This window comes from Heterocephalus glaber, unplaced genomic scaffold (assembly GCF_053883595.1).
Source record: "Heterocephalus glaber isolate CG9 unplaced genomic scaffold, H.glaber_assembly_v1.0 deba00001447, whole genome shotgun sequence".
NCBI classification, from domain to species: Eukaryota; Metazoa; Chordata; class Mammalia; order Rodentia; family Bathyergidae; genus Heterocephalus; species Heterocephalus glaber.
Genome location: NW_028258299.1, coordinates 442,345 through 550,299, shown reverse-complemented (window position 1 = coordinate 550,299; position 107,955 = coordinate 442,345). Strand labels below are relative to the sequence as shown.

Genomic DNA, 107,955 nt, shown 5'->3' with positions numbered 1-107,955 from the left:
ACACACTCCCATGAAGACTGTGCTCCACCCACACAGGCCTCGGGAGCCCTGGAGGAGCCCACAGCCCAGGGCTCAGTCCTGAGTGGGCTGTGCTTCCTCCAGGGCACTGTGGAGTCTGACGGAATGCCCGACAGTCAGGTTAGAAAGAGGTCTGTGGCGTGTGCCTATAATCCCAGCACTCTGGGAGGCTGAGACAGGAGGATCACAGCTTTGAGTATCACCCAGACAGTTTACTACGATCTTATCTTTTTAAAAAGGGCTGCGGTTGTAGCTCAGTGTGAAGGCCCTGGGTTAAATAGTCAGTACCTCAAAAATAAATAAATGGGGAAAGTCTTGTTCTGGTTTAGTTCTGAGGTTCTGGGCCATGACCACTGGGCCCCAGTGCCCTGCCGCACACCAGGGCTTGGGCTCGGTGCACTGCACGGCTGCTTGAGATGGCTCACGTCTCCAGTGTCCCCCATGTCTCAGAGGTGGTGACTGGCTGAAGTTTGAGCCCAACCTGGGCAACTTAGCAACTTGGTGAGACCCTGTCTCAAAATAAAATATAAAAAGAGTGTTGGGGATGCAGCTCAGTGTGAAGGGAGTAGGTTCAATCCCCAGTACCACACAAAAAACAAAAACAGAAAAACCGAAGAAAGAAAACTGGGACTCGTGCATCCATGGAGCATTATTTCTGGAAGTACCACAGTCCACCTGTTGTGGCAAAGTGCCAGCCAGAATATACAGCTCCGGTGTCCACAGCCTAGTGCGGGTCATCCAGGAGAATGGAAGGCACACCCAGAAGTCTCACGGGCAAAGGGTACAGTTTTATTTTATCGGCAGTGGGTCCATCTGGGACTTCTCCACAGAGAGACTGGCCCCCCTTTGGGGCTGAGATGGGCAGGTTATGCTCTCGGGAGGGGGCGGGCTTGCAGGAGTTGAGCACTTTGCATTGGTTACATAGGGCACAAGTCATCTGGGACAGCAAATTCCGCAGTTACCAGGTATTAATAGACAGCAAGCTCAGGGCAGAGCCACATCTCATTTACATTTTGCGGGGAGGTAGAAGTAATAAAACTGAGAACAAAGAAAATTCCTGAGATGCTTGAGAGGAAGTGTCAGGCTAGGCAGGCCCAGATATGTTGAGGGAATGGGGAAACCTCTTTGTCAGTAAGTCTGGCTTCCACTGAAAAGAAGCATGTTCCCCATTCACACCGAAACTAAGCCTTGCCCTGCAGGCCCTACAGCATGAATCCCGAAGCCTGCTTGCCTGGAGCCTGGCTCTTCCCGCTTGCCCTGCTCTAGGGCCAGCTGTGTTCCTTCCATTGTTGAATAAGAAGCAAATTAAGGAAATCTTTGCTTTTTTTTTCTTTCCAGTACTGGAGATCGAACTCAGGACCTTGCGCTTGCCTGCCAGGCCCAGTGCCCCTGAGCTACATCCTAGACCTTGCTTGTTTATTTTTAAAAGGGAAATCCTAAACAGGGAACACAGACCTTCCATCAGGCCACTCCAGAGGCACGGGCGGAGGAATGGCAACAGCTTGTAAGAGGGGCCACTCTTGGTAAGCGGGCTCCTTCCCAGAATGTGCTTTCCTGCAACCCAGAGGGCCTGTGCAGAACTGACCTTCAGGGCCCCAAACTGGAGACATGCTGATGTGCCTTCTGCTTTGTTGACTTGATTAGGCTGGGATCTGAGGTGCTAATCAGTATGTTTTCTCCTGTTCCTAAGTAGCTCTTATGATATTGGACTTTTTTTTTTTGGTACTGGGGATTGAACTCGGGTCCTTGAGCTTTTGAGGCAGGCGGCAGAACCACTGGGCTAAATCCTCGGCCCTGTTTCTCTTTTTATTAGTTTGCTTTGATCACTGTCACTGTTTCATGAAACCATCACTGCCCCACCGGCTTGCATACACTTGCTAAATAAATATGCGTCAACTGAGAGGTCTTTGTCTTTGCCCAATATGAGGCACTAACCTCCTTGTGCTCTTGTACCCCCAAAGTTGTCTTTCGCTTCATCTCTTGTCATACCATACCCTAAACAGGCAGCTGGGGATCTGATCAGCTCCCAGTTTAGAAGGACCAAACCTGAATATGATAAAAGGTATATATGACAAATCAATACCCAGAATCACACTAAATGAGGAAAAACCAAAAGAATTCAGAAAGAATACAAGGATGTTCAATGTCACCTCTTCTATTCAACGTAATACTTGAAACATTAGCCAGAACAACTAGGCAAGAGAAAGAAATAAAAAGGATATATATATAGAAAAGGAAGAACTCAAATTATTATTATTTATAGATGACATGATACTCTACACATCTACATAGTCTAAAGACCCAAAGAACTCCACTGAAAAACTCTTAGCTTTAATAACAAATTTCAGCAATGTAGCAGGATACAAGATCAACAGAGAAAAATCATTAGCATTTGTGTGCACAGAAGTGAATGGGATGAGAAAGAAATTACAGTGGAGCCTTGGTTCACAAACTTGATTTGCTCGACAGTCTTGGAAAAGATGCCTATGGTTGTGTTTGTTTTGTTTGTGAACCAAATTCTTCACAAACAAAAATGTTCATGAACAGAAGTACCACTCTATGAAAATATTACCATTCATAGTAGCTTCAAGAAAATGAAATACCTAGAAATTAACCGAAGCAAGGAAGTAAAGGACTTCTACAACAAAAACTACAGTACTCTGAAGAAGGAGATTGAAGAGGACATCAGCAAATGGAAAGATGTCTCTTGCTCCTGGCTAGGCAGAACCAATATTGTCAAAATGGCCACACTTCCAAAATTGCTTTATAAATGCAATGCAGTCCCAGCCAAAATACCAACAGCATACGTTACAGAGATAGAGAAAATAATCCTAAAATTAATATGGAGCTAGAAGACCCAGAATAGCAAAAACAATTTTGGTCATGAGCAAAGCAGGAGGCATAGAATAAGACCCAATTTCAAGCAATACTATAAAGTAATATCAATAAAAGCACCGTGGTACTGAACAAAAACAGATATATGGATCAGTGGAACAGAACTGAGGATACAGAACCCTTTCCAGACATATTCGAGTATTTATCTTTGACAAAGGCTCCAAAAGCATATGTTGGAAGAAAGACAGCCTAGTCAACAGGTGGTGCTGGGGAAAACGGTTCTCTGCACAAGACTGAAACTGGAGCCTGGCCTCTCAGCACATACTAAGTTTAAATCAAAATGGATCAAAGACCCAAACATTAAAGCAGAAACCCTAAACCTACTGGAAGAGAAAATAGTTGAAACACTGGAAGACGTGTAGAAAAGAACCTTAATTGAACAAGGAAGAGCAGCAAGAATCAGCAAACGGGATTATCAGACTAAAAAGCTTCTGTACAGCAAAAGAACCAGTAAACAATGACCTACAAAATGGGAAGAACAAATATGCATAATATACAAAGCAATAAAAAAATGAATCTACCTAAAATTAAAGACCCAGTCAAGAAATGACCAAGAGAAATGAATAAATATGTCTCAGAGGAAGAAACAAAAATAGTCAACAAATATATGAAAGAATGTTCATCTCTGGCCCTTAGAGAAATGCAAATTAAAACAATTCTAAAATTCCAGGGCCGGGGATTTAGCTCAGTGGTTCCTCTGCCTGCCTCGCAAGTGGAAGGTCCTGAGTTCGATCCCCAGTACCACGAAAAAGTAGATTCCATCTGACTCTGGAAAGAATGGTAATGAGTTAGAAATCAAGCAATAACAAATGTTGGCATGGCTGTGGTGAAAAAGGAACCCTCCTGCACTGTTGGTGGGAATGCAAACTAATTTAACCATTATGAAATGAGTGTGGAGATTTCTCAAAGAACTGAAATTAGAAATTCCATATGACTCAGCTTTTCCCCTGCTAGGTATCTTCCCCAAAGTGCGCAAGTCATCATACTACAACAATAGATGCATAACAATGTTACAGCAGCACAATTTGTAATAGACAAGCCCTAGAAACAGCTTGTATATCCATCAACAGATGACTGGATAAAGAAAATGTGGTATCTATATATAATGGAACACTATTTCACTATAAAGAATGATAGGTTTGAGATATTTATAGGAAAATGGCTGCACCTGGAAAATATAATGTTGAATGAAATAAACCAGACACACAAGCTTAAATACCGTATAGTATCTCTCATTTCAGGGAAGCAAAGTACAAATGAAGAAAATGATAAAGGATGGGCAGAAAGGGGCAAGGGGATGGATTTCTTGCAATGAGGAAGGGTCCAAGGGAACAAGGGTGACCAGAGAGGAGGATGGGATGGGGAAAAAAGAATAAAAATGTGCCATTTATAGGAATCTGGTAACCCCAATTCATGTGGACATTATGGGCCATAAACATGAACTAAGACAAATAATATCAACAAGAAGAAAAACTGGGATGGGGGAACTGGGGGAGGTGGGCAGGGCATGGCAGGGCAGGGCAGGGCAGGGCAAGGGGATTTTAAAAAAGAAACAAAGAAACATGCTGCAATGTGTCCATGTAACTCCTCCCCAAGACAGCTATAGACTACCTGAACTGCAAATATGTGCAAATCAAATAAAAATCCCAAAGCAAAGTCAGAAGAAAGGAATTTTTTTTTTGGTACTGGGGATCGAACTCAGGACCTTGTGCTTGCACAGCAGGCATCGGAACCACTGAGCTAAATCCCCGGCCCAGAAGAAAGGAATTGTTAGAATGTAATTCTTCAAACCATGTTTTCTTTCTGGGAAGAAAAGCATGTTCCGTGATGCATAGACACAGAATGACTTACCAAAAAAAAATTCTTGAAATGGCTATTATCAAGAAGTCAACCAATAACAGACGCTTGAAGGGGTACGGGGAAAAGGCACCCTTTCCACTGCTGGTGGGAGTGCAGACGGGTGCAACCACTGTGGAAATCAGTGTGGAGATTCCTCAAAGAACCAAAACTAGAGGCTCCATTTGACCCAGCTATTCTCCTTGCTATCTTCCTGAAAGAATGAAAAGCATCATGCCCCAGTGATACGTGCTCACTCGTATTTATAGGAGCACAGTGTGTAAAAGCCAAATCTCGGAAACAACCCAATGCCCATCAACCAGTGAATGGATAAAGAAGATGTGGGTTTTCTATGCAGTGGAGTACTACTCTGCCATAAAGAAGGTTAATCTTGAGACATTTCTAGCTAAATGTATGCACCTTGGGACCAGTCTTAAATGGGACAAATCGGACACATGTGCTTAAATCCTACATTGTTTCTCTGGTGTGAGAAACCAAAAATGTAAATAAGGACCAAATGTATAACAGATACTGGGAAAGGGGAAGAAAATGTTCAGATGAGAACGGGAACAAGGGAGGGGAAGGGGGAAAGGGAGGGAGAAGAAGAAAGGGAGCTGGGCCTGGGATCCCAGCACTCGGGAGGCTGAGCCAGGAGGATCACCACAAGTTCGAGACCAGCCTGGGCAACACAGTGAGTTCAGAGCCAGACTGAACTACACAGCCAGACTTTGTCTCAGAGAGAGAAAGAGGGATAGAGAGAGAGTAAGAGTAGAAGGAAAACATGGAAACAAAGTTTTTGTAAATAAGGTGGGAAAGAGGGGTCAAAGGGAGGGAAGGGGAATGGGAATAAAAGCAGCAAGATCTATCATGCACAGGTACAGATTCCCCATGATGAATGTGATCACTATGTATATCTAAATGTATCAATATAAATGTTTTGCTTTAAAAAATTGTACCCCAGGCTGGGGATTTAGCTCAGGGGCGCCACCACCTGTCTCGCAAGTGCAAGGTCCCGAGTTTGATCCCTGGTACCGCGCCCCCCCCCCCCAATTGTACTAATAAAATAAAATCCATTCTTGAGCCAGGCGTGGTGTCTCACACCTGTAATCCCAGCATTCAGGAGGCCGAGGCAGAAGGATTGCTGCAAATTCAAGATCAGCCTGGGCTACACAGTGAGTTCAAGATCAGCATGAAGTACAGAGCAAGACCTTGTTTTAAAACAAAACAACAACAAAAACCACTCTTGAAATGCAACTGTGAAGCACGGTGAAGCATACTGCCGTGACATCAGCCTGGATGCAGAGGCGGTGGAAGGTGTGTGTGGCCCTCAGGACTGCGCCCTGCAGGAGCCCCTGGCACCCCTCCCCCTCTCTTCCCAGGCAACCCTGCCTCCCTGGAAGCCCCACCACCACAGGAGCCCCAGGCAGCACAGGCACTGCGGCCTCCGCCTTTCCTCACTGGCCACCTTGTCCCTCATAGTCCCACGGTTCAGTCTGCTGAGCCCGGCGTGAGGTCAGCAGGCCCTGCAGCAGCGATGTGCAGGTCCTCAGCTGCAGGTCAGAGTCTGCTCACAGGGGCTGCCAACTCTCAGACTTAAGTCCAGGCCGTGGAGACACGGACGGAACGGAGGCTGCGTGGGGTGGGGGAGCGCAGCCTTCAGCCCTGTGACTATGGCCACATCTCTCACCCCGGGCAGCTGGGAATGCTCACACCGGGGAGCCCCACGGCCCTGGAGAGCCTTGGCCTTGGCGTAGGCTCTGCCCCCGGAGCCTCCAGCTGGTCTGACCAGGTTTCCAGGTAGCTGCCTGCTCAGCGCCATCTGTCAGCAGCAGCACCACCTGGCTCTTCTCCCTGAAATAGGCTGGCAGCGTGGCCACCAGCTAAACTGGAGCCAGACATGCCCCCTTGGTCCTGCTCCAGCCACCACCGGTGCCCCACGCCCAGGGGCAGAGGGGCTGCGGGTGCCCAGGCTTCCCCCAGAAGCTCTGAGCAGGCTGGCCCCGGCCATCAGTATTTCTGGGAGAGAACATGAAGTTTCCTGCGGTCCCGGTCATCTGTTTCTGGGGAGCTCTAGGGTCCCTTCACACAGCTGGAGCAAGATTCAAGGTTACCCTGCCTCAGGGAAGGGGGAAGCCCGGGGCGAGGGCAGGAGGTGCGTCCCAAAAGCCTGTACCCCATCCCCACTGGTAAAGAGCTCTCCACAGATCCAGCCCAAGGTCCCCACCAGCTGAAAAACCTGGTATTGGGGCACAGTCCCGTAAGCCTGGGCACTGGGAGTAGGTGGGGTCTCCCGACCCTCGGGCCCAGGCTCTGGCCGAGTCCCTGAGATTTGGGGCCGACCTGGACCTGGGTTTTCCAGGATGACGAGCTGGTGAAGTCATGGGTATAGGGGGTGTGGCTGTCCCTAGATCAGGGGCCAAGGACTCAGTGAGTCCTGTAGCCCACCTAATCTCTCCCAGGCAAGAAGGTCCCCTGGAAGGTAGCAGCTGGAGCTCAAAGACCCTGCCCTGCTTACCTTTCTGCTCAGCGGAGTGGCCCCTCTCCTGGGATCCCCCCACCCCGCCCCAGGGCTTCATCTCTACCTAGGGCACAAGCCTGGCCAGGGGTCCTCGGGCCCTCGAGGGACGTCCTGAGCGCGAGGTGACCTGCGCAGGGTCGGGACTGAGAAGCTTCTGCAACCAGGTCTCTCCCCTGCGGTGCACCGGGTGGCTTTTTCGGTTCAGTGCAACTCCTCCAAGAGCCATCTGTGCAGGAGGCCGGTCCCCACTGAGGCTGCCCTTCCCTTGTGTGGAATGAACTGCTGTTCCCGGGGCTCATCACAGGCCACCCTGGCTCGCAGGCCCAGGGGTCCTCACTGGGTGGTCTGGGCAGCGGGGCTGGGCGGGCATCGGAGGCCAGACCCGGGGACCCGCAAGCCCGGCCTGCGAGGGTTAAGGGGGCGGGGTGCGGGCGGCTCCGCCTCGCGCCGCTCCGAGCGCGCGGGGCGCGGGGCGCGGGGCGGGTCCGACGGCGGCGGCCGCGGCGGCGGTGGAGGCGCGGCGCCGGGCGAGCGCGGGCAGCGTGACCACCGCCGCGCCCTGTGCGCCCCCGCCCCCGTGCCCGCTGCAGGATGCGCGCCCCGCCGCTCCTGCTGCTCCTGGCCGCCTGCGCGCCGCCCGCCACCGCCGTGGCCGCCCCGACGCCGCCCGGCTGGGAGCCCGCGGCCGACGCGCCCTGGTGCCCCTACAAGGTGCTGTCCGAGGGCCCCGAGGCGGGCGGCGGGCGCCTCTGCTTCCGCAGTCCCTCGCGCGGCTTCCGCTGCCGGGCGCCCGATTGCGCGGCGCGCGCCTCGGCTGGGGGCTCGCTGCGCGCCAGCGTCCTGCGCAACCGCAGCGTGCTCCTGCAGTGGCGCCGCCCGCCGGGGCCCGCACGCCGCGCGCGCGCCTTCGCGCTCAACTGCTCGTGGCGCGGCGCCCACACGCGCTTCCCGTGCGAGCGCGTGCTGCTCGGCGCCGCCTGCCGCGACTACCTGCTTCCCTTCGTGCACGACGGCGTGCGCTACCGCCTGTGCCTGCAGCCGCTGCCGCCGCGCACCGAGCCCGCCGTGGCTGCGGAGCCCGCCGAGTGCGTGGAGTTCACGGCCGAGCCTGCCGCCATGCGCGAGATCGTGGTGGCCATGACGGCCGTGGGCGGCTCCATCTGCGTCATGCTGGTGGTCATCTGCCTGCTGGTGGCCTACATCACCGAGAACCTCATGAACCCCGCGCCACGGCGCCCCGGCCTGCGCAGGCAGGCCTGAAGCGCGGGTCCGGTCGGGGGCAGAGACCCTGGGCCCTGCGTGCGCCCTGCCCTCCTCGTCCCGGCCCTTTCTGAAGATCTCCGAGGGCCTGATGGAGATGCGTGGGGCGCACGGACCTCAGCATCGTGAGTCCTTCCTGGCCAGGCGTCTGCCTCCTAGACTCAGGCTCCACACTGGCCCCCGTGCTGGGCTGGCGTGCCGCCCACGCCCAGGGCACTCTCCGCTTTTCAGATGCTTTCGTGGGGCAGCCAGGACCACCAGCCCCGTCCAGCGAGAGCCACTGGCGCCTGGATCATCTCCCTGAACTTGCGTCCTGTGCCAAGTTGTCAGAAGACAGGTCATGCTCATTGCTTGGTCACTTTGTGCTTTGCAGGTTGGGGGAGCGACCCCTTGGAGGCTACCTGCCTCCCTCCCTACCCCAGTGGGCTTAGGTTAGCTTTGTGCCTTAGTATCTCAGGCCGCTGTGGGAGCCGCCCATCGCCCCTCTGTAGTCCAAGGGGCTCTGTGCCAAGATCAGGCCGGTGCATGTTCTGACAGAAACCCCCGACACTCCCTCTTCCAGCCTTGTAGGTGCCTGGGGCAAGGGTCAGCCGGCCTCTCGTGTCTTCTGTGGGTGTGGACAAGCCGAGAGCCATGACTTAGCTCAACAGGCTGGGCTCAGCGTCCAGCTGCTGCATCAGGGGTGAGTGCCCCCCAACTTGGGGAGGCTGGCTCCTCCTTTCCTTTCGGGCTTTCTCCTTCCATTGGGACCTTCTTGTGGGGAATGTTGCTGGGGGGGGGGTTGTTAGGAGAACAGCATTGGAAGCCAAGGGCCGGAAAGCTGCCACCCTTCCCCAGCTGGACCGTCTGTGGTCTTTCCCAAGCCTCAGCCAAGCCAGGAAGCCTCAGTGGCCACAGCGTGACTAGTTGCACTGCCCCACCTTCACCTCCATCCCTGGGGTGGGAGCCAGGATCTGACCCCAGCAGTGCTGCCTGCCCAGCCACCCAGGACAGAGGCCAGCCTGCCCACCTGGCAGGCCTGAGCACCTGATGGTGGACACTGGGAGGAGGGTGGCCCTGGCCAGCTCCCCAGGGGCCCCTGGGCTCCCACCTGGACTTCACCTGGCACCTGTTGGTCCCTGTGACTAATCCCCCACCTCGAAACCCCGAGCCCTGGCTGGTGTCCTGAAGCACCCGTACCCTACCTCTGTCTTCGCTCTGCCTGCTCCCCTTGAGGCGCTGGTCAGGTGCAGACCTGGCACCCATGTCTAAACGTGCATCGTTCCCAGACCAAAAACATGGTCTCGTGTGTTTATTTGGGACACAGGTGAGAAGGCTGTGGGGTTAGGGAAGGAAAGGTGGACCCTGTGACCCTCTGGACGGCCCTGGCAGGGCCAGGCAAGAACAGCAAGGCCCTGTCCTTGCAGTCCTGGAGGACAGTGGAGCATCCCCAGTGTCCCTCCATCCTGACCTTGGGAAGCATCTCTTCCTGGGCTGGCTGTGCCTGGTGCGGGTGAGGAGGCGGCACCTGATGCAGTCAGAAATAGCTCGTCTCAGTGACCCACTTGGGTTGTGACAGGCAGCAATTAGGTGGCTTGGGAGGGACTCCTGGCCTGGGGCCTCATCAGATGGTGCTGCAGTGGGGGAGCAGGTGGAGCCTGCATGGAACCTCAACCCCCATCGCACTCTGAGCCCACTTGGGCTTCTGCCCACCCAGACCGCCCTTGAGATCCCCTGGAGACCATGACCTGAGGCTGCAGTGTGAGCATAGGGGACAGGCAGAGCCAGCCGTGACCGTGACTCATCCCAAAGAGTGGGGTGTGGTGATGTGTCCCACAGCTGGGGCCCGAGGGAGGGTTCTGGGTCCCCAGGCTGTTGGAGGGGTGCATGGGCAGTGTGTTCAGTAGTGCCCCGCTCCCTCAGGCGGAAGTGGGGAGCCCCCAGTGGAAGGCACCGCAGTACCAGCCTTTCGCTCTGGGGCTCTGGAGTGGGGCTTCCTGGGGCCTTGGGCTCGGCTGTCTGCCAGTCCAGAGGGCTTTGCAGAAGCAGTCTGCTTAGGGTTGGAGGGCACTCAGCGGCCCAGCCCCTCCAGGAAAAGCCAGCCAGCCTTGTGGGGGCACCCCACAGTTGTTCCACAGCTTCCTTCTTGGTGCAGTGCCCTTTGGGTGCTGGCCCCTCCTCAGCTTGGCAGCCTCTGAGCCTCTCCCACAGACCTCCAGCTCTGCCTCCTGGAATTGCCCTCCCTTCGAGTTGGTTTGCCCTCTCCGTCTGTCTGGGTCTGTTCGGACTGGCCTCAGCCATACCCAGACCGCTCCTCCAGTCGGGTGGAGCTGGCTGATCTCCCTCTCCTGTGGCTCCTCATGGCTTCCTTCTGCCTTGGAGGTGACTTCCAGAGGCTCTGGCCTGGTTCTCACTGGTGTCAGAGGTTCCTGTGCTTACACTTTCCCAGTGGGTGGAGGAGAAGTGGCTGGAACACTGGCTGTCACCCTGGCTCTGCCTCAGTAGCCATGAGGCTGGGCATAGAGTGCTCACCCTGCACGCACAGGCTCGGAGCTCTATCCCCAGCACCACACACACCCATACCCTAGGCAACCATTCAGTGCCTGGTAGCCTCTCTCAGATGAACACTGGCAGGACCAGCCAGGCAGAGAGGAGTCTGTCCTAGCTCTCGCTGTTCCCACTGCGATCCCTCAGGGACAGCTTACCCCTCCTGTCTCCAAACCAGAATCCTGACCTCCCTGCCCAGCCCCAAACCCTATCTCCATCTTCAGCAGCCAGGAGGAGCCACAGCTGTCCTCTGCACATGGCTGGTGGTGGTGGGGTGTCGCCTTCACAGGGAAACAGGATGTGAGGGTGCAGGGCACCCTCCCAAACCTCCCCGTGTCCTGCTCTTCAGAAGTTCCCGCTTCGAATGATGTCACAGCCACACCCTTCCGAGAATACAGTTCAACTTTAGAGCCAACCCCGGCTACCAATTCTGGTGGATGTCAAGCTTGGGATGTGGCTAGGGTAACAGAAACAACAAGTAAATTTTTTTTTCTTGGTACGGGGATGGAACCCAGGATACTTTTTTTGTTTTGTTTTACGGATCCGGGGATCAAACTCAGGACCTTGTGCTTGCCAGGCAGGTGCAGCACCACTGAGCTAAATCCCCGGCCCGAACCCAGCACTTTTGACACTGAGCTCCACCCTTAGCTCTTTTTACTTATTCGAGGCAGGGTTAATCAAGTCACAGTTTACTAGGTGGGTCTTGAATTTGGGATCCTCCCGTCAGCCTCCTACAGTACTGAGACTACGGGTGTGTGCCACCTATTTGGATTTTAAATTCTGTTTTATTTATTTCTGAGACAGGGTCTTGCTATGCAGTTCAAGCTGCCCTTGAACTCAATATGTAGTCTAGGCTGGCCTCGAACTTTCAGAGATCCTCCTGGTTCAGCCCAAGTGCTGGGATTGTGAGTGAGTGCCACCATGCTAGGCTGCATTTTAATTTTGTTGTTGTTGTTACCAGGGATCAAACTTGCATTTTAAATTTCAATGGAACCTAAATTTAAATAAAGAGCCACAGCCAGCAGCAGTGACCCACGCCTGTAACCCCACTACTCTGGAGGCAGGAGGAGCAGAAGTCTGAGCCCAGCCTCAGCAATTTAGTGACTTAGTGACATCCTGTCTCAGAAGGGGGTGGGGAGGGGACATAGCTCAGTGCATATGCCCTAGGTTTAATCCCCGGTACTGAAAAAAAAGCCTTCATTTTAGGCCAGGGGTGACAGATGGCACAGCCTATGAGCCCAACACTCAGGAGCTTTAGGCAGGAGGATTATAAATTCAAGGCCAACCTGGACTACAGAGTGAGACCCTGGCTTAAAAAAATTCTTAATTTTGATAGCATCAGACTCATTTTTCTCCGTGTTTTACACATTTAGACACTGGGGCGGGCATGGTAGAGTGTGCCTACAACCCCAGCACTCGGGAGGCTGAGGCAGGAGGATCACCTCTTTCTGAGTCCGAGGCCAGCCTGGGCTACATATCAAGACCCTGTCTCAAAAAACAAAACAACAAAAGAATTCACACATCTAAGAATATAAAAATATTCCCCTATGTTTTCCTACTGGTGTTAATTTTAACCATGTAACTTTATTTATTTATTTTCCCGGTACTTGGGATTGAACTCAGGATCTTACCCTTACAAGGCAGGCCCTGCACCACTGAGCTAGACCTCAGCCAGCCATTTAAATTCAGATCTTTAATCTTGGTAGAGCCCACCTTTGCAGTGTGACGTAGTTCCAACGTTTTTTTTCATAACATTTTTTTAAATTTTGAGACAGGGTCTCATTATGTAGTTCAGGCTGACCTTAAACTCACTGTGTAGCCCAGGCTGGGCTCAAACTCACAACAATCCTCCTGCCTCAGCCTCCTGAGTGCTGGGATTACAGGTCTGGGCCACCAAGCCCAGCTTATATACTAACTTTTAAAAGCATCTGAATTTACAGATCAACTATACAATGTAAGAGGTGTTAAATATATATATATATATATATTTTTTATTTTGGTACCAGGGATCAAACTCAGGACTTTGTGCTTGCAAGGCAAGTGGTGGAACCACTGAGCTCAATCCCTGGCCCTAAATATTCTTTAGTTGGTCTTTAGTTGGTATTATACATACACTGCACTAAAATACCTTTCAATAAGTAAGAGGCAGCACTTTATTTTTTTGGGTTTTGGTTTTCTTTCTTTTTTTTTTTTTTGGTTTTGGTTTTCTGAGACAGGGTTTCACTATGTAGTTCCAAGGTTAGCCTCCACATCTCGGCAATCCTGCCTCAGCTTCCTGAGTGTGCCACCATGCCCAGCAGGGCAGCATGTTAGATAAAAGGACTTCCAATTAAATTGGCATTGGGCCGGGGATTTAGCTCAGTGGTTCCACCGCCTGCCTCGCAAGCACAAGGACCCGAGTTTGATCCCTGGTACCAAAAAAAATGCTCACCAATTAAATTGGTATAGTCAAGACCAAAAATATAGATATTGCTTCCTTGTCTTCAACCATTGCCTCTAACAGGCTAAACAACACAAACTGAAACAGGAGAGTCCTTCTTGGTTCTGTGACAGTGAATGATTCCCCAGTGTGTAAACATAGTCACGTAACCAGTTATAACCCTAAAAGTCAACCCTCAGCAGGTTTGAGATGACATTCTCCACCTTTGCAAACAGTTGGACACCCAACCATATCTTTAGAAAGAGAAAACAGTATTTACCGAGCTGGAATTACTGTCAGAACTTGAGGGGCAGGGACATAGCACAGCTGCGCCGTGCCTGCCTGTCAAGTGCAAGGTCCTCAGTCCGAGGGGGGGACTTGAGGGGGGGAAAAAGATATCCATTCAGCTACATGCCAATTCCACATAAACCTGGACTGTCAGCCTTTCATGGTCTGGATACTGGGTATGAGCTCAGTTATGGTGCACATCAAAAAGCCACTAGATGGGCCGGGGCTTTAGCTCAGTGGTTCCGCTGCCTGCCTCACAAGCAGAAGGACCCAAGTTCGATCCCCGGTACCAAAAAAAAAAAAAAAGCCACTAGACATCTCTGTTTTGTAATAAATCAGCAGGGACTCCCTCCTTATTAGCTTTTCAGAAGTAAGCTGTCCGTCTTCTCCCTTCCTCTTAGTGCCAGCAGAGGTCATGTAGTCCCAGGATTGTACTTCTTTTTTTGTTGTTACTGGGGATCGAACTCGGGTCCTTGTGCTTGCGCAGCAGGTGGTGGAATCACTGAGCTAAATCCCCAGCCCTGGGGATGTACTTTTTGAGATTCTCCAAATACATCACCCTTGTGACCTTTCCTGAGCGATCCTTCCATCTTGGCATCTGTGCAAGAGAACCCAGCAGCCAGCCTGTCCTCCATCCAGGCACATTGGAGATCTGGCCCAGAACTGTGGCTCCCTTTCCGCAGTGGCACTGGGCACACTTCTTCTGTACAAGAATCTGGCCTTTCTCCACATAACCTTCTTTTTTTTTTTTTGGTACTGGAGATTGAACTCTGGTCCTTGCCCTTGTGCAGCGGGTGGTGAAACCACTGAGCTAAATCCCCAGCCCACACATAACCCATTTTTAAAACACTTTTTTAGATAGAATGTTTCAGCCCAGAAGCCAGATGTCTGCTCTCCAGCGAGAGCCAACATTTTACATCCCCACAACCATCTTTTATCAACCCAATCTGGAAAGCCCACCCATCTCCAGTGCTGGTGGTGCCTCTACCATATCCACATTGCTCCCCGTACAGTGGTCTGGGCAGGGGCTGTTCCATGCAGTAGGTCTTAGTGTTGTAACTTCAGTATCTGTAAGAAGTGTCCCACATTTTACTTTTTCAAATTGACAGAGTTCTTCTTCCAGCTAAGATGGAGCAACAGAGACCAGGGTTACCCTAAACCTGACACCACTGAAAGCCACACAAGCTGTGTGGAACAACAGTTCCAGGTACACTGGCCATTAGGCGGGAAAGGATGCGAGCCCCAAGAAAATGGACAGGCAGGAGTTGTGGGAAGGGCGGAGAGGCCAGGAAGGGTGCTCAGGAAGAGCACTGCCCCGCCCGGGCCCCAGCAGGGAGGGAGCCCGGGATGCAGCACAGTGGGAACCCTGGTGAGGATCCACTGAGTGCTGAGTGCCAGTGGGTGCACATGGGCAGGGAATCCCCTGCAGCCAAGAACTGAACCAACAAGCAGAAGGAAGGAAAACTTTCAAGAGCTCAGCCAGCCAGCGGCGGGGTTTGTGAGGATGAGGCAGTTGCAAACCTGCTCTCTGGGGACTTGGAGCACACGGGGCCACGAGACAATGCCCCAAGGGTCACTGATGCCGAGAGTGTGCTTTGCTCATCTTTTTCTCACTTTCATCTTTATATAGTTTTTATTTGTGGACTTTTTTTTGGTTGAGACAAGGTCTTGCTATGTAGCCCAGGCTGGCCTCAAACTCAGTGATCCTCCTGCCTCAGCCTCCCAAGTGCTAGGATTACAGGCCTGTGCCACCAAGCCCAGAGCATTGTTTGGATTAAAATGGTTTCACAGATGTATATGTATGTCCAGAAACTTGTCAACCTTTATAAATAACCTATAGCTTATTATGTTAATTATACCCCATATGGCTATTTGAAAACTACCTTAGTTGTTCATGGACTGATACACTTATTTTGATCTCTGCAGCTCTAGAGAATTGATTGTTCTACTTGTCAAATATACCACATTACCCTCCCAGCAGCCTGTCCTGTGTTTTCGATCGTTTATGGGTAGCACACAGCCAGAGGGTTGTCTGTCCCTCATGAAGGCACCCGAGCTAGGGAGGAGATGGAGGCTCCTGCAGGGCTCAGGGACTGAGGACCAGAGTATCAAAGAGGATACTCAGAGACAGAAGGGGCTCTCGGGACCTGGCAGGACAATGGAGGGTAGGACAGCAGGAGGGTTTCCGGAAGTGACGTCTGTGCTGCCCAGTGAGTGAGGAGGATGTGGCTGGGCAGGCAGGAGGAGGTGAGTGTCCAGGAGGGAGATGACCTGCGGGAGCAGCTTGTGTAGAAACAGAAAAGGCCCAGGATGGGCAGTTTTTAAGCATCCAACTGAAAGGTCTGGATCAGGAGTAGGGTGAGGTGAGGGCCGTGCCAGACCACAATGCCTTTGAGTTCACGCGAATGTGCTCTGGGCACACAGTTGAAGTCTAGGAAAGGCTTTGTCTCAAACATGGAAATGGCAGTTATCTGTTGTGAATGTGAAAGAAAATACATGTTCATCATAAACAATGTAGAGAGAATTCAAAAGATGTATAAAGGCACTTAGAGCACCTTAATCCTGTTATGGTCAGGGTTTGCAAGGAAAATAGGTTTAATTCAGGACACATAATTTATATTCATTATTAATTTATTATTATAATAGTCACCCAAAAAGTCAAATGCAGAGGCGTGCAAGAGATTTGCTGCACACAGAGACCCAAAGAATCCATCTGAGGGCCTGGATCCCATACCAATGTCCCACACAAGTCCTCCTGAAGGCCTAGAGCCCAAGCCAGTGTCCCCCAGGAGTCCAGCCAGAGGCCTGGAGCTGATGGCAATGTCTCATGCAAGTCCGCATTGAGGATCTGCCCCGGGAAGGCCCAAAGGCCAGGGTGGAAGCCAGAAAGCCTGCGCCAGTGGCGTGAAGGGTTTGTGCCACCAGCTGAGGGATCCACACTGGAGCCAGGAAGCGAAGCTCACAGTGAAGACCAGAGCTCCCCTGATGAGAGCACCCATTCCTCGCAACAGCGAGGGCCCGAGCTCCTCTTATGATGAGAGAACAGCCAAGTTCGCATCAGGAAAACCACCCATGGCAAGCTCCTCCAAGAAAATCAACAGCCAACCTTTCTCTCCAGTTCTCTTTTTATGCTGTTGGCTGCAATCCTCAGGTGGGTCTTCCACGCCCAGACCATGCTGAGTCAGTTCAGGGTTAATCCACATCCTCCTAGCCTTAAATGACTGGTGTGTCCCCCAGTAACATTTCTAGCTTGGTGTATACCCTGTGGACTTCATGCTCTGCATACTAAGTTTTCAGATATGACAGAGGTGAAGATGTCCTTATTCACCCTTCAAACCCCCAAGCTGTACAAAGTACATGATTCGTTGTACTATCCTGCCCTCCTGACCATGCTCCAGGGAGCCTTAAGGGTTTTAGCTCCCTGTTCTCAATCTTTTTCTTTTTAATACAAAAAGAGCAATGATGGGAGTCTTCACCGTCAGTTAAGGATGGTTCCTTGGTACTTGGTGCTGAGTTTATCGGCTTCCTCTCCGGAGACCCTGCCCTCCCCACCTCTGTGCTCGCAGTTCCACTTTCCCAGGGTATTCAGAAGCTGGCCACCTCCATGTCCTCTCTCAATTTCCTATCAGTATTTTTTTGTTTGTTTTTGGTAACTGGATCAAACTCTTGGACCTTGCGCTTGTGAGGCAGGCGGAGGCCCCACTGATCCAAATCCCTGGCCCTCCAGTCTATCAGTATTACATACAGGCAAGTTAGGCAGAAGATAGCAGGCAGCTAGAGGCACTGGGCCGAAGATACAGTCAGGATGACCAGGTCCTGGTCAGATACGAAGTCTGAGGTCAAGCGTTAACAAGAACCAGGTGGACAATTAGGTCCAGAGATGGTAACAAGCAAGGTGATAGATGGCCACTGTGACAACTTCTGCTCCTATCTGGAAAACGTTCTTCCTTCTCACTTTCTTCTGTTTGGTTAAAAATTTTTTTTGGTACCAGGAATTGAACTCAGGACCTTGTCCTTGCCAGGCAGGCGTGGTGTCACTGAGGTAAATCCCTGGCCCTGTTTGATTTTTTAGACAGGGTCTTGCTATGTAGTTCAGGGTGGCCTGGAACTTGAGGTGATTCTCCTGCCTCAGCCTCCCAAGTGCTGGAATTACAGGGGTGTGCCATCACGTCCAGCTCCCTTAATTGTTTTTTTGGTACTGGGGATCAGGGTCAGGACATTTTGCAAGGCAGGCGTGCTGCCTCTGAGCTAAATGCCTGGCTCACTTTGTTCTTTTAACAAACTGCTTGGATAGGAAAGAGGCCAAGAGACACTGCAGACATCTGCTTGCTCCATGCCTTTACTCCTCGTAGGCCCATTTCTAGTTTAAGTAACTTTGGGTTTTTGGGGGGTTTTTTTTGGTATCAGAAATCAAACTTGGGTCCTTGTGCTTGCACAGCAGGTGATGAAACCACTGAGCTAAATCCCCAGCCCTAAAGTAAGCTTGTTTTAATCCTATAGGTTGACCTTAGTTTGACATGGAGTGGTCTGAGACCTGGTCACTTTTGGTATGAAAACTAGACAAGTCCCTGTGGCAACACACTTTCAGGTCCCCTCTTGATGACTGGGAGCTGTTCCTCTTAATAAACATTCCTCCTGTCTGCCTCCTTTGTCCTCCAATTTAATCTTTGATTTTGGGAGACAGTGACCCAGCTTACTCCAGTGTTGGAATGGGTTAAAGTGATGAATCATCTGGGACATACATGTTCTCTTTTAAATGACCTTGGGTGCAGGCCTTTCTGCAGGGAGGCTATCTCCCTCTAAGAAAAGTGTATAGAGATAACTGTTAACACCAAAGGACTGATCCCTCCCAGTCTAGCCAAGCCTGGCAACAGTCCTTCCAGTCAAGCAGGCGTGTTGGCACCAAGTCACTTTCGTGTGAAAACAGTACTTAAGGAACTGAGAAACTGGATGTGGCATGGGGTCTTCTCTCAGCTGCCAAAGGCTTGGTCTCAGGCAAAATCCTTCCCTAGAGGATTCCCCTTCATCTTTGGTGCTGTCCCCTGCCTCATCCTGAGGTAATACAGGACTATGCTCATTTCTGCTGTACTTTTATAATAAACTTACTTCATCTTTTAAAAATCATTGTGTGGCTCTTCTCTGTCTCTGTTGATCAAACTTCTGTGGTCACATGTATGTGACTCCTTGCTGCCACAGCCAGTTACATCAGCATGCTCACTGACGGTTTTTGTTTTGTTTTTGAGACAGGGTCTCGCTATGTTGTTCAGGCTGGCCTTGAACTCACTGTATATCCCAGGGTGGCCTCGAACTCCTGGCCATCCTCCTGCCTCAGCCTCCCCGGTGCTGGGATCACAGGTGTGTGCCACCACACCCAGGTTCCGACAGTTCTTGCACTCAACTAGGACCTCCAATTTAGTGCTCATGGTGTCTTTTCTCTTTAAAAGTTTTAATGTAATATAAGTAGATATTAAGAAAGAAAATATCAAAACCATATTCTATGAAAAAATTATTAGAGAACAATGGTAAATACACTGTGTATCATGATCTTAAAGGAATGTATTTTCTGGTGGTACCAGGGATCAAACTCAGTACCTTGTGCTTTTGAGGTAGGCACGGCACCGCTGAGCTAAATCCCCAGCCCTAAAATATATTTTCATGTGCTAATCTATCTCTCATTTCCTCATAATACTATACCTTTTTTTTTGCATAAAATATTTTAATTATTAACAAAGTATCTCACACTCAGTGTAATTTTGAACATTTCCTTCCTATTTCACAATATTATTCTTTTTGGTCCTTATTTACACTTTCAGTTTCTCACACCAGAGACAATGCGGTATTTACATGTGTGTTCAATTTATTTCACTTAAGAGTATGGTTTCAAGGTGCATTCATTTGCCTAGAAATGTCTCCAGTTTGCCCTTCTCTATGGCATCTGAGATGAATACACACTTCTCAGATGAAGGAGAATCGCCAAATAAATACATGAAAAAATGTTCAATGTCACTGTTCCTTCCAGAGATGTAAATTAATACAACACTGAGAGTCCATCTCACTCCAGAAAGAATGGCTGCTATCAAGAAATCAACCAATAACAGGGGCTGGGGATTTAGCTCAGTGGCACTGTGTCTGCCTTGCAAGGAAGGTCCTGAGTTCAATCCCTGGTACCAGCAAAAAAAAAAAAAAAAAAAAAGGAAAGAAAGAAAAAAGAAATTAACTAATAATAAATGCTCACAGGGCTGTGGGGGAAAAGGAACCCTTCCCCATTGTTGGTGGGAGTGTAGACTGGTGCAACCGCTGTGGAAATCAGTGTAGAGATTTCTCAAAAAACAAGGATTAGAGGTCCCATTTGACCCAGCTATTCTTCTGGGTATCTTCCCGAAAGAATTAAAAGCATCACACCAGAGTTATATATGCACACCTGTAAGACCCAGATGAGATTTAGCACAAGTAACGCCATCTTGTTACAGGCCCTCCATCTTGTCCCTGTGGGTTTCGGGTTCACTACAGGACACAGAGTTCCCGGGATGTACTTGTTTATCTGTTAAGACACCAGGAACGTACCATTGTTTCTGTGTAAGAAACATCCTGTTTGCTAAGTAAAGAACATCTGCAACACCCGCCCCCCAACCGTCCCGTAACCTCAAAAATTCCGCTTCTGTAGTTCTGCTTGCTAAGCACCCCTGCAGCCCCTATAAAACCTTCCAACCCCCTGAACTCGGGGCCCTCTCTAAGCCTGTGCTTGGAGAGTGCCGTCTGGCCAGACTAATAAAGGTCTGTTTTACTTTTCCAACTTGTCGGGTGTTCCTTCTCGGGTGTTCCTTCCCGGGTGTTCTTCGCTGCAGTCAGCTCCTCGGAGCGTTTGGTAAGGCCCTCGGTCTTACACACCCATGTTTATAGCGGCACAGTGTGTAATAGCTAAATCTTGGAAACAACGCAAATATCCATCAGCTGACGAATGGATTTTAAAAATGTGGGTTTAAAAAAAATACAATGGAGTACTATTTTTTTGTTTTTTTTTGAGACTGGGTCTCGCTATGTAGTTCAGGATGGCCTTGAACTTGCAGGCGATCCTCCTGCCTCCGCCTCCCAAGTGCTGGCACTACAAGGGTGCGCCACCATGCCCGTTGTCTTTGAGGCTGCCATCCTCCTTTGAGGCTCACCTTCTCCAGTCCAGATTCCACAGTGAATCGTCGCCATTCCCTCCTCTCTCACCCCTTCTGCTGCACTCCCATAGCAAAACACCAGCTCACTGCCACTCCAAACTGCATCGGAGAGCTGGACGTGGCTGGATGGAGAACACAAACCTGTCGACTAGTTTCACTGTAACGTAACAGCCTCGATCTCAAGCCAGGTCGCGGGCAGGCAAACAAACCCAATCCAAGGACCTGGTCAACTCGCCCTTCCACTCCGTCTTTCGCAGGTACAGTAGTCTCTGATTCTCCCCTAACCCTTCCTTTCTCTCCAGTCTGGGCTCGCTTTGTTGTCCTGGCCAGTCTCGAACTCCTAGCTCACGTGGTCCTCCTGGCTCCTCCTCGTAGCTGGGATTAAGACGGGCGCCACCGCACCTGCCCTTCCGGTATTTTTACAACTTTGCTTAAACTGTAAACTCTGAAGCGTTCTCTGAGGGGAGCGGTGTGCACTGTCCTGCAAGCCTGGGGAAGAGTTTAGAGGTTGGGCTCTCGCAGAGCGACAGCGCGGTTGCAGGAGCATCGCTGGGTCCCGAGAATTGGCGTTTAGGCGAGCCTAGGGAAGCCACCAACTCGGGGACGACGGAACCAAAGGAACGGAGGGACGTGCAGACACAGCCCGACTACCCGCGCCAGGACCGACCGGCTCTAACCCCCAAGGCGCAGCCGCGACTTGAAGTAGCCTTTGGCGCGGCACTTTGTGCGTCACCATTGGAACCGGCGCGGGCGTTGTGACGTCATCAAGTGGCGCGTGTGTAGGGCGCAGGGCCGGCGGTAGCGTCAGTGAGGAGCGCGGTCCTCGGCTGCTGACCGCTGAGGCAGGTGCAGCGTTGTCTGTGAGACCCAACTTAGCGATACCAGAACCATCTCGAGAGCATTCTCCTTCATTTTGTGAATATGTGAGTTCCAGTTGTGCCCTGTTCCCGCGAGAAAACCCCACCCCTAGCCGATGCAGCAACCACAGGATGTTTCGGGTATTGCTTAGCAGGAAATGTTTTAACTAAAGGCGCTTTTCTTGGCTTCTGTAACTCGCTTCTGCAAAATATCAGACACCCAGGGGAGTGGGAGGGGGGAAATTTTCTCTGCGGTTTTTCCCTTTAAATAAGCGGTCCTCATTTCAGTTGGGGCCCTTGTCCTCCGACTCGGTTGGAGTGTACATGGGTCCCGGCCGGAAAATAAAGTTCTCCAGTGAGCTCTCATGACCGTGTCGTGCTTTAAGGGATCGTCGCTGAGTACTGTGGGGACGAGGTCCAACGTTTGCAGGCCCCAGCGAGATCTCCTTGAGCCGACGGCCTTGAGACGTCTCTGGCGCCCGGGCTGTCACCGACCTGCCCGAATCTTGGGGAGGCCACCCTGAGGCGTTCCGGGGCCCAAGTCCGGCGGCCGCTGACGGAGGCGTGTAGGCATTTTGAATCGACACGGGGAACTTTATTTGAAAAGCCTCCGGAGGTAAGTACCTGACGGTCTGTGGCTCGCGACTGGGGAACAGAAGGAGGTCGGGTGCGACATAGACTTCTCTGACAGGAATCGCCCACCCAATTAAAGAGTGATACAGGGGTGGCACTCACTTGTTTGTCCGGCGCCATATTTGTTTCGTTTGTCATCGTTCTGTGTTCCACGTTGTCTTATATCTTTAGTCGAAAGTACATGGGAAATTCGGAATCCAAGGCACTTACGCCTCTAGATTGTGTTTTGAAACATTTTAAGCAAATATATTCTGAAGATAGGGAGGATGGATATGGGGTGAAGTTTTCCAAAGGAAAACTTTGCACCTTCTGTGAACTAGAATGGCCCAAGTTTAGGGTGGACTGCCCACCCAAGGGAGTCTGGGGTGTGGTGGCAGGAGAGAAGGGACCGCGACACCCAGACCAGTTCCCATATATTGATGTATGGAATGATATGATTGATAACCCTAGTAAATGGCTCTTACATTGTTCTCTTAAATTCGATGGACTCACTAACATTGTTTTCAGGCCCATGATTGGAAGGAACCGATGGGTCCAAGGACCCAAAGCTCAGATCCTGGTGGCTAGGTCTGAGGGTCAACCTAACCCATCTCTCCACAGGAAACAAGGACAAACAGATGTTTTCCCCCCTCATCCTGAAGATGAGACGGATCCTCTTTCCTTGGCCCCTCCTTATCCTAGCTCAACACCTCCAACCCCAGATTCAACACAGGAGGATCTTTGGTCCCCCCCACACCAGGTCGGGACAAGATTATGGGCCTCGAGGAACTACAGCAGGGGGCCCTGCCTCCCCTGACTCTATGCCCGGCGTGGCCCTCCTTTTTTCTTCTCCATGAAGCCCGGCCTGGAGGGGGTTTTGTGTATGTGCCTTTTACCACTAGTGATCTTTATAATTGGAGATATCAAAATCTCCCTTTCTCTGAGAAACCCCAGGCTCTAACCTCTCTTCTTGAGTCTGTTTTCCACACCCATCAGCCAACTTGGGATGACTGCCAACAGCTCTTACAGACCCTTTTCACCTTGGAAGAAAGGGACCGTATTTTTCAGGAGACAATTAGAGCTGCCTTGGGCCCTGGTGGCCACACCGCCCCTGACCATGCCCAAGGTATAGAGGCTGTCTTGCCCACGAAGTGTCCGAATTGGGATCCCAACACAAATGATGGTTAGAGGGAATTGGACACTTACCGCCAGCACCTTTTGGGTGGACTCTGGTTGGCAGTACGAAAACCTACTAATTTGTTTTTTTGGTACCAGGGATCGAACTCAGGTCCTTGAGCTTACAAGGCAGGTGGTGGAACCACTGAGCTAAATCCCTGGCCCTAAACCTACTAATTTGACCAAGGTAAGTGAGGTTCTTCAGGGAAAAACAGAGTCGCCTGAGGCTTTTCTGGAAAGGCTTAGAAGCCTACTGGGTATATACCCACATTAACCCGGATGCACCAGAATACCTTGCCGCTATTAATCTACCTTTTGTTTCTCAGTCGGCCCCAGACATTGGGAAAAAAGAAAAATTACAGGGCTGGGGATTTAGCTCAGTGGTTCCACTGCTTGCCTCAAAAGCACAAGGACCCGAGTTCGATCTCCGGTACCAAAAAAAAAAAAAAAAGAAAACAAATTACAGAAATTAGAGGGATTTCAGGGAAAGAATAGGTCTGAGCTCTTGGGCGTCGCCCAGAAAGTCTTTGATAATAGAGATACTCCAGAAAAAGCAGTAGCCAAGAGGCTTGGAAAGGTAACCATTGCCGCACTGGAAGCTCATAAGACTTAAGACACAGGGAGGAGAAAAAAAACCACCACCAAGAGACAAACATTGCCCTCCCCTAGGGAAAGACCAATGTGCTATTTGCAAACAGTTTGGACACTGGAAGAGGGACTGCCTTTATAAGAAAAGGGAAGAAAACCAGGACAAAAAGGGACCAAAAATACTGGCAGTAGAGGAAACAGAAGACTAGGGACATCAGGGCTCTTTTGTGTTGAGCCCCTGGGAGCCCATGATAACAGTCAAAGTTGGGGGCACTCCAGTGGACTTCCTCATAGATACTGGGCGGCTCATTCAGTACTTTTACAACCATCGGGAGCATGACTGCCACAAAAACCCTAGTGCAAGGAGCAACAGGCACCAGAGATAAAATGTACCCATGGACTACCTCTAGGACAGTGGATTTAGGAAGTCACACAATGATGCATTCTTTCCTTGTTATCCCAGAATGTCACTATCCCCTGTTGGGATGGGATCTCCTCGGGAAATTAAGGGCCACCATCTCTTTTAATGAACAAGATGCCAGTCTACACTTGGGTATGCCAAGTCAGAGCATGGTCACTTGCCCGCTGTCGGAGGAATATCTCCTCCAGCCCCAAGGTGATCCAGAGGTTCCAGAGGGAGATACAAAATTGATAAAAGAATTTCAGAGGCTCTTTCCTAAGGTTTGGGCAGAAACAAACCTGCCTGGACTGGCAGCACACCAACCTCCTGTTGTGGTTACCCTCCTGGCAGCAGCAACCCCCATCGCCATCAAACAATACCCTATCAAGACAGCTGCCAGAGAAAAAAGGAGGATTCATTTTCGGAGACTCCTGGATGCTGAAATCCTGAGACCATGTAAGTCCCCCTGGAATACCCCACTTCTTCCAGTATTAAAGCCAGGCACAGGAGACTACTGCCCAGTCTAGGACCTACGTGAAATAAGAGAGTGGAGACTGTTCACCCTACTGTCCCAAATCCCTACACATTGCTGAGCCTCCTGCCACCAGATCGCAAGGTATATACTGTATTGGACCTCAAGAACGCCTTCTTTAGCATTCCCCTAGCGCTGGTGAGCCAATCTTTATTTGCCTTTGAATGGGTGGACCTGGACCAGGGATTCTCAGGGTAATTGACCTGGACTAGGCTGCCACAGGGATTCAAAAACTCCCCCACCTTATCTCCCTATTGAACGGCCCACCCAAATGTGACTCTGTTACAATATGTAGATGATTTACTAATAGCCACAACTGACCTTGCAGCTTGCAAAGAAGTAACCAAAGACTTCCTCGAGCTGCTACAAGCCCTCGGTTATAGGGTCTCAGCCAAAAAGGCACAGATTTGTGTCACAAAGACCACCTATTTGGGCTACCAACTATCTGAAGGAAAGCGATTGCTTTTAAACCAGAGAATTCAGACCATCCTCCAAATTCCAACTCCAACTACAAAGCACCAAGTCAGAGAATTCTTAGGGTCCATGGGCTATTGCAGACTCTGGATATTAGGGTTCGCTGAAATCGAGAAGCCCTTATATTCAGCCACAGCCTGGGGGGGAGTCCCCACTCCTTTGGACGGAGAAGGAAGAGCAAGCCTTCCAAGGATTAAAGGAGCCCTTACGGGCTGGGGATTTAGCTCAGTGGTTCCACCACGAAGGACCCGGTACCAAAAAAAAAAAAAAAAAAAAAAGAGGCCCTTACTTCGGCCTCTGTTCTGGCGCTTCCTCACATCACAAAACCTTTTCACCTGTTTGTGATAGAAAGGGGAAGAATTGCTAAAGGGGTATTAACCTAGACCCTGGGACCTTGGAACAGACCAGTTGCATATTTATCTAAGAGATTGGATCCAGTAGCCACTGGATGGCCATCCTGTCTACAGGCCATAGCACCCACTGCCTTGTTGGTAAAAGAGGCAGACAAACTGAGCCTGGGCCAAGACCTGATTATTGTCACCCCACATCCCGTCAGGACATTACTGAGAGGGGCTCCCAGTCAATGGCTCTCAAACGCACGGCTGACTCAATATCAAGCCTTGCTCCTAAATCACCCTAGGATCGTTTTTGCCCAGACTGTGTCCCACAACCTGGCAACGCTGCTCCCTGATCCTAAATTGGACGCACCTGTCCATACCTGTGAAGATGCTATCATCTCGTCTTCCTCCAACCGCCCTGACCTTACGGACGTCCCCATCAAGAGACCGGAGGAGGTTTACTTACGTAGAAGAAGGCATCAGGTATGCAGGAGCAGCCATGGTCACACCGGAGGGACAGGTAAAGTGGGCCCAATCAATGAGCCAAGGCTCATCAGCTTAAAAGACCGAGCTGATTGCCTTAACACAGGCCTTATGGCTGGGAAAAAGAAAAACTATAAACGTTTACACTGATAGCTGGTATGCGTTTGCCACTGCTCATGTACATGGTGACATCTACTGACAGCGAGGTCTTTTAACCTCGGAAAGAAAAACCATCAAAAATAAGGAGATTCTGGCCCTCTTGGAGGCAATTTGGGAACCGAAGGCAGTAGCCATTGTCCATTTCAGAGGACACCAAAAGGGAGACCACTATGAAGCAAAAGGAAACAGAGCAGCAGACCTAGTGTCCAAAAGAGTGGCCAAAGAACCAGTGGGGCCTATAGACATCCTACTCGTAAAGCCCCTGGAACATGGGTCGGGGATTTAGCTCAGTGGTTCCGCTGCCTGCCTTGCAAGCGCAAGGACCCGAGTTCAGTCCCCGGTACCAAAACAAACAAACAAAATTAGCATTGTTTGGGCCAGGGATTTAGCTCAGTGGTTTCGCCACCTGCTGCGCAAGCGGAAGGACCCAAGTTCGATCCCTGGTACCAAAAACAAACAAAAAGCTACTATGAAGCCCCTGGAACACTTACCAAACCAGCCAAACTATACCCCTGAGGAAGAAGTTCAAAATAAACAATCAGGAGCAATAAAACCAGAGTTCTGGATGGTGGGAGAGACCCGATGGCCTCATTTGCTTACCCAGAGTGTTGGGAAGACAAATACTTCAACAACTCCACTGTCTCACCCATCTGGGGCAAAGGAAATTAAAAGATCTGGTAAGCTCTAAGTTTTCAATCCCAGGACTAACTCTGTTGGCTCAAGATATTTGTTCCAGGTGCCACCAAGGTAAATCCCCAACGAGACCCAAAAACATTGGGACTCGGTTTAGGGGGACCCAACCAGGAGAACACTGGGAACTGGACTTCACTGAGATAAAGGCAAGTAAACATAAATTCAAGTATTTGCTAGTTCTGGTGGACACTTTTTCAGGGTGGGTAGAAGCCTGTCCAACCCAAACAGAGACTGCAGCCGTGATTACAAAAATATTGCTCCAAGAGCTCATCCCCCGTTTCAGTCTCCCACGTTACCTGGGGTCCGACAATGGTCTGGCCTTCACAGGCCAAGTGTCTCAACAGTTGGCAAAGGCCTTAAATATTAAATGGAAATTACATTGTGCTTATTGCCCACAGAGTTCAGGGCAAGTGGAAAGGATGAATAGGACCTTAAAAGAGACATTAACTAAATTCGTTTTAGGAACTGGCGGAAAGCGGCCCGATCTCCCTCTTGCCTTGCTACACGTTAGATGCTCCCCATATGTGGAAAAAATCACCCCATTTGAGATCGTGTACGGGAGACCTCCTCCTCTCCTCCCCAGAGTTAATTTGGAACAGGCCAATGAATAATGATTTTTAAATTCGATCTTTACAAGCCTTGCAAGAGATTCAGCTTGAGATCTGTCACCGCATATGGGCAACCAGAGGACAACAGCCTTTCCTGCCCCACCAGTTCAAACCAGGGGATCTTGTCTTGGTTTGCCAACATCACTCCAAGACCCTGGAGCCCCATTGGAAAGGATCTTACCCAGTGATCCTGACAACCCCTTCCATGCTAAAGGTGGCCGGGCTCACCCCTTGGATTCACCACACTCATGCCAAGCTGGCACCACCAGAGGACAACCCACCATCGACATGGAAGGTCCTCAGCCAGCCCGAGGACCAAAAGATAAGACTGGGATGGGAAACAAAACCATAATTATGGTAATTCTATGTCTGATAAGGTTTCAGGGAGGTGATGCTAACAACCCAAAAACAGAAATTTGGGAACTCAGGATGACCACAAGTGGCAGAGTGGTCAGCCAAGTTCATAAGGGTCCCGATACCAGCCAAGTTGAATTCAGTTTAAGTCTGTGCAGTTTGTTTTCGGAAATATGGAGTCTAGCCAGAGGAACAGGAGGGTGCACAATCGTAAGTTGGACGGAACCACATCCTGTTCAATTCTATGTTTGTCCAGCAGAGGGCACTCCTAAATGTGGGGAGAAGGGAGATTATCACTGGTGCCTGGGGATGTGAAACTATAGCCCCCTGGCAAGTCCGAGTAGAGGACGTTTGGATAGGTGTTTCCCCCACAACATTATATCATAGTAGCTGTAATTCAGGAACCTGATATCCTATAAAAATCAACATCAAATGGATAACAGACTCAAGTTGGAAGGCTGGAAAAACATGGGGGCTCAGATTATATGTCGCGGGATGGGACCCTGGTGTACGATTCACAATACAGAGAAGTAGATATAAACCCCCTCCTATACCTACGGGTCCTAACAAAGAGTTAGCTCTACCTACCCTGGTCCATAGACCCCAACAGCCCAAAAAGGTGACCCTAGCTCCCACCGTGACTGAATTAACCCCTACTAATTTCCAGACAAACAAACCCCTCACCACTACCAGACCTAACTCAGCTACCCCAATCTTACAGATGTTGGCTCATATCCACAACTTGCTAAATTTGTCTGAGCCCAATGAAGCAAAGGATTGTTGGTTATGTTTAGACCCAAAACCTCCCTATTATCTGGGGATTGGAACAAATACCGACCCTGTATCTGTGTCCTCATATAACTGTACCTGGGACAGGCCAAGACTGACCTTGGGAGACACTCAAGGGACAGGGAGATGTCTCGCTGGCCCTACTTATAATCTAGAAAGCTCCCCTTACCAAAGTCTATGTGACAAGACTCACTAACCACACATCAGGTAAAACTGGCCTCCATACAAGGCTACTTCTGAGACATGGTTTGCTTGCACTGAAGGGCTAACCAACTGGATAACAAAATCTCAGTTTACTGAAAATTCTGATAGCTTGTTGTGTGTAACAGTGTATGTGCTCCCCCAGGTCCTGTATGATAATGGAGAAGGAGGACAAGAACATTGAGGCCCAATCTCTAACCCCTATGGGACCCTTCGCACCAAAAGAGCTGCACCTGTCTTGGTCCCTATACTCCTCGGGTTAAGCGTGGCTGGATCGGCAGCCAATGGGACTTCCTCCTTAATAATACAAGATTCTAGCTTCAAAGCCCTCTGTCATCAGGTTGCTCGAGATCTAGGTCATTTAGAAGATTCAGTCTCCAGGTTAGAAAAACAAGTAAATTCATTAGCTGAGTTAGTATTACAAAACAGAAGGGATTTAGATTTATTATTCATGAAACAAGGTGGGCTCTGCGTAGCCTTGGGTGAAACATGCTGTTTTTATGCCAACCAGTCAGGGATTATCCGTGATACCCTAGAAATGGTAGGTGAAAATTTAAAGGAAAAATACTGGAATCAAAAAGGACAAAGCTGGAATTAAACTATGTTCAATTGGTTACCTTGGGTGACAACCCTAATATCTACCTTGACAGGACCCTTGTTTATCCTCCTATTGCCATTAATGATAGGGCCTTACATTTTAAATTCATCGTCCAATTATGTTAAACGAGTTAACTCTGTCAAACTAATGGTATTGAGAGAACGATACAATCCTCTCCCTTCAGAAGAAATAGAAGATGAATCAAAGATTTGATTAAATAAAACCAGAACCAGTGGGGAATGTGAGACCCAACTTAGCAATACCAGAACCACCTAGAGAGCATTCTCCATTTCGTGAATATGAGTTCCAGTAAAACCCCGCCCCTAGCCAATGCAGCAACCATAGGATGTTTCGGGTATTGCTTAGCAGGAAATGTTTTAACTAAAGGCGCTTTTCTTGGCTTCTGTAACTCGCTTCTGCAAAATATCAGACACCCAGGGGAATGGGAGGGGGGAAATTTTCTCTGTGGTTTTTCCCTTTAAATAAGCGGTCCTCATTTCAGTTGGGGCCCTTGTCCTCCGACTCGGTTGGAGTGTACATGGGTCCCGGCCGGAAAATAAAGTTCTCCAGTGAGCTCTCATGACCGTGTCGTGCTTTAAGGGATCGTCGCTGAGTACTGTGGGGACGAGGTCCAACGTTTCCCACTTCGCTGCTTTCGCCTATTAAGGCGCGCCTGTTGGGAAGACTGTGAGTCGAGGGGCGGAGTCGCGGGGAGGCCTCGCCGGCGTTCACGCACGCTGCGTCGCCGCCACTTCCGCGTCGTCGACTTCCGGCTGCCGCCATCTTGCTAACGCGGAAGCCCCCGGCTGGGTGGGAGTCCGGGCCGGACCGCGGACGGTGCGGACGGCGCTATGCCGTCGTCGCCGCTGCGTGTGGCGGTGGTGTGCTCGAGCAACCAGAACCGGAGCATGGAGGCGCACAATATCCTCAGGTAGTGGGCCGCCCCTCCCTCAGGGCCCCTACTCTACCTGTGCTGGCCGCCTCGCGGAAGCTCGAGGGCGCACCCCGTCCCGTGCGGGCTCCCGGGGGCCGGGGCCGCGGGGCAGTCAGTGTGGGAACTGAAACGCCGGGGTCGCAGGAGTCGCGGGCCGGGAGACCCCCAGGGACGGGACTGTTGCGCGGGTCACAGCGGGCCGAGTCTCGCGTCCTCCAGGGTCGAGGGGCTACGTCCACTGCAGAGTTCGCGCCACGTCGCCCCAAGACGGAGCGAGTCTGGAAAGACGATGGTGGCCTAATGTGTTGAGGTCTCGAATTTGTGTCTTTCATGCTGTCTGCGTTTACAACTGTCGTACAAAACACTACTCTCCCCCAAAAAGAGAAATAAGTAATTTCTGGAACGCATGAATTGGGTTCGGCGGGGCTCGGTTGTATCTTTACTAACTTACCTCTCATTGACGCTCGCGTTGTTTATGCTTAATGAAAGTTTTTTCCTGCTTGACATCTTGTGTTGGTGGTGTTGGTGGTTCAGAATTATTTGACAGAACGAGAAATTGATCACTTGCCTTACGGTTAAGATTTGGTATAAATATCAACCTTTTTGGTTTTGTTTTGTTTTGGGGACAGAGTCTCTCCATATAGTTCAGGCTGGCCTTGAACTATGTATTATCCCAGGTTGGCAGCAAACTCACCCCCGAACCTTGCGTCTTGGCCTCTGAGTGCTGGGGATTACAGGCGTGTGCTACCACGCCCGGTTATAATCTGCTAATTCTAAGTTTTATTCTACCTGATATTTACCACACTGTCGACAATATTCATTTGATGTTCTTTTGTTGTTGTTGTTGGTAGATTGTGGTATGCTTTGAGCCTAACAAATCAGTGTAACAATTGTTTTTAAACTAGAAATGTGCTAGAATTACATTGTGCTGGATCTGCATTGGTAAATGCATTCATGCTGTGCTTGGTGCTCCCCTGTAATCCCAGCACTCTGGAGGGCGAGGCAGGAGGTTCACCATGAGTTTGAGACCAGCATGGAATGCATAGTGAAACCCTATTTTAGATGGATGGATGGATGGATAGATAGATAGATAGATAGATAGCATCCATTACAAGTTTGATAACAGCATGAAAGGGTCACACCCTTGGAATATTACCCAAGGAAAACAAAATTTAATATTTTAAATTGTTTGTTAGACCTTCTACTGGTGATTCTTTTTTTTTTTTTCTGGGAGGCTGATACAGGATTTGCAAGTTCAAGCCCAGGCTGGGGAGTTTAGCAGGACCCTGTCTCAAAAATGAATCCCCCTAGGGCCGGGGATTTAGCTCAATGGTTCCAGCACCTGTGTTCAGTGGTTCCGGTGCCTGCCTCTTGCAAGTGAAAGGTCTCGAGTTTCATCCTCAGTACCAAAAAAAAAAATTAACCCAAAAAGTAATGACAATGCTGGGAGGTAGCTCAGGGGGAAAAGCCATGGGTTTAATCCCCAGTAAAACCCCCTATCCCAAAGCACAAGCTTGTTAATGAAAAATAAACTTTTTTGTTAGTACTGGGGATCAAACCTAGGGTCTCATTAATACTTAGGCTATATCCTCAGCCCTTTTTATTTTATTTTGAGACAAGGTCTTGCTAAGTTGTCTAGGCAGGACTCAAGCTTTCCATCCTTCTGCTTCAGTCTCCCTTAATGCTGAGATATAGGCTTGTGCCACCACACCTGAAATATATTGAACTCATGCCCAAGAGACTGAGATCACTAAGTAGTACAGACCGGCCTCCAACTTCAGTCTTCAGTCCTGTCTCAGCCTCCTGAGTTCTGGGATTGCAGGTGATCCAGCTTCCTGGCAAGCTCTTCTGTGTGCGTGTGTTTGTGTGTGCTGGTGATGATTGGTGATTGGACCCAGGGCTTTGGATGTTAAGCACATGCTCTGCCACAGAGATACATCTGCCAGGCCCAGTACCAGGAGTCTTCGTGTCTAAGATGCTTGTAGTTGGAGGGTGTATTCCTTTGTTAAAATAGTTTTAATTTTTTTTTTTTTGGGTATCAGGGATTGAACTTGGGACCTTGGGCTTTCAAGGCAGGCGGCAGAACCACTAAGCTAAATCCCCAGCCCCACATCTTAATTCTAAGCAGTAATCCCTGGCCAATTTTAATTTTTTTTTTTTTTTTTTTTTTTTTTTGGTACCGGGGAATGAACTCGGGTCCTTGCGCTTGCAAGGCAGGCGACGGAACCACTGGGCTAAATCCCCGGCCCACCAATTTTAATTTTAAAGGTGATATTTGTTTGTGAAAAATGTCACGGTAGAAAATATGTAGAAGATGAGGAAAATAAAGATCACTTAGAAAGTACCACTTTGGGGTACATCTTTTTGGATATCAATGCACACACACTCTTAGGGAGATAAAGTGTTCTTACCTGCTTTCCACCTGGTACTGTGCTATCATTAGCTTTCAGTATCATTTATTTATTTTTAATTTTTTTTTTTTTGGTACCAGGGATTGAAGTTGGGTTCTTGTGCTTGCGAGGCAGGTGGCAGCACCACTGAGCTAAATCCTCGGCCCTGATTTATTTATTTTTAATTTAATTTTTAAAAGTGTTTTTGTTTTTGGTTTTGGTGCCAGGGAGAGAACTCACAACTTTGCACTTGCCAGTCAGGCACTGTGCTGCTGAGCTAAATCTCCACCCCACTTTTTTAATGTTTTTTTGAGACAGGGTTTCCCTATGTAGTTCAGGCTGGCCTTGAACTTACTCTATAGTTCAGGCTGGCCTTGAACTTGTAGCATCCCAGCCTCCAGAGTGCTGGGATTACCAGTGTGTGTCACCACACCTGACCTGAATTTTAATAAGTCTGTTCATCTTGAGTTATGAGTGTGGTTATAGAACTATGTTGCAGTAATTCAGAGGAGTTCTGTATAGCCATGAATATTGTTAAGTGAGTAGTTGCTTTTCTTTTCTTTATTTTAAAGTAGTTTCCCATTAGTATATACTTTTTTGATTATTGCTTTGGTGTAAATTCCTATAGGTGGAATTGCTTAGTCCAAAAGGTAGCTATAAACTGGCTTTGGGGGTGTATGCTTGTAATCCCAGCACTCTGGGAGAGTGAGACTGGGGGATCACAGGTTCCAGCCCAGCCTGGGTGACTTAGCAAGACTCTGTCTCAAAGTAAGAAATGGGGGGGGGGGGCGTGCACCTGGAAATGTAGCTCTGTGTGAAGGCTGTGTTCAATCGGTAGTTTGTGCAAAAAACAAAAACCAAACATCTTTCATATTTTGCCAAGTTGCCTTCCAGAAAGTACATGTATTTTTATTTTAAAATTGGTTTTATTTTTTATTATTTATTTTTTCTTTATTGAGACAGGGTCTTGCTGTGTGGCTCAGGCTGGCCTTGAACTCTGAGCAGTCATCCTACCTCAACCTCCTGAGTGCTGGGGTTAAAGGTTTGGGTCACCTAGGTTTTTTTTAGTTGATATTTGCAGTACATAATGATTTCTTTCATCATGGCAAGTTGGTACATGTATATAACGCATCTTAATTCTTTTTTTTTTTTGGCACTGGGGATCGAACTTGGGACCTTGCGCTTGTGAGGCAGGCATCAGAACCACTGAGCTAAATCCCCAGCCCCACATCTTTATTCTTTTTTTTTTTTTTAATTTTTTTTTCCCCATTAACTTTATTGATACATTTTAGGTATACAGTACAGTTACATACATCATTGGAATCTTGTACTATTACATGAGTCTCTTGGTTCTTATTTTTTTCCCCCTCCCTTGCCCTCCCTTCACCCCCTCCACCCTTCCCTGTTTGCAAAGACCTTGTTTCCATTTTTTTCCTCTTCTCATATTTTTTCCTTTCCCTTTTTTCCCTTCACCTACCCCTCCTACTTCCCCTGCTCTTTTAGACCTTTTCTTCCTGTTACACAATATCAGTTATACATTTTTAAAATTACAATATTAAAATCTAGGAGACGTTACACAGATTTTACAGAATTTAAAAGGATATAGAAAGCATATTACAAAAATCTTTTTTGAAATAAATTTGACAACTTCTAAGAAGTAACTTAGAAGACAAATTAATGAAACTAACTCTGGAGGAAATATAAAATTTGAATAGCACCTGTTAAAGAAAGTATATTCCTAGCTTGAAAACCTACCTATATGACAACAGCAGGCTCATAAACATTTTAACTGATAAAGTATATCAAACAATTAAAGCAGAAAAAAGAAGGAACACTTCTCCCTTCATTTTAGGAACTCAACATTGTGCTAATCCTAAAATTGGATAAAGATAATAGAAGAAAAAAGTATGAACATAGATAGAAATTTGTTTAACAAAACAAACTATTAGATCTGGCAGGATGTAGAAAGTGGTTTTGTTATAGGGATGGCAGTGTTGGTTCAGCATTAGAAGATCCACCCCTAAAAGTCATCGTTTTAACAGAGGAAAGGAAAAAGCCATAAGATCCTGTCACTAGTTGGAGAAAAAGTATTGGACCAAATTCTACAGCTGTTCATGGTAAAAGCTATCAGGAGACTAGAAGTAGAACAGAAACTTCTCAACAAATTAAAGACATGTACTCCATACTTCCAGCGAGAACGCCTTGTATGAATGGAGAAGATACAATGCTTTCTCTTTAAGGTGGGGAGCAAGGGCAGATATGGTTACTCTTTATCTGTCCATTAAACTTTGAAACCTAGGCCCCACCAAAATAGTCTGGCAATAAAATGACACAACTAGTATAGGATTGGCACGGCAGAAGCAAAATCTTTATATGTAGATGAAATGATCACCTACAGAGAAAATAGTAAGAAATCTCTAGGAGCCCCTAGAACTTGTACTTGAATTTAGCAGGATTAGAAAACAGAAGGTATATATAAAAATTCAGGTCTGTGTATACTTGCTATAAATGAAGAACTGGATATTGAAATTTAAAAGTTATGTAGGAGTACAAAGGACCCAGAAAAGCCAAAAACAAAAACAGTGTTGGGGGCTGGGGGTTTAGCTTAATGGTTCTGGCGCCTGCCTCTCAAGCGCAAGGTCCTGAGTTCAATCCCCGGTACCAAAAAAAAAACAAAACAAACAGTGTTGGAAGACGTTTAGCACCCAATTTTAAGACTTCTTCTAAAGCTACAATAATCAAGGCAGTGTTGGTGTAAGGAAAGACATATAGATCATTGGAATAAAACAGAGAATCTAGAAATAGAACCACACACATATGGTCCACTGAGTTTTGAAAGATTATTTAACATTAGCATTTTATAGAATATAAACTTGATTCAAGAGCCGAGGAAGAGATAGTGTCTTCAGCAAACGACACTAGAACACCTGGTATCCATATATAAAAAATTAACCTCAACTCTTTTTTTCCATACATGAAAATAACTTGAAGGGATCTATGAACCTAAATAAGAAAGCCTAAAAGTATAAAACTTTAAGAAGAAATTATAAGGGAAAATATTTAAGAATTCAGGGTAGGCAAGAACTACCTAGAATACAAAAAACATGATGTATAAAAGAAAAAAATTGATAAATGAGATTCCATCAAAATTTAGAACTTTAAGTGACATCATTAAAATGAAAAGTAGTCCTTAAACAGACCATATTTACAATGCATATAACCTATGAGCAGAATATATAAAGAATTCTTAGAGCTCATTAATAGACAACCCAATTAAAATGTAGACGTAAGAAGATGATAAATAGCCAGTATAGCACAAGGAATGGTGTGCAACTCTAGAATCAGAAAAATACTAATCAGTACAATAATAATGTAAGACCGAGGGCCTTACCAAATGCTCCGAGGAGCTGACTGCAGCGAAGAACACCCGGGAGGGAACACACCGGACAAGTTGGAAAGTAAAACAGACCTTTATTAGCCTGGCCAGATGGCACTCCCAAAGCAAAGTAGCTTAGAGAGGCAACTGGCTCAGAGTCCGAAGCTGTTCTTATAGGGGTTGAGGGGGAAGTTAACATGTAGATTTAGGAGAAAAGGGACAAAGGTTAGTGGTCGACCGTCACGTACTGATAGTCCACAGACATTTGCAGATTATTCTATAGATTGTGGTGTCCGGAACATCAGTTCCGGGCAAACAAGGAGTTTGAGTAGTTTACTTTGGGACTTTAGTTCTGTTACAGATTTTATCTAGTGTCCCAGAACTAACAAGCATCTTTATCCATTAACTCACATTCAATCGCAGTTTGGGCTAGGAGGTTTTATGATTACAGAGTTATGCAGTCCCACAATGAGATTGAATTATACACTCATTAGGGAGATGAAGTCAAAAGTTTTAAAAGCCATGTCATGACGTTTTCTTTTTGTTGGATTCTCCCCCTTTGTGTTTAATTTGTCACGCCCAATGGATTCATTCTGCTGGGTTTCCTGGGGTTGTGGTCCTCATTGTCTTTTCCCAGGGTGTTGTCTAAAATTTTTTGGAGTGCCGGTTTGATATTCATGAAGTTCCTGAGGTGCTCTTTATCATGAAAGTATCTTATTTCTCCATCAATTTTGAAAGATAGTTTTGCAGGGTGCATCAATCTGGGTTGGAGGCTGTTTTCCTTTAGGGCCTGAAATACATCACTCCAAGCTCTTCTTGCCTTGAGGGTTTGCATTGAGAAGTCTCTTGTGATTCTGATGGGCTTTCCTTTGTATGTGATTTGTTTCTTTTCTCTCACTGCTTGTAGAATTTTATTCTTCTGTTGGATTTCTGGAATCCTAACTATTATATGCCTATGTGTAGATTTTTTTTTTATTAAGGCTAGCTGGAGTCCTATATGCCTCCCTTATCTGTATGTCAAGTTCTTTTCCCCTCCTTGGAAAGTTTTCAGCCATCACTTCTGTGAAGAGTTTTTTTATGTCATCTGCACTCTCTCCTCTTTCTTCATTGACTCCAGTCAGTCTTATGTTATTCTTCTTTGCATCATCTAGCAGCTGCTGGATTGATTTCTTGTGTTCCCTTACAATTTTAAAGCAATTTTCTTTTCCTCCTCGCTACTTGCAATCTTATCTTCTATATCTGAAATTCTATCCTCACATTGGTTCATTCTGCTGTGCAGACTTTCGGTGGAGTTTTTAATCTCTTGGAAATCTGTTTGTATCTGTTTTATGGATTCCATTTGTTTCCTGTGTTGGGATTCCATCATGTTCCTCAGATCCTCTATTTTTTTAAATCTGTGTCCTCTCTAGATTTATTAATCATGTCTTGCACCATAAGCAAAATCTTTGCTGTTATCTGAGTAATTATTTCTGATTTCATTTTTCCCAGATCCTCTTTTGTTGCCAGTTCAGAGAGTCCAGGTGGTTGAGTATCAGATTGTTCCATCTCGTTTCCCTTTGGGGTTGCTGTAGGTGATCCAGAAGTCTGTTTTTGAGGCTTGTTTATGTGTCTTCTCATTTCCACGGGGGGCGGGTACTTCTGGTGCCCACATGGCTCACCTTCTCTGCCCTAGGAGCTTGGGATGGCAGCCGGGGAGCTTCCTTCCGGGTGTGGTGACTGGCTCAGCTTCTCTGCCCTAGGAGCCAGAATGCCAATGTGAACTTTGTGGTTGAACCAGGACACCTAGTGCTCATACTGTGAAGGTTTCAGCCATGGTCAGTCGGCCCACTGCTTTGGGACCTGTGACACATCTTAATTCTTTTAACACTCTCTTCTCCTTCCTGTTTGCAAAAGTCCTATCTCCCCATTTCCTATTATGTCTTTTATTTTGCTCTTTATTTGTACTTTGGATTTGTCATATAAGAGACACCATGCAATGCTTGAGCTTGTGTCTGATTTACTTCACTTTATGGTCTCAAGGTGCATGCATTTCCTGCAAATGACTTAGTTATCCTTCATGGCAGAGTAGTACTTCGTTGTGTATAAATACCACATTTTCTCTATCTGTTGATAGACATACAGACTGCTTCCAAGATGGAACTGTTATGAATTGTGGTGCTATGAACATGGGTATGTTTGTGTCACTGTAATATGATGTCTTTAACTGTTTCCAGGAAGATTCCTAGAATGGGAATAGCTGGGTCATATGGGATTTCTATATTTAGTTTTTTTTAGCAATTTCCATAGTGGTTGTGCTATAGTTTCATCTCCCGCTAACAGTGTAGAAGGGTTCCTTCAGAAAAGTACATAGTTTCATTTCCTCTCCATCTGGATATTATTTTTATTTTTTTAGCTTGTTAGGGTAAAAAAGATTGCACTTTGCTTTATTGTTAAAATTACAATTAGAGCCAGGTGTGGTGGTGGTGCACATCTTAATCCCAGCACTTGGGAGGCTGAGGCAGAAGCATCACCATGAGTTCTAGGCCAGCCTGGGCTACATAGTGAGACTTTGTCATAAAAAAGAAACAAAACAAAAAGATTTACTGTGTTGCTATTAATTCCCCTCAGAATATTCCCCCTTGTTTTGAACATATTTATCGTATGAACACATTTAACATATTTATTGTTTTTTGCCACTTTGTGAAGCAGTTCTGGAAGCTCTCTTGTGTCCTTACAAAATACTGCGAGTGCTGCTTCTGAGTGCTGTTCAGTGGAAAAGGAGGCTCAGGAAAACATTACAGTGTGACCCCTTCTCAACCTTACTCACCAGATCTGGCACTGTACAATTTACAGCTCTTCTCTGAAGTCAGAGTAACCACGGAAGGTGAAAACCTTTTAAATTGACTCAGGACATGGAGGTGGCTGTTACAGAGCATCCAGAGATGCTCACAGGAGAGAGCTTAGAAGTACTCTAGAAAATGCCAGAAACAACAGTGATTGTGTTTGCAGGGAAGGGAAGGTTTTTGTTTTGTTTTATTTTTGGTACCGGGGATTGAACTCGGGTCCTTTCAAAACCACTGAGCTAAATCCCCAGCCCAGGGAAGGGAAGTATTTTAAGGTGGATTAGTGGCCACAGTGGCCCAGAGGGACTGAACTCCCAACCTCTCCTGATGAGTCCAAGCTTTAGGCCACCCATGTTGTGCCATCACATTGATGTGGTACCAGACAGGATTTGAACACAGGACACTTGAGGTAGCCTCAACCCCCTTCCCTGGTCTTAGGCCATGTTACTTTGTGGGGGTTTTTTGTTTTTTTGGGGGGGGGGGTACCGGGTATCAAACCCGGGTCCTTGCACTTGCAAGGCAAGCGGCAGAACCACCGAGCTAAATCCCTGGCCCCAGGCCATGTTACTTTGAATGAGTTGTTCTTTACAAGGAAAGCTTATTTGGCTCTGCCCTGTTGCCCTTCTGAGTATGTCTTGGTTCTGGGCACATTAAAAGGAACACTGGAAACTACTTGGGAAGGCGGAATGATTTGGAATCTTTATTTTCTTTTTGGCTTTTTGAGATGGTCTTGCTATGTAGTTCAGGCTGTCCTTGAACTATGTAGCCCAGGCTGGACTCAAACTCTCAGCAGTCCTCTTGCCTCAATTTCCCAAGTCCTTAAATCACTTTAAGCTTGGACTTGAATCTTGACTGTAGGAAGGACTTTGGATGCTGAGGACCTGCCTCTCATGGAGTAGGCGTGCTCTTGGGTTTTAGGGTTGTGCATTCAGTTTATCCCCTTCCTCGAGAAGGCAAAATTAAGGTCAAGGGGATTGTGGGAGGAAGGTAGACTTCTGCCTGAAGTGAATGTTGAGACAAAACTGGGTAGTCCAAGCGTAGTAACAGTTTCCACAACTAGAGGGTTGTTGCCCTGTTCAGGGTTATTTTCTCCAGACTTACTTTGTAGGTAAGATGGAGGGCCTACCCTGTGCTAGTGCTGCGAGGTGTGACACCTTGAGGTGACAGGGCCCTGAGAGAGGCTGCCATCAGCAGAGACTGCAGGGCTGTGGGCTCAGGCCTGGGGAAGGGACCCCTAAATAGAGATGCTGACAGAACCCAGTAGTAATGGTGCATTTCTTTTTTCTTTCCCCCCCCCCCCCCCGTGAGGATCAAACTCAGGACCTTGTGGCACCACTGAGCTACATCCCTGTAGGTTTTGTTTTGTTTTGTTTTTCCCTGTACCAGGGATCAAACTCAGGACCTTGCAAATGGTGCATTTCTTACTGGATAGGGAGGGGCAAGCTGCACAGGAACAACCTCATAGCTTTGTCCTGACCCTGTAAAATAGAATAAATAGTAGGACATACATACTGAGATGTGCATAGAGTCCAGACTTTGTTGACAATGGCATGAATGGTGGTGGTTGAGCAGTTGACTTGGGCTGCATAGACCCAGGTCATCAGGTAGCTACAGAGTAATCAGCAGTGCGCCTGGCTCACCTTGGTGAACTAGGGTTGTGAACAACTTCCTAGTTAAGAGATGTGCATGCGTTTGGAAGGTTGACAGCAGGTCCAGAGTTTCCGTCTTCATCACAATTATATTTAGCCAGGCATGGTGGTGCATGCCTATAATCCAGAACTTGGGAGGCTTAGTCAGGAGGATCATTGTGAGTTTGAGGCCAGGCTGAAGTGAGACCCTGTCTCAGAAAACAAAATCCCAGGGCCAGGGATTTAGCTCAGTGGTGCCGCCACCTGCTTCACAAGTGCAAGGTCCTGAGTTCAATCCCCGGTACCAAAAAAAAAATTCAAATGTAAAAATTCGGTTAATGACTACAGTGCAGAACATTAGAAAATAGAAGATACCATAACCCATGCTATTAATTTGAAAATTTTTTAGACCTGTTCATTGTTTATTATTTCATTAGTTTACCTTCCATCTTTGGGATACAGTGAAACATTCTGTTGTTTCCTTTAACATTTTCTACAATAAGTAGCATCTTTGTGTATGTGTTTTGTTTACTGGAACTCAACCCAGGGCCTCATGCATGGGAGGCAAGAATTCTACCACTGAGCCACACTCTCAACTGCATCCCCAGACCTTTTTAAAACTTTGAGGCACGGCGGGGTATTTAGCTCAGTGGCGTTGCTTCTGCCTCGCAAGTGCAAGGGCTTGAGTTCAGTCCCCAGTACCAAAAACAACAACAACAACAAACTTTCAGGTAGGCTCTCACTGTTCCCCTTGAATTTGTGTTCCTCCTGCCTCGGCTTCCTGAGTAGCTGGGATTGCAGGTTTGCACTACCACACTGCTGCAATAGGATTTTTTTTTTTGGTACCGGGGATCAAACTCGGGTCCTTGTGCTCGCAGGGCAGGTGGTAGAACCACTAAGCTAAATCCCCGGCCTGTAATGGCATCTTTATGATAAATTTTTGGTACTTGTAAAGACATTTATTTAACTAATCAAACAAATAGTTGTCTAGAAGATTAGGTCACAGAGTACTCAGCCTTTCAGACAGAACTTGCTGGTTGTCAGAGGTTTCATGTATGTAGTGGGCTGTCTCAATGTGGGCTGGGCTGGGTCAGTGCAGCAGCTTCAGAGAAACGGCACTTCTATTGCTGATGAGCCTTTTTGCCACTTGGGAACATCTTGGAGGGGGAACAAACTGCATTTTGTTTTATTTTTAAGTAGGCTTACTTAAAAGTAGCATTTCGAGGCAAGATAATACTGCCAGTGTTGGAGTAAGGGCTGGAGAGGAAGCACACAGAAATAGACATTCAGCAGGTTGGGGAGCAGAGGGTCCCCAGGACTCCTGCTGTGCACTGGGAGTCATCTATCCAGCTCTTGGCTTCTGGGCATCAGGTCTCAGCCTGGGAGATAGGCTGGTGCAGGTTGGGGCTGCTGTCCTGGGTGTAGATGGCAGGGAGGCTCCCATGTGGACGACCTTGCGACCTGGGCCATGGAGCCTCCTGGGAGCCCTCTGGGAGCTGTGATCATTCCTGCCCTGCCCAGCCCTGCCTTCTGAAATGCTTTGGCCCTGGATAATGAGGCCACAGTGTGTACTTGAGGTGCCCCTGCCTCCTACCTCATTTTATTTTTATTTTATGTTATTTTATTTTGTCTTCAGACAGAGTCTCCCAGTGTTGCCCAGGGTGGTCTTGAACTCCTGAGCGCAATAGATTCTCCTGGGTCGGCATCTGGAGGAGATGCCAACATCACCTGACCTCCCCCCCGCCTTTTTTTGTGGGGGGACAGGGTCTTGTTATGTAGTTCAGGCTGGCCTTGAACTCATTATGGAGCCCAGGCTGGCCACAAATTCAAGGTGATTCTCCTGCCTCAGCCTCCCAAGTGCTAGGATTACAGGCATGTGCCACCATGCCTAGCCTCCCACCCCATTTCAGTACATTAGTACCTGCAAAGAATGACCAACAAGAGATGAATTTTATTTATTTATTTATTTATTTAGGTACTGGGGACTGAACTCGGGTCCTTGCACTTGCGCAGCAGGCGGCAAAACCACTGAGCTAAATCCCCGGCTGAGATGAATTTTATACATTTGTGATTTTTGCTTTTTCCACTCTTCAGAGTAATTTTGGTAGCTGGGTGTGGTGGCACAGGCCAGCAATCTCAGCACTCTGGGAGGCTGAGTCAGGAGGATCACAAATTCAAGCCTAGCCTGGGCAGCTTACCAACTTAGCAAGACTAAGTCTCAGAATGAAAAATAAAGTGTGAAGGGCCAGCCTAGGTTAGATCTCCAGTACTGAGGGGCCGGGGATTTAACTCAGTGGTTCTGGCACCTGCCTCCCAGCACAAGGTCCTGAGTTCGATCCCTGGTACCCCCCCCACCCCCCGCCAAAAAAAGTCTCCAGTACTGGAAAAAAATTGAGCCTCAACCCTAGGCCTGCCTATGACAAGTGCTGAGTCTGCAGGCTTTGGACCTGTGAGCAGCCCAGCAAAAAGTCCCAGGGCACAGGAGGTTGTGACCGAAGCAAATGGCACAGGCACTGGCAGAGTGATGGGTGGGGTCTGGGCACCAGAGCCTGAAGCGCTTGTGGCCTTGTGTCCATGAGTCACACCTCTCCTTCACCACAAGCTCAGCTCGAGGGTGATCGAGAGGACGCATTTTAACACCAGTGGGGAGTGACCACCTGCTGACCTCATAGCCAGATGTGATGATGTATGGATATAGTCCCAGCACTCTGGCAGGCTGAGGGAGAAGAACTGCAAATTCAAGTCCAGCCTGAGCAACTTAATAACTTAAGGGGAGCCTATCTCAGAATTTACAAAGGGATAGGGATATAGCACAGGGTAAAGGTCCTGGGTTCAAACCCCAGTACCACAAAAAGAAAAAAGTAATAATCACTTAATTTCCTCAGTAATCCACACTTCTGTTTTTTGGCCCTCAAGTTGGGATGCAGCATTCACTTAAAATTTGCAGTGGTTGGGGATTTAGCTCAGTGGTGCTGTCGCCTGCCTCAGAATCGAAAAGTCCTGAGTTTGATCCCCGGTACCAAAAAAAAAAAAAATCTGCAGTGGTGTCCAGTGTGTCTCATTGGATGAACTGGAGTCCCAGAAGGCTCTGCCTGCCTCAGCCACCTCTGTCTCTTTGGAGTGAGCTCTACTTTACTGGCCTGGTTGAGCATGCAGAGCTCAGGCAGGTGGCAAAATCCTAGGAGAAGCCTTTCCCAGCCATTGTCTTGGGGCTTGGGATGCAGGCTATTTATGCTTTGATGGAGAGTATTGCAGTGGTGAGGAGGGTCCACCTTACCTTCTCAGGAGGCCGGGTGTGGATGTGTGTGTGCGCATGCCAGCATGTGTGTGCACTTGGGCAGTGTCAGCTTCTTCCCACAGGCCTTGCTTGGCCTTGGGATCTGCAGTTACGGCGGGCCTCGGAGATTGGACTTTAATGTCGCTGGGTTTATTTTTGTAGCCCATAAATATGTGGACTTGGAGTCCTAGGTCATCGATCTCTGCCTTCATGTCAGGTTCCTTTCCTTTGTGCTGTTCTGGGAACTTGGGTGTAGCTCAGGACATCCAGAGATGCAGGCACCAGCACAGCTTTGGCCCCAGAGGACTCAGTGATGTGTTGCACATAAACTAAATGAGAACGGCTCTTTTTTTCTTCCAGTTTTTTTCTTTTCTTTTTACAGCTGGACTCCACTGTGCATGCTCGTAATAGCAGCATATTGGAAGGGTGCAGCAGGGGGATGCCCAATGGGAGTGACTGAGTGAGATCCTATCTCAAAAATAAAACTGGGATGGAGATGTAGCTCAGTGTGAAGACCCTCTGGGTTCAATACCCAGTCCCCAAAAAGGAAAAAAAGTGATTTTTACGCAGGTGTTTGGGTTTCCTGTGCAGTAGGCAGTGGGGTGTTCCTCTGCTGCTTCCTCACATGTCCCTGGAGATCCCAGTGCGTGTGGTTGGTGTTGATGGACAGCAGGCTGTCGGGGGCCTCTGGTCACAAATAGCACTCGGTGAATGTGCTTTGTGGCTGCAGCGGGGAGCCAGGCATGTCCCCTAGGCGTGTGTCTGGAGAGAGGTGTGTGGCTTGCCCAGTGTCCACGCCTTCGCCTGCTGAGCACTGGAGGCTTCTTCACTGTCCGCCATGGAGGTGAGCAGCTCCGCGGGCAGCGGTGGGTCTGAGTTTGTCTTTCCTCCTGTGTCATCGGGCAGCTGTTGCTTCACCGTTCCCCAGACAGTGACTTTTCCTGCTGCATGCGCTGTGCTGCTGGGGGTAGAGCCATGCGTTGAACGGGCCACACCTCCCCATGTTGTCCTGCGCCATGTGGAGAGAGTGGCTCGCAAACCTTTGAACTCACCCAGTGGGGCAGGTGAGTAGTACCATCTGCATTTTGTTTCCCATGTGAGTGAGATTGGGCCTTTTTGTTTTTGTTTTTTTTGTACTTGGGCTTGAACCCAAGACCTTATTTCGCACTAAGCTTCATTCCTGGGCTTTTTGTTTAAAGAAGGAGTCTTAGTAAGTTGCTCAAGCTAGGCTCAAACTTGGTATCGTCCTACCTCTGCCTCCCAGAGTGCTGGGATTATAGGTGTATAGCAACATGCTCAGCTGGGCATCTTTTCACAGAGTATGTCAGGGTCATATGCTTTTCTGTGACCTTTGTGTTCATGCCACTGTCCTTTACAGTGGTGTCGCTTCATAGTAGCTCTAGTGGCTCTTAGTCTCAGTGGGGCTGAATGAGTCCATTGTGGGGCCGTCCTGTGCTACATGTCAGGGTGTCAGAAGTGTCCCTGCTTCTGGCAGTAGAACCATCACCCACAGCCAGATGTGTTTCAGATGTTTCCAGATACCCCAAGTTACAGTAAAAACATTTGGAAAAATCTTTATACGGTGGTGCTTTTTCCCCCATTTCTTACTTTTTGTCTGTCTTTTTCGGAGCTGGAGTTCAAACCTGGTGCCTCCTGGGAGCTCTGTGAGTGCCCTGCCTCTGAGCTGCCTCCCTGCCCCAGTGCTTGTCTCTATCCTATCTGTATGGTGCTGGTGCTGGTGCTGGTGCTGGTGCTGGTGCTGGTGTGGGAGAGTTGAGATGCTGATGGATGGAGGCGCCCCTGAGCCCTTAGGGTTCCTTTCTGAGAGAGACAATGTTTAGAAATACAGAGCTGGGAGGGAAAGTTAAGTATACTTTGGACCTAAGAAGATCCTGCCTCCTGTACCAAGCTAACTTGGTTGCCTGTAGCCTGTGTGGCAGATTTAAAACTGGCTGTCACTGACCCTGCAGTGGGGTGTCTGGTCTGTGGGTGGCCTCTCCTTCTCTTGGTGCAGGGTGCCACTGTCGCTTGTGCTGCTCCTCGCTCTGCTGCCCATCAGCCTGGGCTCCACACTTTCCCAGGGTGTCAGACATACACAGGCGCAGTGTCCCCAGTTGTACCTGCCGGGTCATGGGTGAGCAGCTGCAGCTGTTGTGGCTTCTTGCCCTCGGCAGGGCCCTCCTGTGTGCTCAGTCTGGGTTGCCAGGCCAGTGTCATGGGCCACTGGAACACTCATGGGAGAGGGTCCTGGCGGGCAGTTCAGGTTGGCAGCTGCTGCAGCAAACAACAAACCTCAACAGGTTTCTTACTTCACCTATGAACCAGGACGTTGGTCAGGTGATGGAAATGTCCACATGTCCAGGTGGTGGTCAGTCCTTCTGTAGAGGAACAGGATTAAACAGCTGCAGTGTTCACACGTCACCTAACAGCAGATTCTGGTGTTTTTGTTTTTTGGGTTTTTTTGGTACCAGGGATTGAACCTGGGACCTTGTGCTTTCGAGGCAGGTGGCGGAACCACTGAGCTAAATCCCTGGGCTGTTTCACCTAGTTTTTGTATACCTTGCTGTATAATTTTTTTCCAGTTTTTTTGTTTGTTTTGTTTTTAAAGACAGTATCTGGTTATGTAGCTCAGGCTGGCCTCTCTTGGTGATCCTTCTGCCTCAGTCTTTCAAGTGTTGGGACTATAGGTGAGCACCATCATGCCCAGCTATAATTATCAAACAAATTTTTAAATATTTAAAGTTATATTAAAAATTTAAACACGTGCCTATAATCTCAGCACTTGAGAGGTTGAGGCAGAAGGATTGGTGAAAGTTCAAGGCGAGCCGAAATTATATAGCAAAACCCTGTCTCAAAAAACAAATACATAAATAAAAATAAAAACTTTAAAATATCTTTTCTAATATTAATGAAGTTATTCTGTCCATTCTCAGCTCATGGTTTGGGAATCTGTGTTTGTCTTAACCCATCTGTGATGCTCCTTCTCCTTTTGTGTCTTCCAGCAAGCGAGGCTTCAGCGTCCGGTCCTTCGGAACAGGAACTCACGTGAAGCTCCCAGGACCTGCACCCGACAAGCCCAATGTCTATGATTTCAAAACCACATATGACCAGATGTACAATGACCTTCTCAGGAAAGACAAAGAACTGTATCCCAAGGCTGCCCCTGTAGAGCCCAGAGGGTCTTCTGGCAGGTGTGGTCTGTGCCCGATGTGCCGCCCTCTGCTCTGCAGGGAGGTGCTGGGTGACGGGCGGCGTGGTGTGCTGGCACGAGCACTGTGTGTGTTCACTGGCACTCGGTGTCCTTCCTGCTGCCCACTGGCAGCTCGAGCTAGACCATTTGTGGCAGTGGGGGTGTGAGGCTGAATGGCAGGCCCAGAGGAGCCCTGTGCTGACAAGGTCAGGCCGAGGTGCTGATGAGTCACTGGGGGCTTGCAGGGGCGAAGGAAAGCACGGGCCTGGTGTGCGTCCCTCTGCAGGGCGGTGCATGCAGCTCTGACACAGTGGGCTGTGCCTGCCCCAGGGTCTGTGAGAGCCAGATGAAGAAAGCTGTGTTGGTCACCAGAGGGAGTGTGATAGAAGCAAGTCAGGAGGACACAAAGAAGTCCAGGCCTGCTACTCAGACTCGTGAGAAGGAAAGGTGTTTTTAAAGTAGCCTTCTACGACTGTGACACCAAGTCGTGTGTTTCATGACTGCTTCCACACAAGTTAAACTTTTCCAGGGCTAGGGCTGTAGCCCAGCGGATGAGTGGATGAGGCTCTGCGTTCAGTCTCTAGTACTGCAAACAAAACAAAACAAACCCTGAGCCACCTTGTGCTTTGTAGTAATCAGAATGAAGCTCAAACATACTCCAAGCAAATGAATATCAACATCAAATGGGAAATGGTTTGTCTCTACTTTGGCAATTTTTTTTTGAGACAGGGTCTCACTATACAGTTGAGGCTGGCCTTGAACTCACTGTGGTCCTCCTGCCTCAGCCTCCTGAGTGCTGAGATTATAGATGTGTATCACCACTTCTGGCACTTTGGCAGTTTTGCAGTTTTTAATAAACTAAAAATGAAGTTGGACATAGTGGTATGTGCCAGTAGTCCCAACTACTTGAGAGGTAGAGGCAGGAGGAGCCCAAGTTGAAGACCAGCTTGGACAACTTAGTAAGAGTCTATCTCAAAAGTAGTGTTTAATAAATAAAATGTCTTTGAATATATGTTGGTTAATTAGGTAGCAGGGAAGGCCTCAAAGGTGATTCTAGCAAAATGTAAACCTGATGGTCAGGCATCTTGTACCTTCCCTTGCATCCCTCCCTGAGCTGCAGAGGGAATGCTGGTGAGGACCGGCGTAGGAACATGGGTGTTTCCTGTCAGCACCTGTTGCCATGGGGCTTGCTGGGAGCCTGAGTCCAGGCTGCAGTGCCTGTAACACTGGTCTGGCTGGTGGCTCCCTGGGAATCTCAGCCCAGTTTGGAAGCCAGGGCCTGTGCTGGGGAAGATGTCCCCACAGCCACTGGTGCTGCCTGCTGGGCACGGCTGAGGCTCTGCTCCCGTGACAGCTGCGCCACACCTTGGACACTTCTGCCTGGAAGCCCCTCTGCTGGGAGTGTCAGCCCCACACTGCTTCCTTCTGTCCCCGGCCTCACAAAGAACCATGAAATCGCTTTCTGGGAATCTCATTTGGGGGCTAAGTGCTTCCGTTAGCCCTGGAAAAGACTCAGGGAAGAAAGAAAATGAAAATCATTCTTCAGTTAGTGTATGTGGGGCCGGAGTGAACATATTCTTCAGTTAGTAGGATTCAGCCTCGGGCCTTTGCACTGAACTGGTTTCACTAGGTCACTAAGTTGGTTGTCGAGGATGGGACTATACTTATCAGTCCTCTCTCCTCAGCCTCCTACAAGGCTAGGATTGTAGCCACATGGCTGGTACTATTCAGTTTTGTGTTTTGTTTTTGAGACAGGGTCTCACTATGTAGTTTGGGCTGGCCTTGAACCCACAGCAGTCCTCCTGCTTCACCCTCCCAAGTGGTGGGATTAGAGGCATGTGCCACCACACCCAGTTGTTTTACCATTCAGTTTTGAAGCTCTTGTATTCCATGAGAGAAATAAAAACAGGTCATAGTGCATAGATTGATACTCCCTTAATACTGTAAATCAAGTCTTTTCATCCGCTGACTGGCCTCCATTTCTGGGTGGGGCCGCACTTCCTGGCTAGTGTCATGAGTCAGGCTGGAGGGACCTTCGGAGGGAGATGATGCCCCGGGATTCTGAGCCCCCCACTGGGGGCTGCACACAGTAGCTCCCCACATGCACCCACCCGTCCAGAAGCAGCTGCACTGTGCGCATCTGAGCTCGTGGTGCCTTGGGACCTAGGGGAGCTGGCAGCTGGTTTGGAAGCTCAGGGACTAAGTCACCCCCGTGTTTGCCTCTTGGCAACGCTCTGTCAGTCAGCCTTGGCTGGGGATTTAGCTCAGTGGTCCTACCGCCTGCCTCGAAAGCGCAAGGTCCCGAGTTCGATCCCCAGTACCAAAAAAAGAAAGTCACCCTTGGGAGGCTCTGAGATGGCACCTTTGCTGGCTTCTTTCTTCGCGGGGCTCCACCTTGGGGTAGGGCTTCTCCGTGGAGCCAGGAAGTGCTTAGCTACCCTGCTTTCAGCACTGCCCTCGGCCAGCAGAGGAGGGCATCTCTGGGGAGCCCAGTGGATAGCAGGCAGTCTGGCTAAGGTGAGGCACCGAGTAGGTTCAAGCACACCCCACAGAGGGATGGAGGCGGGGCTTGGTGCCGTGGGCTGGGTGATGCCCCGTGACAGTGCAGGAGGGTGCCTGGGCAAAGCTGCTTGGAGTGCATCTCTGGCCGGAGCCTGCTGCCAGCACTACTCAGCGTGGATGTGAGAGCCGAGAGTTTGCGAATCTTTAATAGATTAACTCGGTGTACAGAAGTGACAGTTACTATAATCTGTAGTGGAGAGGTAAGGTGATTTTTTTTTTGGTACTGGGGATCGAACTTGGAACCTTGCGCTTTCGAGGCAGGTGGCAGAACCACTGAACTAAATCCCCGACCCCAGATGATTTTTTTTTTTGGTACTGGGGATCGAACTCGGGACCTTGGACTTGAGAGGCAGGCGCCGGAACTACTGAGCTAAATCCCTGGCCCATCCCAGATGATTTTTTAAAAATTATTTTCGCCAGGGATTTAGCTCAGTGGTTCTGCCGTCTACCTCGAAAGCGCAAGGTCCCAAGTTTGATCTCTGGTACCAAAAAAAAAAAATTATTTTCAATTTTGAGCCAAATTCTTGCTAAATTGCCCAAGCTGGTGTCTAAATTGGAGTCCTCCTGCCTCACCCTTCAAGAAGCTGGGATTACAAGTGTGCACTATCACACCTGCCCCTAAGAGGATCTTTTAAGTGTAACCCAAAGATAAAATACAGAGTACTGTGAATTTCACATTAGGAAGTGGTTGAGTGTTCAAGGGAGAGAATGAGGCATCTTGGTTGGAAAATGGTACCTGCTCCAGGGCCTGGCGTCCCCAGTAGCCACCTCTGCCATCTGCCCCCCCCCCCCCCCCCGTGGCCAGGGCCTGTTTCCTGGAGTGTGCACTCACCGAAAACCCAGAAATGAGGTCAGTGCACACCATGCTCAGCAGTGCTTCCTGAGCCAGTACTGCTGTGGACATGCAGGTGCTTCCGACGGGGGGGCTGCATTTGCCAAACCCATCACAAGTTAGGGGGCAGTGGAAACAGAGCAACTGTGCTGCACCCCAGCCCAGGGGCAGCTCAGACCCAAAGCAGTTCCTGCTGCACACGCTGCTGGGACATCATCAGACAGTGGACCCATCCATCGCCTCCGTCTTGGTTGACTATCTTAAACATTTGGCTCTTAAGTGGGTGCTTTTGATTTTGGTTTCCAAAAGCAGAAGACTTGGGTGCTTGCTGTCCCGGTGGGAATATTTTTTTGTTGAGTCAGGGTCTCGCTATATAGTTCAGGCTGGCCATGAAATCACTGGGTAGCCCAGGCTGGCCTCGAACTCACGGTGATCCTCCTGCCTCAGCCTCCCAAGTGCTGGGATTACAAGCCTGCACCACCAGTCCTTGCTAAGTGGGCATTCTTGAGGTCAGTAGGGCTATGTTTCCTGGGCTGGAAACCTTGTTGAATTTAAATTCGTTTCCCCTCTGCTGTGTTCATAGCACTAGACTGAGTTGATTAATCATTTCACTACTTCCTTTTCCTTTTTGGTAATTGGATACTCACGGTTTGCTACCTGTACCAGTGATAGGAAATCTGAATTCACCCGGCTTCCAAAGACTAACTATCTTTCTTCAGCTGGGCATGGTGGCTTACACCATAATGTCAGCACTCAGGAGGCATGACTGGAGGATTGCAGTTCCCAATTCAGCCTGAACTGGGTAGAAAACCCTGTCTTAAAAAACCAAATAACTTGCCGGGGATTTAGCTCAGTGGTTTTGCCACCTGCTGCACAAGCACAAGGACCTGAGTTCAATCTCTGGTACCAAAAAAAAAAAAAAACCAAATAAATTAATACATGAGTTAATTTTTTAAAAATCTTTTTCAGGGCCAGGGATTTAGTCCAGTGGTTATGCCACCTGTCTCTCAAGCGCAAGGACCCGAGTTCAATCCCGGTGCCCCCAAAAAATCTTTTTCTTTTTTAGGGGGCAATACAGTATTGAACTTGGGGCCTGGTACATGCTGGGCGTGTGCTGTACCACTAAGCCACATATCCCTAGCACTTTTTTTTTTTTTTTTTGAAAGATAAGATCTCACTGAATTGACCAGGCTGACTTCAAACCTGTGATTCTCTTGCCTCAGCCTCCTCTAAGTAGCTGGAATTATAGGTGTGTGTTTCCACACCTGATGTTTTATTTATTTATTTTTCAGTCCTGGCCTCCAGAGCAGCTGGGAGTATAGGCATGTGCCACCATGCCCGGCAAGAAGTATCTTCTAAGTCGGTGTAGTATAATCCCAGCTACTTGGGAGGCGGAGTCCGGAAGTGGCTTGAGCCCAGAGTTTGAGGCCAGCCTGGGCTGTCTGTCTATGTTTTTTATTTTTTTGAGACAAAGTCTTGCTATTAGTTCAGGCTAGTCTTGAACTCATGATGATCCTCCTCCTCAGCCTCCCACGTTCTGGGATTACAGGAGTGCACCACCATGCCCGGCCATCAAAATAAAATTTTTAAAACGGTTGAAGGTAAACCTTTGTAATAGAGCACTTGCCTACCATATACCAGGCCCTGGGTTCTGCCCCCAGCACTGCAAAACAAAAATGTAAAATGTCTTTTACTTAGACGCTTTTTAGAGAGGGGCAGTCTGTTTTTAAAAAACATGACATGCCTGTGATTCTCCATTTGAAGTGGACAGTTGCATAGTGTCAGTATTGTTCACTGACCTTTGTTGTGTAAATACCACTCCAGTTGATTTTGTAGTGGTTTTTTTTTGTACTGGGGATCAAACTGGGGTCTTTGCGCTTGCGCAGCAGGTGGCGAAACCACTGAGCTAAATCCGCGGCCCGATTTTGTAGTTTTTTAAAGGGCCTCACATATGTGAGAGACGTGCCCCACCCCAGGCCCTTCATCCATCCATCACAGAACATCAGCGCCCCCCAGCCCTGCTCCTGGCCCTAGTCACTGATGGCCTCGAGCCTGGGTTGGCCAGCATGGATCCCGCACTGGCACTGACCCACAGCAGGGCCTGGGACTGCTGCTCAGGGTGACCCCTTCAGCGTGTGTGCACCCTGGAGCCAGGCTCAAACTGTCCATTTTTTAGTTTAAAGTTTTTCCTATGGACCTTTTTCTCTGCTTTGCTGTCACTGCAGGTGCAGAAGAACTGGAAGCCTGGTGTTCAGGCCCGTGGCTTCAGCTTGAACTTGCTGGCTTAAGTGGGAGGCTGCTTTTTCAGTCAGTACTGGGACTTGAACCCAGGGAGCACTGAGTTCTATCCCTAGTCCTTTTTTTAAATTTTTTTTTTTTTTTTTTGGTACCGGGGATCGAACTTGGGACCTTGCGCTTGTGAGGCAGACGCCGGAACCACTGAGCTAAATCCCTGGCCCTTTTTTTAAAATTTTTGAGACAGGGTCTCACTTAAGTTGCCCAGGCTGGACTCAGGCTTATGGCCCTGCCTCTGCCTCCTGTGTAGCTGGGACTGTGTAAGCACCAGTGTGCCTGGCTGGTGGACAGTTGCTTAGAGTCACTTTGAGTACAGAGGGACTGAGCCTGGAGACCCACTGCATGGCTTCAGCCTGAGTGCACTTTCAGGGCAGGAGGCTCCCAGGTAGTCCTTTTCTGTATGGTCCTGGGGTTGAATCCAGCGCCTCTACACAGCGCCATCCCCAGTCTGTCTAGTTTCACGTTGAGGCGGGGTCTCCCTGAGTTGCTCTTGGGGTCTATGCTGGGGTCACTTCCCATCTCTGAGCAGAGCCTGGTGGGCCCCAGTCTCCCTTGGAGCACCTGCGAGCTGTTCTTGTTGCTAAAGGTAGGAATTAGACAGTTGGACCTGATAAAGTGTCAGCAGGCCCAGGAAGGGAGTCACGGCAACAGGTCCAAGACCCTGAGGAATGTGCTTACTGTGTGTCACAGATATATACAGTAAAAGTACCAACAGTACATTATTCAGAACCCTGGCCAGGGCACTACTCTGAGAGGTGGTACCGTGCTGGCCCTCCAAGGGTGTCCAACTGGGCCACCAGAGGCCCATAGTATGTTCACAATACTACATGCAAAAGGAGCATCATGTGTTGAGGGAGGCTGAGGCAGGAGGATCCCAAGTTCAAATACTGCCTGGGCAACTTAGCAAGACTATCTGAAGGTTAAAGAATAGAAAGGGCTGGGATCATAGCTCAGTGGTAGAGCACCCTTGGTTTGATCCCTAGTACTGCCAAATACATAACCCATCTTTTATAAATTTGTTAGGTGTCCATTTAAAGTCTGAATAGGGCTGGGGATTTCGCTCAGTGGCACCGCACCTGCCTCGCAAGTGCAAGGTCCTAAGTTTGATCCCTGGTACCAAAAAACATAAAGTCTGAATAGATAATTGCCTTATGAGTACAAAGTCACTAATCTGAAGGTTAGTAAAGGTGCAGCTCTAAGTGGCATTAATGTGATTTTTGCTTCATGACCCAGCTGTTCGCTAAGCATTACTTTGAAATACAAATGTAGCCAAAACTTGGGGTGGAGCTGGGAGCCGGGGTCTGGTGTGCTCTGTGATTTGTCTGTGGCTCTTTGGTAATCTCTGAAGTTTGGGTTATTTTTAGCTCTCTCTGTTCAGGTGTGTTCACCCTCAGCTCTTTGTCTTTCAGGGCTGGGCTCATGTCTGTGTGTCCGTTCAGGGATACATCTTCCCAGCTGCCCATGACAGGTGTCAAGCTAGAAATGGCTTCTGAGATTGTAAACCTCACGGCCTTTCTGCCCCGTCCTGGGTGTCTCACAGCCTCACCTGATCACGAGGACCAGTGCGATTCTCCTGGAGACGTGGGCTCTGGGGGCCCCTGAACTCTTGTTTCATTCTCTTGTTGCTCGGTGGGAATGGAAAGAGCTGACCGTCTCAGAATTTCTGCCTCCTGGGAATGAATGCTGGCTGCAGGCCCCCGGCCCTTCTTTCTCCATGACTGGGTGTTGAACCTCAGGCCTTCTGATTCTCTAGCCAGCCTCCCCTCCTTTCTAAAAAATTTTTGACCCAAAAAAAAAAAAAAAAATTTTTTTTGAGATGGGCCTGATTTGCCCAAGCTACATCTGAACTTGTGGCTCTCCGTCTCAGCCTTCCAGAGAGCTGGCATTACAGGTTGCACCGGCTCGAGTTTGTTTCTTGATACACTGACTTGGAAGCTACAACTTAAAAACTTGGTGTTGCATACTGCAGCTGGTCTACCCAGCCTTCAGTGATTGAGCGTAAAGCTCTTTGCATAGTGATCTAAGATACCACTGGTCAGAGGGCATGGTGGTGCCCACCTGTGATCCCAGCACCCTGGGAGGCTGAGCCAGGAGGATCACAGATTTCAGCCAAACCAGGCATGGTGCCGCATGCTTGTAATCCTAGCACCTGGGAGGCTGAGGCAGGAGGATCACTGCAAGTTCGAGGCCAGCCTGGACTACATAGTGAATTCCAGACTACCCTGACCTGCACGGCGAGACTTGTCTCAAAAAAAAAAGGCCCAGCCTGACAACTGAGCAACTTAGTGAGACTGTCTCAAAATTTAAAAAGGGCTGGGAACGTAGCTTAGTGTGAAGGCTGGGGTTCCATTCGAGAGGGGAGGGGGATGCCACCTGTCTTTCATCTCTTGTTCAGACATCAGGAAGGCCTCCCCCAGCCTGCCTAGTCCCCACTGTGCTGGCCTCTCCCTCCCTGGCTGGTCCCACTGCTGGAGCCAGGGGTGTCATGGGGCCAGTGTTGTCGCCCACTGACCCTCACACCGTGAGCAGCAGTCACTGGAAGAACTGGTTTCTCTCTCAGGGCCCACCCTGGGGCAGGGCTTTGATGTTCGACTCACAGGATGGCAGGAGGCCTTCCCTCAGGGCACTTGTTGGGGGCAGGTGGCCGGCTTTTGTCACTTCCTTATCCCCTCCTGGAAGACGGGCTCTGTTCGGGTGCTAGCTGGAGTCTGACCTGGAGGAGGTTGCACGGGGACACTGTCAGGCACTGTGGTGTCAAGGGAGGACTTGGGGCTCAGGACTGAGAGGGAGAGCACTTGGGATGGGGCCTCTGGCTGGGGTGGCTGCTCTGGTGTCCCAGTGGCTGGCCACAGCCCTGCTGCCCTTGGCAGGGCCTGTCCTATGACTTGACCAGCTGCATCATCTTGCAGTGGTCACCACACCCCTCTTTCAGTTGAGCCCACAACTCTCTTGCTTGCTGCAGACCCCAGGCCCCACTGTCGGTGGCTGCATTGTGATCTCGGGCCCTGTCCCATGGGCACTGCCGACTCACCATCCACGGAGGCCCCACTGCCCTCCTGCTCCCATCCACTGAAACAAGGACTCCTGGGTGTCTCAGGCATCTGCAGGGACACCCCAAGAAGCACTGTGGTCTGTCTTGTGTGTGGAGGGCACGTGTCCCCCACATGATGTGCCCTGCTGCAGAGCTGTGTGGGTCCATTCAGAGGTGCACAGCCTGAGCTGTGTCATCAGCATCCTTGGCACTGCCTGGTGCTGAAGGCTGGAGCGGAGCTTCCCGGGGTGGCAGGTCACCCTTGCTCCTCACTCCCCTGTGCCTCCTCAGCTCGGCCTCATTGACGCTCAGCTCACAGTTCAGCATCTGCACCACTGGGTCCTGGGTTGCACCAGGACTTTAACACTGAGCTACATCCATAGCCACCCCCATACCCCCCCCCTTTTTTTTTTGGTACAGGGGATTGAACTCTGGTTCTTGCGCTTTTGAAGCGGGCGGCGAAACCACTGAGCTAAATCCTCGCTGCCCCCCCATTTTTTTTTTAAACAGTCCCCAAGTCTGAACTCAAACTTGTGACCCTCCTGCCTCATCCTCCTACAGTGCTGGGATTGCACATGAGAGCCACCACGCTCAGCCTTCTAGTCTTCTGTTTCCTTTAAAGGCTCTGGCTCCTCTTGGGGACCCCTTGGCTATTTGAGGCCTCCAGACTTGGCCCATCCCTGTCCACCTCAGCCCCAGTGCTCCCTACATGGGCTGTTGGGACTGGTCTGAGTGGCCAGTGGTCCTGCAGATGTCCCTGCTTGGCAAGACCCTTTAGACAGCGGAGGGGCCAGGGAGGGCTCCCCCCTGCCCGCTCAGCAGCCCGCTGTCTGGCTGTCTGTCCTGTAGGTGCTTTGTGCTTTTAAAATTTTTGCAGTTACCTCTGAAAACTGGTTTTGGTGAGAACTGGTTTGGGTGGTTATCTTTAAACCATGAAATAACTAGAGTCTCCTAGGGGAGGAGAGCCATCTGTGCCCTTTTATTTCCTGGCCTCACAGTGTTTTTAGCCAGTCCCCCAGGCCCCGGTCCGAACCCACAGACCTGCAGGCCACTGCTTTGCTCAATCCCTTGTGCTTGAGTGGAAGCAGCCTTGCAGCCTCCTGCTGTGACACGCGTTGATCTGGGTCAGACCTGCATGTGACTTGGTGTGGAGACCAGCTCCTTATCCAGGAGGGTTTCTTAAGCAGCTGGCTTATGATTGTCTTAGCCAGGGTCAACTTCCTTTCTTTTTTTGGTTTTGTTTTGAAGCTTTGTATGCTTTATGATGCTAGCCACAAACTGGGGTTAGAGGGCTGAATATTTGAAAAAACACAGACTAGAGATGCAGTAGTTCCCACTGCTTTCTTTCCCCTTTTTCGTGGTGCTGGGGATCGAACCTGGGCCTTGTGCCTCTTGGGCAAGGTCTCTGCCACTGAGCTACACAGCCCTCTCCAAGTCTCACTGTTCCCAGGCCGGCCTTGATCTCAGGCTCAAATGAACTTCCTGTTCTGGTTCAAATCTTAATCTGACAGTGTAGTGTGATGCTTTTATATTTGTAAACAAAACAAAAACTATTTTATAGTCTGGTTACTTCAGTTTAATCTTCAGGAGGACACAGTGGTCAGGAACAGGCACCCGTCCCAAGAGTGGTCACAGTCACTGCTAGGCAGGTGCCCCGCCCTGGTGCTGCTTAGTCTGAGGTCTGCAACAGGCACCCCTGGTGTGCCTGGCACGGTCCAGTGCTGAATGGACACGGCCCCTTCCTGCACGGCGTTGCTGGTCTCACTGGAGACCCTCTGTTGGCACAGAGGCCCCTAGCTGGCACCTGTACCATCTGCCTTGCTGTTGCCACCACCTCCGGGTTCCTGAGCAGGAGGCAGTAGGTGAAGTGTCCTAGGACCTCTGCCTGTTCACTTTATCCAGGACCGCCTGGGAACCACGCACAGTGGGCACATCCGTAATCCAAGCTGCTTGGGAGGCTGAGGATTGTGTTTGAAGCCAGCCTGGTCTATACAATGAGACAACCAAAACTGAGGTTGGTAGCGCATACCTGTAATCCCAGCAGCTGGGAAGCTGAGGCAGGAGGATCACTGAGTTCAAGACTACCCTGGGCTACATGGCCAGCCTGAACTACATAGTGAGACCTCATCTCAAAAAACCAACCCCCCACAAAAATGTAATAAAAGGGGCTAGGGATGTAGCTCAGTGGTAGAGTATCCTTGGATTTGATCCCAGAGTTTGGGGGTGGGGGGAGCATCACAATTCCTAAATGTGAGGCTGAGGGTGTAGCTCATGTCCAAGGCTCCATGTCTGATCCCCAGCATCCAAACAATTCCTGAGTAGCTGGTCTTTCCCCTAAAGTAGGATCAATAAGATGCTTGGCCCCAAATTGTCCATAGAGACTCAGATGAGCCCTTAGGCCATGGGGTGCCCCCTGGAGAAGGGAGCCCTTCTCTGCACCCTTAGGCTGTGGCCTGTGGAGATCCAAGGGTAGTGGTGCTGGTGCTGCTTCACAGAGCTCAGCCAGACGGCCAGGCCTTGTCACCCCCACAGTCCCTTCTCAGCTGGACCACAGCTTCTCCCTCCTGGGCCCTGTCATGATTTTCATGCTGCAGGTTTCCCGGGCCTTCCTGCTCCTGGAGCTCCCTTTTGGAAGCAGTGGGTTTCCAGAGTTTTTTCTGCTCTTTGCTGGGGTGCCTTTGGACTCTGTTTCCAGGTACCTTCGTGCCGAAGGCTCCTTTCAGAGGGAGCAGGCACTGCCCTTGGACATGATTGGCTGCCAAAGGTCAGCACGGCGGAGCTTTGGAGGGCTGCTTGGGTCTGTTTCAGAGAGGGCAGCGAGAGAAGGGAGCAGGGTGGCAACACCACTTCCGGGTTAATAAACAAAAGCTGCTCCCTAAGGCTCCTTAACGCTGGCCCCCAGCTATACGCAGAATGGAATCTTGCATATGTTGGACAGAAATAAGAGAATCAAGCCTCGGCCAGAAAGGTTCCAGAACTGCAAAGACCTGTTTGACCTGATCCTGACCTGTGAGGAGAGGGTCTACGACCAGGTGGTGGAAGGTGAGCCCCATGCAGCTATGCTCAGGAATCGCCGGAGGCTGCCTGCCAGCCAGGGATGGGGAGGGCATAGCATGAGAACAGAGGCCCGTGCCGAACTGTCCAGCTGCCTGGTGCTGGGGTCCTGGATGGCGAGCACGGGCCCCTGGGAGGTGGGCAGGCAGGCAGGGCTCTGCGGCCAGCTCTGCCCTGTATGAAGCTGAGAGGTGTGGGCTGTGCTGTGGGCACAAGTGCTACTCCTGCCATGTGAGGCCTCAGCCCAGGACAGACTGGACACCAAGGGTGGCCTTACCTTGAGCTTGATGTCCACCTAGGCCTTGAGTTCAGCCTTTGTCATGTAGGTGGCTCATCAGGAAGTCCCCAGCCTGGTCACATGTGCATTCCTCAGTTAGGTTACCAAACCAGCAACAGCTGAGCCCAGCCAGGGGCAGGTGGGGCCACATGTGGGACTCCTGCAGCCTTGTTCTAGAGCCATCGATGTCTTTGTCACTTTGTCCCAATCAGATCTGAATTCCAGAGAACAGGAGACCTGCCAGCCAGTACATGTGGTCAATGTGGACATTCAGGACAACCACGAGGAGGCCACCCTCGGGGCCTTCCTCATCTGCGAGCTCTGCCAGTGTGTGAGTACTGGGATGCCTGGATGGGACAGCCCGAGGTCACCCTCCTGTGCTGCAGAGGCTGACAGTTGCGTGCAGTGCTGTGCACACCTTTGGCTCAAGAACCGCCTGGCACTTGTGTTCATGTGATGGTGGTTGTGTGAGGATGGCCCTGTCTGTCCCCTGAGGTGGACCGGCAGCCCCAAGCACAGCCAGCAGGGCAGGTGGCAGCCCATGCCGAGGCAGAGTCAGACAGACATCTGCCCGGAGGGGCCTTGGCATCCTTCTGCATGTCCGTGGCACATGTCCTCTGCCCCTCGGACTTATCCAGAAGTGACCTAAGGCCCGGGCCTTCTCCACTTCCCCTTGGGCTGTGGCACCATGCCATGTTCTGTGCTGCGACCTTGGGATCTGTTGAGGTCAGCTGCCTGTGCGTGACAGTGGTGGGGACTGGCTTAGCAGGGGTCACAGATGAGTAGCGCGGGCTGGTGCTGGGTGGGACCCAGGCTCCCGCCCTACCAGCCCGGCTTTGGCTGCCTGCCAGCCTCCCAATCCAGTGTGGCTGCTGAAGCTTGGACAGTGGTGCTCGGGCCCCCTTGCTGAGCGGGCCAACGGCGGCCAGTGAGGCTGGGAACCGGGGTGGGGGGCAGGTGCGATCAGGAGCCGCCTCCCCTCTGCCCCAGGAGTTGCCCACCAGGGACCTCTGGCAGTGCGGCAGCGACTGTGGTTCTTAAGACCCAGGGGAGGCCCTGCCGCCGGGCCCTGCAGCGCCTTCCGCGAGGTGGAGAGAACTCGGCTCTGGCTCCTTCTGCGGGATTCTGGAGGCCGGGGCGAGCGAGCGGGAGGGCCTGTGTCTGCTGAAGGGCGCTCAGGGCGTGCTCTCCCCAGATCCAGCACACGGAGGACATGGAGAACGAGATCGACGAGCTGCTGCAGGAGTTCGAGGAGAAGAGCGGCCGGGCCTTCCTGCACACCGTGTGCTTCTACTGAGCCGCAGCCGGCCTTCCCGAAGGCTGCCCCTGCCCCGTGCAGGTTAGCCCCGGTGCCTGTCACCGCAGCACTGCACGTGGAGAACGAGAGGCAGACTGCCCGATCGTCCTCACCCACCCCAGCCACAGGAAGGCGGTTTGTGCACGTGCCCTGCGCGTGTGCCTGTGGCCGGCGCCCAGCCCCTCCGCCCCGGCTGCAGATTGTGTGCATACCTGAGCGACGGAGAGGACCTGGAATTGCCCAATAAACAAGATGCTGCTAGTGGTCTTGCTTTGTCCTCAATCCCCCCAGTGGGTGACGGCCGAGGCTGGGGGGAGCCCGCCCCGTATATGGAGACCCCGCTTCCAAGCAGCCGGGCTGAGATCCCTGGCCCTCGGTGTCAGGCCCCTCGCTGACCCTCGCGGTGTCCCGAGGTACCGGAGGCGGAAGAGCTTCCGGGGACGCTGAGGGCCAGCTTGGCGGGCCCCTGTGCTGGCTGCAGGGTCCTCCGTCCCCATGAGCGGCGGGGCCGGGCCGCCTGACCTCAGTCCCGCGGACGTTGGAGACAGCGCCTTCCACACGGTGGGCCGACTCCCGGCAGGCTCGGGCCTCTGCACCCCGACCCCAGCCCTGCGCCTGCCCTTGGCCGCCTCTGGCCAAGCCGCTGGGTGGACTGCCTGGTCGGTGGGCACGCATCCTGGTGGAAGGAGAGCCGCTGCCTGCGCACGCCTAGCCGGGAGCGGAGGAGGAGCGGGAGGACCCCGCCGGCGCGGGGCGGGGCGGTGGCGAGGCCCCTCCCGGAGGCGGAGGCTGGCGGCGCAGGGCGGGGGAGGAGGAAGACACCGAGGCCGAGCGGAGCCGGGTCGGAGCTGGATCCCGGCGCACGGAGGGCGGAGCAGCAGGACCAGCGGCAGCGACCCCGAGCGAGCGCCCGTGCCCGCCCCCGGCCGTTCCCCAGCCTGCTCCGGGCCGGGGCTGTGGCGTTGCGCGTGCTGACCTCCGCGGAGGCGGCCGGGGCTCAGCATCGGGCCGGGGCCGGGGGGGCGCCGGGGCCGGGGGGCGGCGCTCCGGCCCGGCCCGGCCCCGCCCGATGTCCATGAGCGCGAACACCATGATCTTCATGGTTCTGGGGGCGTCGATCGTGATGGTGAGCGGAGGGGCTTCCCGCGCGCGCCCCCTGTTTTCGCCGCCTGCGCGCGCGCGCCTCCCCCTCCGCCGGCGCCTTGTTTACCGCCCCGTGCGGCCTGCTTGGTCCTCCCGGGTCCCTCCGGGAGCCCGCGATCCCTGCCCGATCCTCATCCCTGCCCGCGCGGCCTGCTTGGTGCTCCCCTCCCCGGTGCCCCGCGCCCCCTCCCTGGCCCTCTCTGCCCCGGCCCTCTCCCCCTGACCGGTCATGGGCTCTTCTAGGCCATCGCGTGTTTGATGGACATGAACGCGCTGCTGGACCGCTTCCACAACTACATCCTCCCGCACCTGCGGGGCGAAGACCGCGTCTGCCACTGCAACTGTGGCCGGTGAGTGCGCCCCGGCGCTGGGCACGACACGCGTGATCACACATGAGCGGCGGGCTGCGCAGACCAGGCTACCCGGCGCCTGGGGCCCGGCGCTGGGGGAGGGGTGTCTCCTGGGACGGGAGGCCTGCCGAGTCAGGACGCCAAGACTTCAGAGAAGGGGCCCTGGCCCCAGCCTGGAGGCCTGAAGGCAGCAGCCCAGGCGATCACCAGAAGGCCCAGCCCTGGTAGGGCCAGGCCTGGGGCAGCAGAGGCTGTGGGGCTCCTGTGCCACGGTCGGTGCTGTGGGCCCTGGCGGGCAGGTCCTGGTCACGGGCGTGGGCGGGCCCTACCTGGAGGGCACCGGGCAGACCCTAGAGTAGAGGAGGATCCCAGGCAGGAGTGGGGCTGGCTTGTTCAAGGTCACAGCACACCCCGCCACACCCACCGAGGATCTCCTGTCTCCCTGGCCATGCATGTCTGTACGTCCATGTACGAAATAAACATCTTCTCATGAGCCGCGCATGTGTGTACCGTCTGTGCAGAGACATGTGCGAACACACCCCACGCTCACAGGCATGCACTCAGCCCACAGAGGCCCTCGTGCAGCCTGAGGCCCGCTAGTGTGGCTCTGCCTTGGCCGTTGTCCCTGCTGGACGGGCGAGGAAGTGGACAGACGCGCCCAAGGTCACAGAGCGAGGCAGGGAGGCCCGAGCCCCAGAACGAGGCCCTCATCCCCACCCCGGCGCTGCGGCTTCAGGCTCTGTGCGCATGAAGGGACGCAGGTTTGCGGGCGTCAGGGCAGCTGCATGTCTCCTAGGTGTGTCACATGCCTGTGCTGCACATGTGTGTTCTAGAATGCAGGCGCTAGAGCGGTGAGGGTGTGTGCCCTCACATGCTGGGTGCAGCAGGCGTCCTCGGGGAGGCCACTCATCCCCAGCCCAGTGCAGTCTGTGCCCCGGCCCATAGCCTCAGTGCCCTCCCAGCAGGTGGGCACGCTCTGGGCCTACACTCAGCCCCCCGAATGTTAGGCACACACTTGACACGCGTGGGCTGCCCATGGTAGCACACTGAAGGGTCACCTGGGCAGAGTGTGTGTGCACAGGTGTGAGTACGCACTGAGCATGTGACCCGCATAGAAAAGCACCTGTGGAGTGGGGCTGAGCTGAGCTGCCTGTGTGTGCAGGGACGCAGAGAGCAGCACCTGCTCCAGGGCTCCTGCGTGTGTGTCTACATGTGTGTGCTTCGTGCACATTTCTCATATGGAGTTTCACCATACGGACTTGTATATTGGCAACATACATGTGTGTGCGAAGGGCGTGTGTAGGCCAGCAGCCAGCGCAGTGTGCAGGCAGTGGGAGTGTCGCCGTGCGGATGCCCCGCAGCATCACAGGTTTGCACGTGGGGTGTCTGTGAATGCACTGCGTGCACACATTGCCACAGCAGGCTACTCGTGCACCCACGTGTGCAGTGTGCACATGCGTGTGCCTTTTACATGCCTACACTTGGAGCTGTGTATGGAGGATTTGTTTGTAAACTGATGCTGAAGGACGCACGTCAGCTGGCAGCATCCATTCCATGCACACACATACATGCACATGACTCAACCTCAGCGAGGCTGGCTGTGCACAGGGCTGAGAATGTGCATCCATGTGTGACACAGGCCATGCTCGTGCTGGGAGCGTGTGCAGTGCATGGATGTGGGCCCTGGGCCCGTGTCCACTGTATACATGCTGTGTCCTGTGCATGTGGCTGGCGTGTATACACATGCATCAGGCCTCGGGTGGACACGTGTGGTATGTGCGCATAGGTAGGACACGTCTATGTCCCCACCAGACATGCGTGTGCACATAGCACATCCTACTTTTATCTGGAAGACCTGAGCCCCTAGCCAGCCCCAGGGGCCAGACATGGGTTAGGAGGAGGCCAGGGTCAGGGAGGAGTACTGCAGTGACCGGCCAGTGAGGTGTGCACAGGTCATGACCTTTGACCCAGACGACGAGAGGAGAACGGGTGGGGTGGCCTCGCCTTACAGCTGCCTGGGGCGGCTGCCTTGGGGTTGGACCTGGGGTCCCTGTGGTGGCCAGGGGTGTTGTGGGCGGTCCCGGCCCTGTTGGGAGTCCAGCTCAGCCAGCGCTGCGGCTCTTGGGACCACTGAGTCAGGAAGCCCTTCCTCTCCTGGGGCTGGTGCAGCCACAGCCGTGTGATAATCGAGTTTTCCATCAAGCGGGGTGGGAGTGCAGGCCCGTGAGGGGCCAGAGTATTGCAAGGTCAAGGCTGGCCTGAGCTACACAGCGAGTGCAAGGCCAGTCTGGACAGCACAGGGAGACCATCTCGGGGAACCCAACAACAGCAAACATATATTCTTTCTGTCATAACGATGGATGATCACTACTGATGAACTCACGACCAGGTAAGTAGCAGCTGCCAGGTGTCGGTCATAGTCTGTCCTCAGATCCTGGCCATGGCTGGCAGCCGAAGCCCCACGCGCCAAGCCTGCCATGCTATGCAGGGCCCTGGGAGGGCTGGAGTGCCAAGGCAGGGGCCCCTCTTCCCTGCCCTGCTGGCTTGGACTTGGGCTCAAGGACCCCAAGGTGTCCGTGTGGCCTGTGCTGGGCCCAGGACATCACCAAGGCAGCAGTGAGGGCCCACCTGGGACTTTCATTTTGGGCGCAGCCTCTCAGTGAGGGGCGTAGGTGCCACAGCTCCCCACACAGGGAAGAGGGAGAAGCAGCTTTGGGGAGCGGAGCTATTTTCAGCACGCATGAGAGGTGTCTGTGGATCCCACGTGCAGACGCAGGCAGCTGGAGCTTGGAGCAGGCGTGGGCACAGCAAGGAGGTGGCCAGAAGAGGGGCTGCCTGGCAGGAGAGCCCTACACGCCTTGCCCTGCTGGGGAGAGGACAGGATGGCTGGAGCATGGCCCGGGCACCCACAGCCGGCAGCACCCCTCCTGCCAGCCAGGCGTCCAGGTCTGCTGACATGTGGACCACTGCACCAGGGGCCACCCTCTCGGGGGAGATGCCTGGCCAGCTGTGGACATTGAGGGAGCTATGGGGCCACGGAAGGCCGACCAGGGCCTTGAATGTGCTGGTGGCCTGCACCTGGAGAGCCACCAGATGGGAGGCTGAGGCAGGCTGAGGCCCTGGGAGACCAGAGAGAGCCATGGTGGATGCCTGGACCAAGGAGAGGGCCCAGGACCTGCTCAACGTGGCCCTGGACCTCTGAGGCCTTGTCCATCCCAGGTGCAGCAAGGGCCAGGAGACACATGGTCTGTCAGCCCAGGGGGACGGGCCAGGGCCTCTGGCACAGCAGGGGCTCGGGGGCACAAAGTGAGGCCAGAGGCCCAGGCGGACGTGCTGCAGTGTGGACAGCTCAGTGGCAGGCGGGGGCCAGGCAGGGCTGGTGGCCTGGGCATTGGTGGGCACTGGCCCTGGGCCCAGGCTCCAGGCTCTCTCGCACAAGTGGAGCCCGCTCCTGAGCCCCGAGGTGCCCTGGGGACCTGTCCAGGGTGGGCAGAGAGGTGCCACCCACCCTGCCGCCCACAGGCACCACATCCACTATGTGATCCCGTACGACGGGGACCAGTCGGTGGTGGACGCGTCCGAGAACTACTTTGTGACGGACAATGTGACCAAGCAGGAGATAGACCTCATGCTGGGGCTGCTGCTGGGCTTCTGCATCAGCTGGTTCCTGGTGTGGATGGACGGCGTCCTGCACTGCGCCGTGCGTGCCTGGAGGGCCGGCCGGCGCTACGGTGAGTGCTCAGCTGCACCAGCCGCGGGGCGCCCCGCCCACCCGGCAGCTGACCACCCTGTCCCCCACAGATGGCTCGTGGACCTGGCTGCCCAAGCTGTGTAGCCTGCGAGAGCTGGGCCGGCGGCCGCACAGGCCCTTCGAGGAGGCCACGGGGAACATGGTGCACGTGAAGCAGAAACTCTACCACAACGGCCACCCCAGCCCACGGCACCTGTGAGCCGTGCACAGGACTCCCGGGGCCGCTGTGCGGATGAACAAGGGAGCTCGTGGACACCCAGCAGGCAGGACGGGACTGCGGCCTCGGGGCCAGGGTGTCCCAGACTGGGGCCAGCCGGGCTGTGGCTGCCGGGCATGTCCAGCAGAAGGTGCTGTCTCCTCTTCTTTTTATAAAGGGGTCGGGTGGGCGGGGTGGGACGGCTGCCAGCCTTGGCACAGGGGCCTGGCTCTCTCGCCCTGGAGGTGCTGGGCCACCGGTTGGGCCCTGGGGGGACAGGCCAGGGCAGGGCCGTGCCTGCCTGGGCCGCATCTGATTGAAGGCTGCCGTCAGCTTCCTGTGAAGTGGTGTCTGTCCATCTGTCCGTCCCTCAGGGTCTGGAGGGGAGGGAGGCGTGGGCCGCCGTCTGCGCTCAGGGGCAGGTGCACAGGGTGTGCACGGCTGTGGGGCCCGGAATCCCAGCACCGTGCTGAAGCCCACCCCGCCAGGCCAGTAGATTCTCCAGAAAGCTGCAGTCTCCGGCCCTTGAGTCACCTCTGACCCCAGGGCTGACAGGCTCGCACTCCACTTCTCGCATCAGTCCTGAGACGTGGGCAAGGGGTACGTCAAAGAGTTTTATTTGATTTTGGGTAAAAAGGCTCCGCTGCAGTCCCAGCCAGGCAGCAGGTCACTGCGCACGCGGCACCGCTGCCCCTGGGCCGGGCTCACTGGCACAACTGTGTGTGGGCCGGGCAGTGTCCAGCCAGGCCAGATGGGCAGTGGGGGCCCTTCACCCAGGTCAGACCGCAGACCAAGGCCACAGCACGCCACCACCACCCTGCCTGGGCTAGTGTCCCAGGCACAAGGAGGGCCTGCTCCTCCCAGCAGCACCCACAGAGGGAGGGTGGGGATGGGGAGCCCCACTGCGCCACTGCCCACTGCTGGCCTTGGGAATCCGCACAGCCCTGGCAGGAGGGGCTGCTGGTCAAGTGTCAGGGGGGCCTGGCACGGTCACTGTGGGTCCCTCCACCTTCAGCCACTGCATCTTCTGCTGGTGCTGCTGGACAGCATCCTGGACACGGGCATCCATCATGGCCTCGGTGAGGACCCCATCTTCAGAGGCATACGCCATGGCCTGGGGAGAGAGCCGCTCGATATGGGCTTGGTGCACAGCCCTGCCCTCCGCAGCTGACCCTCTACCCGCTGCAGAGCCAGGCAGCTCCTGGGGCAAGACAGGCACTGGGCCACACGAGTCCAAGCCACACACCGCAGGCTGCACCCAGCTGAGGGCTCAGGGTGGAGCCAGGGCTTCTGCCGCTCAGACCCAAGTCCCCCAAAGACAGGCTGCCCACCCAGGCCTCGGTGCTCCTTGGACAACACTCGGGGCCCAGCCAGCAGAGTCTGCATGGGCCAGGGGTTCCTGGGTGCAGAGGGGAGGCCAGAGCACCCACAGAAACCACACGGGCACCCTCTCGACAGAGCCTGTGAGGACCTTGGGCATCCCCTCTGGTGAGCAAGTCCCCGGGGAGAAGCAGGCCGAGTCCAAGGCCCAACTCCAATAGACCCGGGCCCTGGGGCCAGACAGCAGCTCAGGGAGGGCCAGGGCCTGGGGGAGGCAGGCGGCGACAGGAGAGAAGACAGGGGAGGCATGAGCAGCAGAGGGGCAGGGCAGGGTCCTTCCTGGGCGGCACCTGGGCCAGGCCAGCCAGAGGCGGCCCCAGCAGTGGCAGGACACCTGCTGTGTGTGACACCCAGACTGGGGGGCCCAGGGCACCTCCATGCCAGCCTTGCAACTCTTCTTTGAATCTAAAGTCATCAAAAAATTAAGGTTAGGGCCAGGGATTTAGCTCAGTGGCACCGCGCCTGCCTCACAAGGGCAAGGTCCTGGGTTCGATTACCAATACAAAAAAAAATTAAGTCAGGTATAGTAGAGCACACCTGTAGTCCCACCACTCAGGAGGCTGAGGCAGGAGGATCACTACAAGTGCAAGGCCAGCCTGGGCTACACAGCGAGTTCCTGTCTCAAAACAAAACAAATAAAAAGTTAAGTTTAGCCTAAGTCCCAACTACCCCAGAGGCTGCGGCAGGAGGATCACTTGTGCCCAGAGGTTCAAGGCCAGCCTGGGCACATAGTGAGACTGCCTCAAAAATAGATCAGTGAATAAACAAAGGAATAAACAGTGTTAAAGACGTGAAAAAGTTTAAAGGTGAGCCCAGAGCCTGATGCCTTACTTAGCTGGGGAATTTCACTGAGAATCAGTGCAACCCTCAAGCTCTTCCCAAGCACCAGAGGAAAGGGTACGTCCTAACTCATTCCCACCGAAGACTGAGAAAACCACAGACCAACAGCCCTCAGCCACGAGAGGTGGCCGAAGGGAAAGGACCGGGCCCACGTCGGGCGGGACCTGCAGGGCGCAGGGGAACCCTCAGTGCACGCTGCATCCACGGGGAGCCCAGCATGCAGCAAAGGCTGCCGACGCCACACCAGGAACAGAGAATTTCCTCAGCGGCGGCAGAGCCTCATATCCCAAGCCCTGGCGAGCACATGCTCTCCAGTGAGACCACGGCCGGCGCCCCAGGTCTGCAGCCAGACAGGGACCCCACTCCGCCACTGCCCAGCATGGCGCCCAGCCCCGCCGAGAGCTCAGCAAGAGAGATCCAGGTCACCCGGATGAAGAAGGAAGGAGACAAGCACTGCTCTCAGACGACAGGATTCTGCGTGTACGGCCCCACTCCACACCCAAAAGATCCAGATGTTGAGCTGGGAGGCGCCGCACTTGCCCTGCAGCCTGTGTGGGCTCAACCCCCAGCACCACAAAGCAAGCAAGAGAGAGAGAAGTTCGTAGAGACCTGAGCTGGCGGCTCATGCCTGCACCTCAGCACTCGGGAGGCTGAAGCACAAGTTCGAGGCCAGCCTGAGCAACTTAGCAAGATCCAATCCAGCCCAGGACCAGGGATGTAGCTCAGAGGTTCCACCGCCTGCCTCGCAAGAGCAAGGTCCTGTGTTCGATCCCCGGTACCAAAAAAAAAAAAAAGGACCCAGCCTATCTCAACAGAATGAAATATAAAGGGATGGAGCTACAGCTCAGTGCTCTCCCAGTTTAGACCCCAGAACAGGGGGAAAAGACGCTTTGAGTAGGCATCTGTCCAGGGACGTGCAGCACTGGGCAGAGATGAGGCCTCACAGAGAGGGAGATGCAGGTCCAAGCAGCTGGAACCGCCTCACAGCCGTCAAGACTAAGGCTGTGACCAGAAAAGCAACGAGTAGGGTAGATGGCCCTGAGGGGAACCAGAACCTGTGCAGGCTGGGATTGGAAGCTGTATGGCTGCTGGAGAAGCAGCACGGTTCCCCAGCCCTGCAATCCCTCCCTGGTGCACACACCTGAAAACAGCTCCACTGGCACTGTCACGGGAGTGACGGGCTGCAGGCAGGGCGTGTGGCCCCGCCCAAGGTCAGAAGGGCCCTGCACGCCCATCCTGAGGGACCCAGAGGCAGGTCACAGGAGGACAGGGGAGGGGACAGTCCCAGCTGTGCCTGAGGCAGTGGCTGCATGACTGTGTATGTGCTAAATGGCACATAAAGACAGTCAAGGCGGCAAAGCTTAGGAAAGGCCAGTATGTCCCCTTAGGCGGCCCAAGGTGGGACAGAGCTCAGGAACAGGATCCACTGGGAGGGAGCTGCAGGCTGGGGCCGGGCCACACGGGCCACTGGGCGTCCGTCCCGCAAGTGGGTGGGGCAACCACCGCACCTGGCTGTGCGCTGCTGCAGCAGGAGAGCATCCCCAAGCTCCACACCCGCCGTAACCTCAGAGACGGGACCCAGCAGGGCCCTGCTGCCTCTGCGGTCCCAGCTCTCCCGCGTGCATGCACTCAGACTGGTGACTGGCCTGTGGAGAGGGCTAGCTGAACGGCAGGAGCCTTCCTGACCCTTAACCGTGAAAGCCCTGGCACCCCAGAGGTTGCTGTGGACAGGCAGCAGCGACACTGAGATGGTGAGGTTCACTCCCTCCACCCACCCTGAGGCCTGGCAAAGAGGACCCTGCCAGCCGGGCATGGGCCTGGGCACAACTGCCAGCACCAGGAGAACATGGACTGGTCATTGAAGCTGTTACTTGGCCAAACTTCCTGCTCCCGTGCTTCGCTGCCAGTTGCAGAGACAGAGCAGAGTCCTCGGAAGGCCCCAAGGATGCGGTTTGACAGCAACAAACCCAGCCCCTGCACCCTGCTCATGTTTCCGGTCTACGCTGTTCAAACCCGAGTAGACACAGCCAGTTAATAACCCACTCTCACACTGAACAGCGAGGTTGGGCCTCTGTGGCCAGGCCATGGCAGGACCTCAGGGTGTGGCTGCAGACCCCACCTGATGAAACAAAACTCGCTGGAGCACCTAGCCCTCCTGCAGGCCGGCTTCCCTGACCCGGGACGCCCGGGAAGAAGAGCAGGGCTCGGGACAAACTGGCCTTGTGCCTTACCCACTGGGGATGAGGGAGCCTTGCCTGCCCCGGGGTGTGGCCTCCCGGGACTCCGCTCTGTGGCGAGCGTGTCCCACATGGTGGAGGGCCCCGGGCCCTGGGGGAGCCCCGCACATCTGCCCTGAGCCTGGCACGCGGGGCTGCGCCTGCACTGGCGGCCACCAGGACCCTCACAGCCCGTGCGATGGCCCAGACTCACCTGCCATGCCACGGCCAGCTGGGCGATCTCCCGGCCCGACAGGCCCTCCGTCAGCTGGGCCACCTCCGAGCACTTCTTCCCGTAGTCAAACTCAGCCAGCTTCAGACGCCTGCCGGGAGAATGCGAGTGTTGCCCAGCCGGAAGGCAGGCCGGCCAAGCTGTGCTGGGAGCCCAGCCTGCCATCCTGAATACCGCCTGCAGCCTCGCCCTGCGCCTGGAGCCCCTCACCTCGCCCCACGCGCATGCCCGGCAGCCCGGTTAACGGCTCAGCCCGAGATGCAGGGCCAACTACTTGGGCGAGATCTCCAGGTAAGAAAAAGAGGCGACCAAGGGTCCCAGGTCCCTAGTCTCTAGCAGTGATGCGGACAAAGGCCACTCGACTCAGGAAGAGAAGTGCACCCTGGACAGGGCAGAGCAGCCATGGCCTTTTCCGAACAAAGAGGGTAACAGGACCTGGGCTGGTGACACGCATCTGTCATTGTAGCACTCTGGGAGGCTCAGACAGGAGGATCACAAGTTGGAACCCAGCCTGGCCAACTTAGTGACTTAGTGAGACCCTGACTCAAAATATAAAATTACAAGAGAGGCTCTGCAGGGCCGGGGATTTAGCTCAGTGGTTCCGCCACCTGCCTCGCAAGTGCAAGGTCCTGACTTCGACCCAAGTAACAAACAAACAAACAAGTAAGTAAATAAATAAAGAGAGCTGGAAATATATCTCAGTGCAAAGGCCCTGGGTTCTGTGCCTAGTACTGGGAGAGAGAGAGGCACCAGGAGGGAGTAGGTCAGGACACAGGAGAGCATGGAGCTGGGCCTGAAAATGGTGACGAATTGGACCCGGGCTCTGCCCATCATCCTGCAGGGGCCAGGGCCCCTGCAGCTCCTGGGCAGTAGCGTGCCTGCAGTGGGCAGCAGTGGACAGTGGGGTCGGCCATCACCCCTAGAAGCTGGCACCAGGGCCTGGCGTAACGGCCAGGTCAGAACTTGTGGTGGGCAGGTGGACAGGGCAGCAGCTGTCCTCGGGGGCCTGTGACAGCTGGGTGGGGGACAGGCAAAGGTGCGAGCGGGTCGGGGCCCAAGACAGCGTGACACGGGGTGGCAGCGGGGCGCCAGGCCCCGACACTTACTGCTTCCCTCCCGTGGCTGGCTCAAGGACATGCTTGTCGAAATACATCCTCACCAGGCGCTCGCGCTCCTCGCGCAGCGGCAGGCCGAAGCAGACCATCTCATCGATGCGGTCGTTGATGGCCCAGTCGAACTGCTCAGGCTGGTTGCTGGCCAGCACCAGCATGAACCTGCGCAACAGGCGCCACTGCAGGATGCCCCTCCACGGCCCCCAGGGACACTTTCTAAAACAGCCCTCCCTCTGCCTTCTCCTGTGGGGCTGGGGACACAATGTGGGGCTCTACACGCTAGGCAAGTGCCAGGCCACTGACCACACCCACCCATGCCCGAGCCCGAAGGCTCAAGACAGGGTCTCACATCCCACAGCTACCTTCCAACTCGGCTACCTTCCAACTCGCAGTCCTCCTGCCTCAGCCTCCCAAGTGCTGGGATTACAGCCGTGCACCACCACGCCCGGCTATGTTGGCAGCATTTAGCCTAGAAAACTGCAGGAGATCTCAGCACCTACTGCAGGTCCCTGTGTACGTCCCAGGCTCAACACGATGCAATGGCCCAAGTTCTGCTCTTGCCCAAGCTCACTCACCCACTGAGCAGGGCCCAGCCAGACCTGGTGTCCGGGGCAGATGGCCGCCACCCAGGCCCTGGCATGAATGGCAGTGGCAGTGTGGCTTGCAGAGCCACACCCTGCAGTGTGGGAAGGCCGGGCAGGCCCTGCCCTGGGGATGCGTGGCCCAGGGACAGGACTGGGGCGTTGGGGCGTGGGCTCTGGGGCAGCCCCAGGGGTGCCTGGCAGCGGCGGGTGCCCTCACTTGCTGCTGTGCTGGCCCGTTCTGTGCAGGAAGGCGTTCAGGGTCGCCCTGAGGTCTTCGCTGATCTTCTCCTGCCGGGAGAAGGCCCACATCAACCTCCCGCAGGAGCAGCAGGGTCAGGAACCACACAGACTCAAGGCCAAAGGGAGCTTCGAGCTGGCTCAGCCCCACAGGTGTGCAGGTACCAGGAAGCCCCCAGGTCAGCAACAAAACCCAAAGCTAGGGGCAGGGATTTAACTCAGTGCTTCTGCTGCCTGCCTTGCAAGTGCAAAGACCTGAATTCGATCCCAAGTACCAAAAAAACAAAAACAAAAAAAGAGGCCCACAGCTAGAGAGAGCTAAGCAGCAGCCTCCACATCTCGGATACTCACAGTCGCCCGCTTCCTTAGGAAGGCGTCTGCTTCATCCACGAAGAGCAGGAGGCTGTGAATGAGGGGCAGCGAGGCACACTGAGCACCACCCCGGGTCCTGGAGCTGCCCAGGCTGGTGCCTGGTGAGAAGCCCCACAGGTGCGGAGAGAGCAGCAACCCTGCCTCCAGGGCCCAGGCCGGCTCTGCCCTCAGCCGCCCTAAGGGAGAGTCAGCAGGGCTCAGGGGCCCCTGGCAGAGGACATGGTAAGGGGTCATCCAAGAATGTGGCAAAGTGAGGGATGGCTGGGCGCATGTGGGGACACCCTGCCTAGGGGCCCCAACTCCCCAGCCAAGTTCAGCTCAGTTCTGAAGCTGTGCACACACGAGCGTGCACACGGGGAGGAGCAGCCCGCTGGGCCCAGCCCCCCACCCCCCACTGCAGACTGGTGGGGGCAGGGGCTGCGTGCTGGGGGGGGTGGGGCTCACCCTCGCCTGCTGCTGTTGGCCCAGTCGAAGACCTTGTGCATGGCGGTCACTCCCTCCCGCCCCATGGGCGCCACGTCCCCGCCAGTCATGATGGCGTAGTCCATGCCAGAGTGCAGCGCCAGTTTCTAGGTGGGGCAGCAATGTCTCCATTGACGCTGCACAGCCCTTGTGCTGCACAGAGCCCATTACCCCACTGCACCTCATCCCGGCACTGCCCGGCCCTCACCTTGGCGAACAGCGTTTTGCCGGTTCCGGGAGGTCCGTACATCAGAAGGTTCTGGTACAGACTCCTGTTCTTCTTGGTGTTCCTTGTCGCTATGGCGATGTCCCGCACCCGCGCCTCCAGGCTGGGCTGCCAGGGCAGGCACAGTTGAGGACACCCACGTGTACCCTAAGAGCAGCTCACTCCCTGCTAGCCTGGACTGGGTTTCAGGCACCAAAAGCCACCAACCAAGGGCTGGGAGCCCCAGCACCTGGGCTCTGCCATCCACCCTGGCCCCGGGTGTCCCCAGACTCACACTGAGAATGACTCCTTCCAGTGCATCCTGGGGCCTGCTGAGCAGCCGCCTGCTGACCTGAGGGGTACCAGCGGGTTCAGCTGGGCACAGGAGCAAGGAACCTGCTGTCTCCCACCCAGGACACGGGCCCACTGGGAGATGGGTGTCTGTGTGGACAACAGGCCATCAGGGCAGCAAGGCAGCTGGGAGCGAGCCACCGCCAACAGGACAAGGGTACAGGCGGCCTCAGGTAGACAGGAAAGGAAGACACAAGCGCTCCCTCCCCATGTGGCGGGAAGGCTGAGGACGAAGTCTGCCCAGGTACCTGCACAGGGTGCCTCAGCGCCTCCAGCACCGAGATGCGAGAAGTCTCCCGCACCAGCGACGGGGTCCCTAGCCGGGCCTCAATGTACCGGCCAGCAACGGCAGTGGCGTTCTTGGCAGAGTAGACCCCGACGGCCAACAGCGTCAGCCCTGCCACCTGGCCAGACAGAGGCGACGGCTGGTGAGCTACCACATTCACCCAGCCGGGGGCAGCCTGCGCATTTCTGCTTTCCTGCAATGGCGGTTGGGGAGCACACTGCAACTCCCAGCAGGAACCCTACAGCTGGATATCCCACAGGCCACACCTGCTCCCCGCTCTCCTCTCCCAAGAAATTAATTCATCCCTGCAAAGAAAGGCTGGCTCCCCAGCACTAAGTTTTTTTTTTGGTACCAGGGGTCCTTGCGCTTATGCAGCAGGCGGCAAAACCACTAAGCTAAATCCCCGGCCCAGCACTAATTCCTTTCCACAGCTGCTCAGTCGGTGCACCGAGCATTCCCTCACCTTATGGGAGGAAGGAAGCACCTACAGGGCTGGAGGTGCCACGCAGTGCACAGCTCCAACCTGGTAAAGGCCAGTGTTCAACCCACACCACAATTAATAACAACAGTAATAATGAGGAAGAGGAGAGGAAGAAAAAGATACAGCCGGCATGGTGGGGCACGGGGGCACGCCTGTAATCCCAGCACTCGGGAGGCTGAGGCAGGAGGATTACTTTGAGTTCAAGGCTGGCCCAGACTACATAATGAGCATAATGAGTTTGAGACCAGCTTGAACTACATAGCAAGACCCTCTCTCAAAAGAAGAAAAAAACACCCCATCTCCAAAAAAGAGAAGGGCTGGGGATATAGCTCAGTATTTCAGTACCCAGTATCAAAAAGTAAAACTGAAAAAAAAGTGGGGAAAGGAAGGGCATCTCGGTGCTGGCAGCAGCCATGCTGTGAGGACGTGGTCACGTTCATGAGGCTGCTGGCCTCTCACTGCCCAGCGGGTATGGACGACAGCCATGAGCGATGTGGCCACCCCTCCTGGAGTCCCCACCAGGCCGCTCCTGTCCCGAGACAGCGGGCCTGCCACGATGAAGCCAGGGCAGAAGGTCCTCGCCAGCCCTCCCGGGATGCTGATGTGCACTCCCCTCCCAGTCTGTCTTCTGGCCGCCTGAACACGGGCCACTGAGGCAGCTCAGGCCCCGACAGGTCGTGGCTCGCCCCCAGAGCCCCAGCAGAGGCAGGGCCCAGGTGGCTCCCAGGATCTGGGATGGCACTCGGGCTCTTGTTCACACAGCCTGTGGTGCAGAGCCCTGGTCCCACAAGGGAGCACGGGGCACACGGAGGCCCTGTTCGAGGGCCCTGCCGCACATGCTCTGCTCCCTCTGTGCGGTGACACAGCCAAGACACAGTGACGGCCACCTGGACCTCCGGCACCAGTGTCAGGAGTAAACAAACCTCTTCACTTTAGAAGTCACAGTCACACAGCATGGGCTCCAACGCAGGACTGGCCCAGGCACCCAGGCACCCGAGCGCCTGAGTCGGCCAGTGCGGGGCAGGGACACAGGAGGGGGCAGGGCAGCATGCGGGCCCCTCACCGGGCCAGCAGAGCACAGGGTGGAGGCGCAGCCAGGAGGCCCCCAGGCCGTGCTCGGGACAGGGTGCATACCGTGGCTGTCACTTTGTCCCAGTCGGTCACAAAGGCACGGAATCCTTCACCAAACAGGGTGCCAGCGGTCCTGCAGGGAAAGAAGCCGCGCGACTGAGGCACCAGGGACCCGCGCACACACTGGAGGGGCGCCCAAGGGCCGGCACACGTAGGAAGGAGCTGCTGAGACAGGCAGCGGCCCCAGTGCTGCCCAGAGCTGTCGTCGCAGCCAGCCAGGGCAGCCAGCAGCCAGCACCGGGCCCTCGGGCTGAGTGACAGGCGCCTCACCTGATGGACTCCAGGATGGTCTGGCGGTGCTCTGCGGCCTTCAGGCGGATCTGCTCACGGATGATGTCTGCATTCTCCCTCTCTGCCTTGGCCCGGGCCCGCGCCTCCGCCTCCACACGCAGCATCTCATTCCTGTGCCGCAGTTCCATCTCCCGCTCCACAGTGGCTGCCCAGAGGAGGCAGGGACAGAGCTCGGTCAGCCCACCAGCCTGTCCATGCTGCAGTCACATGCACGCAGACCGAGGGCTGCACAGGTCTGTGGAGAGGACCCAGGAACCGGCCCTGGGCCTGGACAGCCCTTCTCAGGATCACGGTTTGGGGCTGCTGGGGATGAACCCCGGGCCTTGTGCATGCCCAGCAAGGGTTCTACCCACCCTCGAACCACACCTCCAGCCTGCCAGCCCTTCAGGATAATGTTTAAAGAATCAAAAAATATAGAAAATTGCAAAAGAAACCCACTTACATTGAAATAGAGAAAAGCCACGGACACACTGACGGGCTGAAGCCCTATTACCACTAACTGCAAACACCAAAGGATAAACCCCTGCCACCACAAAGTGCAACTAACACCGCCACAAACACAGGGCTCCAGGAGCTCTCATCCTGTCCAGGGGACTGAGCACACGTGGCGCTGACAGCGGTAGTCTGTAACTGAGTCTAGGCAGGGTGTAAATGCCCCTTGCGCAGGACTGGGGCTGCAGAGGGAGCACTGGTGAGAGCGGCCCCCAGCCTTGGCGCCTGAGGTCCCCCCCAGCCCTATCCGGCCAGGGGCCCCACTGGCCCAAGCCTACCTTGCCGCATGGCCTCCTGCTTCTGCACAGACTCCTCCTGCTTCCGTAAATTCTCCTCATTGAGAAGTTGCTGCGAAGCCACAGAGAAAGGGAAAACTAAAATCAGAAAATCAACACCACGCAAAAGGGTCACAGCTGCCCTCCGCTGGGGAATCTACTCCCCTGAGGGACCCCAACTTTCTTGGGGACCCAAAGGGCCTGCCACCTCCACTCTGATGCAGGTGTCCGACTCCTGCCCAGTACCGGCTCAGGACCCACCCGAGTAGATGCAGCTCCACAGCAGCATCACCGTGTGGCCGGCGCAGGGACCTGCAAGCGCCACTGCCCAGCCCTTCAGCTGAGTTTAGCGGCTCCATCTGGAACCCCATGGACTCAGGACTGAGGCTGGGCCTAACAGCGGGGGCACCCAGCCTTGGGACTGGGCTGCCTCAGTAGCCACTGCCCTTGCTGGTCAACCAGGTGCCTGGGCAGTTGTCAGCGCTGAGAACTGTCAGAAGGGCTGAAGGCAGTGCATGCCTCAGAACATGCCGGGTGGCCCTCTGTCCACGGCTTCCTGGGACAGCAGCAAAGAGACCCATGGGTCCGCCCAGGCCCAGGCCCACAGCCCCCCTCACCTGCTGCTTCAGCTGGTCATCGTAGCGCTGCCGGGACAGTTTGTCCTGGTACTGGGCCCTCTAGGGAAGACAAGAGCAGTGGTGATCCCAGCCGGAGCAGCCTCTGGATGGTCAGAAGCCAAGTCCAGACCCCCTCAATGGGGCGCCCCCCCCAGGATCTGCTGGGGGCTCTGGGCACTATCTAAACCCAATCCCTGGGAGATCCTGCTCAGCAACAAAGGTTCAGCCCCCAGCCCCACACTCGGCCACCTGCACCCGTACCGCCTGGTGCTGCCGCGTCTCCTCGCTCAGGGTCTTCCTCCTCTCCTCAGCCTGCACTCGGATCTGCTCGCTCTTCAGCTGCTCCACGGCAGCCTCGTACTCCTGTGGAACACGCCACTCTGTTGCTGAGGCTCCCTCCACCCACATCCCCACGGCCCATCCAGGCTTCGAAGCAGGCCCAGGCAGGGTGGAGGCATTTCTGGAAATCAGCCTGGACCAACCCCACACCAAGCTGGGCCAAACCAAGGCTCACACTGAAAGGACCCGACTCCAGGTAGAGGCAGAAGCAAAAGCAGGACCACACAGGACAGACTGTGCCAAGGGGCAGTGGCCACTGCCAAGGGCAGAGGGCACGACCTGCTCTGGCTTGGAGAGTCAGACTGGCACAGAAAAGCGAGGTAGGAACCCAAGAAAGATCCCCACCCTAGGAAGACCAGAGCCCTCCACCATCACCCAGCCCACCGGGAGCTCTGCTCTGCTGCAGGAGGCCCCATATCCAGTGCCAGTCTGTTGCGAATGTGGCACCCGGGCTTGGCCACTGTCCTGTGCATCCCCCTGTGGCTCACCTTGAGCTTGGACTGTTGCTCCAGCTGCAGCGTCTGCTCCTGCATCTGTGCCAGACTCAGTGCCTCTTTGGCGTGTCCTGCGGGGCACAGGAGAGAGGGTGTCAGGACACCAGGTCTCCCCAGGGCGGCAAGCAGCTACCCGCTCTGCTCAGGGATTTCCTCAGGGCTTTCGGAGAAACCAGCCTCAGCTCCACCTCAGAGCAGCCCGACACTGCCCCAGCCCCACCAGATTCCTGTGAATGAATGCCCCACCCCCAACAGAGACCCCAGCTGGGGCGTGGTCTCACCCCAGGGGCCATCCCATTGTGGGGAGGGGCCTTGGGAGGCCCCCATACCCAGCAGCACAGAGCAGGGTCGCAATGGTGTTTCCCAACTAGACACCAAGTGGGGCTTTGGCTGGAGGGACTTCATCGTTCATGTTAACACACATTTTTCTTCAGCTCCCACATCCATCATCACTGGTCTGCTATCAAGCACAAGCAGGCAGCAAAAGGGATGGATGATATTTAAAGAAAGCCAGCACCATAGCAGACGCCTGCAATCCCAGCTACTCAGGAGGCTGAGGCAGGACAACCATAAAGTTCAAGGCCAGCCTGGTCAACTTAGAAGACCCAAAAACGGGCTGGGAACGAATCTAAGTCATACAGCATGTATGAGGCTGTGGGTTCGGTCCCCAGTACTGCAAAAAATAAATAAAGGAGAGAGTTAAGTGCAAATTAAACCAGACATAAGCCAGTGCACCTGGGATTATAAATACACACACATTACGAACATGTTCTGTGTTCTTCCACAGTGCAGAACTGATACCTGTCAGCATGCAGATGCCTGAAGCAAAACCTGACTCCAACACTCTCCTAGCTGAAGAGGCCTCAGCTTCAGGTCTCAAACTGTTCTAGCAACAACTTTCCATTCCTAGTATTATATCACAAAAACCTTCCAGTGCACAAAAACATGGGAAGGGTGGCATCACCCAGGAGCCCAGCCCTGACGTCACAATGTCCCTGCCTCACTCTTGTCCCCACCACTGGCTTTGCTTTCTGAAGGCCTCAGGGTCAGAAGGAACCACAGCGACTTGCTGTGGACTGGAGCTGACAACGCAAGTTAGGGCTCCATACGCACTCAGAAGGCAAAGCCATCAACAACAAGGCTGCCACACTCACCACACAGACCTTCAGAGCCCCCAGGGAGGGGTGGAGGGGCAATAGCTCCCAGGCTGTTTTAGACAGGATCAAGGGTGTCACAGTCCAACAAAGCTGGGGCCAAATCCCAGCTGCCCTGTGTACTTTCTTTTTTTTTTTTTGAGACAGGGTCTGGATACCCAGTTCAGGCTGGCCTTTAACTCATTATGTAATCCAGGCTGGTCTCAAACTCCTAGCAATCCTCCTGCCTTACCCTCCCAAGAGCAAGGATTACAGGTGTGCACCACCAAGCCTGGCTTTTTTTTTTGGCCCTGTGTACTTTTAATGTGACCTTTGGCAGGCTGTTAACTTCAAGGCCTCTTCCTCCCTGAGACTGCGATACTTAGTTTTCCTGGGAGACTGAAATCACAGAAAGCAGGTAATCTTCAGTCCAAGCCTGGTGCCCATATGCCCTCCCAGAGTCGAAAGCTGTGATCTAGCTGACCACTGATAACTCACCCCTGAGACCATCCCAGCCCAGGAGCTGGGCACTCACTACTGGGACAGCACTCTCACAGACCCAGGGTGCTGCTCTAGCTTCTCAGGAGGGGTCCACAAAAGGGTCTGGAAGACCCTGGGAACAAAGCAGCACCAGGCTGGCAGAGAAGGTGGTCAGACTGTGAGGAGGGCTGCTGAGGACAGGTTCCACTGTCTTGGAAAAGGGAACGGGGGTCCAACAACACACTGACCAAACTGTAGCTGCTGCAAGGATATGTCTGGGCATGGAGGAGCCTCTGGAAACAGAAGCATCCCGAGAGGACAAGGTTGCAGAGGGGCTGTCAGGCAGACAGGCATGAGTCAGCCTGGGAAGGTTTGAGATAGGAAGACCAGGAGAAACCCCAACGATCGGGAAGCTAGGGAGGGGGGCAGGAATAAAAGTGGAGAGGGTCTCAAACTTGTGGCAATCCTCCTGCCTCCGCTTTGCTGGGATCACAGGTGTGCACCACCACATTCGGCTGGGCAAGGTCAAAGGGCAAAAACCTAGAGAAAGTGAAGAAAAGTGTCGTGCAACAGGATCTTAGTCCACAGCTCTGCTGTTATCTGAGTTGCCTGAAGCCCACCCACTGTTTCCCATTCTAATCTAATCATTAAAATTGTCTATTGGTCAGGCGTGGCAGTGCACACCTGTAATCCTAAAAGGACTGCAAATTCAAGCCCAGCCAGGGTAACTTGGACCATGTCTCAAAATAAGAAATAAAAAATGGGCTAGGGATACATCATAGTGCAAAGGCCCTGGGCTCAGTCCCAGCACCTCCGCCGTAAACATAGCCCAGCCTCAAAAGACATGTAACCCGGATGTGATGATGCCCACCTATAATCCATATACTTGGGAGTCTGGGGCAGTGTAGAAGGTTTGAAGCCAGCCTGGACTATGTAGCAAGTCCTGTTTTAAAAAATTAATTATTTGCCTGGCATGGTGGCACGCTCTGTAATCTCAGCACTCGGAAGACTGAGGCTGAAGGAGCGCATTGAGTCGGAGGCCAGCCTGGGGTACATAGTGAGTCCAAAGCCAGCCTCAGGATGTAAGTGAGACCCTGTGTTTTGGAGGTGGAGACATGTAGTCCCTGAATGTCCCTCGGGGGATCTGAGAGCCAGCCAGCTGCAGACTATTACTATTACCCAAGATGTTCTTACAGCCTCCGGAGTAAGGACAGAGGACTGAGATACCAAGCACCAGGTCCTGTCCTTCCCTGCTTCACACCAAGGTTTCCTTAAGGGGATCTTCCTTTGAAAGAGAGCTCCTGTCTAAACAAAAGTTCAAGATACACTGTATTGTTTCAATCAGTATTAACTAAGTACATTCTACACTCCAGACTCTTAAGCACTTAAAACTACAGTATATCTTGATACTCACAGGAAAAAGGAAGGCTGGGGAAGAGACCTGGGCTTAGTCACAGTCCACGCACTGCTGACACCTGGTACTGACCCCTGGGTCAGGGCAGTCATCAGCCTAGCCCAGCACCATCCAGCCCGTGGCTTTACAGATGCGCCCCACCCACCCACCCACCCACCTAAAGGCTACTGTTTTCCGGTAGTAAACGTAAACCCTACTATATTCTCGTTAAAACCAAATGACTCAAATACGCCTCCACTGCTCAACGTAAATTTGCTACCAGCAACCACACACAGGGATCTCCCGACTCGGCCATGCCTTGGCCTGCCCCACGTGGACGCGGCAGGAGCAGGTGACCCCTAGGTTTGGCAGTAACTGAAGACCCGGCCCGGCGTGGTACCGGAGCCCGCACCTCCGAAACGCCCTCTGCACCGGCCTCATCTGCTGCGCTCGCGACAGCTAAAAAATGCAAGAAGGTGACCCGACCTGAACCCCCAGCACGCAAGATGGCCCTGGCCTGTCGACTCCCCGGCCAATCTGTCACCTGCAGAGCAGGGCTGCCGACCGCCACTCAGTCCCTCGACCCGCGGAGGCGCTCCAACCCACCCCGCCACACTCACGCGAGTGCTCCAGCTCGCGCGCCGCCTTGGCCGCGCGTTCCAGGCCTGTCGGGTCAAAGTTGCTCCATTTGTCCTTGGGCGCCGGCCGGTCTCCCGCGCCGCGGTCGCCGCCTCCCTCAGCCCCAGGTGGCATGGGCGGCAAGGCCAAGGGGGGGCCCGTGCCTTCGCCCTTGGGGCCTTTGTTGATACCAAAGAGCCAAGACATAGCCCGTGAGCCCCGCGCGCCACGGAAGCCCACTCCAGGAAACTCGTGCTGTTTGGAGCAGCAGCCACGCGCGGCGAACCGTCGACCAGGGCCACTGCGCAGACGCGACACACACCCCCTTCCTTCCGGGCAACGGAAGCGCGTGAGGGCCACGCCGCGTGAAGCTCTGGGATTGGCCCCGAGGACAGTGACGCCATCAGCGTCTTTGGGGCGTCTGCCGAGCGGGCCCTACGGAAAGGCGGGTGCCCGGTTACCGGGGCCAACCAGGGGCAAAATTATTCCTGCGCCCTGGGCAACGTCGATTTCGCTTAGCAATGGCGTTGCGTCCGGTTGCTATGCGTGCCAGTGCAGCTCGCGGAGCTGTAGTAGCCTAGGGGCTCTAGGCTTCGGGACGCCGCCCCGGTGAGTTCTGGACCAGAAAGGAGGAGGCCGGTTTGGGGCTGACCTCACCTACACTGGTCTGGGCGCGAGTACCCCGGGTGGAGAGTAGGACCCTGACCCCGCGAGATGGGCGCCGTGGGACCTCCTGCCGGCCCCACCGTGACCCCGCGGCCCGCAGAACTAAGCGCGGTATGGACCCAAGAGCCGTACTGCGCTGGCGGCGAGTGGGAAGCAGCGGGTCCCAGGCCAAGCATCTGAACGCCAGTCGGATGGAGGGCGGGCCTGAAAACCAGCCCCCCACAACACGTGCCGCATAGGGGTCACCGGAACGCAGAGGCTCTTGGCTGAGCGGGCCTTTGCATTACAAGCCCAGAATATGGAAAAGGGGAGCAATCTCCTAAAGCCTTCGCGAGGATCCTTCTCTTTTTTTGTACCGGGGATCGAACTCAGGACCTTGCGCTTGCGAGGCAGGCGCGGTGCCACTGAGCTAAATCCCCAGCCCTAGGAGCCTTTTCTTTGCGAACCTACGAGGCCACGAGCCTGCTTCGGGGACATAGGCAGGCTGGACCCGCAGGAGGCAGCCAGACCAGGCGGATGGCAGGCAGGCGCCACATGGGAACCCAGAGTCCAAATCGGCAAAGGCTGCGTCTCAGTCCCAGGCTTTCTTTTTTTTTCTTTTTGGTACTGGGAATCGAACTCTGCTGGGCAGGCAGCAGAACCACTGAGCTAAATCCCCAGCCCCGGCCCAGGCTCTCTTGACGGAATTGGTTGAGTTCTTGGAATTATATGGAATGACTTTTCCCATAGATTTAAACCCTCTTTGTTTTTTGTACTGGGGATTGGACCCGGGGCCTGGCGCCTGCTGGGGAAGTGCTTCACCACTGAGCCACATCCTCTGCCCTTTTTAAACTTTTGAGACAAGTTCTCACTAAATTGCCCACTCTGGCCTTGGCAGTCCTCCTCCCTCAGCCCCTCGAGTAGCTGGGATAACAGGCCCACATCACTATGCCAGCTATTGAAAACAATTTTTAGCCTGAATAAAAATAGGAAAAGGGCCAGGGCTTTAGCTCAGTGGTGCCACTGCTTGCCTCGAAAGCTCAAGGTCCGGAGTTCGATCCTCAGTAGCAAAAAGAAAGAAAAGCCGAGCATGGTGGTGCACACCTGTAATCACAGCACTTTGGGGCCTGAGGCAGGAGAATCACCAAAAGTTCAAGGACAGCCTGGACTACATAGCAAGACCCTGTCTCAAAAGAAAAAAATAGGAAAAAGTTTAAAATTGTGAGATAATTCAGTTTGTGACACACACACAGACACAGCTACTAAGAGAAAAACCAAGTGAATTTTTCAACAATAGCCAGAAGCCCCTAGTGGCCATCATCAAGGACTTTTATGAACTTCCTGCAAACAGCACCCAAAAGGGTGAAGGGCCGGATGGGTAAGAGTCCCCAGGTCCCTGTCCACACAGCTTAGCCTCATACTCCTTAGCTTTACCACTTGGCAAACTGTCTTTTATAAAGCTCTGCATTTTAAAAGTTTCACTTAACTTGCCTTAACTTGAGAACAACTGCTGATTGCTATTTTAAGATTTTGGTAATTGCAAAAGGAACAGAGGCACACTCTGGGCAGGGAGTTGCACAGCTCTGATGGAGTTTGATACTTAAAGTCTTTGACCATTGGAAGGACAGACACCTTTCCTCAAGACACTAAGGTAAGGATAGGGAACCAGGACAGGCCTTCTGCCCAAAGCACATTCATCCAATGGACAAATGTGAGGTTCTCTGCTGCTGGGGCTCTGCTGTTGGCTGTTGGACCCCCTCAAACACACATTGGGGATCCTCCAGCATTGAAGACCTGAAGGAAAGACTGCAGAGGTTACAGATGGCCTGAGCCCAGACGGGGGTTCCACAGCTGCCCTGGAGCCCAGGCCAGCAGGACCAGATGACCTAGCAGTGCATGCAGCCAGCCTGGTCTGTGTGTCCTTCCAGTGTGGCATGTGATCCCTAGCCCCAGGCTTCCTAGCACCTGGCTGGAGCCTGTCTTGCCTGCTGTCTTCCCTAGACAGTGCCTGTGCAGCAGCTTGTCCCCTTAGACCTGGAGCCCCTCGTGGGATCAGCATGAGGTCGCTGCTGCCCCTGACATCACCCTGCAGGCCCATCCTCCTGGAGCAGCCCAGTCTTGGGGAGTGAGGGGCTGGTCCATCCTGCTGTGCTGGCTAGGCATTCTCTCTCTCCCTTTTCCTCCTGACTTGCTTGGCCCAGTCTTGCCCGTAGTCACCACCACCCATCTGCAGGCTCCCTCCATGCCTGCTAGCAGGTCCACAGCTCCTGTGCCCCCTGGCCAGACCCCAGCTCCTCAAAAGAAAGATGCCCAGCCAGACCCTGAGCCCCCTGGGCTGGGACCTTGTGCTACTGGTCCCTACCCTACTTACCAGAGGGCACCCAGCTCTTGTAAGGCTCCTGTGACCTGCAGCCCCTACCGGATCCCCCAAAGGGCAGTGGCTCAGGAGAGCCATGGTGCCTGCTGGGCTCAGGACTGTAGTGACCTAGAACTGAGCCCCAATCCTGTGGGCCCTCCTCCAGGGTTCCCCATGGCTGTGTAGCTCATCTGCCAACTCAAACTCATGGCCACCAATGTGCTGTGAGGCGGCCCACCAGGAGTCCCTGTGACCATCCCCCTACCCAGGGGATGCCCTCATGGGGGTGGGGATGCCTTGGAGCAGAAGAGACAGTGGTCAATGGCCCAGGCCCCTCCCTAGGCAATTCTGTGGCCCCAGACCTGCAGCACCAGAGCTGTGACCTCTGGGTTCCTGCTGCTGCACGCTTCAGCGGGTTATCACCTGCTGCTCTCCTGTCCCTGCCCAACATGCTAACTGTACTCTGTGGGGCGGGGGGCTCTTCCTGCAACAGCTCCAGTACGGCGTGGAGAGATTTGTGTTGAGCTCACTGACACTTCTGACATGGAAGCAGTTAGTGTTGGGGACAGTAGTCCCCCACCTTCCCCTACTCATGGGACTTGAGCCCCCATGTCTTAGGGCCTCTTGCCTAGGCTGGGACCCCTGGATCAGGGTCTCCCTGGCACTCCTACCTCACCATCCTCACCTCCAGGGATGGAATCATATCCATGGGCTTGTTCTTATCTTAAAGGATACTGAGAAACTTTTTCACAAAATTATTGCCCCTGAGCTTTCATTTCCCACACTGGCTCCTCTCCCAGGCATGAGGCTCTGGTCCTGGGGGTCTGATCACTTTTCCCACTGCCACAGTGGAAACAGCCCTGCTCCAGTGTCCCTGGCTGCACAGCTCACACCTAGACACCCCACTTCCTGGAAGTCACATGATCTTTTCACAAACACCTTTGTTCCCAGATCATCACGAGGACAGCTGATGCGACCATCAGTCTCTCCTTGGCCAATCTGACTGCACCCCTGGTGACATCTCTGCAACTGTGCTCTATAAATCAGAGTGGCCAAGGGCATCAGCCCCTCCCAGCACCCTGGACCACAGCAAACCAAGGGGTCAAGGCCAGGACAATGTTCAGCAAACAGAGGAGCAGGGGGCAGCCAGCTCACAGGGAGACGGGGGCAGATCTGTTTCCTGGAGATATTCCCGAGGGAGGCTCAGATCTACAGATCTAAGAAATGCCCAGGATGGCAAAAGGGCAGCAGCCCAAGTGAGGGCATGGAGGAGGGTGTGAGCCACTCTCCCCCACTTCTTGTGAGCAGGTTGGCCTTGGAGTCCAGATGAGCTGGAGCTGGAGCCTGGGCAGGGATGGACGTGGAGCAGGGTCCTGGGTCCTGGCCTACTCCACCATCCTGGGACTGTGGGCACATTTGGGGTAGAGAGCTCCTCATACAGCTTCCAGTCTCTCCCCTCTCCCCTCTCCCCTCTCCCTCTCTCCTAGGAGAATAGATACACGAGGGCACTGCCTGCCTGGAGTTCTGCCCCCTCGGGCAGGTGGGGCCCACACCCCACTCTGCAACCCTGCCTGGGATCTGGTGGTCTCAGGCTCTGGGCCATGCTGAACTCACAAATGTCCCTGAGCCCCCTGGGCATCTATCTGCTGGCCAGCAGGAGAGGCTGTAGGGGCCCAGGTAGGCCTCCTGGGCCTGGCTGAGGAACCCAACCCCACCACCACCAAGGAGGGCCCTCTGCTTACATAGGCAGGATGAGGCCCTGCCACATTGTCAAACAGGCGTCACACATGCAGGCAAACCCTGGCCTCATGGCAGTACCACCTTGGTTACAGGGCCAGCCAGGAAATGTCATCACCATCTTGGGAATAGTGGCAAGCAGGCTCTCAGGAAAGCTGCCTCTGTGCATGTGCAGATGCATGGGTACACGCGTGCACGCACGCACGCATGCACACGTACACTCCCACACACCCTGCAGAGTCAGAGACAGCCCGTCAGCCCGGTCTCTAAGATTCACCAAGGTAACAAAGTAGCCACGGTGAAAGGCAAGGCTTTGCCAGCAGAGGGTGCCCACAGGGCTGAGGGTGCCAACCAGGGGCCAAGGGAACAAAAGGGATGGTGGCTGCCCTGGAAAGCCAGCTGGCTGTCCCCCAAGCTCCACCACCTGCCCCAGTCCAGAGTGAGTCACGGGCCACAGACGTGGTCCAAGCTCTGAAGAGAAAACCAAGTGCTGCGCGTCCAGCCTCCCGCCCCCATCCCCCGCGGTGGTGCACCGGGCCTCGCGCGCCCCCCATCTCAGCTGCAGCGTTGTGATGAGGGGTAAAGCACTCAGCGAGACCACAGGCTTGGCTCGCATCTGATTTACTGTTTCGGAGTCTGGGTCGTTAGTGGGGAGAGGCAAGCTGGGCTCAGGCAGCAGCAGGTGATACTGGGAGCACAGGAGGAGACCCGTAACGCGCCCCAGTGGGGCCAGACAATGTGGGGGTCGCTGCAGTGTCCCTGTCCCCCAATCTGTTTGTGACCCTGTGAGTGTTGGCCTTGGAGCCTGGCAACAGCAGGGGCGGGCGTCTCCGGTCCCCTAGGCCCCGAATGCCAGGCTCTGGCCCCACCTCTCTGCACCTGGGGTGCTGGTGGGGCCCCCAGGTCCCCGCAGGCGCTGTCCTCCAGGCAGCCAGGATCCTGGTGCCGCCCCCTGCTCTTCCTCTCCTTCAGGAGGCTTTTGGGGCCCCGATGCCAGCTTCTCCTCCCCTTTCGGTCCACTCTCTCTCCACAGGGGACTCTAGTGGCCCTGGCCAGCCGCGGGCCCCCCTTTCCACAGTGGGGCCGGGCTGCAGCCTCCCCTCCGGGCTGGGGCGGCCAGGCCTGTGGTTCTCAACCGGCTCTCAGGCCCCTGTCCATGTCCCCCCTAACTGCGGCCGGAAGGGCCACGCGTGTGCGCGGCTCTGGGGGCTCCGGCGCGCTCAGAGCTGCTGGCGCGGGCCGTGGGGCGCGGCTGCGGTCCCCGGCGGGCGTGCAGGCCTTGGCCGACAGCGCCCTCTCGCGGCCGGAGCGGAAGGCGGCGGTCACGGTCACCAGGTAGGCGGTGGCGGGCGCCAGGCCCTGCAGGGTGGTGCTGTTGCGGCCCCCAGGCACCTCCACGCGTTGCGCGGCGCCGCCCCGTAGCGGCCCGAACTGCACGACGTACCCGAGCATGACGTCGGGCCCGAGCGCTGGGGCCCAGCTCACGCGGAGGCTGCGCGGCCGGGCGTGCGAGATGACGATGCGCTCGGGCCCGGCCTCACCTGTGGGGAGAGGCGGTCAGCGGGAGGAATGGGGGACCCTGCGCCCGGCCCCGCGCCCCGCGCCGCCCCGCCCCGCGCCTCACCCGGCAGCGTGCGCACCCGCACCCGCTGCGGCCGCAGCAGGCGCACGTTAGACTCGGGCAGCAGAGACACCTCGTAGTCTGTGTCGGGCTCGAGCCCCGCCCAGGTCCAGCCCCTGGCTTCGCCAGGGAGCTGCTGGCGTCGGACGGCCCCCAAGTCGCTGCTGGGTGCCAGCTCCAGCACGTAGTAGCCGGAGTCCGCGGGCAGCAGCGCCGGCCAGGCCAGGTGGACACTGCTGGAGGTGATCTCAGAGGCGTGGAGCTGCTGCGGCTGCACAGTGTCTGCGGAAGGTGCAGGGTCAGGGGACCAAAGTCGCCTCCTCCGAGCCAGAGGGTGTCCCTGGCTGGCCCAGGGAAGGCAGGGAGATTGGAGGGGTCCCAGGAGGACAGGTGGGGTCATCAGCCGTGCAGCTCCAACCCAGGCCCCATCAGGAACTTCCCTGTCTCACCCCCAACCTAGGCCTGGTGGTGAAGGGACAGTGGCCACTCTGCACCCAGACCAGTGGCCTGCATGAAGGTCCCGCAAAGGTGGCAGACCCCATGGTGGTGTCTGGGGAGCTCAGACCCCTAGGCTGAGTGGCCAGTACCAGGGTCTGGGACCCTCCAGGCTCTGGGCAGTTAGGCAGAGGGGACCAGAGCTGCAATTAAGAGATAGAGGGAGGCCCCGGGGTCAGTAACAACCCCCGGAGTAGCGGGGCGTGGAGTCAGGGTGCTGCCTGTCCAGGCCCCCAGAAGGTAGTACAGACTTGAGTGGGCCCCTGAGCCTGTGGCGCCAGATGCCACATGGGCACATCAGGCTGGCCAGTGTCTGGGCTGGGTCACGACCATCCAGGTCACAGACTTCCTCTTCGTTTATGCAGGGTGCCGGCGTGCCCATCCCCCACTCCCCCCACAGTCCCAGGCCCCCTGCCCCACTGAGCACCCTCTCTGTCCCCTCCAGGCTCGGCTGTGTCTGGTGCAGTCAGTGGGGTCAGTGTCCCTGAGGCAGATCTTGGGGAGGACCCTCCAACCCTTTCCAGCCCACAAACCAACCCCTTCCAGCTCCAGGCAGATGACCAACCCGCCAGCCACCGGGCCTCATCTCCAGCCTGGCCCCTCTGGCGCATGGCCGAGGGCAGGCTTCAGAGGAAAACCAGTGGGTGCTACTAGCACCACAGCAGTGCACTGGTCGGGCCCCTCCCTGGCAGTCCCCACAAGAAGCCCTGCCATGGCTGTCCTCACTCAGAAGGGCCTGAGCCCTGAGGGAGGCTGTCCCTGACCTCTCTCGATGTCCCCTCCCCAGGCATGGTGGGCCTGGCAAGCCAGTCAGCTTTTGGGCAACACGACAGAGTTCCAGCCTGGGCACCTCCTTCCTATCCTCAGAGTCCCTCGGCCCACATCTGATATTGGGCCTGGCCCAGGACTGCCATCTGGAGGGGGCCGCTCAGGCCTGGCCCTGTCTCTCCACAGCCCAGGTGGCATCCAGTTGAGGGTGTCCATGGTCAGCCCACAGAAGAGCTGTGAGCCACTGTACTCTCAGGGGCATGGGGCACTAGCCCCCCTGAAGTGTCAGCCCAGCCTCCTGCAGCCCCCACCTACCAAGGATGGAGCTTCGAAGCTGCTGGGTGATGATGTGCAGGTCGTCCACGTCCACAAAGTGCAGGTGCTTCTCCGCAGGGGCTGAGGCAGCAGCCGATAGCTCCAGCAGGTTGCCCCTGCCAGTGCTGACGATGTAGATGGTGACACCCAGGTCCTTGAGCTCCTGCATGGGGGGGCCTACGGGGTCACTGGAGCCCCCGTCTGTCACCCACACCAGTACCTTGGGCACCCCTGCCCGGGCACCCGTGGCCGCAGCAAATAGCTGCTCCTTGGCAAATGCCAGTGCTAGGCCAGTGTTGGTGTCACCCATCCGCTGGGCTGAGGCACGGATGGCATCCTGGATGGCCTGGCCTGAGCTGTGCCGGTTGAAGGGGAACTCGGAATGTGGCAGGCTGCCCACATGCACCAGGCTGGCACGCAGGGCCCCAGGGCCCAGGGGCAGTGGAGCCACCAGCTCCCCCACAAACTCCCGGACCCGGGAGAACTCATAGTGTGACATGCTAGCCGAGCTGTCCAGCAGAATCAGCAGGTCCCCCTGAGGGGCCGATGCTGGGGGACCTGCAGGGAAAAAAAAGGACCACAGTTCAGCCCCAGTTTGGGGCCCCGATACACCCATACCCAGGTTAGGACCTCTAGACTGCAGGGTTTCCTGAAACAAGTACTTGCCCTCCCCAGGGTCTTGGGGACAAGAGTTCTGAGCCACACAGGAGGCCCACATTCTTCCTGTGTTCCAGCTCTGCACGTGCTAAGGCACCCTGGCTGGCTCTGTCCCATGTGTAGAGGGCTGCTGGCCCTCCACACATCCAGCAGACAGCAAGCAGCTGGGCAGGAGTCCTGATCGAGACCTCCATGAGAGGCCTCGCCTTGGGCCCTGCTCCCTCAGGCTGAACTTCAGAGAGTGTCTTCAGGCTGGGGTTCAGCCTCACGGCTCTCAGCCAGGCCAGGGAGGGTGGGTGCAGGGCACAGGAACGGGGAGGTGGAGCACTGAGCACAGCTCCCCAGCCCAGATGGCCGGCGGGAGTCCTGACCCCACTTACGGATGATGTCACCCAGTCTGGACCTAAAAAGCATGATGCGCCCACAAACACACACACACACACACACACACACACACACGCACGCACACACACCCCGCGCAGCCGAGGGACACCCTCCTTCTGGGCGCCTCCAACACTGAGCCGCTGAGACCCGGCCTTGGTGTTCCCCAATCAGTGGGGCGATTTCAGCCCTCCCACCACCTCTCTCTCCTGAGGCCCTTCCAAAGTTAAGGAAACTGAGGCAGCGCAGCCTCCCAGGCAGACATCTCGGTCCCGGCGTCCAGGCCCGTTCGGCCGTGCACCTGAGCGTGCCCACCCGCCTCGCGGCCCCGAGGACAGCGGCCGTCGGCGTCGGCTGCGGGGCGGAGGGCCGCGCGCACTTACCGCGCTCCGCGCCGCTGCGCGCTAGAGCCAACCACAGGCCCAGGCCCAGGCCGAGCGCCGTCCAGGGCAGCATCGCGCGGAGGGACGGATCGCTCGGCCGCAGCTCGTCGCCTGCTAGCTCTCGGGCGCGGGCGGCTGGCTGGAGCTGGGCCCGCCCCTCTAGGGCACGCCCACTCGACCGCCACACCCACTTCCGAGTCACGCCCACTCCCCGACGCGAGGAAACGCAAGCCCGGGCGAAGACGCCCACCTGTGCGAACTGGGCAGAGGCGCGCCCAGGAACCGCCCTGCATTTGCGTCTACGTGAAGCACCCAGGTCTCCGTCCTCGGCTGTGAGGCCGTGGGGTCCCCCTCATCACCCCTCTCCTAACGCCAGACCCTTGAAGCTTCCTGCTGCGGAGTCCCTGAAGCCATGCCTGAGAGCCAGCGGGTGGAGGGGCCTCGATGCCCCGGAACAAAGCCCCCAACAAAGCCCAAGCCCCGGGCACACGGTGGCCACAGGAGCATTTTAGGCTTAGGTGTCTCCAAAGCCTGAGCAGAAGGGGATGGGAAGGGCCTTGGGGTGGAGCTTAGGACACAGAATCCTGGAAGGGGACGGGAGCCTGAAGGGAAGCTTCTTAGAAGACGCAGAAAAACTTTGAAAGCCAGCACCCACCGAGAGCTCCGGGGGGAGCAGGGCTGGTTCCGGCCCTGTCCTCTTACCCTGATGGGCCAGCCTCTTCCTGGCCTCCTACACCACCGAGTGAGGGGCTCAGGGCCAGGCCCATCAGGCGCCAGAGGACCCGAGGGGCTGCTGATGAGACGAAGCTGGGTCCCGCGACCTTGGTTAGGTCCAGACCAGTCAGGGCCGGCTGCAAAGGCTCGGGTGTCCCCTGGGCAGGAGCCCTGCCCTTGCGGTAGCCATGGAGTTGGGGGCTGGGGGCACAAGGGCTGGGGGTGTCTGCAGGATGTCCCTCCCTTCCCACCCTAGGCTGGAGGATGCTGGGCGGGAGGACGGATGGGACTCGATGGTTTTCCTTCCTCCCTTTCTGGAAAGCAGGTGAGACACCCTGGGGCCTTGAGGACTGCTGCAGTCAGCTTTGCCTAAAAAGGAAGCAGCACGGCTAAGCCCGAGAAGCTGGCGGCAGGAACAAGTGAGAACTGTGTCCCTTGCTGGGAATCTTGGCACTGGGTGCTGGCTGGGCTCCACAGACCTCAGGCCTCAGCAGGAGCAGAAGCTGCATGGAGCTTCCTCCTGGGCCCTGTCGGGAAGCGGTGGGCATGGCCCCAGAGTGAGCCACCAGGGACCTGCCTGGTCCCCGGCGAGGGCTCCACCAAAGCGGCTCTGAGCCCCGCAGGCACGCCCAGACAGACAGGTTCCCCACCCCTGGCTGGGCAGCTGGGCCACGCTGGTCCCGTCCCCATCCCCGGAGGCCGAGCTCACACACAGCCCTTGGGCTCACAGTCGCACCTCAGCCAGCCTTGCTCCACTGCCGCCAAGTTTCCGTCCCTTCTGGAAAAAGTGAGCAGGTCTTGGCCATGACTCAGGCCCTCGAGGAAGCAGCAGCCCTCCTCCCTCCAGCCCAACATCAGAGGGAGAGGACACAGGAGCCCAGCCTCCACCAAGCCTGGCTGACAGAGCCTGGCCTGCTGCTCAACCCTGCTTAGCCTCCAGGAAAGTCTAAGTCCTGCATCCCTCACTGCCCACCTCCATGCTGTCCCCAGCCACAGAGGAGTCTCGTGGCCAACCGAGCGGCTCAGCAGGGTAAAGGCCAGGCCCAGGGCATACACAGGGAGGCACAGATAGGGCTGCTAAAACCCCCTCTCTGAAGGAGGACTTGGGCATGAGCAGGGACAGGATGGGCCAGACTCAGCAGGCCTGGCCCTCAGCCCTCAGGCTCCCCGAGGCGCAGGCCTGGCCTGGTCCTGTTGACAGCAGACCGAAGATGGGAGATGCAGCCTGGGAGGCTGCACCCACCCTGCCCGGCCTTGGCCCAGGTCCCAGGAGTCCCTGTGCCTTCCTCTAGTGCTGGCTGTCAGCAGGCAGGTAGAGGGGTTTCCTGCAGCTGGGCCACTGCTCTGCAAGCGCCACCCCACCCCCACTGAGGTCCTTGGGAATGCTCCCTCCCCCACACAGCCCAGGCTGCTGAGAAGAAGGGCCTTTTGTCCCCAGCTCACTGTGGTCATGTTCGACCCCATGGAAAAGGCCAGCTCCTGGGGCCTCTGACCCCAGCAGAGGGCAGAACAGCGTGGGGCCGACCCTCAGCCTTTGAGCTGCTGTTGGTCATGTTGTTTGTGTCCCACATGCCCAAACATGGAAACAGGAAGTGGTAGAAGCAGCTGGGCATGGGAGACCTGGGCAGGGCAGTAGGGTGAGCCTGGGCCCTGGGACCCCACCCTGAACGTTGGACAGGGGGACAAGGGGGACAAGAGGAACTGGGCCGCCCCTTCCTCTAGACTCGACTCCCCACTCTGCAGTCAAGGCCATGCCAGTCAGGGCCCAAGGACTGTCCTGGGGACCCCGCTGCCTGGGGTCCTGTCTCTCCTCCAGGAGCCTGAGCTAACTCCTATCCAGTCCCTCTGCAGCTAGGGCCAGGATGAGCAGCCCAGGTATGGCCACTGCATCCATCTGTCACACTGGTCTCTGCACTGGGCACTCAAGGCAGAGCCAAGTGGAGCACTGTAGAGATGAACAGCTGCTTTCCCTGAGCAGGTGGGGCCCTGTTCATCAGGGGCAGCAGGGACTTTGGAGGAGGAGCTACGGGAAGGAGGAGCCTCATAGGCCTGGGGAGGTCTGGGCTGGGGGCAGGAAGGGCAGGGCTGGCTGTAGGGCCTTCAACCCACAGGATGTTGGGTAGGATTCCGAGGGGGAGACAGGGCAGAGGTGTATGGCATTAGGAGGCCAGCCCCAGGCTTTGAGGGAGGTGCCTGGATAAACAGCCACAAAACCAGGCATGGTGCAGTATGCCTGAAATCCCAGGATTCTGGGAGGCTGAGGCAGGAGGATCCCGTTTGAGCATAGCTTGGGCAACTTAGGAATTTAGCAAGACCTTGTCTGAAAATAAAAAAATACAAAAAGGGCTGGGAAGGGCTGGGGATTTAGCTCAGTGGTTCCGCCGCCTGCCTCAAAAGCGAAAGAACCAGAGTTCGATCCCTGTTACCAAAAAAAAAAAAAGGGATGGGGACGTAGCTCAGTGAGAAGGCCCTGGGTTCAGTCCCCAGTACTGAGGCGAAAAAGGAGAAGGAAAAGGAGAAGAGCCATCAGAGATTGGGAATCTGAGAGACAAGACACAATGTGCCACCGGCCTAGCAACAAGGCCCCTTCCCTTCGCCAGGAAGGGTCCGGCAGGCTGAGGCAGCAGCGCTGGGCAGGCCCTAACACCCAGGGCCCTGATGGGAAGGTGGCAGTGGAGAAGACAGGCCTGGGTCAACACCAGCAGGAGGAGACGGGCCTGGGGCAGGCAGGGGCCGTGGCTGTCAGGACCAGCCTGGTTCATCCCGGCTCAGTCCCCATCCACAGCCCTCAGGTCTGGCTGGGGCATGGCCTGCCAAGAGCTTACAGGGGGCCCAGGGTCAGAACATGGAAAGCAGGCCCCTCTCCTTTGGCTGTCGGCTGCACCAGCTTTGTTAAAAACACACAGCCTTGGCCAGGGATTTAGCTCAGTGGTTCTGGCGCCTGCCTCGAAAGCGCAAGGTCCAGATTTCAATCCCCGGTACCAAAAAACAAAACAAAAACAAAAACACACAGCCTTGGGCAAGGTGGGGACCTCACCACAGTCAGCCTCTTCACCTGTGGGGACAAGCCTGCCCAAGGCATGAAGGGAAGCAGCTTGCCAGGCACCTTCTCACCAGGCCTCAGCTGCCTCGGAAGAACCTGCACCCCTCACAGTGTTCTCAGACCCCCGGTGTGGCCTCAAAGCCCTGAAGAGCTGGCCCTGGGACAGTGCAGGGTGGCAGCGGGAGCCTGGGAGGACTGAGGCCACTCTAGACCTCCAGGATGGAAAGGGATCCTGGGGAGGGGGCAGGTGGCCATCAGGCTGGCCCTGGCCCCCGAGGTGTGGAAGAACAGGGACAGAGATCAAGTGGGGCACAAGTTGGGGACTGAGACTTGTGGAGCCTGGGTGGCATCCTGGCCTGGGAGGGAAAGGAGGGCAGCAAAGGCCACCAAATACCTCGGGTCTAGGGGGCCAGACAGCCCCTCTCCTTTCCCGGCTGCCCAGATGACCCCCGAAGGCCCCTGGAGAGGCCACTACTAGGAAGAGCCTGGGTCCTCCTGCCCCCCAGGCCCCAGGCCTATGTTTGGGCTCTGGTGGACCAGCTGCAGCCCCCAGCACACACCTGGCCCAGCTTTGCTCTCCAGGACAAAACCCAGTCATCAGGCCCCTCTGTGTGTCCCCAAAATCCCCTACAGTGGTGTTGTTGTTGTTGTTTGTTTTTGTCTCCTTCTGGGCTTTGAACCCAGGGCCTTCACTTCAGTGTGCTCTGCCACTGAGCTACAGCTCCGATCCCGCAGTGGTCCTCTGGGTTTTTTTTTAATTTTTGAGACAACCTCTCAGTATGTAGTCCAAGTCAGGCTTGAACTTGGTATACAGCCAGGTGGCTTTAAACTCTCCACCCTCCCTCCTCAGCCTGTCAAGTATGGTTAGGGTTACAGGCCTGAGCCACCACACAGGACTCCCAAAGTGTCCCACTCAGGGCAGGTCTGCACACTGGGGCTGAAGCAGGTCACCCAACTGCCCTCCCTTGGAGGTCACCAGGGCCAGCAGGAGGTGTCTGGGCCCCTAACAGAGTTGGGAAGCTGGAAAACACCTCTCCCAAGCAGGCCCCTCAGGCAGCAGTGAGGCCAGGACTCTGCTCCCACTCACCTCCCCACCCCCACCAAGCCCAGCTGTTGTTTTGACGACTGTGGGGCTGGCCAGATGCTCAGCCAAGAGCTTCCCAGGAGAGTCTTCTGAACCCCCACTGGCAGCCAGCGCCTGGCCAGCCTGGGGCAGGAGCGGAAGGAAGGCAGCCTGGGCCCAAGGGAAGCCCTCCTAGGTGGCTTGGCGACTGGCCGGCTCCGTCTGCTCAGGAAAAGCATCAAAGCTGGACGCAGATGAAGGATGGGAACCCTGAGTCACCCACTGGACCTCACCCAGCTACACACTAGTCTGTGCTTGAGGCCTCAGAACGAGTGTGACCCAGGTCACAGGCTGAGCCCTCTTGGCAGTGTGCTGTGTGGGGTTATTTAAAAGGCCTTTTACCAACAGCTAGATTCTTCTGGGTGAATTACAATGATCACACATCTTTAACACACTGCTGGGCTTCCATGAAAGTAAATATCTCAAAGTCCTCCCATTACATTATTATTTTTTTATTTTTATTTTTATTTTTTGGTGCTGGGGATTGAACTCAGGGTCTTGCACTTGGGAGGCAGGTGGCGCCACTGAGCTACATCCCAGGCCCCTTTTTGGGGGTTTTGTTGTTTTTTGTGTTTTTTTGGTACTGGGGATCGATCTCGGGTCCTTGCACTTGCGCAGCGGGCAGCGAAGCCACTGAGCTAAATCCGCGGCCCTTTTTTTGGTATTTTTGAGACAGGGTCTCACTCTGTAGCCCAGGCTGGCCTAAAACTCATGACAATCCTCCTGCCTCAGCCTCCCAAGTGCTGCGATTACAGGTGTGTGCCACCACACCTGGCCCATTATATTAAACATTACAAGAAAAAAACTCGAGATGTGATGGTGCAGGCCTATAATTTTAGGAGTTGGGAGGCAGGAGGATCACATAGTGTTTCGTTTTGTTTTTGTGTAGTTCAGGCTGGCAGTGAACTCACCAAGAAACAAAAAAATCAAACCTGGTATCCCAAAAGTGAGCATGCACAGAGATCATTAAAATTTATCAGATAAATCTGAAAAAGGACCAAATACAACTTTTAGATGTTAATATAACAACTTAAAATTTAAATGCAGATTAAATATAAGGAATGAACTCTGGTAAACTGGAAGAGGGATGTGAAGAAATTGCCTAGAAAGCTGCCCAGAAAGACAGAGAACACACAAAAAGACTAATTGACAGGGAGGCAGGAGGAGACAGGGCAAGAGTATGGAGAGGGAACAGGAGGCAAAACTGGAAGAGACTGGCTGAGGGCTGAGAATGTTCCGTGACTGCTGAAAGACATGAATCTACAGGAACAGGAAGGAGTCACGCACTTCACACAGGGTAATGAAGAACATGCCTATGGTGGATGCCGAAGCTCACACTCCAGGGGCAGAGGGAAGAAGACCACAAGTTCAAGGCCAGCCTGGGCGATTTGGCAAGACCCTGACTCAGAAGAAAAGGGTCAGGAGCTGGATGTGATGGCATTAGCCTGTAATCCCAGCCCTCTGGGAGGCTGAAGCAGGAGGGCTGACTGCAAGTTTGAACCCAGCTTGGGCAATTTAGAGACTTAGAGAGACTTTGTCCCAAAATAAAAATTAATACTACTACTACTAACAATAATAGGGGCTAGAGATGGAGCCGGCGTGAAGACTGTGGGTTCAATCCCCAGTACCAAAATTAATTAATTAGTTGATGAAACAGCCGGGAAGTGGCTCAGTAGCAGACCCTTGGCTACACGTGTGAGGGCCTGAGCTCAATTCTCAGGAGCGGGAAAAACATATCCACACCGCGAAACATGCTAGTAAAACTGCAAAATGCCAAAGACAAGGAGAGATCTTAAAATCACCCAGAAAAGTAGACTGAGCTCTCGGTCTGGCGCCCAGCCATCGAGAGCCCAGTCACAGTGAACCCTGATCCGGCCTGGGGTTGGGGTTGGCCCCGGCCGGGTCGCAGGCTCCGGAACCATGATGGCCTTTGGTGACCCGATGTCTCCCTAGCAGGCCTGGCCACCCCGGGGACGGGGCGCAGGGGGCGGCGACCGGAGAGCGAGGGAGGTGGAGGGCCGGCCCGAGTCCCGGGAGATGGCGCCACCTCGTGGCACAGAGCACGGAGCTGCGAGGCCAACGGGGCCCTGCTCCTGCGCCCGGGCCGCTGTACGGGGGTCGTGGGGGGATTCGGGGTCCCCCGGTGTCACACGCAGGCGCAGAGCTGCTCCTCCCCGTCGGGGCCGGGGAACCAGGGGGTCCACGCGGGGGGCGACAGCAGTGGGCGGAGGCGTCGCATCAGGCGGGCGCGGGCGGCAGAGGCGAGCACGAGCAGCGGTGGCAGCAAGAGGAAGCCGAGCACGATGAGCGCCGCGGAGCCGCGGTCCGAGAGCAGCGCGCGGCACTGGGCGCGGGGAGCCGGGTGGACCTGGGGGTGGGAAGGCGGTGAGGCGGGGCCCTGCGGGCGGGGCCGGGGTCAAGAGGGTGAGGGGGCGGAGCCCTAGAGCAGGTCAGTTGGAGGGGGTGGGGCCCTGGACGGGGCCCAGGGAGGGGCGTGCCTCTGAGGGAGGTGAGGGGCAGCGAGGCGGGGGCGGGGTAGTGGGCAGGACCCTGGACAGGGCCAGTAAGCCGTGAGGGTGGAGCCTTAGGCCAGGCCAGTAAGAGGCGGGTGGGCGCCTGGGCAGGGGTGGGGGGGAGGCAGCCGCAGGAGGGGTGGGCTAGAACTGGGGCATGGCCGGAGCCTAGACATGAGGGCGGGAACAAGGGCAGGGCCAGGCGGATGTAAGGCGGGGCTCTAAACAGGCCAGTAGGAGGAAGGGTGGGCTCCCGGGCGGGGCCATGAGTAAGAGGGGCGGGGCAGGAGGTGAAGGGGTGGGGGTAGGGATGGGCGGGGCGGAGGCTGGGTCGCTGGGGGCCAGGCCATGCAAAGAACGGCAGATACTAGACACAGACGGCAAAAGGCCCGGGTAGAGATCCCATGAGAAGCTTAAAGAATCATTTCCAGCTACCCCTACTCCCATTTTCCTTCTGCCATTTGTCCTCCATTCTGTGGTCATTCCCTGTCTTGGTGGTCACCTTGAGCCCCTGACCTGCTGTCACCAGCTAGCGCCAGCTTCTCTCCAGACCTCTCCCCAAGTACAGAGATGGAAGCCAGGGCCCATCTGTGTGCGTCCTCCTGCCCCTGACCAGCATAGCCCACTGCACAGCCAGGGGAACCAGCCAGGTCAGGAGGGGTCTGAAGGGCCGTGCGTGTGGTAAGGACTCCTGCAGTTTGGCAATGATTTCACCTCCTCCTGGAGCCCTCTCCCGTCTCTCCACCCACTGTCCAGCCCTGGTGGCCCCTGGTACAGGGCTGGGAGGCCTCAGGGAGGGGACAGCACTGTCCCCTGGGTCACAAACAAAAGCCCTTCTTTGGTGGCAGCCAGGGGGGTGCTTGGGAGAAGAAGGGCTCCCAGGGAGGGGCACACGTGTCTCTGAGTACAAGGGCGCAGTAGTGGAAGGAGACAGAGTCTCCTCTAGTCCAGGGGCTCTGAATCTCTGCAGGATCCCCATGCCCCGGGGACCCCGCCCATGGAGGGGTCAGCTCACCCTCGAGTGGCACAGGAATCCCAGGTAGACCACAGCTGCTGCAGGCAGCAGCACCAGCAGGAAGACTGCTCCAGGAAGCAGCAGGTGGAGCAGGAGCCAGGCCAGGGCCCTGCCGGGCAGCAGCAAGGTCCTGAGGCCCCGGGTGGCCAGGGCTGGCTGCCGTGCGAAGGTCGGGCCCGAGCTCTGGTGGTCAGGAGGCCTTCGGGGCAGCATGGGCTCCATGTCCGAGGTGCCCCCTCCCTCGTCCTCTTCTATCTCCCTTTCCTGTTCACTCATGCTGTCCTGGCAAGGGTTTGCAGAGTTCACGGCGGCAGTCAGACAGCAGGACCAGCCCCCCCACCCCGTCAGACTACAGACCCCTCAATCCTCCCCAGGGCTCATTCCCCATCCAAATTCCAGAAGCAGACAGCAGATACGGACCCCTCTCTGCTAGGCAACTGCCTCAGCTCCTGTGCGCCGGCTAGGCTGTGCACAGATGTCTCCCAGCCTGGCTGGACACTGGTACCCTCCTCCCTCCTGGCCCAGCCCTCTGCCCTTCCTCTCCCCACACAATGACTTCATTTCATAGGGCTTGAGTCTGACAACTGCCCCATCACCAGCTACCACCTAGAGGCTGGCCACCACCTCACCCCCCACCCCAGCCCCTGCCAGCCCGGCCGCAGCCTCCCTAGTGGTGTAGGAAGACCCCAGGTACCCACTAGTAGGGTGGCTGAGGGGACGGATTGGGGTGTGCAGGAAGGGTCAGTGTGGCCCAAGCACACAGCAGGCACTCAATAAATAGCAGCTACAATGACAGGCATCCTTTGTGACGAAACCCAATGCAGATGGTGAGCACAGCCATCCTTGTGAGAGAACAAGAATACTCCATCCAGTTTCACCCAGCATTGCTAAAGTCCCTGTACACCTAACAGTTCTGCAGGACTCGCAGCATTTCAGCTGATAAGTAGGTGTCTGTGAGCAGACCAGCTTCCCTGAGACGCCTTCTTCTGCAGCTGATTTTGTCACTTCTGGCTTTTTTCTGACATTTTCCAGTCCTCTCCAGCTTGCTGGCTTCGTTCTTCAGACCCGTGTAAGTGGGGGATGATGAGTCTGTACCACAACCCCATCAGGAGAGAGCTGAGGCTCCCTGCCCCAAGGCACGGGCAACTTAATTGTTTTCCCTGGCACACACGTCAAGATGTGACAGTGCTGCCAGGTGTGGTGGCTCACACCTGTGATCCCAGCACTCGGGAGGCTGAGGCAAGAGGATCGCCAAGAGTTCAAGGCCAGTCTGAACTACACAGCCAGACCCCATCTCAAAAAACACACACACAGGCCAGGAATTTAGCTCAGTGGTTCCAGCGCTTCCCTCAAAAGTGCAAGGTCCCAAGTTCGATCCCTGGTACCAAACAAATAAACACACACGCACACACAAACACACACACAGATGCAACAGCGCTGTTTGTATACTTGGGCAATGAATTTGGGGCTAAAAAACGCTGCAAAGCATGTCTTTACTAAGCCCATCCTCTCAAGCCCTTCCTCCCTCCCTTCCTTCCTTCCACATTTATCAGACTGTCGCTGTGTATGTCTCAGGCCATTTTTTGTTGTTATAGCTAAATTCCTGAAAAACGGGCCAGGGATTTAGCTCAGTGGCACTGGCACCTGCCTTGCAAGCACAAGGTCCTGAGTTTGATCCCTGGTACTAGAAAAGAAAGAAAGGAAGGAAGAAAAGAAAGAAAGAGAGAGAGAAAGAGAAGGAGAGATATGTTTGGATCCTGGGTGCAGTGGCTGGGAAGCTGGAGGGCACAGTGCCAGCCGCTGGTGAGGCCTCCCTGGTGGCCTCTGTGTTCAGACAGCCAGTGTCCTCACTCAAGTGCCCTCCTGCGCTGCCCTCCTGACCTCCTCTGACCCTCATAGCTCCCAAGGGCCTCAGCCTCCAAAGGCCATCAACATACAACTTTAGCCAAGCACAGTGGCTCATGCCTGTAGCTCCAGCTCTCCGGAGGCTGAGACAGGAAGACTGCCATGAGTCTGAGGCCAGCCTGGGCTACATAGTGAGTTCAAGGTCAGTCTGAACTACATAGTGAGATCCTGCCTTAAAATGAACAAACAAACAAACAAAATAATGGGACCAGACAAGGACTGTCTCAGCGCAATGGCTGGGCTCCAGGTCTCTTGGGGGTGACGTCTGTGTGCCGCGGCACACGGGAATGGCTGGGCGGGCTGCAAGTGGGCAGGGGCCCCTTGCCTCCCTCAGGCGCTTGAGGGCCGCTTTCTGGGGTGGTGAGAGTCCAGGGAGACTGTGTCCCTGAGCCTGGGGTGCTGGAGGAGGTCTGGGCTGACCCCTAGTGGGGGCAGGGAGAGCCCAGCCTGGGAGTCCGACCTGGTCTAGGCTCCGGAGGGGTGGCCCACCGCCCCTCCCTGCCCCGGGCACCAGAAAGCCTCCCGCAGGGCCACTTCCCACCTCCACACCCAGGTGTTCTAGCGGCTCCGGCCCCAGAAAAACCCACTGCCTTCCTTGGCCTGGTGCATGTCCTGCCTGGAGCACTACCCAGACCAGTCCGCAGGGGTAGCCACCCCACCTCCCGCTCCGCCCTCTGTCCAGGAGGTCGTGGGAAGCATCTGCATGGGGAAGAGTGGAACCCCACCTGTCCCCTCCCCGCCCTCGGGAGCAAGAGGTGAAAGGGTTGCAGCCCAGGTAGTTTTAGTGGGGGTGGGGAGGGAATGTCGGGCGCCTGAAGGCTAAGGGGCCTCTGCAGACCGCAGGCATGTTCCTACCTGCCCTTCCCAGCCACCTGCGGAAGCTGGCAGACAGTAAGGGGCAGGGTGCTCCTGGCACAAGGGCCTCCGGCTAAACCGCTCGGTGCACAGTGTCGAGTGGCTCGGCTTGGGGGGAGGGAGCAGCAGCCTGCTCTGCCCATCCCCTTAGAAACTCCAGCTTCAGAATCAGCACCCCACCTCCCAGGAGGGCCACCGGGCCGAAGCTGAGGCAATACCGGCACGGAGAGGACAGAGCCACCAGGGCAGCTCCCTTTGTGGATAACTGGAAGCCAAGCCCAGCAAGCCTAAGTGGTGGCGGGTGCCCTGGTGGGGTGGGGTCTCCATGCCAGCGGAGGACCCCTGGATTGGGCGGGGCAGCAGCCGCTAGGGGGCTGCAGGCCCCTCCTCTTCCCAGATGGACCCCAGCAGGCTGGGACCCAGTGCGCAAGACCTGGCCGAGGCGCAGCTGGAGCTGCGGTGGGTGGAGCTGGGCTCAGAGGCCCCTGGAGCCAGGGGAGAGAGGCCCAGCGCTCCCCAGGCCTGGAGCCGCCTGCTCCAGGCGGTGTGTTGCGGTTCCCCAGGCCTGGTAATGCAGCTGCTGCGGAAAGGCGCCAGCATAGAGGAGAGGTGAGCCTAGGTCCCCACTCTGGGTGAGCCGGGGTCCCTACGTCCGGGCAGGGTGGCTGGGGTCCCCCCTCTGGGCGGCTGGGGTCCAGGTCTGGGGTCCCCGCTCTGGGGTGCCAGGACCCGGTCCGGGTCCCAGGTCCGTCCACACCTGCGCCCGACGCCGCGCTCCCCCGCAGGGACGGCATGGGCCGCACCCCGCTGCACCTGGCGGTGCTGCGCGGCCACGCACCCCTCGTGCACCTGTTGCTGCGACGCGGGGCGCAGTCGGACGCGGCGGACGGCGCGGGGCGCACGCCGCTGCATGAGGCCGCCTGGCACGGGCACTCGCGCGTGGCCGAGCTGCTGCTGCGGCGCGGGGCCCCGGCGGGCGCGGCGGACGTCGCGGGGCTGGCACCACTGCACTGGGCCTGCGCGCTAGGCCGCACGCCACTCGCGGGTCTCCTGCTGGCCGCGCCGGGCCCTAGCCCCGACCAGATGGGGGATGCTCACGGCTGGACGGCAGCGCACTGGGCTGCGGTGGGCGCGCGGCTGCCGGCGCTCGAGCTGCTGGCGGCGCGCGACGGCGCGGACCTGGATGGCGCCCTGCTGGTGGCGGCCGAGGCCGGGCGCTCGGAGGCGCTGCGCCTCCTGCTGGCGCTCGGGGCGCGGGCAGACGGCGCAGACCGCGCGGGGACTTCGGCGCTCGGGCTGGCAGCGGGCCTGGGCCGCCTGGAGGTGCGTCCCCTGCGCGGCTGCCGCGGCGTCCTGGGCTCAGGGTCCCAGGCGCGGGGTCCTGGGTGCGCCCCTCACGCCTACAGCGTCGCTGCCGACATCTGCCCGGGTCGAGGCGGCTCCGCTTCCCCTCTTCTCCCTCCCCAGGTCATGGAGGTGCTGCTGGCCCACGGGGCCGACCCGGGAGTCCGGGATAGGCACGGCCGCTCCGCGCTCCACAGAGCTGCGGCTGGGGGACACCTGCCCGCCGTCCAGCTGTTGGTGGCCTGGGGAGCCGCGGTGGACGCGCAGGACTCTCTGGGCCTCACGCCCCTGCACCGCGCAGCGCGGGCCGGGCGCGCTGAGATCGCTGGCCACCTCCTGGACAGCGGTGCGCAGGTCAACGCTGCCGGCTGGCTCCACAAGACCCCGCTGCACCTCGCCACAGAGCACAACCAGAGAGCCACAGTGGAGCTCTTGCTGAGCCGAGGGGCCAGCCCCACCCTGAGGACGCAGTGGGGTGAAGTGGCCCAGACGTCCACTGGGGGCCCGCCCCAGGAGCTGCCTGGCCCCTGGCCGCCTCTGGAGGAGGCTGAGCCTCTGCACCCGTAGCAGCACTGAAGGCTGCTGGCTTTTGTCTCCAGGGCCGAGAGCACCTGCTTGGGGTGGGCGATCTGCAGAGAAGTCCCCGGAGGTTGGCGTCATGGGGCTGTGGCTGGACCTGGGGTGACCCCTCAGCTCCCGGGAACACCCATAACCCTCAGTGCCAGCCTTCTCCCCTGCAGCTGTGACCAAAACCGGATGGCTTCCTTTGTCTACTCCCTGTGGGGCACCCTAACCCCTCCCGCTCACCACACATGGGGCACCCTGTTTTCTTAGACTCCTCGTCTCTCTGTTTGGCTTCCATTAAGCACATTGGATCTCCCCTCCACCCAGAGCCCCTGCTCCCGGGGCCTCCTGCTGTAACTCCTTCAGGCCAAGCTGGGAATGGGCAGCAGGTGCCCTGGGACCCCCAGACCGCCATTGTGTGCACCCTCCCTGCTGTGCCAGGGGGACCTGAGAAGGGCTTCCTCATGCTTTCTGTGCCTCCTGATCAAGGCCTGGTGCTTTTCTGTGTGGCAAAGCCCAGTGCCAGGGTGTGTGGTGTGGCCAGCTCCCACCTCGCAGGAAATGTAATTACAAACTTCAATAGCTTCTCCTTATCTTCATTCAGTCATCTTCATAATTTCAAAATCCCACAGGTAGGTAGAACAGAAACAGGATCGTTCTCGCTGCCCCAGCTCTGTTTCTTCGTAGAAAAATCATTGTTGTCATTATTTGATTTTAAAGTACAGTCAGACCTGGTAGTGGTGGCACACGCCTGTCATCCCAGCACTTGAGAGGCTGAAGCAGGAGGATTATAGTGAGTTTCAGGCCAGCCTGGGGTACACAGTGAGACTCCTAATAAGTAAACTATAGCCAGTTGAAATGGCATGCCCCTGTAGTCTCAGCACGACAGGCTGAGGCAGGAGAATTGCTTGAGTCCAGGAGTTTGAGGCCAGCATGGGCTACATAGTGAGACCTGCATTCCCCCTCCCCCCAAAAAGAAAAAAAGTTTTTTGTTTTAGCAGAATAGAGTTCATCCAGAAGCAAAGAATGATGTGCCAAATTGGCACTGCTGTGTGCTAGGGCTATCGAAGAAGTTGGGCTTTACTCCCAGGGTAACCAGAAACCTCAGGGACATGGCTGGACTGTGCCCTGTCCAGAGACCAGGAAACAGGGAAGAGGAGGAAGATCCCGGAGGCCTTGCCAGTGAACTGGTGTCAGGGAGAGGGATTGGAATAGCTCTAACCCCAGGTAGGCTCAGGCTGAGGCAGAGCCACTGAGCCTTTGGACTCCTGAGAAGCCCTAGGAGGCACTGGAGTGAGCAGAACCCTCAGAGCAGAGCAGCATTGAGGCCGGAGGAAGGCCCCACACACAGGGAGAGCCCCGGAGCCTGGGGCTCCCACCTCTTCCTGGCTGTGGCTAGGCCTGGACATTGCCTGGCTCAGAGAACAAGCTACAGTCTCCATCATCCTCCACCTCCATGCACCCTGAGCCTGCGCAGTGGCCAGGCCTTCCGTGTGGGCATGGGTGCTGCATCCTTCCCACGGTGAGCCCTCTTGGGGCTTTGCATTTTCCAGATGGCCCAGCCTGTGTCCCCATCCCATGGGCTCTTCAGCAGTGTTATCTCAAGTGACTCCCATCCAGAGCTGGAGTCTGTCTCCTCTCCTTGGTGCTGGATGGGCTTTTGGAACCATTTGGTCCCAGAATGGGTGGAGCAATGCTATGTGATTTCTGGGCTGGGTCAGGAGGGTGGCAGTGCAGCCTCCGTGGCTGTGAGAGCCCTGTCTGCTGCTGACTGCACTGAGCTCACCTGCCCCGACTCCTGCTCACCTCATGCTGAGCAAGTAATCACATCTGGAGGTCATTATTTGTGTGTGTGGTACTAGACATGAAACCCAGATGTGCTCTACCACTGAGCTACATCCCTGGCCCATTTAGAATTTTATTTGACAAAGTGTCTTAGTTACTTTTTTCCCTGCTGAGACAAAATACCTGACACTCAAAGTTAAAGGAGGAAAGGTTTATTTAGCTCACAGTTTGTAGAGGTTTCAGTCCATAATCTGCTGGCTCCAAGACAGGGTGGCATCGCAGAGGAGGAACAGTTCATGGCAATAAAGAAGGATGAGCTTCAGACATTTCTAGCTAAATGGATGGACCTGGAGACCATACTCTTAACTGAAATAAACCAGACACACATGTTTAAATACTGAATTGTTTCTCTGGTGTGAGAAACCGAAAGCAGAAATAAGAACTGAGATGTATAATGGATGTTGGGAAATGGGAAGAAAGTGTTCACATGGGAAGGGGAACAGGGAGGAGGGAGGGAAAAAGGAACAAGAAAAAAAGTGAAAATAGAAGGAAAAAATGGAAACAAAGCTTCTGTACTTAGGGAGGGGACGAGGCTTGAGGGGGGAATAGGATAAAATAAATTTTATTTATTTAGTTATTTTGGTACTGGGGATTCAACTAGGGATCTTGCGCTTGCGAGGCAGGCAGTGGCACCACTGAGCTAAATGCCTGGCCCATAAAATTTATTTTAATTTTAATTTTTTATTTTTTGGTACTGGGGATCAAACTCGGGTCCTTGCGCTTGTGCAGCAGGCAGGGAAACCACTGAACTAAATCCCCGGCCTGATTTTTTTAAAAAATGTTCATGGCAGGGAAAAGGCAGCAAAGCAACAAGGGATGACCCCAGATCTTTCTATCCCTTCTATCTTTTTGTTTTGTTTTCCGGTACTGGGGATAGAACACAGGATCTTGCATTTGCAAGGCAGGCGGGGTTCCACTGAGCTAAATTCCCAGTTGGATCCCTTCTATCTTATTCAGGCTGCTTAGGTGGGCAGCACTCACACCCTTAATCCTAGTGCCTTTGATCCCAGCATTGTACCATGAATCAATTCCAGCATCACACACTCTAGATGCAACCACCTCTGAAAAAGCCCCACCTATGACTGCATGAGGCTTTGGGGGCTTCTAGACACAGCCGTAATAGACAGGGTCTCCCTAATTGGCTAGGTTGGCCTCACACTTGGCCATCCTCTTGCCCCAGCCTCCCAGAGGGCTGATATATGCCACTAAGTCACTTCCTTCTTTAGCATAAAAACTTTCAGGGCAGATTCTTCTGAAGCTACTTAAAACTGCACCCCAAGAGGAAAAGCTCACTCTTACACAGGATGCCAAGTGACCATGGGATGGATGGTGGAGTCGGAGATGTAGGGCCACAGATGTAGCTCAGCAGTGCTGTGCCTGCCTGGCAAGCACAAGGCCCTGAGTTTGATTTCAGGTACCAGATTTTTTTTTTAAAAAGACACAATATGATTTCTGCCAAGAA

The 107,955-nt window shown here is 54.5% G+C and overlaps 7 protein-coding genes across 19 annotated transcripts; 4 read left to right on the top strand and 3 right to left on the bottom strand.

Moving 5' to 3' along the window:
* Positions 1–7,731: 7,731 nt before the first annotated feature.
* Fndc10 (fibronectin type III domain containing 10) lies at positions 7,732–30,368 on the top strand. Of its 7 annotated transcripts, none has more exons than XM_087214352.1 (4): positions 7,732–8,652; positions 8,759–9,209; positions 14,870–21,849; positions 22,170–30,368. In XM_087214352.1, the coding sequence occupies exon 1, from the start codon at positions 7,859–7,861 to the stop codon at positions 8,525–8,527; it is 669 nt and encodes a 222-aa protein (XP_087070478.1). In that variant the 5' UTR covers positions 7,732–7,858; the 3' UTR covers positions 8,528–8,652; positions 8,759–9,209; positions 14,870–21,849; positions 22,170–30,368. The 7 variants fall into 7 exon arrangements, 4 of the variants coding, with proteins under 4 accessions (XP_087070478.1, XP_087070477.1, XP_087070476.1 ...); XM_087214351.1 differs by having other exon boundaries at positions 7,732–9,209; positions 22,170–22,399; positions 27,876–30,368; XR_015452427.1 differs by having other exon boundaries at positions 8,526–9,209; positions 14,870–20,625; positions 20,828–21,849.
* Positions 30,369–30,544: 176 nt separating this feature from the next.
* On the top strand, positions 30,545–61,014 carry Ssu72 (SSU72 homolog, RNA polymerase II CTD phosphatase). The gene is made up of 5 exons (XM_004863841.3): positions 30,545–30,719; positions 47,218–47,361; positions 59,028–59,167; positions 59,669–59,787; positions 60,652–61,014. Exons 1-5 carry the CDS (start codon positions 30,640–30,642, stop codon positions 60,751–60,753), a joined length of 585 nt encoding a protein of 194 aa, XP_004863898.1. The 5' UTR covers positions 30,545–30,639; the 3' UTR covers positions 60,754–61,014.
* A 281-nt stretch (positions 61,015–61,295) lies between these two features.
* Positions 61,296–66,537, top strand: Tmem240 (transmembrane protein 240). The gene is made up of 4 exons (XM_004863842.3): positions 61,296–61,879; positions 62,140–62,246; positions 65,769–65,977; positions 66,048–66,537. The coding sequence occupies exons 1-4, from the start codon at positions 61,823–61,825 to the stop codon at positions 66,194–66,196; spliced, it is 522 nt and encodes a 173-aa protein (XP_004863899.1). The 5' UTR covers positions 61,296–61,822; the 3' UTR covers positions 66,197–66,537.
* Positions 66,538–66,787: 250 nt separating this feature from the next.
* LOC101709814 (ATPase family AAA domain-containing protein 3A) lies at positions 66,788–82,534 on the bottom strand. Of its 7 annotated transcripts, none has more exons than XR_002388996.2 (17): positions 82,217–82,534; positions 78,585–78,661; positions 78,019–78,120; positions 77,758–77,817; positions 77,144–77,213; positions 76,353–76,518; positions 76,086–76,155; positions 74,433–74,588; positions 74,129–74,185; positions 73,837–73,962; positions 73,611–73,735; positions 73,146–73,197; positions 72,775–72,845; positions 71,968–72,135; positions 70,844–70,952; positions 68,111–68,189; positions 66,788–67,307 (listed from the first exon to the last, which is right to left on the bottom strand). XR_002388996.2 is itself a non-coding variant. In XM_087214342.1 (17 exons), the coding sequence occupies exons 1-17, from the start codon at positions 82,419–82,421 to the stop codon at positions 67,262–67,264; spliced, it is 1,743 nt and encodes a 580-aa protein (XP_087070468.1). In that variant the 5' UTR covers positions 82,422–82,534; the 3' UTR covers positions 66,788–67,261. The 7 variants fall into 7 exon arrangements, 3 of the variants coding, with proteins under 3 accessions (XP_087070468.1, XP_004863901.2, XP_021099022.2); XR_015452424.1 differs by having other exon boundaries at positions 72,021–72,135; XM_087214342.1 differs by having other exon boundaries at positions 68,111–68,193.
* A 5,023-nt stretch (positions 82,535–87,557) lies between these two features.
* Vwa1 (von Willebrand factor A domain containing 1) lies at positions 87,558–91,744 on the bottom strand. Its single transcript, XM_013065068.3, has 4 exons — positions 91,573–91,744; positions 90,152–90,709; positions 88,577–88,855; positions 87,558–88,493 (listed from the first exon to the last, which is right to left on the bottom strand). The coding sequence occupies exons 1-4, from the start codon at positions 91,643–91,645 to the stop codon at positions 88,084–88,086; spliced, it is 1,320 nt and encodes a 439-aa protein (XP_012920522.1). The 5' UTR covers positions 91,646–91,744; the 3' UTR covers positions 87,558–88,083.
* A 5,144-nt stretch (positions 91,745–96,888) lies between these two features.
* Tmem278 (transmembrane protein 278) lies at positions 96,889–100,477 on the bottom strand. Its single transcript, XM_087214353.1, has 3 exons — positions 100,401–100,477; positions 99,981–100,262; positions 96,889–98,820 (listed from the first exon to the last, which is right to left on the bottom strand). Exons 2-3 carry the CDS (start codon positions 100,254–100,256, stop codon positions 98,599–98,601), a joined length of 498 nt encoding a protein of 165 aa, XP_087070479.1. The 5' UTR covers positions 100,257–100,262; positions 100,401–100,477; the 3' UTR covers positions 96,889–98,598.
* Positions 100,478–103,137: 2,660 nt separating this feature from the next.
* Positions 103,138–106,828, top strand: Ankrd65 (ankyrin repeat domain 65). Its single transcript, XM_021243522.2, has 3 exons — positions 103,138–103,349; positions 103,526–104,063; positions 104,208–106,828. Exons 1-3 carry the CDS (start codon positions 103,138–103,140, stop codon positions 104,649–104,651), a joined length of 1,194 nt encoding a protein of 397 aa, XP_021099181.1. The 3' UTR covers positions 104,652–106,828.
* The last annotated feature ends 1,127 nt before the right edge of the window (positions 106,829–107,955 follow it).

Excerpts from the sequence above, each read along its gene's own strand:
- Fndc10 (XM_087214352.1), top strand. The coding sequence starts at position 7,859 with ATGCGCGCCCCGCCGCTCCTGCTGCTCCTGGCCGCCTGCGCGCCGCCC.
- Ssu72 (XM_004863841.3), top strand. The coding sequence starts at position 30,640 with ATGCCGTCGTCGCCGCTGCGTGTGGCGGTGGTGTGCTCGAGCAACCAG. Across the intron at positions 30,720-47,217 it reads GAGGCGCACAATATCCTCAG|CAAGCGAGGCTTCAGCGTCC; the intron begins GTAGTGGGCCGC and ends TGTGTCTTCCAG. Across the intron at positions 59,168-59,668 it reads CTACGACCAGGTGGTGGAAG|ATCTGAATTCCAGAGAACAG; the intron begins GTGAGCCCCATG and ends TGTCCCAATCAG.
- Tmem240 (XM_004863842.3), top strand. The coding sequence starts at position 61,823 with ATGTCCATGAGCGCGAACACCATGATCTTCATGGTTCTGGGGGCGTCG. Across the intron at positions 61,880-62,139 it reads TGGGGGCGTCGATCGTGATG|GCCATCGCGTGTTTGATGGA; the intron begins GTGAGCGGAGGG and ends GGGCTCTTCTAG. Across the intron at positions 65,978-66,047 it reads GAGGGCCGGCCGGCGCTACG|ATGGCTCGTGGACCTGGCTG; the intron begins GTGAGTGCTCAG and ends TGTCCCCCACAG.
- LOC101709814 (XM_004863844.3), bottom strand. The coding sequence starts at position 82,421 with ATGTCTTGGCTCTTTGGTATCAACAAAGGCCCCAAGGGCGAAGGCACG. Across the intron at positions 74,589-76,085 it reads GGGACAAAGTGACAGCCACG|GTGGCAGGGCTGACGCTGTT; the intron begins GTATGCACCCTG and ends CTGTCTGGCCAG. Across the intron at positions 72,846-73,145 it reads TCCTAAGGAAGCGGGCGACT|GAGAAGATCAGCGAAGACCT; the intron begins GTGAGTATCCGA and ends TTCTCCCGGCAG.
- Vwa1 (XM_013065068.3), bottom strand. The coding sequence starts at position 91,645 with ATGCTGCCCTGGACGGCGCTCGGCCTGGGCCTGGGCCTGTGGTTGGCT. Across the intron at positions 90,710-91,572 it reads GCGCAGCGGCGCGGAGCGCG|GTCCCCCAGCATCGGCCCCT; the intron begins GTAAGTGCGCGC and ends TTTTCCCTGCAG. Across the intron at positions 88,494-88,576 it reads GCGGGTGCGCACGCTGCCGG|GTGAGGCCGGGCCCGAGCGC; the intron begins GTGAGGCGCGGG and ends CTCTCCCCACAG.
- Tmem278 (XM_087214353.1), bottom strand. The coding sequence starts at position 100,256 with ATGAGTGAACAGGAAAGGGAGATAGAAGAGGACGAGGGAGGGGGCACC. Across the intron at positions 98,821-99,980 it reads GATTCCTGTGCCACTCGAGG|GTCCACCCGGCTCCCCGCGC; the intron begins GTGAGCTGACCC and ends TCCCACCCCCAG.
- Ankrd65 (XM_021243522.2), top strand. The coding sequence starts at position 103,138 with ATGGACCCCAGCAGGCTGGGACCCAGTGCGCAAGACCTGGCCGAGGCG. Across the intron at positions 103,350-103,525 it reads GGCGCCAGCATAGAGGAGAG|GGACGGCATGGGCCGCACCC; the intron begins GTGAGCCTAGGT and ends GCTCCCCCGCAG. Across the intron at positions 104,064-104,207 it reads CGGGCCTGGGCCGCCTGGAG|GTCATGGAGGTGCTGCTGGC; the intron begins GTGCGTCCCCTG and ends CTCCCTCCCCAG.